This window comes from Salmo salar, chromosome ssa04 (assembly GCF_905237065.1).
Source record: "Salmo salar chromosome ssa04, Ssal_v3.1, whole genome shotgun sequence".
Classification (NCBI taxonomy): domain Eukaryota; kingdom Metazoa; phylum Chordata; class Actinopteri; order Salmoniformes; family Salmonidae; genus Salmo; species Salmo salar.
In genome coordinates this window covers 57,884,392-58,028,570 of record NC_059445.1, presented here as the reverse complement: position 1 = coordinate 58,028,570, position 144,179 = coordinate 57,884,392, and the positions used below count along the sequence as shown (strand labels likewise).

The 144,179-nt window shown below is 42.0% G+C and overlaps 3 protein-coding genes and 1 long non-coding RNA gene across 7 annotated transcripts; 1 reads left to right on the top strand and 3 right to left on the bottom strand.

Moving 5' to 3' along the window:
* Positions 1–47,894: 47,894 nt before the first annotated feature.
* On the bottom strand, positions 47,895–53,819 carry LOC106603611 (39S ribosomal protein L22, mitochondrial). The gene is made up of 4 exons (XR_001328450.2): positions 53,579–53,819; positions 49,586–49,656; positions 48,560–48,615; positions 47,895–48,103 (listed from the first exon to the last, which is right to left on the bottom strand). It is a non-coding gene; the product is annotated as a 39S ribosomal protein L22, mitochondrial (long non-coding RNA).
* A 20,518-nt stretch (positions 53,820–74,337) lies between these two features.
* Positions 74,338–93,280, top strand: gemin5 (gem (nuclear organelle) associated protein 5). The gene is made up of 28 exons (XM_014197256.2): positions 74,338–74,654; positions 74,754–74,908; positions 75,038–75,219; positions 77,090–77,244; positions 78,090–78,191; positions 78,336–78,468; positions 78,605–78,770; positions 78,990–79,202; positions 79,307–79,392; positions 79,562–79,644; positions 80,203–80,339; positions 80,502–80,575; positions 80,799–80,980; positions 81,291–81,430; positions 81,718–81,889; positions 82,083–82,295; positions 82,437–82,544; positions 82,721–82,843; positions 83,456–83,551; positions 88,414–88,551; positions 88,783–88,930; positions 89,142–89,261; positions 89,406–89,616; positions 89,754–90,014; positions 90,207–90,369; positions 92,249–92,759; positions 92,872–92,956; positions 93,034–93,280. Exons 1-28 carry the CDS (start codon positions 74,492–74,494, stop codon positions 93,193–93,195), a joined length of 4,482 nt encoding a protein of 1,493 aa, XP_014052731.2. The 5' UTR covers positions 74,338–74,491; the 3' UTR covers positions 93,196–93,280.
* Positions 93,281–93,749: 469 nt separating this feature from the next.
* LOC106603492 (CCR4-NOT transcription complex subunit 8) lies at positions 93,750–97,735 on the bottom strand. 2 transcript variants are annotated; one of them, XM_014197260.2, is made up of 7 exons: positions 97,507–97,735; positions 96,098–96,276; positions 95,774–95,967; positions 95,451–95,612; positions 95,149–95,293; positions 94,712–94,822; positions 93,750–94,549 (listed from the first exon to the last, which is right to left on the bottom strand). In XM_014197260.2, the coding sequence occupies exons 2-7, from the start codon at positions 96,212–96,214 to the stop codon at positions 94,421–94,423; spliced, it is 858 nt and encodes a 285-aa protein (XP_014052735.1). In that variant the 5' UTR covers positions 96,215–96,276; positions 97,507–97,735; the 3' UTR covers positions 93,750–94,420. The 2 variants fall into 2 exon arrangements, with proteins under 2 accessions (XP_014052735.1, XP_014052736.1); XM_014197261.2 differs by having other exon boundaries at positions 96,098–96,295; positions 97,507–97,651.
* A 260-nt stretch (positions 97,736–97,995) lies between these two features.
* Positions 97,996–125,539, bottom strand: LOC106603491 (protein FAM114A2). 3 transcript variants are annotated; one of them, XM_014197257.2, is made up of 15 exons: positions 125,430–125,533; positions 123,847–123,917; positions 117,310–117,595; positions 116,335–116,434; positions 116,045–116,146; positions 115,765–115,868; positions 115,529–115,663; positions 115,266–115,424; positions 114,526–114,649; positions 108,662–108,747; positions 108,349–108,447; positions 108,118–108,257; positions 107,880–107,952; positions 100,505–100,558; positions 97,996–98,733 (listed from the first exon to the last, which is right to left on the bottom strand). In XM_014197257.2, the coding sequence occupies exons 2-15, from the start codon at positions 123,867–123,869 to the stop codon at positions 98,632–98,634; spliced, it is 1,587 nt and encodes a 528-aa protein (XP_014052732.1). In that variant the 5' UTR covers positions 123,870–123,917; positions 125,430–125,533; the 3' UTR covers positions 97,996–98,631. The 3 variants fall into 3 exon arrangements, with proteins under 3 accessions (XP_014052732.1, XP_014052733.1, XP_014052734.1); XM_014197258.1 differs by lacking the exon at positions 123,847–123,917 and having other exon boundaries at positions 117,310–117,618; positions 125,430–125,539; XM_014197259.2 differs by lacking the exon at positions 123,847–123,917.
* Between the last annotated feature and the right edge of the window lie 18,640 nt (positions 125,540–144,179).

Genomic DNA, 144,179 nt, shown 5'->3' with positions numbered 1-144,179 from the left:
TTGAAAATGGCAGAGTGATACATTTTTTAAATTCACAAGCAGACAAAATGACTGCTTTAGTGGTTCTAGTGTTAAAGAAGGCCCACCTCTTTTTTCAATTTTATTTTTTACATGCCAATTTTACTATTACAAAATCCTTTACGATAAGAGAACATGGAATGATTGTGCATAGTTCGCATCAATAAATCATGAATCCCTGACCCGTTCAGTTTATAAAGGCTTCCTAAAGCCTTAATAATGCCTTCATAAGCACTACATACAGTAAATGTGTTACAAAGCATCCATACCCGTATGTCATGCATTATAAATGGTTCATAAATGAGGCATAACAGTGTGACAATCGGCAATGTGAAATGTGACGCAACCCACTGTCGAATATGATATAAACGTGCTTTATGAAGGGTGACATGTTGTGCTGAAGGATGGAATACGCTCTAAAGTGATGTCATGTGCGAGGAAGGTCTGGTGGACCAACGCATCAAACTTGGCCTTCATTAGTTAGGGTTAGGTTTAAAATCACATTTTATGAAGATAAATTGTCAAAATGGGCAGGGTTTAGTCATAACTATTACTTTTTGACTGTGTTAAGTAGTGATGATGACAAATACTGTACTCAGTAAGGTCACTCCTATAGAATTCTATGGTCACTACCACTAAGGGCAACTTTGAAAGGTTGATATTGTGAAGAGACACAAGTACAGACACACACATACCCAAACACACGCTAGCACATGCACTCTACACACGCATACATCATAATATTGTTGTATGGTGGTATTATACATTTTGTATTGTAGATTTGTAGTGGTGTAATAATGTTCTATGATGTATTGTTTTAACTTTTGTTTTAAGTGCCTTAATGTGTTTGGACCCCAGGAAGAGTAGCTGCTGCAAGATAGCAGCTAATGTGGATCCCTAATAAATACAAAAGTATCCCAGGCTGATATGTGCTGTGTGTGCAATAAACGATGTTACACCAAGAAACACTTAACTTGATGAAAGCTCCCAACCTAAAGAAATTGAAAGTGTCTTTCTTCTGGAACCAAGTTACACATTCCTCAGTACACAAACGTGCTATACCGTGCTGTGTTGGACCCAGTCAGGTCTTTGACACATTCACCCACTCCCCTGCTGAAAGACCAGCCACAAAATATTGGCACCATTGTAACAGGTTGTAATCAAGCCCTGGAATACAAGATGAATACCTGGTGCGGTAGTCTCAGGTTGGACTACTCAAAATCATCTTGCTTCTGACACACACTCACATAAACGCAAGCTTTGCAGGTCCATTACCAATTTAAATACCTCTCACACCCTAGAGTAACCTGTGGATCATGAGAGAACCGTCATAAATCAGGAGAACATTAATAATGTATTTATTGACACTTTATGTAGTGTCCTATAATACTTAGTTTGAAGTGAGACACCTTCGGTCATTCATAACACATCCATAAAGACTCTATATCGCAAGAGGCTGTACTTAATTTAAAGTCAGACCTCTTTGTTCATTTATAACACATACATAAATGCCTTATCATTTGACGCTGTACTTACTATAAAGTCAGACACCTTTGGTCAATCATAACACATACATAAAGGCTTAATGATGTAAACACAAAGTGTGAGACAAGTCAGGATCGAGGGAAAGATTAAAGGAGCAAAGTACAAAGAGATCCTTGATGAAAACCTGCTCCAGAGCGCTCAGGACCTCAGACTAGGGCAAAGGTTCACCTTCCAACAGGACAACGACCCTAAGCAAACAGCCAAGACAATGCAGGAGTGGCTTCAGGACAAGTCTCTGAATATCCTTGAGTGGCCAACCAGAGCCCGGACTTGAACCCAATCGAACATCTCTGGAGGGACCTGAAAATAGCTGTGTAGCGACGCTCCCCATCAAACCTGACAGAGCTTGAGAGGATCTGCAGAGAAGAATGGGAGAAACTCCCCAAATAAAGGTGTGCTAAGCTTGTAGCGTCATACCCAAGAAGACTCGAAGCTGTAATCGCTGCCAAAGGCACTTCAACAAAGTACTGAGTAAAGGGTCTGTATACTTATGATATTTCCGTTTTTTGGTATTTATACATTTGCAAAAATTTCGAAAAACTTGTTTTTGCTTAGTCATTTGCTGTGCAAAGACTGCACTTTAGAGTGTAATCCTGCAGCACAGCATTTTGGGGGAAGTTAAGGTCAGGTCCAATATTGACTATGCACCCAAGAGGGAAAGAGGTTGGGCCATCCTAGAAATGTGTTAGGGAAATACAATATAATATATACAATTTAGAAGAAGCTTTTATCTAAATCGACTTATAGTCATGCGTGAATACATTTTTAAGCATGGGTGATCCCAGGAATTGAACCCAATATCCTACCGTTGCAATGCTCTACCAAGATGCATGACAGGGTTATAAATGCTTTGTATAGCCTTAATTGAATATGATTTATAAAGCCTTCATTCAGCGGTGCTTATGCTACCCTTTATAAAACACAGGTTTATGTCATATTTGCCATTGGTGGTTACACAGTTATACCACATTTAAGAACCCTTTATAAAGCATGACGTATGATTAAAGATGATTTATGACACATTTATATAGTGTTGGTGAAGGCTTTATGAAGCCTTTAAGCTGCACGTCATTTAAAGTGAGACCGCTGAACGTCATTTAAAGCGGAACCCATCACGGTCTAAATCATACATACAGTTTGCAGTACACAGTTTGAGTGGCTATCAGTAAAGATGCTGCCAAATTATTTATAGGAAATTGTACTTAGGAGGTCCTTACATAAACAAATAGTGATGATTGTTCATTTCGTAACATACTTACATGATAATATATGTTAATGAATGTAATGTTACAATAAAGTGTCATCACTTATTAATATCATTAAATGTTAATAATGCCAGAATGTGCACCCATAAAGCTAGTAGGTAACCTTCCCCATGGCTACCAGACTGTGATGGGTCAAATGACAAGTTAATCCTTCTTTACTTGTTTTTGCTGAACTTGCCCACTGAAAAAGTTGCATGACGACTCAAAGTAGAGTACGACCCTGCCTCACACAGGAAGCGGCGCAGGTCCTAATCCAGGCCCTTGTCATCTCCCGTCTGGATTACTGCAACTTGCTGTTGGCTGGGCTCCCTGCCTGTGCCATTAAACCCCTACAACTCATCCAGAACGCCGCAGCCCGTCTGGTGTTCAACCTTCCCAAATTCTCTCACGTCACCCCGCTCCTCCGCTCTCTCCACTGGCTTCCAGTTGAAGCTCGCATCCGCTACAAGACCATGGTGATTGCCTACAGAGCTGTGAAGGGAACGGCACCTCCATACCTTCAGGCTCTGATCAGGCCCTACACCCAAACAAGGGCACTGCGTTCATCCACCTCTGGACTGCTGGCCCCCCTACCTCTGAGGAAGCACAGTTCCCGCTCAGCCCAGTCAAAACTGTTCGCTGCTCTGGCACCCCAATGGTGTAACAAGCTCCCTCACGACGCCAGGACAGCGGAGTCAATCACCACCTTCCGGAGACACCTGAAACCCCACCTCTTTAAGGAATACCTAGGATAGGATAAAGTAATCCTTCTAACCCCCCCCCTTAAAAGATTTAGATGCACTATTGTAAAGTGGTTGTTCCACTGTATATCATAAGGTGAATGCACCAATTTGTAAGTCGCTCTGGATAAGAGCGTCTGCTAAATGACTTAAATGTAATGTAAAAAAATGTAAACTGAATGTTCGCTACATACTTCAGTCTGAGATTGCCATCATTGAAGTCGGTTGTGGTGATGTCAAAATGAGGGTTAGTGTACAAAACAAAGTAATCAGAGATCATTTCTAACCAATCAGAGTATCAAAGGCAATGACGCACTTTCAAAACGCTGCTTTTCCCACGTGTGTTCTGGCTCTGGCCCAACCCATCGGAATCAGAACGGCTCGAATGTGTTTGTATTCTAGAAATTGTCGGGGAGGTACTAAGATCCAGACTCATTGCGGAGAAGAAACTAACATCAGTGGGCGTGGTGTAGCGTTTGGCCGGAGCAAAGAGTTTGGGTTGCAAGGCAATTGAAAAAGTGCTATATAAGACAACATCAGTATTCCTGGCCTGTGTTTTGCAGTGTCTGTGCCCCACAAACTGTTCCAGATATGCTGCGCTAAAATAAGGTGAAATGATTAATTGTCACACTTTCTGCCATCTCAGACTTTCTAGGTATGCAACCCAACACATCCCAACACGTCACATCCCAACATGGCTTGTGGAGGGGCTGTTTAAAACTTTAACATAAACGCAGGCACCATTGTCATGATGAATAATGTTGCATTGATCTCCCTCCTCTGCTCTTGAAGTGTAGTGGTATCTTGCATTAATGCATCTGAAATGTGTGGTGCACCTCTTGACTGGATCGAGCAGAAACATCTCAGAGATGAAAGCCCAGGCGCCAGTCAAAGCAAATTCTCTTTGGTTTTCAACACACTTTAACAACATAACAACATACACACAAACTGGGCCTGGGCAAGGTATGCTGGGAGATACCAATATCTGTTGGGCTTTCCAACAAGTTACAGCATAGCACAGTGATTTTATGCTATGCAAGTCATGTTAAACATATACTCTCAAAGTAAGTCAGGACAGTGGAAGGGGGAAAAATAACAATGTTCCAAAAGACTGATACGCCAACAAATAAGATAAAACATGGCATCCATTCTCTTGAATGTGTTTAAACTATCTTCATCTTCTCCATGTTTCACCAAGGCTGTCAATAAGATTGTAAACTGATGCATTCAGTCTAGTAACAGCAAGCAATATCTGTCTCTGGGTGACGGTACTATGCCGCTACTACTCAGTGTGCTCAGAAGAAGAAATTCATGTTGAAAGAAAAACTAACTGTGTCATAACCTCCTCTGACAGTCCTGCCCCTCTTTCCAGCACTTGGCCTGCCACTCAAATTAATCATCCTGAATCCCTGTCATCGCATCTCGAATCCCTGTCATCGCCAGCCCTCTGTCACTCCATCTTCAGCAAGGTGCTCTTGAACCCGTCCTCCTCCCTCCACTCTCTTCATTAGCCCTTTCTCTCCCAGCTGTGGCCCATGTTCACATGCCAATTATAGGCACCTGTCCAAATGTTGTACAACACTATAGCCCCATCCAATGACACTCATGTACAGTCACAGTCAGTCACAATTGTATGCACACGCACACACACACACACACACACACACACACACACATGCAGCTAAAGACAACACTTCCGGATCCGGTGTTATATGTGTGTTTTCAAATACTAGCTGGCTAGCTAAATGTCAGGCTAGTCTGGTGTGCTATTCTTTACGACGCTTCTTTTTTTGCCACAGAAGCAGAAGCAAACATGTCTCTCTTTGAATTGAAATTGATAGAGATTGAACAGCAAGAGCTTGAACTGCTCTTACTACTCAGGAAGGGAAGAAAAAAACTGAGAAAATGGCAGGTTTATCCACTGAACACTACAAGAGGGGATGATGGAGAATACGCATCTCTTTTCCAACCTATGAGAAGCATAGACGAGGAAAGACATTTCAATACTTTCGGATGTCTGTTGCTAAATTTGACAACTTGCTTCAGCGGCTTGCCCATCACATCTCGCACAAGATAACTCACAGCTTGCCTGTAATTGCTGCAGGAAAACTGTTTGTGACCCTTCGGTTTTTGACGTGTGGCAGCACACAATGAAGTATCGCTGAGGAATTTCGACAGTTTGTGCCATTGCCCCAGAGGTGTGCCAAGCTCTCTGGCCTGTCCTGAAGGAGGATTTTGTTGCTTATCCCTGTGGCAAAATGGGCTTCACCATGATCAACGTGGGGGCATAGTTGGGATAAAGTTCGGCTCCCAACTCATTGCAGGCCAGTTGCCGCTACCAAGGCCAGAGTGCTTGCCGGGGGACCCAAACACTGAGATCATATGTCTTCGTGTGAGACTAAGCATTCCCTCTGATTGTAAACCTGATGCGAGTAAGATACGCTAAATACATGTACTATACAGTGGCAAGAAAAAGTATGTGAATCCTTTGGAATTACCTGGATTTCTGCATAAAATAGTCATACATTTTGAGCTTATCTTCATCTACGTCACAATAATTGTCACGACTTCCACCGCAGTCGGTTCCTCTCCTTGTTCGGGCGGCGTTCGGCGGTCGACGTCACCGGTCTTCTAGCCATTGCCGAGCCACCTTTAATTTTCCATTTGTTTTGTCTTGTTTTCCCACACACCTGGTTTACAATCCCACATTACTTGTCGTGTATATAACCCTCTGTTCCCCCCATGTCTGTGTGTGAAATTGATTGTTGTAAAGTGTTTGTGCACTCTGACTGGTTCGCAACGGGTTATTTTGTACCCAAATTTTGTTGTTCTGGGTGCCGTTGTTTTTTTCATATTAAACTGCTCCGGTTATTACCCAGTTCTGCTCTCCTGCGCCTGACTTCCCTGCAGCCAGTCATGCACCTCTTACAATAATAGACAAACACAGTCTGCTTAAACTAATAACACACAAACAATTATACGTTTTCATGTCTTTATTGAACACACCGTGTAAACATTCACAGTACAGGGTTGGAAAAGTATGTGAACCCTTGGATTTAATAACTGGTTGACCCTCCTCCTTTGACAGCAATAACCTCAAGCAAACATTTTCTGTAGTTATGAATGAGACCTGCACAACGGTCAGGAAACTGTTTCAGTTTAGCAATACTCTTAGGATGTCTGGTGTGAACCGCTCTCTTGAGGTCATGCCACAGCATCTCAATTGGGTTGAGGTCAGGACTGACTGGGCCACTCCAGAAGGCAAATTTTCTTCAGTTAAAGCCATTCTGCTGTTGATTTACTTCTGTGTTTCGGGTCGTTGTCCTGTTGCATCCCCCAACTTCTGTTGAGCTTCAATTGGCGGACAGGTAGCCTTACATTCTCCTGCAAAATGTCTTGATAAACTTGGGAATTCATTTTTTGGCCGATGATAGCAAGCTGTCCAGGCCCTGAGGCAGCAAAGCAACCTCAAACCATGACACTCCCTCCACTATACTTTACAATTGGGATGAGGTTTTGATGTTGGTGTGCTGTGCATTTTTTTCTCCACACAGTGTTGTGTGTTCCTTCCAAACAACTCAACTTTAGTTTCATCTGTCCACAGAATATCTTGCCAGTAGAGCTGTGGAACATATTTTGTGAACTTCAGACGTGCAGCAATGTTTTTTTTGGACAGCAGTGGCTTCTTCCGTCGTGTCCTCCCATGAACAACATTCTTGTTTAGTGTTTTACGTATCGAAGACTCTTCAACAGAGATGTTGTGCATGTTCCAGAGATTTCTGTAAGTCTTTAGATGACACTCTAGGATTCTTCTTAACCTCACTGATCATTCTGCGCTGTGCGCTTGCAGTCATCTTTGCAGGACGGCCACTCCTAGGGAGAGTAGCAACAGTGCTGAACTTTCTCCATTTAAGGCAACTTGTCTTACCGTGGACTGACAAACATCAAGGCTTTTAGAGATACTTTGTAACCCGTTACAGCTTTATGCAAGTGAACAATTCTTAATCTTCTGAGATCTCTTTTGTTCGAGGCATGGTTCACATCAGGCAATGCTTCTTGTGATAGCAAACTCACATTTTGTGAGTATTTTTATAGGGCAGTGCAGCTCTAACCAATGTCTCTAATCTCGTCACATTGATTGGACTCCAGGTTAGCTAACTCCTGACTCCAATTAGCTTTTGGAGAAGTCATTAGCCTAGGGGTTCACATACTTTTTCCACTGTGAATGTTTAAATTATATATTCAATATAGAAAAGAAAAATACAATAATTTGTGTGTTATTACTTTAAGCACACTGTGTTTGTCTATTGTTGTGACTTAGATGAAGATCAGACCATTGTGAAGGTCTGCGTGGCCCACCACAATTAACTTTGTACTACAGACATTGACAACACAGTCATCAACACAGTACATCCACCCCACGTTTGTTGACCACTCCACACCCACTGGGGACCTGCGTCCAGAAAGGTGGAGACAGGTGGTGCATGAGACACCAGCTTCCCAGACCCAAGAAACATGTAAGCATACAAGGCAACCAAAGTTGTTATAGACGTGAGCAACAACCTCAAGGACTACTTCCTCACACCAGCTAGCCAAGTGTCTTTCCAGGATCCTACTATCATGCGTGGCACCCTACAGTAAATGCTCAAATGTGGTTTGGAAATGTGCACACATGGTTGATGACTGTTTATGATTGTTGTGAGATAAACACTTGGTTTTGCTGTTTTTCTTATTCACACTTTACAAATCACAATAAAGACTAACATAATGGTAGCCACTTCATCCTTGTTGTTTTAGTTTATCATAGTTTTTGGAGGTTGGACCTCAATACATTTTAATAACTTTATGTTATGTGTAGTGGCCTTTCAATGGGGACTTTTCTGCTATGGTACACTATATATACAAATTATATGGACACCCCTTCAAATTAGTAGATTTGGCTATTTTAGCCACACCCGTTGCTGACAGGTGTTATAAAATTGAGCACACAGCCATGCAATCTCCATAAACAAACATTGGCAGTAGAATGGCCTTACTGAAGAGCTCAGTGACTTTCAACATGCCTCTGGAAGCAAGGTCAGCACAATAACTGTTCATCGGGAGTTTCATGAAATGGGTTTCCATGGCCAAGCAGCCGCACACAAGCCTAAGATCACCACGCGCAATGCCAAGCATTGGCTGGAGTGGTATAAAGCTCGCCGCCATTGGACTCTGGAGCAGTGGAAAAGTGTTTTCTGGAGTGATGAATCCCGTTTCACCATCTGGCAGTCCAACGGATGAATCTGGGTTTGGCGGATGCCAGGAGAACACTACCTGCCTGAATGCATAGCGCCAACTGTAAAGTCTGGTCGAGGAATAATGGTCTGGGGCTGTTTTTCATGGTTTGGGCTAGGCCCCTTAGTTCCAGTGAAGAGAAATCGTAACGCTACAGCATACAATGACATTCTAGACGATTCTGGGCTTCCAACTTTGTGGCAATAGTTTGGGGAAGGCCCTTTCCTGTTTCAGCATGACAATGCCCCCATGCCTTACTAATGCTCTTGTGGCAGAATGGAAGCATGTCCCCGCAGCAATGTTCCGACATCTAGTGGAAAGCCTTCCCAGAAGAGTGTAGGCTGTTATACAGTAGCAGCAACGGGGGACCAACTCCATATTAATGCCCATGATTTTGAAATGAGATGTTCGACGACCAAGTCTCCACATACTTTTGGTCATGTAGTGTGCTTCTGAGAGAATGGCTGTCTAGTTGTAGACAATGAAGCTGGACCCTCAAGACATTCACTTTTGCCACAAGTATAAATAACCACAAATGCATTTGCAGACCTTTTTAGATATTTGTTTAGGAACATAATACACAGGTGAAAAGTGTGATGAAAGGGTAAATAAGAGAAAAAACACAAAGTAAACACCAGTGAAATGTGAATTAGGAAATAATAAATATTTAAAAAACACCTGTTTTTGGGGTGAGACTGGGCTCTGTCTCATTCGAGAGCAGACAGTGCACTGATCGATGGTCCTGTGAAAGTACTGTACATTGTTATTTCCCTGACAAATGGGAGACATTGATCAGAACGCATAATGTCAGTGTCCAAAGGTTGCGCCTGGACGGTGGGTTGGGTGTTGGTGAGAGGGGCCGGGGAGGTGATGAACCAAACCAGGGAGAGAGATGAACAAAGGGGCAATGAACCACCTGTAGATGGGCCCTCAGGGCTCAGCTCTGTGTCTGGGCTGTTCAAAACACCACCCCCTGTAACACCTACAAGCAGATGGCGAATACATTAGAATACATTGCAAGCAATCTTAAAATATCTCCATGGGCTCCTTTGAGTTAAAGTGCTTACTCAAAAGAACTGATTTCATAAACATCTCGATCTAATTAGCACACACACACACCACAGCGTCTGTTTTCAGATGTTTGAACTAGCCCTGCTAATGAGTATGATAACACAGTCACAGAATATTTCCCACTCAAAATGTCTCCCATCCAGAAAAGAGCAAATCTCACGTTCTAACTAGGTCTGCAAACATATGATCACAAACATGCACAATGTACGAAAGGACTCGGCTGCATGTCAAAAGTACATACCGTATCTGGTTATATTATTGGTGTCTGTCTGACGATGTCCACGTGAACGAGAAGCCAATTCAGTTGTCGGACAATCGACAGCAGCTGCCCGACTCCTCGTCTCCCTCACCCTTTTCAGATTGCAAACAAACAGGTCCCAAATCTTTCTCCATGTTTCATTGATATCAGCATGGGTGTTCAAATTTCGTGATATCCGTGACATCTCCCTCCAGCTGTTGTCTTTGGCGTGCTTGTTTGAATACAACCACATCGAAGGGATGTAAATGTTCTCGTATGTCTCGCCAGTTTACACACTCTCTTCAAAACTGGACAGAGACATAGACATAATTATGTGTAGCAAATCTCGAAATTAAAGCACAAAGAAGGAAGCTTGCAAGTAGTTGAAGTGAAGTAGCAGAACGTCCATCTCTTCTGTGTTAATACCACGAGAGAGATGGACGTTACCGGAACAGATGTGATGAAGACACAGGGGCGGGACTTCCGTTGCAAAACTCAGTCAATAATGCCCCTCGGTCTCGCAAGGAATGATATGTCGGGTCTCAATTTCCAGATAGAAACAAATGTGTCAAATGATGGTGTGTTTTACAAGTAGCAGCCCTTTTTGTGACAAAAAAATGACATTGAAACACTGCGCTATGCTCCATCGGCCCTGTTTGCGTATTCTGTGTAGACACCTTTAGATTTTGCTGCTCTAAGACCATTTTGAGTAAACTGGGTCTTCTGCTGATCTAAAATCAGAACTGTGCTGTGTCATAATTTATGTTGCTATTCTATGAGCAGTGTACTGCGAGCACTGCTGCTCTTAGATCATAACTGTGTAAAGTACACTGAACCAAAATATTACCGCAACATGCAACAATTTCAAAGATTTTACTGAGTTGCAGTTCATAACCAAATCAGTCAAGTCATTAGGCCTTAATCTCTGGATTTTACATGAATGGGAATGCAGAAATGCATCTGTTTGTTCACAGATACCTTAAAAAAGAAAGGTAGGAGCAAGTCAGTATCTGGTGTGACCTCTTTGCCTCATGCAGCGTGACACATCTCCTTCGCATAGAGTTGATCAGGCTGTTAATTGCAGCCTGTGGAATGTTGTCCCACTCCTCTTCAATAGCTGTGAAAAGTTGTTGGATATTGGCAGAAACTGGAACATGCTGTCGTACACATCAACCCAGAGCAATCCAAACAGGCTCAACTGGTGAGTATGCAGGCCATGGAAGAACCAGGTATTACTGATTTTATTTAACTAGGCAAGTCAGTTAAGAACAAATTCTTATTTACAATGACAGCCTACCCTGGCCAAACCCAGACCACACTGGGCCAATTGTGTGCAGTCCTATGGGACTCCCAATCACAGCCAGATGTGATGCAGCCTGGATTTGAACCAGGTACTGCAGTGACACCTCTTGCACTGAGATGCAGTGTCTTAGACCACCGTGCTACTCGGGAGCCCATGATCCTTGCAACATGGGGCCCTGCATTATCACGCTGAAACATGAGGTGATGGTAGCGAATGAATGGCACGACAATGGACCTCAGGATCTAGTCAAGGTATCTATGTGCATTCTAATTGCCATCGATAAAACGCAATTGCCCATACCATAACCCCACTGACACCATGGGGCACTCTGCTCACAACGTTGACAACTGCAAACCGCTTGCATACACGATGCCATACACGCTGTCTGCCATCTGCCAGGTACAGTTGAAACCCAGATTAATCCATGAAGAGCACACTTCTCCAGCATGCCAGTGGCCATTGAAGATGAGCATTTGCCCACTAAAGTCGGTTACGACCCGGAACAGCAGTCAAGTCAAAACCCTGGTGAATACGGCGAGTACGAAGATGAGCTTCCTTGAGATGGTTTCTGACAGTTTTTGCAGAACTTCTTTGGTTGTGCAAACTGAAATTGAGCTCAGGTGCATCCTGTTTTCCTTGATCATCCTTGAGATGTTTCTACAACTTGATTGGAGTCCACCTGTGGTACATTCAATTGATTGGACAAAAACCAAGCCATGAGGTCAAAGGAATTGTACATAGAGCTCCGAGATAGGATTGTGTTGAGTCACAGATCTAGGGATTGGTACCAAAAAATGTCTGCAGCATTGAAGGTCCCCAAGAACACAGTGGGCTCCATCATTCTTAAATGGAAGAAGTTTGTAACCACCAAGACTCTTCCTAGAACTGGCTGCACGGCCAACCTGAGCAATCGGGGGAGAAGGGCCATGGTCAGGGAGGTGACTAAGAACCCAATGGTCACTCTGACAGAACTCCATAGTTCCTCTGTGGAGATGGGAGAACCTTCCAGAAGGACAACCATCTCTGCAACACTCCACCAATCAGGCTTTTATGGTAGAGTGGCCAGACGGAAGCCACTCCTCAGTAAAAGGCACATGACAGCCCGCTTGGAGTTTGCCAAAAGGCACCTAAAGGACTCTCAGCCCATTAGAAACAAGATTCTCTGGTCTGATGAAACCATGATTGAACGCTTTGCAAAGCGTCACATCTGGAGGAAACCTGGCAACATCCCTACAGTGAAGCATGGTGGTGTCAGCATCATGCTGTGGGGATGGTATTCAGAAGCAGGGACTGGGAGACTAGTCATGATTGAGGGAAAGATGAACGTAACAAAGTACAGAGAGATACTTGACCTCATACTGGAGCGAAGGTTCACCGTTCAACAGGACAATGGCCCTAAGCACACAGCCAAGACAGGAGTGGCTTCAGGACAAGTCTCTGAATGTCCATGAGTGGCCCAGCCAGAGCCTGGAGTTCAACCCGATCTAACATCTCTGGAGAGACCTGAAAATAGCTGTTCAGCGACGCTCCCCATCCAACCTGACAGAGCTTGAGAGGATCTGCAGAGAAGAATGGGAGAAACTCACCAAACACAGGTGTGCCAAGCTTGTAGCGTCATATCCTAGAAGACTCGAGGCTGTAATTGCTGCCAAAGGTGCTTCAACAAAGTACTGAGTAAAAGGTCTGAATACTTATTTAAATGTGATATTTCAGGGTTTTTTTTATAAATTAGCAAAACTTTCTTAAAACCTGTTTTTGATTTGTCATTACAGGATATTGTGTGTAGATTGATGAAGGGAAAAAAAACTATTTCATCAATTTTAAAATAATGCTGTAACTTAACCTCTATGGGCTCAACAGCCAGTGTAATCCCGTGACGCGTTATTCAAATACCTTAGAAATGCAAAACCTTCAATTTTTCTAAAATATGACTATTTTACACCATTTTAAAGATAAGACTCTCGTTAATCTAACCACACTGTCCGATTTCAAAAAGGCTTTACAACGAAAGCAAAACATTAGATTATGTCAGCAGAGTACCCAGCCAGAAATAATCAGACACCCATTTCTCAAGCTAGCATATAATGTCACATAAACCCAAACCACAGCTAAATGTAGCACTAACCTTTGATGATCTTCATCAGATGACAACCCTAGGACATTATGTTATACAATACATGCATGTTTTGTTCAATCAAGTTCATATTTATATCAAAAACCAGCTTTTTACATTAGCATGTGACTAGCATGTGACTAGCATTCCCACCGAACACTGCCGGTGAATTTACTAAATTACTCACGATAAACGTTCACAAAAAGCAGAACAATTATTTTAAGAATTATAGATACAGAACTCCTCTATGCACTCGATATGTCCGATTTTAAAATAGCTTTTCGGTGAAAGCACATTTTGCAATATTCTCAGTAGATAGCCCGGCATCACAGGGCTAGCTATTTAGACACCCAGCAAGTTTAGCACTCATCAAAGTGAGATTTACTATAAGAAAAAATGTTATTACCTTTGCTGTCTTCGTCAGAATGCACTCCCAGGACTTCTACTTCAATAACAAATGTTGGTTTGGTCCAAAATAATCCATCGTTATATCCAAACAGCGGCGTTTTGTTCGTGCGTTCAAGACACGAAAGGGTAAATAAGGGTGGCGAGCATGGCGCAATTCGTGACAAAAAAAATCGAAATATTCCATTACCATACTTCGAAGCATGTCAACCGCTGTTTAAAATCAATTTTTATGCCATTTTTCTCATAAAAAAGCGATAATATTCCGACCGGGAATCTGCGTTTAGGTAAACAGACAAAAGAAAAGAAAGCATTCGGTCGACTCGGGCACGCACCTAAGCCCATAGTACTCTGAGCGGCCACTTGCCAAAAGCGATAAAGTGTTTCAGCCAGAGCCTGCCTCGATATCGTTCAGCTTTTTCCCGGGCTCTGAGAGCCTATGGGAGCCGTAGGAAGTGTCACGTTATTGCACAGATTCTCAGTCTTCAATAAAAAGAGCCAAGATGAAACACTACTTCTCAGACAGGCCACTTCCTGCATGAAATCTTCTCAGGTTTTGGCCTGCCATATGAGTTCTGTTATACTCACAGACACCATTCAAACAGTTTTAGAAACTTTAGGGTGTTTTCTATCCAAAGCCAATAATTATATGCATATTCTAGTTACTGGGCAGGAGTAGTAACCAGATTAAATCGGGTACGTTTTTTATCCGGCTGTGTCAATACTGCCCCCTAGCCCTAACAGGTTAAGAAAATGTGGAAAAAGTTAAATGGTCTGAACACTTTCCGAATGCACTGTAGCATATGCAATAAGATTATTAGGCAATGGCAGTTTGTTTGTGTGCAAGGCTGAAGAAAGAGGTACTGTACCTACTTATTAAATTAATTAAATCTTCATTTTCATGCTGTTGGCTGTAGGAGTCGCTTTTGAACACACTAACACAGTACATGTAAATCAACATTTCAAAGAGGGGGGCGGAACTCTTGTGAGATTCGAACGTTTGCCACAATCTGCGACAATTACATGGACCAGGCACCAGTCAGTCAAATACACATGATAGTTGCTTTGATGATCAGAGCGTGCTGTTGAGGATGCTTCCATCGATGAACAAGTGTTGGAACAAGTCAAACTACTATTTTAATTGGCTGATGCAGTTATGCCAGGATATGAAGTTAGCATAGGGCTAGCATAGGGCCACCTGTTGAAGTTAGCATAGGGCTAACGTGTGCCATGTTATCGGATGCGACAAGCTACAATTTAGTGTTCTGTCGTGTGCAAGATTCCCATTTTGACCTGGAGAACTCATCTAACTAAATGGTTACTTATGATTGCAAGTATGGCCCTAACATCTTTATTTAGTGTGTTAAGATCTGATTAACTTGATCCCTAAATGTTTTTAATTTAGAAGTTATGCAACACAACGCTTATTTAAATTTCATCTCAACCACAATATTTGAGCTAAAATAAAGGAAAGCATCAATTACCACAGAGCAAATGAAGCCTTTTCCCCCAAAACCAACTATTCAACCTGAACATGTAGAGGAGACAGAGGCTGGTTGTCACAAGGGTTGCCTATAATCTGAATGGTGCTATGAAGTGAGAATTGTGTGCCCATTTCCTTAGTGATCAGCCATGTTGTTCATACATGTTTAGTTATGAGCACTGTGACAACCACCCCCCTGTCTCCCGTACGCATTGTTCTGTTATGAGCACTGTGATAACCAATTTCAAAACAAATGAATCAATCCAAGTTAATACCCTGGCCAGGTTAACTCGCATTCTATGTCTAGATAACCCACAAGGAACTGATTGATCCTTAAGGCAGACGAGGTGGCAAGTTCAAACCAAGGTCCTGACCACTCTGCACCCCTCACATAATGCACTTATCGGTAGCCGACTCCTCCGAGTGAGAAAAACAACCCGTTAGGATTTATGTCCCTCCATTCTCAAAGTCAAAGCTTGTCATCAGCTGTTTCTCTATTTATCTTTCTAAGAGACAGCTGTATGGATGCTGTTAGGCTGTGATTAAGTGAGCATTTAAATAAAATAAAATGTGCTTATACAGAAACCCAGCCTAAAACCCCAAACAGCAATCAAAGCAGATATAGAAGCGCGGTGGCTAGGAAAAACTCTCCAGAAAGGAAGCAACCTAGGAAGAAACATAGAAAGGAACCAGGCTCTGAGGGATGGCCAGTCCATTTAGGCCAGATCGTTCTTCAAGATGTTCAAATGTTCATAGATAACCAGCAAGGTCAAATAACAATCACAGTGGTTATAGAGGTACAACAGGTCAGCACCTCAGGGGTAAATGTCAGTTGGCTTTTCATAGCCGAGCATTCAAAGGTCGAGACAGAAGGTGTGGTGGGTGGATGGGGGGGCATACTTAAGTTCACACAGGACACCAGATAAGGCAGGAGAATTTCACCATATAAGACGTACTGACCCTAGCCCCCCGGCACACCCCCTATTGCCGCATAGATACTGGGGGCTGAGACAGGGGGAGTCGGGGGACACTGTGGCCCTGTCCGACAATACCCCCAGATAGGGCCAACTAGGCAGGATATAACCCCTCCCACTTTGTCAAAGAACACCCCCACGCCACTGGAGGAATATCAACAAATCACCAACTTTCTACCCTTGGCATTTTTCCTATTTTGTTGCCTTATAACCTGGAATTAAAATAGATTTTTTTAGGGGTTTGTATCATTTGATTTACACAACATGCCTACCACTTTGAAGATGGAAAATATTTTTTACTGTGAAATAAACAAGAAATAAAAACTTGAGCTTGCATAACTATTCACCACCCCAAAGTCAATACTTTGTAGAGCCACCTTTTGCAGCAATTACAGCTGCAAGTCTCTTGGGGTATGTCTCTATAAGCTTGGCACATCTAGCCACTGGGATTTTTGCCCATTATTCAAGGCAAAACTGCTCCAGCTCCGTCAAGTTGGATGGGTTCCGCTGGTGTACAGCAAAGTCATACCACAGATTCTCAATTGGATTGAGGTCTGGTTTTTGACTAGGCCAATCCAAGACATTTAAATGTTTCCCCTTAAACCACTCGAGTGTTGCTTTAGCAGTATGCTTACAGTCATTGTCCTGCTGGAATGTGAACCTCCATCCCAGTTGCAATTCTCTGGAAGACTGAAACATCTTTCCCTCTAGAATGTCCCTGTATTTAGCGCCATCCCTCATTCCTTCAATTCTGACCAGTTTCTCAGTCCCTGCCAATGAAAAACATCCCCACAGCATGATGCCACCACCGTGCTTCACTGTGTGGATGGTGTTCTCGGGGTGATGAGAGGTGAAGGGTTCGCGCCAGACATAGCGTTTTCCTTGATGGCCAAAAATCTCAATTTTAGTCTCATCTGACCAGAGTACCTTCTTCCATATGTTTGGGGAGTCTCCCACATGCCTTTTGGCGAACACCAAATGTGTTTGCTTATTTCTTTCTTTAAGCAATGGCTTTTTTTCTGGCCACTCTTCCGTAAAGCCCAGCTCTGTGGAGTGTACGGCTTAAAGTGGTCCTATGGACAGGTACTCCAATCTCCGGTGTGGAGCTTTGCAGCTCCTTCAGGGTTATCTTTGGTCACTTTGTTGCCTCTCTGATTAATGCCCTCCTTGCCTGGTCCGTGAGTTTTGGTGGGCGGCCTTCTCTTGGAAGGTTTGTTGTAGTGCCATATTCTTTTCATTTTTTAATAATGGATTTAATGGTGCTCCGTGGGATGTTGTCACGACTCCCGCCGAAGTCGGCCCCTCTCCTTGTTCGGGCGGCGTTCGGCGGTCGACGTCACCGGCTTACTAGTTGCCACCGATCGATGTTTCACTGTTCGTTTGGTTTTGTCTTTATTGTGTACACCTGTTTTTGATTTCCCTAATTATGTTTATTATTTAACCCTCTGCATTTCCTGTTTGTCTTGTCGGTGATTGTTTCCTGTTTTGTGTTTTTGGAGGGGTTGTTCCCCAATCCTGTATTTTGGAATTGGAAGAAGTTTGTTCATGAATTTTAGTAAACACGTATTTTGTTTACACTCATCCATGTGTCCTGCGCCTGACTCTGACACTTCTTCTAACAAGTGCATTACAGATGTTCAAACTTTCTGATATTTTTTATAACCCAACCCTAATCTGTGCTTCTCCACAATTTTGTCCCTGACCTGTTTGGAGAGCTCCTTGGTCTTCATGCTTGCTTGGTTGTGCCCCTTGCTTAGTGGTGTTGCAGACTTCTGAAGGTAATTGGTTGCACCAGATCTTATTTAGGGGCTTCATAGCAAAGGGGGTGAATACATATGCAAGCAGCACTTTTCCGTTTTCTTTATTTTTTATTTTTTAAATAAGGTATTTTTTCCCTTACACAAAATAGTCCAACTTGGTGAAGTGAATGTCCATTACATGAAATCCAAATAAAAATCAATTTAAATTGCACGTTGTAATGCAACAAAATAGGAAAAACGCCAAGGGGATGAATACTTTTGCAAGGCACTTTAGGATGGCCAAGCACAGGAAGTAGCTCTTTCAGGAGTTTAGTTGGAATAGGGTCCAGTAGGCAGCTGGAAGGTTTAGAGGCCATTATTATTTTTGTAAATGTGTCGACAGATACAAAATAAAAAATAAAATGAATGTCTCCTTTGATCCACTGAGTCTACAGTTCTGTGCAGACTCAGGGCAACTTAGTTTGGGGAGAAATACACAGATTCAAAGAGGACAACGTAATTTACTTTTCTTTGAATAAGTTCATGAATTTATCACTGCTGAAGTGAAGGCCATCCACTCTTGGGGAATGTTGCTTTTTAGTTAGCTTTGCAAAAGTATAAAACAAATATTTTGGATTGTGTTAATTCATTATTAAGTTGGAAAAGTAGGCTGATCGAGCAGCAGTGAGTGCTCGATATTGCATGGTACGGTCTTTTCAAGCTAGTCGGAAGACTTCCAGTTTGGTGGAGCGCCATTTCCCTTCCAATTTACTAGAAGCTTGCTTCAGGGCTCTAGTATTTTCTGTTTACCAGGGAGCTAATTTCTTGTGACAAATGTTTTTTGTTTTTAGAGGTGCAACTGCATCTTGAGTTTTATGCAGGGTTAAATTTAGATCCTCAGTTAGGTTGTTAACAGATTTTTGTACTCCAACGTCCTTGGGTAGGTGGAAGGAGTCTGAAAGAGCAGCTAGGAATCTTTGGGTTGTCCGAGAATTTATAGCGCAGCTTTTGATAATACTTGGTTGGGGTCTGAGCAGATTATTTGTTTTGCGTTTGCAAATTTAATGAGATGGTGGCCAAATAGTTCAGGATTCTGAGGAAAAACATTTAGATCCACAATATTTATTCCACAGGACAAAACTAGATCCAGATCCTATAGAGCTCATCACTCCCCCTAACTGGGAGGGGGCCAGAGACAATTACGTGATGCCAACACGTCTTTCTAGCTCAATTATACACTGAAGTTATGTTGCGCTTCGTGACCTCAACCTAACATCGTTGGAGCCGGCGTGGATAAAATATCCCTATACCATCTACACTCGCCAATTTTAGCCTCAGCCAGCACCATCTTCAGTATTAGCCTTTACGTCGGTAGCCCTGCCCCCTGGTAAACAATGTATGATCACTGGATGATTATTTTTAAGTGTAACATTGTGGTTAATGGAGTTGCCAAGGACTAGGGTTTTCAATTTGTCAGAGTTAATGGTGGGAGGCTTCGACGGCTTAGATCCCGTAACAGGTGGAGGAGAGACCTGAGAAGGCTCGGGCTCTGACTCCGACTCATTGCTTAGTGGGGAAAACCGGTTGAAAGTTTCTATCGGCTGAATGAGCGACACTGGTTGAGCATGCTGAAAGCATTTCTTTCCAGGAGCCATGAGAAAATTGTCCAGCTGCGGGAACAGTGTATTCACACACAGGTGTGCGGAGGTCAAACCCCTGGCAGGAAATAACATTTATGGCTACCTTCACAGTGAACAGAAAGAATGGTTAGTGGGTTGGAAGAGAGGCAGCCATATTAGGACAGGGTAATGTAATCTCATGTAATGGTAATGTCAGGGTAGGGTAGACATGGTAATGTCACCTCACCCGGATTAGAACGTTATCATGGATCCATGTGACGTTGAGGAGGTGACAATTGGCTGAAAGGGGAGCCAATGAAATGAATATTTACTAGAAGATGTTAGTCATAACAGGGATTCCTACAGGCAACATTATGATAACACTCACAGTAAATCAAACCAGTTTCTGATGTCAGTAGTGCCTTACTACAAATACACAAATAACACTGTTCTACATCACAATTTCCCTCCATTAAAGGCCATGATTCCAACAACTTTTCCTCCAGCATTGAAAATGTAGAATCTGATAGTTTCCACTTGGCACTGGTCTGTAAAAGAAACACTTTGAAGTGTGACAAAAATAATAACCCTATGTCATTTATTGTGCTATTCTAAGTCTTTCTTGTAAGAAATAGATGAGGTCTACATTAATACATACAGCCATTCTTTGATGACAGCTTTTTAATGAATATATCTAAGTCATTCTTCAGGCACTCTAGCTAGCTCTCTCTAACCATGCCACCAGCACCATGACATCTGTCTTGTGTGAGCCATCACAGGGACTCGCTGCGAGAGACACATTTACTCTGGAATAACGAAAGGTGACTGCTGTCCACCTCCCGACTTCATTATTCAAAGCAAAAGGATGTATCACGCTCAGAGAACAAGATGTCTGCCCCCACCTGCCTGAGACCCTGTTGCCCATCAATACAGTTCAGCCAGCTGCGGCTTCCACCAAGTGAGACATGGCTCAGGAATATGACAAGAATACAGTTGGCAATTACATAGATGAACAAATAAATATCTCAATTGCAGGGTTACAGAGAGAGAAAAAAATTGAGATAAGGAATAAGAAAATTCGAATTAACTTTATAATCCTTGTTTATTGCAGAAAAAAATACTTTGTCTCCAAGAGACTAGGTTTTCTTTCAGGTGTCATGTTCATTATTGCTAGGAGAAGCTGTGGCACCTTGCTCAGGTGGACTTTGCCTGCAGCAATAAGACATTTGCCTTGACTGTAAATGGATATGTTGGGAGGATGCAGGAAGGTCCCAAAGCACTTCTCAAAGTTAACGGATCCCTCTCCCTTCCAATAACACAGAGTAATTATACAACCTCAATCAACCCCTCCAGCAACGACTCATTGATTTTCTCATGATATCCACTTGGAATGACAAATTCCCATTCCTCGCTTGTGGAAGGAGAGCCGAGGCTCTCTGTCACAAATGTCAGTATGGAGATGATCTGTAAGTCAATGAGTTCTCAAGCCTAAGGACAGTTATGGTATCACTAAACAGAAATGCAATGTTCATAAGCACAGGGACATGGTTGTAAAACAGATGACTTCAGATTGAACTCATACTGCAGTATTAAACAAAAAACATAATTTTACTCATTTGGGAACATTTTTAAAACATAATTAGTATTGTGTAGGCTTTTGCGCTGTATCAAATATTAACACAATGTTTCTCCTCTCTAGTAACTGTGCCTGTAGACATAGGTCACTAACCTGAGAACTTGGAGGATAAACCAACAGATAAAACAGGCCACAATGTGTCTTTTTTAATTGTATCCTGAAGCTTTTCCTACCCCTCGCGGTAACAAGATTCATGTCATGTTTTGTTACGATTGGCTACCGCTAAGCCAAAGAGAAAAGCCTTTCTGTTATAGTACCGGTACATATTTATACTGTTGTTTTGCTATAAGGTAGAAGTGATGCTGCAGAGGCAAGAGAAGAAAGTGTTGGGTAACAAAAATTGCAACTGACTTCTACCATACAGTATAAAGTGGAGAAAGAAATTGTAAGTGGATATTGAATTAAAATGGTTATTCAATCAAAATTATATCAAAGCCCTTGACAGCGTGTAATTGCAATCAGTTAAATTGCTTAATCTAAATGGAGAGACATAGCCATGTGTTTGAGAGAATGAACTATAGACCGTTTCTCAAACCATTTCCTACAGCGTTTAACTACATTTAACACTGATGATTAAATGTGTGTATACTGTCTGGCAGTTGGCTAATACTGATGAATGTACACCCCAATTTGTTTAGTAAAAACACTGTGATTGAGTGGCATCTTTACCTCTAACACAGCAAGCCTTCCAAATCTCTACCACTCAATCACTGAGACCAAGAAGTTAAAATGCAAAGAGTTTGTAGACAGAATACAGTGAGGGAAAAAAGTATTTGATCCCCTGCGGATTTTGTACGTTTGCCCACTGACAAAGAAATGATCAGTCTATAATTTTAATTGGAGGTTTATTTGAACAGTGAGAGACAGAATAACAACAAAAAAATCCAGAAAAACGCATGTCAAAAACGTTAGAAATTGATTTGCATTTTAATGAGGGAAATAAGTATTTGACCCCCTCTCAATCAGAAGGATTTCTGGCTCCCAGGTGTCTTTTATACACCATCCCCACCGTCAAACATGGAGGTGGACACATTATGCTTTGGGGATGGTTTTCTGCTAAGGGGCAGGACAACTTCACCGCATCAAAGGGATGATGGACGGGGCCATGTACCGTCAAATCTTGGGTGAGAACCTCCTTCCCTCAGCCAGGGCATTGAAAATGGGTCGTGGATGGGTATTCCAGCATGACAATGACCCAAAACACACGGCCAAGGCAACAAAGGAGTGGCTCAAGAAGAAGCACATTAAGGTCCTGGAGTGGCCTAGCCCGTCTCCAGACCTTAATCCCATAGAAAATCTGTGGAGGGAGCTGAAGGTTCGAGTTGCCAAACGTCAGCCTTGAAACCTTAATGACTTGGAGAAGATCTGCAAAGAGGAGTGGGACAAAATCCGTCCTGAGATGTGTGCAAACCTGCTGGCCAACTACAAGAAACGTCTGACCTCTGTGATTGCCAACAAGGGTTTTGCCACCAAGTACTAAGTCATGTTTTGCAGAGGGGTCAAATACTTATTTCCCTCATTAAAATGCAAATCATTTTATAACATTTTTGACATGCAATTTTCTGGATTTTAGTTGTTGTTATTCTGTCTCTCACTGTTCAAATAAACCTCCAATTAAAATTATAGACTGATCATTTCTTTGTCAGTGGGCAAACGTAGAAAATCTGCAGGGGATCAAATACTTTTTTCCCTCACTGTATGTATTAGCCAGAATTCTAATGATACTCCAGATATTTACCACCAAATACTTACAGAGAAGAACATATTTGTATTTTTTGTTGATGGGTGGCTTAGTTGGTAGTTGAGCTACCTACCCTTAAAAAGTATGCACACATGACTGTAAGTCACTTTGGATACAAGCATCTACTAAATGGCTTATATTGTTATTATTATATTATTGATGGATGAATGATAATGAAGGGGAAGTGTCCAGCGCCCCAAGAAGGTTAATCAGACTTTGCATTAATACTGTCTGACCATGACGGAAGTGTTGCCTCTAACCATGCCTTTTCCCTATTTCAGCTCTATTTCCCCAGAGAGAGGCATGGAAGGCGGGCAAGAAAAGCAGGCTAGGATCGGGATGCCATAATTTAATATGCTCCAGAGTTGAGATTATATCCGAACATTATGATGGTGGTGAGAAATAGCCCCTCTACACTGTGGGCTTGTGTTCCAGCAACGCTGAGGTGAATAATGGCACCCGGAGAGCAGTGATTTGGTTGCCGAGTTCACATGTACATTACCACAGTTTATGTTCAGAGGGCTCTCCGAGAGCCGAATACTTTATGGTACTTTGTAGGCAAGATAAAGGCATTCATCTCATTTTAACGCAGCTGCAATGGAGGGAGAGAGAGGGCCTCAGTGGAATGTGAGTGGCTCTCTCTCTCGCCTCCTTCCGTTGTGTTATTTATCCCCTTTCAGTGAGCTCCAGCAAGTCAACTGATTGAGATAATACATTTGGAGTGTTAGTAATGCCACTTTAAGTGCCTCTGGAGGAGCCAGGCGAATTAATAGTCTCCATGCCACGATCTCAGCCAATTACATTATCCCCTGATTTATGGAAAAACAGGCCTTAAATAGAACCGTAACCTTGAGTCGGAGGAATGCAAAGTGAAATAGCTTTTCTATGAAATTCCACAGGCAGAAACGCCCGACGTCGCTAAAACGCTTAAGAAATCAACCATAGACATGAAGAGATGAGAAAACAATGTAACTTTGTTTGTTGATTTGGATTTAAATAGAGATGCTTTCTTCGGCAGTTCAGTGGAATGAAAGTTGAATTTCGACACCAAGGTGAAATCCATGAGTGAACAAGAAAACGTCATGTACTCTGTGGAATGTATTGTAATTCAGTCGATTCACCTTGCCGTACTTTGTTATCACTCCCAGCTAACTCCGAAGTGCCTGGAATCCTTTGGACGCTATTGTGCAAATAGGCCTGCAACAAGCTTTTGAGAGGCTGTCTAAAGTGAAGTCAGACCAAATTAAAGATTTCGTGAGTCATAACGATCAGATTTAGAAGCATTAACATAAGAATTGTCTCTGACAGCCATGGCAATAGGTTTTCAAAACAGGCCTAGTATTTAATGTAGCCCTCCTTAGAGATATTCATAATAGGCTAATTTATGTAATGCTGATGTATTCTAGCCTTGCTAAAGGTACAAAAGGGGGCTATAGCAGTATGGCTACAGAGTTTGGATTGCTAACTAACAGATCTTGTGCATCAATCAATGCAATTACATCTAGCAAGGAGGATGATGATAAGGATATCCTTGTGACAAAACTAACTGCCCTGAAATGATCAACCCATAGACGTCAACTCACATTAAATCCAAAGTCAGCGTCCTGCTATTAATCTACAGTGACTCAGTGATCGACTCATTGGCCTACATAGCCTGAGGAGAGCCAGAGAGAAAACCAAGGAACAACACAATGTGTTTGATAGAGATTTCAGATGATTGGCTTGTCTGCATCTGGGAGTCACCACAAGCACATGAGAGTACATTAAAGCAGATTAAAGCTGAGCCTGTTTTGCACAGCAGCTTAAACCGCTTGTGACAGCCTCTTGTCCTATGGGCCTTCGAGTGGGGCTTCAACCACCACAGGATGACTAGAAGTGCCATCATTCTTTAGACGGCCTGTAATGCCAGCAGACAAAACCTCCAGAAATCAATGGACATCTGTTGTTGTTCTGATATCCTTTGCTTTGTTACATGCAACGAGTGACCTACCAAGTGGCCTGTGAAACCAGATTTAATCACAGTCGGTGGGTGCTGCTTACAAACCAAAATGAAGCATTCTCATCTACAGCAGTAGTGAAGCCAGATATGTGTTGGTGGGTGAGCCTGCAGAATTTTGTGCGGGCCCAAAAAAATTACATTAAAAAAAAAAAAAAAAATGTGGGAAAACAGCAAACTTCCTGCACATTTTGCCATGGAGCAAAGAGAAAAAAATTGCAATTTTATAGCTAATCTCATGCTATTCTACACATTTTGCAGTCAGGCTGGGAGAAACTCTTTCATGTCTTAAGCTAATTAAAGCTCAAAAATAGGTGTGTTGACCGCGATAAAGGCACTGGATTATGAACTGTATTGTTTGCTAAATGGACAAATGAAGTAGGCAGTGGCATGGTGCATACAGTGAGGGAAAAAAGTATTTGATCCCCTGCTGATTTTGTACGTTTGCCCACTGACAAAGAAATGATCAGTCTATAATTTTAATGGTAGGTTTATTTGAACAGTGAGAGACAGAATAACAAAAACAAAAATCCAGAAAAACGCATGTCAAAAATGTTATAAATTGATTTGCATTTTAATGAGGGAAATAAGTATCTCAATCAGAAAGATTTCTGGCTCCCAGGTGTCTTTTATACAGGTAACGAGCTGAGATTAGGAGCACACTCTTAAAGGGAGTGCTCCTAATCTTAGTTTGTTACCTGTATAAAAGACACCTATCCACAGAAGCAATCAATCAATCAGATTCCAAACTCTCCACCATGGCCAAGACTAAAGAGCTCTCCAAGGATGTCAGGGACAAGATTGTAGACCTACACAAGGCTGGAATGGGCTACAGGACCATCGCCAAGCAGCTTGGTGAGAAGGGGACAACAGTTGGTGCGATTATTCGCAAATGGAAGAAACACAAAAGAACTGTCAACCTCCCTCAGCCTGGGGCTCCATGCAAGATCTCACCTTGTGGAGTTGCAATGATCATGAGAATGGTGAGGAATCAGCCCAGAACTACACGGGAGGATCTTGTCAATGATCTCAAGGCAGCTGGGTCCATAGTCACCAAGAAAACAATTGTTAACACACTACGCCGTGAAGGACTGAAATCCTGCAGCTCCCGCAAGGTCCCCCTGCTCAAGAAAGCACATATACATGCCCGTCTGAAGTTTGCCAATGAACATCTGAATGATTCAGAGGACAACTGGGTGAAAGTGTTGTGGTCAGATGAGACCAAAATGGAGCTCTTTGGCATCAACTCAACTCGCCGTGTTTGGAGGAGGAGGAATGCTGCCTATGACCCCAAGAACACCATCTCCACCGTCAAACATGGAGGTGGAAATATTATGCTTTGGGGGTGTTTTTCTGCTAAGGGGACAGGAGAACTTCACCGCATCAAAGGGACGATGGACGGAGACATGTACCGTCAAATCTTGGGTGAGAACCCCCTTCCCTCAGCCAGGGCATTGAAAATGGTTCATGGATGGGTATTCCAGCATGACAATGACCCAAAACACACGGCCAAGGCAACAAAGGAGTGGCTCAAGAAGAAGCACATTAAGGTCCTGGAGTGGCCTAGCCCGTCTCCAGACCTTAATCCCATAGAAAATCTGTGGAGGGAACTGAAGGTGCGAGTTGCCAAACGTCAGCCTCGAAACCTTAATGACTTGGAGAAGATCTGCAAAGAGGAGTGGGACAAAATCCGTCCTGAGATGTGTGCAAACCTGATGGCCAACTACAAGAAATGTCTGACCTCTGTGATTGCCAACAAGGGTTTTGCCACCAAGTACTAAGTAATGTTTTGCAGAGGGCTCAAATACTTATTTCCCTCATTAAAATGCAAATCATTTTATAACATTTTTGACATGCGTTTTTCTGGATTTTTTTGTTGTTATTCTGTCTCTCACTGTTCAAATAAACCTACCATTAAAATTATAGACTGATCATTTCTTTGTCAGTGGGCAAACGTACAAAATCCGCAGGGGATCAAATACTTTTTTCCCTCACTGTATAGTCATAGAAGCACAGTGACATATGCCTCAATACAGTCATATTCGTGTGACTTTCAGTTAGTTATTTTTGGCATACCATCCCATGAGAGTGAATGTCATTTCAGTTCATCTGAATGTCATTCCAGTGCACTGCTTGCTATGAATTCTATCTGATAGTGTTTGCATGTTTAGGTAAAAAGACAAATAATGTCCAGTTTGGAACACTGACAAGTACAGAGCATAAAACGTAAATACATTCTATGCAACTGATCTACAGTATCTCCAGTTTTCCAAAGCAGAGTATATAGTGTAGGTGGCATTCAGAAAGGTCACTGGGGGACTATTGAATATGCCACTGTAATTAAATGTCAAGTCACTGTGGCTGTATTGAACAAAGTCTGGAGTCTACATTTATTGAGTAAAAAGCACATACTGACCCATGAAGAAAGTAAACATACTAAACATTAACACCACTTACACACACCACTTGTCTCAGGGGTAACAGCTCTTAAAAAGTGATATAGCCATGTAAACATGTTTGTTTCCACAGTTAGGATAACAATAACGTAACCACACATGGTCAAGGATTGGGCAACATTGAAAGACCTCATTCTGGCATTATGACAAAATAGAGATGAGGATCAAGTTAGTTGAGTAGAATTAGTAATGTACAGTGTCTTCAGAAAGTAGTCACACCACTTAACTTTTTCCACATTTGTGATCGACCGGCTCGATTCGGTCTTATGTAGCAAAATTTGAAATTGAGTTTTTTACATTGGATAAAAGTACAGACTCAGAGCTAGAAAATGGTATATTATACACTACAGTTGACGAACAATGGGAAAGTCATTCTGCTTTGAAAGTTGATAAAATTGTCACCCCACTTTTGAGAAAACATCCCTTTAATGTTTTGGTACACGTACTGGAGAGCTCTTCTTAGTCTATATCCATTCAGCATCGTTCACACCCTCTTAAGCCTTAGCCCCACCCATCTCTTTAAGGAGTCACATGCGTGACATCAGCAGCTTGGTGGTCCAAACAGCATAACTGGAGTATTTTAACACCAATAAATCCATCCTTTTAAAATGAATTTAGTGTCAATCTAGCAAACCAGGCAACTATAAGCAACTTTCTAAACAATGTTTGGGTTAGTTTCTAGCTTGTTAGCTAACTAGCTAATGTTAAGTGAATTAGCTAGCCAGTTCAAATAATGACCAAATCATACAGCTGACAACGTCTTAACTTAGATAATTTGTATTCATTATTACAGGAAAATAAACTCACAACAAGATCATTATTTAGAAGTTAATGGCAAGCAAATTACAGAAAATAGCTTACAGTTGTGACTGTGACGAAATAAAAGTATGGCATTCTACCGGAGAATTTTACAACTGGGACACTGTTTCGTTGGACAAACGTGATATCCTAAATTGACTTTGGTGTAGGTCAGGTTATTCTTCACATTACCGTCTCTGGTAAACACACACTATATCAAATAAAATCAACTATATTTGTCACATGCACAGGATACAGAATGTGTAGTGAAATGGTTGCTTGTCGTGAAATGGTTGCTAGAGCCTTTTGTTTTAGCTAGCTAGCTAAAAAATGAATCATAATCCCAATTTATAATGTTACTACCCTGCATGAATCATGAATCCAACTAGATTCAATGTTAGCTAGCTGACATTAGGCTATAACTAGCAATGCAAATGGCTCTGAGATATGAGTAATATTACTACACAGATAATGCACGTAACGTTAGCTAGCAAGATAGCCAGCTAACGTTAGCTAGCTAGCTAAGAGTACGCTTTAACTTGCAATTAAAATTACTTTCTGAAAAAAATTGACACGTAAAATATCTCAAAATGTAGCTAGCTAGATTATCTTACCTGTATACATGGATGAACACTTCTCCCTCATTGTCACGGATGGCCCTTAGTTTGAAGATGTAATCCAGAGACAGGTGTTTTATACAAATCAAATCAAATTTTATTTGTCACATGTGCCGAATACAACATTTCACCTTACAGTGAAATGCTCACTTACAAGCCCGAACAAACAATGCAGTTTAAAAAATGTTAAAATACAAAATGTAAAGAAATAGAAGTAACAAATAATTAAAGAGCAGCAGTAAAATAACAATAGCGAGGCTATATACAGGGGTTACCGGTACAGAGTCATTGTGAGGGGGCACCGGTTAGTCAAGGTAATTGAGGTAATATGTACATGTACACTACCGTTCAAAAGTTTGGGGTCACTTAGAAATGTCCTTGTTTTTGAAAGAAAAGCCAATTTTTTTGAGCCTGTAATCGAACCCACAAATGCTTATGCTCCAGGCACTCAACTAGTCTAAAGAAGGCCAGTTTTATTGCTTCTTTAATCAGAACAACAGTTTTCAGCTGTGGTAACATAATTACAAAATGATTTTCTAATGATCAATTAGCCTTTTAAAATGATAAACTTGGATTAGCTAACACAACATGCCATTGGAACACAGGAGTGATGGTCGCTGATAATGGGCCTCTGTATGCCTATGTAGATATTCCATAAAAAAAATCTGCCGTTTGCAGCTACAATAGTCATTTACAACATTAACAATGTCTACACTGTATTTCTGATCAATTTGATGTTATTTTAATGGACAAAAAATGTGCTTTTCTTTCAAAAACAAGGACATTTCTATGTGACCCCAAACCTTTGAACGGCAGTGTAGGTAGAGTTATTAAAGTGACTATGCATAGATAATAACAGAGAGTAGCAGCAGTGTAAAAGGGGGGGGGGGGCAATGCAAATTGTCTGGATAGCCATTTGATTAGATATTCAGGAGTCTTATGGTGTCCACATCACCAACAAACTAACATGGTCCAAGAAGCTGATTAGAAGCCTCGTTGAACCGAGACTTGGCGCTCCGGTATCGCTTGCCATGCGGTAGCAGAGAGAACAGTCTATGACTAGGGGAGTCTTTGACAATTTTTAGGGCCTTCCTCTGACACCGCCTGGTATAGAGGTCTTGGATGGCAGGAATCTTGGCCCCAGTGATGTACTGGGCCGTACGCACTACCCTCTGTAGTGCCTTGCGGTCAGAGGCCGAGTAGTTGCCATAGCAGGCAGTGATGCAACCAGTCAGGGTGCACTCGATGGTGCAGCTGTAGAACCTTTTGAGAACCTGAGGACCCATGCCAAATCTTTTCAGTATCCTGAGGGGAAATAGGTTTTGTCTTGCCCTCTTCACGTCTGTCTTGGTGTGCTTGGACCATGTTAGTTTGTTGGTGATGTGGACACCAAGGAACTTGAAGCTCTCAACCTGCTCCACTACTACCCGTCAATGAGAATGGGGGCGTGCTCGGTCCTCCTTTTCCTGTAGTCCACAATAATCTACTTTGTCTTGATCACGTTGAGGGAGATGTTATTGTCCTGGCATCACACGGCCAGGTCTCTGACCTCCTCCTTATAGGCTGTCTCATCATTGCCGTGATCAGGCCTACGACTGTTGTGTCATTGGCAAACTTAATGATGGTGTTGGAGTCGTGCCTAGCCGTGCAGTCATGAGTGAACAAGGAGTACAGGAGGGGAATGAGCACGCACCCCTGAGGGGCCCCCGTGTTGAGGATCAGCGTGGCAGATGTGTTGTTACCTACCCTTACCACCTGGGGCGGCCCGTCAAGAAGTCCAGGATCCAGTTGCAGAGGGAGGTGTTTTGTCCCAGGGTCCTTAGCTTAGTGATGAGCTTTGAGGGCACTATGGTGTTGAACGCTGAGCTGTAGTCAATGAATAGCATTCTCACATAGGTGTTCCTTTTGTCCAGGTGGGAAAGTGCAGTGTGGAGTGCAATAGAGATTGCATCATCTGTAGATCTGTTAGGACGGTATTCAAATTGGAGTGGGTCTAGGGTTTCTGGGATAATGGCATTGATGTGAGCCATGACCTGCCTTTCAAAGCACTTCATGGCTACAGACGTGAGTGCTACACGTTGGTAGTCATTTAGGCAGGTTACCTTAGTGTTCTTGGGCACAGGGACTATGGTGGTCTGCTGGAAACATGTTGGTATTAGTGACTCCGACAGGGAGAGGTTGAAAATGTCAGTGATGACACATGCCAGTTGGTCAGTGCATGCTCGGAGTACACATCCTGGTAATCCATCTAGCCCTGCGTCTTTGTGAATGTTGACCTGTTCACTTTTCAACTCCCTCCACATATTTGCAATCAAACGCCCAAATTTTATTCACCTCTTTTGCAATCATACTCTGCTTCTACCGTGCATTCCACTGATTTCAAAACTCTGTCTTCCAGAAAGCGGAGAGCAACACTTTGCAGTTATTCATGTCTTTCAAAAAAGCTGTGTTAGAAAGGATTACCTATACATACTGAGCAGCCCTTTGTTATAGACAGAAGTGTGCTACATGGCAGACCAATCCGAACTCATCTCTCGGCATGTCCAGCCCATCCATTATCTTAGCCAATCATGGCTAGTGGGAAGGGTTCCTGCTTTTTCCGTTGCTAAACCAACTAGGCTTGTAATTTAACAATTTCATTCGTATTTACAGACCACATAAAAGTTTGTAATTAAGGCACATGAAAGTACACATATTCCAGAAGGCATATCTGCCAAAAATGAATTATGATAAAAAAATATATGTTTATGTTCAATTGCCTCTCCTGTGAAGTAGTGACATGTGACATACACCTAGTTTCCTGAAACGAGTCAAATTTTGTGTTACAGCCTAAACTTTAAATTGATAAAATGTTGTCACTGGCCATAATGTCAAAGTGGAATTATGTTTTTGGACATTTTTAGGAATTAATTAAGAAGGAAAAGCTGAAATATCTTGAGTCAATAAGTACTCAACCCCTTTGTTATGGCAAGCCTAAATATGTTCAGGAGTAAAAATGTGCTTAACAAGTCACATAATAAGTTGCATGGACTCTGTGTCTGTGTGCAATAATAGTGTTTAGCATGATTTTTGAATGACTACCTCATCTCTGTACCCCAAACATACAATTAGCTGTAAGGTCCCTCAGTCGAGCAGTGAATTTCAAACACAGATTCAACCACAAAGACCAGGGAGGTTTTCCAAGAAGGGAACCTATTGGTAGCTGAGTAAAAAAAAAAAAAAACAGACATTGAATATTCTTTGGAGCATGGTGAAGTTATTAATTACACTTTGGATGGTGTATCAATACACCCAGTGTAACGGTTGTCATATAAAGGGGACCAAGGCGCAGCGTGTTGAGTACTCATATTGAAGTTTAATGAAAACAAACACTTTACAAAATAAACAAAATGACAGCCGACAGTTCTGTCAGGTACTTAAACGAAACAGAAAACAACTACCCACGAAAACAAAGACAAAACAGGCTGCCTAAGTATGGCTTCCAATCAGAGACAATGATAGACAGCTGCCTCTGATTGGAAACCATACCCGGCCAAAACATAGAAAAACAAAACATAGAATGCCCACCCACCTATCACACGCTGACCTAACTAAACAGAGAAAACACAGCTCTCCTAGGTCAGAGCGTGACACCCAGTCACTACAAAGATACATACCTTTCTGAGTTGCCAAGTCACAGCTTATTATGTGACTTTTTAAGCACATTTTTACTCCTGAACTTATTTAGGTTTGCCATAACAAAGGGGTTGAATACTTAGAGTCAAGACATCTTACCTTTTCATTTTATATTAATTTGTAAAAATTAATAAAAACATAATTCCACTTTGACATTATGGGATATTGTGTGTAGGCCAGCATACCCATAAAAATTACCAAAAACACAATGCGAAATCTACGCTGGAGGTGCTTACCAAGAAGACAGTGAGTGTTCCTGAGTGGCCGAGTTAGTTTTGGCATAAATCTGCTTGAAAATCTATGGCAAGAACTGAAAATGGTTGTCTAGCAATGATCAAATACCAATTTGACAAAGCTTGAAGAATTTAGAAAAGAATAATGGGCTAGGAATGTACCATGTAAACGCCTTAACTGAAGATGACATTCATTGTAAATTAAATTATGTGCTCCGGGTTTTAGCACCTCATGCTAATATTCCCAATCCTTCAGCACCTCCATTTATTTTCCTATAATGTGTTCACACTGAATGAAACATTGAGGATAACGCTGTTTTCACACCAACCATAGAGGTGTATCAATCAATCAAATGTATTTATAAAGCCCTTCTTACATCAGCTGTCACAAAGTGCTATACAGAAACCCAGCCTAAAACCCCAAACAGCAAGAAATGCAGGTGTAGAAGCATGTACTGTATTCTATTCTATTCACTGTTGATTGATATTTTGTTTATTTTTGAGCTAACATTATAAAATTGGTCAGTAATTGAAATAGCTATAAAAGCTTTAAATATAACCTATTGCAATACAGGAATGAAGGAAGAAATGGTCATGATAAAGGTCTCCACACCCTCTAACACGTGCATGCTTCCACTCCAGCATATGTATGTGTGAATATTGCAGACCTCCTGGCCTTCCCAGTGACCTGGTTAACAGTCAAGGCCTGAGTAGACAAATTACCATTAGCACATACAGCCTGGGTCAAGTGCTGAGGGCCACAGATTCATTATCACAGCCAGGCTAAGAGAGGCTCCACATGCCTAGACATGGGCCACATTACATGATGAAGAGGGTTGAGATGTGGCTAGGGGTTTCCTTACCTTGCCATTACTCACCTGGATATAATACCACTGTAGCCTGCTTTGTCACTGATCAATCAACAGCCATCCAATCGAGACTGAGGAGAGGATTCCATCGATCCACTGAGATACTGGACTTTGCTGACAAAGAGTTATTACAAGGCAGATGTAGGATGTGATGATTGTGAGACATATTGGAGAGGATATGAGTTCATACAGATTCAGATGTAAGACCATAGTTTCATAGTTCACTGTTTGTCAGAATATTGTGTACGACAGGCACACACAAAGAGGAAGAGAGAGAGTTGGTTTGTTTAACTATATTCTTGCACAGAGAATAACATGTAAGTCTGTGAATGTAAATCTGGTATCGATAATGTGAAACACCATCGTAATCAAATATAAACCTTTATGACCCCTCTACCTTGCAGTGCAAAACCAGTTTGTAAAGCTATGTGTTTTACTGCTCTATTTATGCCATATGTCTTTGATGTTGATCACTGGGCAGAGTGTGTCAGAAAAATATATATCACCTTGTGGAGTTTCCCAACCTTGGGTTCAGTAATCAGAACCATTAACGATCCTCACGGGCCCTGCAACACGGCTCCTCTCCCCTCCTAGTCAAACCTCAGCACCTTAGCCGCATGGCCCAACCGTTGCTTCTGAATCACACACTCTCCAGTGCCATATAATGCAAGTAATTAGACTGAAATCTCATGACCATTGGAGTCCAATTTAAGCAAATTGGTGTGGCACGACAACTAACACGCTTTATAGAGGGTATACTATGTTTAATGCACATGTGTGTTATGTGACTACACAATGGCCAAGCATGCTTTCTTTCAATGGTCTCTTTCTAGCCATAATTGTAACAATCCAGTTTAATCTTCAGAGGAAGGGGCGAACCTGCCAGATTGAGGGTTTATCGTACATTTTCCATTACACAGGTCCCGATCATGTCACAACTCTTGTCATAGTAAGTGTTCACTGTTTTCACTAAGGTTCAAGGCAATTGAAAAGAATGATTGTAAAGTTGACTCTATTTCAAGCCAGAGCACGCTCTCCAGTTAACCTTGGTCAGGTCCAACAACAACAACCACCACCACAACACCATTAGCAGCCTGTGCTGTCTGTCTGATACCACGTGGAATCTGCACTACAATCTGTAAAAAAAGGAGCTTAGTTTATCTTCTTAAGTGAGAAAACATACCAAGATGCGCAACAAACCAACCCCCCCAACCAAACTTGTGCAACATTTCCAAATCAATCAAGATTCAAATTAATGAAACCACACACCTGCAGTGCCAAGCAATCGCCAGAGGACAGTGAATAATGTGCCAATAAAATGAATCAAGCAAAAGGGTCTGACTAATTATTCACAAACAATCTGGAGCATGGCGGTGTGCTTAAACAGTTGATAGTTATCATTGAATTAGAGCAGAGATTAGTGCAGGCGCAGTGGCTGGGTTGTTTCATCATTTAGGAGCCTGATGAACTGTGGCCTAGGCTGGGCATTTGTTTTGGGAGAGTGACAGGCAGCCCTGACTTTAATTTGCTGGAGCCTAAAGAAGGGTCAGAAACAGAGAGAATTTAATTACTAGTGGGAATGCAGCGCCACAGCGGAGCAGAGCATTACAGCATGGCAGAGTCACAGCTCCTCTCTTACATAAACTCTGCAAAAAAAGAAACGTCCCTTTTTCAGGACCCTGTCTTTCAAAGATCATTCATAAAAATCAAAATAACTTCACAGATCTTCATTGTAAAAGGTTTAAACACTGTATCCCATGTGTGTTTAATGAACCATAAACTTCCCTGTGGCTCAGTTGGTAGAGCATGGTGTTTGCAACGCTAGCATGGTGTGTGCAACGCCAGGGTTGTGGGTTTGATTCCCACGGGGGGCCAGTAAAAACACTTACAGCTTACAGACGGTAGGCAATTAAGGTCATAGTTATGAAAACTTAGGACACTAAAGAGCCCTTTCTACTGACTCTGAAAAACACCAAAAGAAAGATGCCCAGGGTCCCTGCTCATCTGGGTGAACATGCCTTAGGCATGCTGCAAGGAGGCATGAGGACTACAGATGTGGCCAGGGCAATAAATTGCAATGTCTGTACTGTGAGACGCCTAAGACAGCGAGACAGGACGGACAGCTGATCGTCCTCGCAGTGGCAGACCACGTGTAACAACACCTGCACAGGATCAGTACATTTGAACATCACACCTGTGGGACAGGTACAGGATGGCAACAACAACTGCCTGAGTTACACCAGGAACGCACAATCCCTCCATCAGTGCTCAGACTGTCTGCAATAGGCTGAGAGAGGCTGGACTGAGGGCTTGTAGGCCTGTTGTAAGGCAGATCCTCACCAGACATCACCAGCAACAACGTCGCCTATGGGCACAAACCCACCGTCACTGGACCAGACAGGACTGGTAAGAAGTGCTCTTCACTGACGAGTCACGGTTTTGTCTCACCAGGGGTGATGGTTGGATTCGCGTTTATCGTCGAAGGAATGAGCGTTACACCGAGGCCTGTACTCTGGAGCGGGATCGATTTGGAGGTGGAGGGTCCGTCATGGTCTGGGGCGGTGTGTCACAGCATCATCGGATTGAGCTTGTTGTCATTGCAGGCAATCTCAACGCTGTGCGCTACAGGGAAGACATCCTCCTCCCTCATGTGATACCCTTCCTGCAGGCTCATCCTGACGTGACCCTCCAGCATGACAATGCCACCAGCCATACTGCCGTTCTGTGCGTGATTTCCTGCAAGACAGGAATGTCAGTGTTCTGCTATGGCCAGCGAAGAGCCCGGGATCTCAATCCTATTGAGCACGTCTGGGACCTGTTGGATCGGAGGGTGAGGGCTTGGGCCATTCCCCCCAGAAATATCCGAGAACTTGCAGGTGCCTTGGTGGAAGAGTGGGGTAACATCTCACAGCAAGAACTGGCAAATCTGGTGCAGTCCATGAGGAGGAGATGCACTGCAGTACTTAATGCAGCTGGTGGCCACACCAGATACTGACTGTTACTTTTGATTTCGACCCCCCCTTTGTTAGGGACACATTATTCCATTTCTGTTAGTCACATGTCTGTGGAACTTGTTCAGTTTTCCTCAGTTGTTGAATCTTGTTATGTTCATACAAATATTTACACGTTAAGTTTGCTGAAAATAAACGCAGTTGACAGTGAGAGGACGTTTCTTTTTTTGCTGAGTTTACAATCCTCTCTTACACACACTGTATGGGCATGTGTACAGTGAGGATATATAGGGTATGTGATCTCATAATGTTAGTATGTTTACCTCTGACTGCAATCAAGTAAAGTTACTCTCTATAAAATGGGATTTCCCATTTGTGCCTGACTGGTTTGACCCATATTTTTATATTTCAAAGGGACTTCAATGGTACAAAAGATTTTGGATACATGTAAATCCAAATTATTTTGGTTATTGGCATAGAACCACAGATGACATTCATATTTGAACATCTCCGGGTGCCTGATGTCCCATTGCCATTTCCATTTAAAAATCTTGACTGGCACTCAGATAATTTTTTTATCAACATTTCCGGGAAATTGAGATGCTGTGTTCCCCTTAAACGAAGCAATGACACTAATCATTCAAACAATAAATCAAAAAGAATTTGTGCCAGAGGGACATTATCAATTTCTAGTTTTAGAACGTACACCATTGAAAAATAATAGATGAAGTTGGCTCCGAGCAAAAGCACTAAGCACTTTAAAAGCTTTCACATGCTTACAATACATTTCCAAATCAATATTTCATTATCTGGAAAGAGGTGCAATGTTCTTTGTTAATAAAAATGGATAGAGGTACATAGTTCTTTGTTAATAAAAAAAAATGTTTTTGCTGGATACAGAGTTAAAGTTTACAGTTTGAAAGACTTCAGGCATGAAGGTATGGTATAGGGTAGGTAAGGTGGGAGGCTGGCTGTGACCTGTCGCATGGAGAGCCCTGATTGTATATGTGTTTATGGCTCGTTTTATGGACAGAATGCCCCGGATCCCTATAGACACATGTATTAGGTGACTTTCCCCACAGCAGGTACTAAGTACTGTACACTCGGAGGTGCCCTGACTCTGGCACTGATTCATCTCATAGGGCAGGGCTATTCAAAAACATACTATTTGAGAAGGTCCAGTGACACAAATTTCCTAGGTGGCAAAGCTCCGGATAGATGTTTTCATTTATCTGCAATTCTGTGTAGTAGCAAACCTCCGCTTTCAGATTTAACGCTAATTTCCTGAAATTCTGCACATTTTGGCATGTCTTATGTGTGTTCATATGATACCTGAGTGACTCAACAAATCAATGGGGGTCGAGGTCACTGGTCACATAATCCGGCCATGATAACTACAATATTTAGATAGCTGGTTAGCCTAATTTACCTAGCTAACATGGACTAGTTGATCAACTGGACATTTGACAGGATATAAATAGCTCTCTAAGGTCTATCAGTGAATGTGATAACTAGAGGAAAACTGCCCTTGCACTACTAAATTTAGAAATTGCACCTTGTGCATTCTACTATTACAACTCTCAACAGCAGAAAGTTGAAAGCCCGACTGAGTTCCCCAAAAATGTATATAAATATGTTTTTAAGTCGGGACCCGCGGTCATAGGTAGACCGGACGGACCAGATAAAAAGTGGAGCAGTATAGCATAACTATAATTAATGTCAACTGTACGGTTGACATTTAAAGAAGAAGAATTCAAAATTTGGAGGCAAGAGGTGGAAGGTGGTAAGGAAAGTCTATTTTGAATATGTCCCCTCTCTACCCATACGGTGCCATCCCCACAACTGCATAGCAGGACACTGTTTATCAATTACCTTTGTAATACTAGTAACTATAGGAATGATAGGATGACACAGTATTAAACAAATTCTGTCATTACATTATTCAGCAATCCCGTTCATTCTAAGATGATAAGGTCGCGCGTAACCAATTTAAATATTGAAATTGTAACATGCATAACAATAGGATTGGATTTGTGCCTCTCAATAGCTGCTCAATTTAAACATGATATTGGATTTTATCTGCTCGGAATATAAATTGTGGGCATGTGCTCCATTCAATCAAGAGAAACATATTCCAACAAATATTTCTGGTGCTGTTGGGTCTTTGCATAATTTAGTGCTAAGTGCATTTAGGAGCAACACAACAGTGACACCTAGAGACAAGCAGTGACTATTAGGCAAACTGGCTTCCTTCATTATGATTATCACAGCATGAATCCATTGTGTTGCAGAAAGCCTCGTATTATATTATAAAACCACTGAAACCTTACCTAAAAAATAAGTATGCTAATGCAAATCTATAACTATAAACTAGGCTGGCATTTACAAAGATCTTCTATACTAATTCTTATTCTAGGAACAGAACTAATGCCCCAAATGTCGTCCTTGCTGATCCTGCAGTGATTATCTATTATAAAGATGCATTCATGATGGAAAGAAGAAAATACCTAATTTAAGGATGCATTCATGATTCATCAGGTAAAAAAGCCAAACCCCATCCAGGAAATTGCCAACGCGATGAGGACGCTCTGTAAGCAAGTATATTCAGCGACAGATGTGAATGTAGTTTTATTGAAGCCTTCAGACTAGCTCAAGTCCAGGATGCAATGAATGTGTTTGTGTCTGATTCTGTTGTTGCTTTGTCTCAAGGGCAAAACATCCTGTGCAGGCTGCATGGCCGTGTGAGCTGCCGCTGGTGTCTGCAATGGATTTCATTTAGGAGCTAACATCATTTTGTGGCTGCACAAAATATTCCAACCTATATTCCAACCTAAACCACTACTACTATCATATTAACAGTAACACAAACCCCACTGCAAGAAAATAACATTCTATCTAGAGAGAATACTTCACCCAAGGAGTGAGAAGAAATCTATACATGGCCTTTTCTCAATGCACGGCTTCACATGATGAATAATAGAGGGCTTTCTCAAATCAAGACATGTTATGTCTTTCACAACCATCTCTCTTGGCAAATCACACATCTAGTTGACTCATTGGCTGTGGAGCATATGGTTGAAATGATGCATTATTGAATGTCTTTAATCTTTTATCATTGGATCTATCCTGGGACCTCATCGTACCGAGCACAGAAGAGACAATACCCAGTCACATCAGAGGTGAATACTTCTTTCTGAACACGAAGTTGGCCGAGCAATCCAATGTCTTATTCATCAAGTTCCTTCATATATAGATCAAAATGAATGTGAATCGTTTCACAACCCCGTCCTGTAGCAAAACACACGGATTAACACTGGTTAATCAGTGTGCTGTTTAAAACCTGAAACCAAACTCATGGCATGTGGCTGATTCAAACTCAGCCTGCCTTGTTCATGTGACAATGTTGCTGCCATACATGCCAATGTAAGGAATGACACATTGCTGATGTTATAGTATCATTCTACCTCAATCAGCTCACTCAGATCATTATTTAATTGCTATGCTCGTCTAGTGATGAATCAATGTTTTCATTTCACAGCGAGAATTAATCTAACATCCTCTTTACTTGTACAGAGCTGATAGACAAGATGGTTTCCTTAACACAACCCTTCAGGGTTATTGGTCTTTCTTGACAGCTGCAAAAGCTTTGGGTAACATTTTTCACAGCAATTGTATATTTCCGTGTCGCAGATTGGAGGCAATCATCTGTACAATATCAGCTAATTGGGTGAGGCATTACACTAGCCAGCTTGTCTCCAGACAATTGGGGGATAAAAATGCTTCTTATGCAACAACTGAGAAGCTGGGAGTCACCATATTTGGGCGGAGAAAGTAAATAACCACTTTCTGCAAATGTGTCAATAATGGCAGCATTTATTATACTGCATACCGGTACATAAAAACCTGTGATGTATGCATGTCTGTGATTGTGCTGTGCTCTATTAAGGTGTGATTGGGGAGAAAAAATAAGCATTAAAAGAAAGAACAGCTGCTATGCTTTTTCTGGCTCTGATGAGTTCTGTGCTCTGGGAAACGATGGGATAGTCATGGGCTCTAACCTGAAATTGAGGGCACTTGTCTGCTGAAATTGGGGCCAGGAGATGGCATTTTATTTTTAAATACACTCAAAGCCATTCGGAGCCGACATGGGCTTTGGCAGGATGAAGTGACAGACAGAACAGACAGGCTGGCCAGATCTGTAACATAAGAAGTGGGGAAATAGGGCAATTAGGAACAGCAGTGACCCAGCTCCAAGCCTTTCCTCCTCCCAGACTGCTCCACAACCTGTGACCTTTACAAGATGGGGAAACCTTAATATAAAACTGATAATATACACGGGAACTGTAAACAATTTTGTCAGAATGATGGAGAGTGGTGATGATGGGTTGAATACGTCAAAATGTAAAGGATCATAAAATACATTGACGCTTGACACAAGACGTACAGTTGGAAAGTCAGTGGAATTAAATCTTTCATCATGGTATTGGGAGACAGAAAGAAAAAAAAGTATTCCTTTGGATGCAGATCAAGATACAGCACAGTGCTCCCCTGGAGAAAACGTCATGTCAATGCTAGACTGCTTCTTCTTTACTGCTGCGTTTTAAAGCATTGTCAAGTTGCACTGTTTTGTAAATGCAGTCAGGCCCAAAGGACAGCCCTGTCCACACTCATAACAGTCACAGATCTAGAAGTAAATGGAGCATAGAAATGGGAGCTGGTGTTACAGGATTACACATGGGGAGATGGCTTGGTTACTGTTGTCATCCAAAACCAGACACTATCAGGGGAACCCCGACTTGAAGGGTATTTGGATGTTGGATTCGCAGAGTTGTTGGAAGCAAACCAAAATGTCTATTCAGCCGTGGTGATGTGCCTTCTGACAAGGTTTTCGTGTTGATGCTGTGGTTGAGGGAATTCAGCAGTGCTTTGCACAGGTCAAAACATAGTGATGCAATGTCGTAGTGCTGTCTATTTTCTCATTATGATAAATAAGCCAAGTGTACCCTCTCCCAGAAAAAAATCATTTTTTTTGTTTATTTTACTAGACAAGTCAGTTAAGAACAAATTGTTATTTACAATGACAGCCTAGGAACAGTGGGTTAACTGCCTTGGTCAGGGACAGAACAGCAGATTTATACCTTGTCAGCTCAGGGATTTGATCTAGCAACCTTTCAGTTACTGGCCCAATGCTCTCACCACTAGGCTACCTGCCGCCCCACTCTACCCACTAGGCTACCTGCCACTAAGCTACCTGCATGAATGATGAAAGTTAAATAGAGTTTTGAGCTTGCATTACAGTTGCTAGATTGTAAAAGAATAGAATAGTTTGGTCTCTGACAATTTGTAAAAATAATGGCAATGCAGCACCAACTCACCTGTCTACCTTATTAATGCACGTCATTTATTACAAAAAGATATACAGTCGGGTCCAGTGGAAGTAAAATAGCTCCATAACATCAAGGATTCACCTTCATATTTGACAGTAGGTATGGGGTTATTTTCTGCACTGGTGTGCATGGCCAAAGAGCTACATTTCCATGTCACCTGACCATACCACCGGTTCCATTCGAAGTGCCAATACTAATTAGCAAACTCCAAGCTTTTACATTTGTTGGATGACATGAAAGTAGAGCTTTTCAACTTTTCCCAGTACCAGGACATTTTAGTCAAAAACTTGGTTGTCAAGACAATAATCCCAAAGAAATGGTTAATTTACCACAAAATCAACATTTTGCAATGGCCATGAACCCCATTTAAAACCTGTGGTTTGAATTTAAAAGGGCAGTCCATAAGCGCAGACGAAGGATATCAAGGATCTGGAAAGATTCTGTATGGAGGAATGGTCTAAGATCCCTCCGAATGTGTTTTCCAATCTCATAAAACGTTTTAGAAAAGGACTGAGTGTCGTTATAATCTCAAGGTGAGGTATTGAAAGGTATTTAAATCAGGGGTGGCAATAATTTAGACCACTATTTTTTGTGGAAAAAATATATTACTGGTTAAACAAAATATATTTCGCTGAGCAATTGTATTAGTATAAAATAACATACACACATACAGTTCAAGTCGGAAGTTTACATACACCTTAGCCAAATACATTTAAACAGTTTTTCACAGTTCCTGACATTTAATCCTAGAATAGATTCCCTGTCTTAGGTCAGTTAGGATCACCACTTTATTTTAAGAATGTGAAATGTCAGAATAATAGTAGAGATAATTATTTATTTCAGCTTTAATTTCTTTCATCACATTCCCAGTGGGTCAGAAGTTTACATACACTCAATTAGTATTTGGTAGTACTGCCTTTAAATTGTTTAACTTGGGTCAAACGTTTCGGGTAGCGTTCTACAAGCTTCCCACAATAAGTTGGGTGAATTTTGGCCCATTCCTCCTGACAGAGCTGGTGTAACTGAGTCAGGTTTGTAGGCCTCCATGCTCGCACACGTTTTTCAGTTCTGCCCACAAATCTTCTATAGGATTGAGGTCAGGGCTTTGTGATGGCAGCTCCAATACCTTGACTTTGTTGTGCTTAAGCCATTTTGCCACAACTTTGGAAGTATGCTTGGGGGTCATTGTCCATTTGGAAGACCCATTTGCGACCAAGCTTTTTCCTGACTGATGTCTTGAGATGTTGCTTCAATATATCCAAATCATTTTCCATCCTCATGATGCCATCTATTTTGTGAAGTGCACCAGTCCCTCCTGCAGCAAAGCACCCCCACAACATGATGCTGCCACCCCCGTGATTCACGGTTGGGATGGTGTTCTTCGGCTTGCAAACCTCCCCCTTTTCCCTCCGAACATAACGATGGTCATTATGGCCAAACAGTTCTATTTTTGTTTCATCAGACCAGAGGACATTTCTCCAAAAAGTACGATCTTTGTCCCCATGTGCAGTTGCAAACCGTAGTCTGGCTTTTTTATGGTGGATTTGGAGCAGTGGCTTCTTCCTTGCTGAGCGGTCTTTCAGGTTAAGTCGATATAGGACTCGTTTTACTGTGGATATAGATACTTTTGTACCTGTTTCCTCCAGCATCTTCACAAGGTCCTTTGCTGTTGTTCTGGGATTGATTTGCACTTTTCGCACCAAAGTACGTCATCTCTAGGAGACAGAACGCGTCTCCTTCCTGAGTGGTATGACAGCTGCGTGGTCCCATGGTGTTTATACTTGCTGAGTTTATATATGTAGATATACACTACCGTTCAAAAGTTAGAAATGTCCTTGTTTTTGAATGAAAAACACACTCCTTTTTCTATTCTGGTTAGAGCCAGTTTGCGCTGTTCTGTGAAGGGAGTAGTACACAGCATTGTATGAGATCTTCAGATTCTTGGCAATTTCTCGCATGGAATAGACTTCATTTCTCAGAACTAGATGAGTTTCAGAGAAAAGTTCTGTGTTTCTTGCCATTTTGAGCCTGTAATCGAACCCACAAATGCTGATGCGCCAGATACTCAACTAGTCTAAAGAAGGCCATTTTTATTGCTTCTTTAATCAGAACAACAGTTTTCAGCTGTGCTAACATAATTGCAAAAGGGTTTTCTAATGATCAATTAGCCTTTTGAAATGATAAACTTGGATGAGCTAACACAATGTGCCATTGGAACACAGGTGGGATGGTTGCTGATACAGTGGCTTATGAAAGTATTCACCCCCCTTGGCATTTTTTCTATTTTGTTGCCTTACAACCTGGAATTAAAATAGATTTTGGGGGGTTTTGTATTGTTTGATTTACACAACATGGCTACCACTTTGAAGATGCAAAATATTTTTTATTGTGAAACAAACATAAAATAAGACAAAAAGAACTGAAAACTTGAGCGTGCATAACTATTCACCCCTCAAAAGTCAATACTTTGTAGAGCCACCTTTTGCAGCAATTACAGCTGCAAGTCTCTTGGGGTATGTCTCTATAAGCTTGGCACATCTAGCCACTGGGATTTTTGCCCGTTATTCAAGGCAAAACTGCTCCAGCTCCTTCAAGTTGGCTGGGTTCTGCTGGTGTAGAGCGATCTTTAAGTCATACCACAGATTCTCATTTGGATTGAGGTCTGGGCTTTGACTAGGCCATTCCAAGACATTTAAATGTTTCCCCTTAACCACTCAAGTGTTGCTTTAGCAGTATGCTTAGAGTCATTGTCCTGCTGGAAGGTGAACCTCCTTCCCAGTCTCAAATCTCTGGAAGACTGAAACAGGTTTCCCTCTAGAATTTCCCTGTATTTAGCGCCATCCATCATTCCTTCAATTCTGACCTGTTTCCCAGTCCCTGCTGATGAAAAACATCCCCACAGAACGATGCTGCCACCACCACTGTGGGGATGGTGTTCTCGGGTGATGAGAGGTGTTGGGTTTGCGCCAGACATAGCATTTTCCTTGATGGCCAAAAAGCTCAATTTTAGTCTCATCTGACCAGAGTACCTTCTTCCATATATTTGGGGAGTCTCCCACATGTCTTTTGGCAAACACCAAACGTGTTTGCTTATTTTTTTCTTTAAGCAATGGATTTTTTCTGGCCACTCTTCCGTAAAGCCCAGCTCTGTGGAGTGTACAGCTTAAAGTGGTCCTATGGACAGAGCTTTGCAGCTCCTTCAGGGTTATCTTTGGTCACTTTGTTGCCTCTGATTAATGCCCTCCTTGTGTGGTCCGTGAGTTTTGGTGGATGGCCCTCTCTTTGCAGGTTTGCTGTGGTGCCATATTCTTAAACATTTTTAATAATGGATTTAATGGTGCTTTGTGGGATGTTTTTTTATAACCCAACCCTGATCTGTACTTTTCCACAACTTTGTCCCTGACCTGTTTGGAGAGGTCTTCATAGTGCCGCTTGCTTAGTGGTGTTGCAGACTCTGGGGCCTTTCAGAACAGGTGTATATATACTGAGATCATGTGACAAATCATGTGACACTTAGATTGCACACAGGTGGACTTTATTTAACTAATTATGTGACTTCTGAAGGAAATTTTTGGCACCAGATCTTATTTAGGGGCTTCATAGCAAAGGGGGTGAATACATATGCAAGCACCACTTTCCGTTTTTTTTATTTTTTAAATTTCACTTCACTAATTTGGACTATTTTGTGTATGTCCATTACATTAAATCCAAATAAAAATACATTTAAATGACAGGTTGTAATGCAACAAAATAGGAAAAATGCAAAAAAATAGGAAGCCGATTCTAGATTTAATTTTGGATTGGAGATGCTTAATGTGAGTCTGGAAGGAGAGCTTAGACTAGCCAGACACCTAGGTATTTGTAGTTGTCCACATATTCTAAGTCAGAACCATCCAGAGTAGTGATGCTGGACGGGCAGGCAGGTGCGGGCAGTGATCGGTTGAAGAGCATGCACTTAGTTTTACTTGCATTTAAGAGCAGTTGGAAGCCACGGAAGGAGAGTTGTATGGCATTGAAGCTCGTCGGGAGGTTAGTTAACACAGTGTCCAAACAGGGGCCAGAAGTATACAGAATGGTGTTGTCTGCGTAGAGGTGGATCAGAGAATCACCAGCAGTGAGAGCGACATCATTGATGTATACAGAGAAGAGAGTCGGCCCGAGATTGAACCCTGTGGCACCCCCATAGAGACTGCCAGAGGTCCGGACAACAGGCCCTCCGATTTGACACACTGAACCTCTATCAGAGAAATAGTTGGTGAACCAGGCGAGGCAGTCATTTGAGAAACCAAGAATGTTGAGTCTGCCAATAAGAATGTGGTGATTGACAGAGTCGAAAGCCTTGGCCAGGTCGATGAATACAGCTGCACAGTAATGTCTCTTGTCGATGGCGGTTATGATATCGTTTAGGACCTTGAGCGTGGCTGAGGTGCACCCATGACCAGCTCTGAAACAAACTGCAATACTTTTTTTAAAGTCTGAGATAAATGTTTGAGGTCAGGGTTTAAGTGTTTTTTCCCTAATTTATGCTTTGGCCACAAATACAATTATAGGACAAGTCAAAAACATTATCTGGGTATGAGTTAAGAGAATATGAACGTTTAAAAAAGTGAGAATTTCACTGGACAGTTACTTTAAGCTACATGAAACCTACCCTGAAGAAAAATATTGTTTACTTAACTGAAGTTACTTTGAAAAAGTAGTTTACTACATCCAAACTACTTAACGATAAATTATCATATTCAAATATGAAATGTCATTGACTATAAATCTCAACAGATAACATCTGAATTCAGAGTTAACAGAATGTGTAACAGACTATTAAATTAGGCAGGTCTGATGCCCAGAAGGAAATGATTGCCTACTTCACCCATATGCCATTTTAATTTTGCCCCCAAAAAATGTGTGTAGCTAGCTACACCACTACATACAACAAATTAATGAACTACTGAAAACACTACCAAGATTTGAATTTAGTTCAACTACCTCCAAGCTACTGCAAAATGGAGTTAAATTACTAGTTGAAATCTGGTGATGTGTCCTTGAGCAAAGCGCTTTATCCGTAATTTGCTCCTGGGGCACCTTACTACTATGGCTGACCTTGTAAAAAAAAAACTCCGCTACAAGACCATGGTGATTGCCTACGGAGCTGTGAAGGGAACGGCACCTCCATACCTTCAGGCTCTGATCAGGCCCTACACCCAAACAAGGGCACTGCGTTCATCCACCACTGGCCTGCTGGCCCCCCTACCTCTGAGGAAGCACAGTTCCCGCTCAGCCCAGTCAAAACTGTTCGCTGCTCTGGCACCCCAATGGTGGAACAAGCTCCCTCACGACACCAGGACAGCGGAGTCAATCACCACCTTCCGGAGACACCTGAAACCCCACCTCTTTAAGGAATACCTAGGATAGGATAAAGTAATCCTTCTAACCCCCCCCCTTAAAATATTTAGATGCACTATTGTAAAGTGGTTGTTCCACTGGATATCATAAGGTGAATGCACCATTTTGTAAGTCGCTCTGGATAAGAGCGTCTGCTAAATGACTTAAATGTAATGTAAAATGTAAAACAATACACCAGATAGGTGCACTGAAATGTATGTAACAAAACTTTTTTTTTTACTCCACAACTGCTGGATGTAATCAAAAGAAATCTTGCAACACAAAAACATACTTCTCTCAATATCGGGATGATTTTCCAGCATAATCAATCCTAAATGAGAACAGCCAGAATCATAAAAACAATCCAGCAAATATAATACATTATTTACAACAAATCACAAACAGAGTTTATTAGTTGCCCTATAGTGCGTGGATAATGGTGCAACTGGAACAGCCCGTCTTCTGTTCCACCTTAGATGGGAGCCCTTCCACCAGCTTGACAAAGTGGTGGCAGTGCACTTTATCCATGATTGCAAACATTCCTCTGCCATGGAAACGGATACTTTTCAGGTACTTCCCCTTTTTGGAGAATAATTCCACTGGAGAGGGAGAAAAGGGATAAGTTTTGCGAGAAAGGGATAGTGAGTGAAATTTCATTCCGGAAATTGCATTTAAATGTCAAACATCAGAATAAAAACATTTCAGTTTCCATTTGTTTATCTATAATAACTTCTGCATAAATCATACTCAGCCACTGAAGTGAAGAAAAGTATTTCAGGTATCTAAAATTACATCCCTATTGGGATTTATCAAGACATTTCCATTGACTTAAATTTTAAACAGTCAGGATGTGATTAAAATGCACTATACACCCTTTGATGATCATCACCATCACTTTTTTTCTAACCTTCTGCTAAAAGAATTTACATCAGAAATTCAATCATGCTATTTAGGGCACACATGGGCAATTTATGTAATACTTTTAGAGATGATTCTAACAAGAGGTTACACGTGTGTGTAAGATTTCAAGAAGATGTACAACAGTTGATACTTACCAACATATAAATTGGACTTGTATTCCACTTTGATTATGGACTGCCATCTCCTGGGCCTGCAAGATAAAAAAAAAAATGTATCACATCATGAAAGGAAGACAGTGCTCAAACACTGACTAAGTCATACCAGTGGATGTTGTCAGTATAACTATAGAACTACAGTACATTAGCATATCACAAGCCTAAAGATAAATGTGTATTGTTTTGCAAAAATAGGAAACTAAGTTCCTTGGTGTCCACATGACCAACAAACTATCATGGTCCAAACACACCAAGACAGTCGTGAAGAGGGCATGACAAAGCCTATTCCCCCTCAGGAGACTGAATTGATTTGGCATGGGTCCTCAGATCCTCAAAAGGTTCTACAACTGCACCATCGAGAGCATCCTGACTGGTTGCATCACTGCCTGGTATGGCAACTGCTCGGCCTCTGACTGCAAGGCACTACAGAGGGTAGTGCATAAGGCCCAGTTTCCTGTCATCCAGGACCTATACCAGGGGGTGTCAGAGGAAGGCCCTAAAAATTGTCAAAGACTCCAGCCACCCTAGTCATGGACTGTTCTCTCTGCTACCGGAGCACCAAGTCTAGGTCCAAAGTGCTTCTTAACAGCTTCGACCCCCAAGCCATAAGACTGCTGAACAGCTAATCAAAGGGCTACCCAGACCCCTCTTTTACGCTGCTGCTACTCTGTTTATCTATGCATAGTCACTTTAACTCTACCTACATGTACATATTACCTCGACTAACCAGTGCCCCCACACATTGACTCTGTACCGGTACCCCCTGTATATAGCCGCGCTATTGTACCGCTGCTGTTTAATTATTTACTTTTATTTTGTATTTAAAATCATATAAAATAAAATCTTATAACTTCTTAAAGCATTGTTGGTTAAGGGCTAAGTTAGTATTTCACTGTAAGGTCTACACCTGTTGTATTCGGCACACGTGACAAATAAAATGATCAAATTTGATTTAAAGCATGCTGTAGACAGTTGTACAAGGATAAATTAAGTGTTAAAACACACCTCATTGTCTTTGCCCCCTTTTTGTCGAACTTAAGCTGTGCAAAGGCCTCGTCAATGGTCATTCCTCTGACCTGTTGAAGGAATTCAAAAGTCAACCAATGATATATTTTAACAAAATAGCATAATTAAAGAACAACCTACAAGTAGGTCAGCAGGGAAGGCCATAGCCATGTATACGTCGACGCTATCACACTTAGACAACACCTTTGCGTAAAAATCCATCACCGAAAAACATCTGTGTCACGAAACTAAAATAAAATTCCATTTGAATTTACTGGCATTTTCTGCAAGGGGTTGGACCTTATGCCATTGGGAATTTGAGCCAAAATATCCACAGGAAAGGAATATTCAAGGCCCAGTGCAGTCAAAATTCTGTTTCCTGTGATTTGTATTGTATCACAACAGCTGATGAAACTAACACTGTAAAAGTGTGACGTGTTATTTCCTGATAGTTGCTGGTTAAAAATACAACCGACAAAGACCTTCTAATCAGCAGGTTTTGTATCGGTGGAGTTTTGGCTTGCCTGGTGACAGACAAGTTAAAGGGGCAGTGCAGTCAAAAATGTGATTTGTCTGTGTTTTATATAAGTCAAAAGCTGACACCTACTCATTCAAGGGTTTTTCCTTTATTTTTACTATTTTCTAGTGAAGACGTATAACTATGAAATAATACATATGGAATCATGTAGTAACCCAAAAAAAAGTGTTAACCAAATCAAAATAGATTTTATATTTTAGATTCTTCAAAACAGTCACCCTTTGCCTTGATGACAGCTTTGCACACCCTTGGCATTCTCAACCAGCATCACCTGGAATGCTTTTCCAACAGTCTTGAAGGAGTTCCCACATATGCTGAGCACTTTTTGGCTGCTTTTCTTTCACTCTGCAGTCGCAAATGGGTTGAGGTCGGGTGATTGTGGCGGCCAGGTCATCTGATGCAGGACTTCTTGGTCAAATAGTCCTTACACAGCCTGGAGGTGTGTTGGGTCATTGTCTTGTTGAAAAACAAATGATAGTGGGACTAAGTGCAAACCAGATGGCATGGCATATTGCTGCAGAATGCTGTGTTAGCCATGCTGGTTAAGTCTGTCTTGAATTCTAAATAAATCACAGGATAGTGTCACCAGCAAAGCACTCCCACATCATCACATCTCCCCCATGCGTCACGGTGGGAACCACACATGCAGAAATCATCCATTCACCTACTCCGTGTCTCACAAAGACTCATCAGACCAAAGGACAGATTTCCACCAGTCTAATGTCCATTACTCGTGTTTCTTGGCCCAAGCAAGTCTCTTATTGGTGTCCATTAGTAGTGGTTTCTTTGCAGAAATTCGACCATGAAGGCCTGATTCACGCAGTCTCCTCTGAACAGTTGATGTTGAGATGTGTCTGAAGCATTTATTTGGGCTGCAATCTGAGGTGCATTTAACTCTAATGAACTTATCCTCTGCAGCAGAAGTAACACTGGGTCTTCCTTTCCTGTGGCAGTCCTCATGAAAGCCAGTTTCATCATAGCGCTTGAAAGTTATTGACATTGACCTCATTGACTGACCTTCATGTCTTAAAGTAATGGATTGTCATTTCTCTTTGCTTATTTGAGCCGTTCTTGCCATAATATATACTTGGTATTTTACCAAATAGGGCTATCTTCTGTATACCACCCCTACCTTGTCACAACACAACTGATTGGCTCAAACACATTAAGGAAAGGAATTCCACAAATTAACAAGGCACACCTGTTAACTGAAATGCATTCCAGGTGACTACATCATGAAGCTGGTTGAGAGAATGCCAAGAGTGTGCCAAGCTGTCATCAAGGCAAAGGCTGGCTACTTTGAAGAATCTCAACTATGTTTTGATTTGTTTAACACTTTTTTGGTTACTACATGATTCCATATGTGTTATTTCATAGTTTTATGTCTTCACTATTATTCTACAATGTAGAAAATAGTCAAAAAAGAAAAACCATTGAATGAGTAGGTATATCCAAACTTGACTGGTACTGTAGATACTGAGTATACAGAACAGTAAGAACACCTGCTCTTTCCATGATAGACTGACCAGGTGAATCCATGTGAAAGCTATGATCCCTTATTGATGTCACTTGTTAAATCCACTTCAAATCAGTGTAGATTAAGGGGAGGAGACAGGTTAATAGGAGTATTTTTAAGCCTTGAGACAATTGTGTGTGGGGGGGGGGGGTATTCCTAATGGAAGGTGTTCCTAATGGCAACCAGATGAAAGTGTGTTGGCTCGGCCTCACACTGCCCAAGAGAAACAAGGGCCTTCTCAAAAAAGCATCAGCTCTCTCTGGCAATAAAAAAGGCCATTGTGTAGGTCTGCCTCTATATGGTGCCTCTCCTCTGCTCCCCTTAGGCACATGTTATGCAGCATCACTTGGCTTGCTTGGGATGATATAGATCCCAAATTAATACAACCACTAGCATCCCAAAAACTTTAAGCAATGAGCCTTACGCAAAAGATGAGAACGTTATTATAAAGGAGCATTTCTATGCTGAAAATGATCTTCCCCAACTTAACCTAGGCGCTGCGTATGTATGCCATTTAGGCTCTACACCCGTTGTAAAGTGGATTCATTTGCTTCATTTTAAGAAGTTATTTGGCCACATTAGTTGTGATACAAACCTCAAAACATATAGGCTATGGGCTAGGCTACATGTGGTGTTAAACTATGATTCGAAAAGGTTCCAAAAAGCATTGTTTCTTGACTTACGCTGGGCATCACTTACAACTGATAATATATACAAGTGATAGGCTAATATTGTCACCCATCAGACTATTCTTGATTTAATCTTGTCTCGTTTTGATTTAGAAGGGATCATTATCATGCAACTGTCGTGAAACAGGGGCAGGGGGGGGAAAAAATACATGTCATCTCCACACTTAAATAACGAATAGAGGACACTTTTCCTGTGGTTCATTTTCATGCCAGCCAGGTAGGCTATACTCCTGTTGTAAAGATGAGTAATGTGCTTAATGTTAGTTGAGAAATAAATATAGTAGGCCTAGCCTATTGAAAGCTGATGGAACCTCTTTATTAGAGGCCATCACTCTGTTTCTCACGCAATTGCATAGCCCATAGAAATGTTGCACAACATGAGCTCATGGGCTCTCATTTAGTGTTTGATTAGATTTTTACTACATTTGCATTGATGTCAGAGTGATTAGAGGGACAATAGAGTGCTGAGTACCAGGCAGTTAGCAAGTTTGCTAGGCTACTAATGACCATCAGTAGCATCAGAGCTTGGAAAAGCCTAATTACGTGACTAAATGGTCACATAGAATTTGACAGCCTTCAAGACCGCCGCTGTCACCAAAAACACCCCTACTCACAAGCGAGAGAAACATATCTTATGGACAATGTTAGGAATTTGACTTAAACATCAAATTCTCAGTGGAACCACAGTAAGGATTTCATCAAATCAAATGTATTTTATAAAGCCCTTTTAAAATCAGCAGTTGTAAAACAGCATCACAGTGCTTTACAAATACCCCATCTATACCCCCAAAGAGCAAGCAATTCAGAAGCAGAATACATGTGGTTCAGGGTGTGGATGCTGATGGATAATCAGAACAGGAAACGTTCATTGATGACCATCAAGGTCAGGTAAAGACCATAATGGCTATACAGGGTGCAAACACTTCAAGACTCTATGGTCAGATGGCTTTCATGTTTTAGGAAGTCAAAGTTTATGGGTGGGGTGGGTTGTGGGGGCTAGTACCTTTCCATTCACCTTCCCACCCATGGGCCAGACTAGACTCAAATCATAGGACTGACAGAAGTCTTCAGTCTATACTTGAAGGTTGAGACAGTCTGATTCTATCACATTGGCAAACCATTCCATAAAGAGGAGGAGAAAGCCTCGCCTCCAGCTACTGAAGCCATGCTTCCAATTCATCTGACCGAATGGGAAGAAAAGGATCATTACATATAAACAAAAATTATGAGCAAAACACATGGAATCTAACCTGGAATGCTGTCTAGCCACACCATCAACTTCTCCTTTGCCTTAGTTTCCTCCATGGCCTTCTGCCGACAGTTGTATTTCCGGTGCTGTAACACAAGAAGTTGAACAGGAACTTCAGTGGATGCTCGTGCCTGCACGCCATCCCAAACACCAGTAATATCCAGTTTCTGGGTTTTGGGTCACAGCGCATCCCCAGCTTGAAATTCTGGGTACCCCTGTAAAATAAAGTGAATAAACATGAGTGAAAAAAACACATCACACAAGTCACAGAAGAGGGCTAGTGAAACTAACTGATTAAGAGACACAGCCCCTTCTTCAAAATGTCTGATGCTCCTACTACAAAGCAGTCAATATTTTCATGGGGAGCCCAAATAGCACATCAGCTGCAATAATTTGATTACCTTTTTTCTAAAACAATGAAGCAAACTAATTCTACAAAATTATTAGGGATGACTCATTTGTGAGCTTCCGGTAGAGCTCAACTGTGGAGATTAACTAGTCCTCATAGTAAAAAAAAACACTTGGATGTATGGTTTGATTTCCAATTTAAAATACAACTTCCAGCATGTATTGGATTTATAGAAAGCCACGGTAATCCCTCTCAAAGACACACCACACTCCAGCTGCAGGGCTGCAAACTGGCGCAGGAGGTCCACTGAAATTGCTGTTTGCGGCTGATTGGGGGTAGCAGGCCAGAGTCTGTGGCGGATCAGGTTGACAGGTTCCAGCTCACAGCTGCACCCAGACATCATGAGCTCTTCCTGAAATCAGGACATTCCATTTCTTAGATTGCATTGCTAAACATCCGATGTTGGTGAGATGCATGTCTTAAGAACTTTCAAAATGACTCCATATTTTCATCATAATGTTAGCCGTTGATGTTATTCTTAAATAACAGACCCCAAAGCAAATCAGAGGGAGAAAAATTATATTTAATAATTTGTTACGTACGCCTCTTGGAGGGGGGAACGCAACACCCTGCTACACTCAACTCCCCGTGGAGTGAAAGAGGTATGTGATTGTAGGTGCAGGTAAGGATGACAGAGGCAGAGAATATTACCGTTTACAGGTGCGGGCATGCTCTTCAACCAATCGCTGCCCGCACCTGCCCGCCCGACTAGCATCACTACTCTGGACGGTTCTGACTTAGAATATGTGGACAACTACAAATACCTAGGTGTCTGGCTAGACTGTAAACTCTCCTTCCAGACTCACATTAAGCATCTCCAATCCAAAGTGAAATCTAGAATCGGCTTCCTATTTCGCAACAAAGCATCCTTCACTCATGCTGCCAAACATACCCTCGTAAAACTGACTATCTTACCGATCCTCGACTTCGGCGATGTCATTTACAAAATAGCCTCTAACACTCTACTCAGCAAATGGGATGCAGTCTATCACAGTGCCATCCGTTTTTTCACCAAAGCCCCATATATTACCCACCACTGCAACCTGTATGCTCTCGTTGGCTGGTCCTCGCTACATATTCGTCGACAAACCCACAGGCTCCAGGTGATCTTGTCACGTCCTGACCAGCAGAGGGCGTATTGCTTAGTCTTGGTCAGGATGTGGCAGGTGGTTTGTTTGTTTAATGTTGTGTTGGTGATTGGGACTTCCAATTGAAGGCAGGTGTGTATAGTTGCCTTTGATTGGAAGTCCTATATAGGTGTGTGTGTTTGTCTTTGGGGTTGTGGGGAATTGTTCTTGCACTGCGATTGCATAGCATGTAAGACTGTCCATGTTGTGAGTATCATTTATTGTTTTGTTTTCCGGTGGATGCTTTGCCTTTTACCATTAAAAGAAAATGAGTATCCACAATCCCGATGCGCCTTGGTCCTTCTCTCTCCCATGCGACATATTCGCCGAAGAGTACGACATATTCTGTGACAGATCTACAAGTCTTTGCTAGGTAAAGCTCCGCCTTATCTCAGTTCACTGGTCACCATAGCAACACCCATCTTTCCCTCGATCCTGACCAGTCTCCCAGTCCCTGGCACTGAAAAACATCCCCACAGTGTGATGCTGCCACCACCATGTTTCACCGTAGGGATGGTGCCAGGTTTCCTCCAGACGTGACGCTTGGCATTCAGGCCAAAGAGTTCTATGTTGGTTTCATCAGACCAGAGAATCTTGTTTCTCATGGTCTGAGAGTCCTTTAGGTGCCTTTTGGCAAACTCCAAGCTAGCTGTCATGTGCCTTTTACCGAGGAGTGGCTTCCGTCTGGCCAGCTCTAGGAAGAGTCTTGTTGGTTACAAACTTCTTCTATTTAAGAATAATGGAGGCCACTGTGTTCTTGGGGACCTTCAATACTGCAGAGTTTTTTGGTATCCTTCCCCAGATCACAAAAGCCGCGGCCCTTGCTACGCAAGGGGAACAACCACTTCAGGTCTCAGAGCGAGTGACGTCACTGATTAAAAAGCTATTAGCGCGCACCACCGCTAACTAACTAGCCATTTCACATCGGTTACACTCACCCCCCTTTTGACCTCCTTTTTTCCCGCAGCAACCAATGATCCGGGTCAACAGCATCAATGTAACAGTGTAGGTTCCGTCCCTCTCTTCGCCCCAACCTGGGCTCGAACCAGGGACCCTTGCACACATCAACAACTGACACCCACGAAGCATCGTTACCCATCACGCCACAAAAGCCGCGGCCCTTGCAACGCAAGGGGAACAACCACTTCAGGTCTCAGAGCGAGTGACGTCACTGATTGAAACGCTATTAGCGCGCACCACCGCTAACTAACTAGCCATTTCACATCGGTTACATAGGCTATATATTACATGTATTTGTTATTTTTTTAAATGTAGATGTTCCAAAGGTCAGCATCAGTGGCTTGTGTGGAAGCCAGAAGATGTTAATGTGTTTATGTTAATTAACGGTCAATTACCGTGAGACCGACAGTTATTTGATTGACAATCACCGGGTGACAAAATTTCGTGACCGCCATAGCCCTATACATGATAAACATTTTGGACTGGGAAGCAATTTTTTTAAGACAGAAGTTGATAGGTTTGTTGACATAATTAAAATACATTACCTTCCATAAATCCAACTGGTGGAGAATGTTGGGAGTGCTGTTTTCTCACAGCACAGGTGGCACAGAAATACTTATCTGAGCCACAATACCCACAGCACCATAAATCAGCCTCCTCAAAAACTCCACACATACTGCAGATCGTGTTGGGTGGAAGACATTCCAGTTCCACTGCAGGCATGTGGAGTAGCTCCCTCAACACCTTCCAGGCCTCAACATATCCACCTTCCTTTATTTATGCTGGTGGATGTGGAGGAGGTGCATCACTGCAGCTGGGCACAACTTCTGCTACAGAGGGAAACATCTGTTCTACTAGTACTTACTAGAGAGTAGTGACAATTGGTACTGAGTGGACTATCCTGGTTAAATTAAGTTGACGAGAACTGAACAGAGCAACTTTCTCACCAACCCAAGTTGATGGCAGGGGTGTTGGCGATGACAACTGATACAATGACAACTGATACATAGGACACATAATTATCTATCATAATTCATGACTAGTAGAGTTACTTTGCTTACACTTTATTTTCTTCTAGGGAATGTAAAGACGGTTATGGGTAGGAAGTTGTGCTTTGCATGGCCATAAGTATGAAATGGCTCCAGAGACAGGTGATGAAACATATTTGGGCTTCAACAAGCATGGGACAGGAATATATCGGGAATATTGGCTAATGGATGATTATTGTTGGAATTGTTATAATGTAATATCTAATACTTGCCTAGTCTAGTGGTTCTCAACTTTTTGGGTCATTATAGCCCCAATCACATCTTGCTCTGCCAATAATGCCCAGAAAGAACCGTCTCATATGCATTTGTAGGCATATTATCATATAAATGAGTCTTTCTAAGTACTCACTTTGGTTATTGGTTCCTGGTTGGGAACCACTGGCCTAATCTATCTACATAAGCCACATTAGGTCATGACTTTGTCTATCTGTTCCTTTCATCCCAATTGTCATCACATTTGATTGGCGTAAACAAAGGATAGGGGGATTTTCCACCATAAAACTTATACCAGTCATTTCATTTCTTTAAGCGAGTGATCAAGAGCACCTTCATGCTGAGTAACATACTGTAAGGCTTGGGTGTCGTACTGGAGGAATCAAATGCAGGAAGCAGCGATACAGGGTAGTGGCTTTAATAAGCACAACGGCTAAAACACAAGCCTTCCCAAAACAGCGATCAAAGCGCACAACAAAACAAGGTGCCCCAAACACAGGGGACAAAACACTGTTGGCGCAAACACACGCACTACTGCAAATTAAAAATCAGTGTCACCAAGCAAAGCAAACAGAGAAACAATCCCGCACAAAGAGCAGGCGGGCCTGCTGGCTAATAAAGCCCGCTAATCAGCTCAACTAGGAACAGGTGCACCTAATAACGAAAAGGGTGGAAAACAAAAAGGGAATCAGTGGCAGCTAGTAGGCCGGTGACGACGACCGCCGAGCGCCACCCGAGCAGGAGGGGGGGCCAGCTTCGGTAGGAGTCGTGACACATACAGTGCATTCGGAAAGTATTCAGACCTCTTTGATTTTTCCACATTTTGTTACGTTAAAGCCTTATTCTATAATGGATTAAATGATTTTTTTTTTAAATAAATAAATAAAAATAAACAAATACCTTATTTAGTTAAGTATTCAGACCCCTTGCTATGAGACTCGAAATTGAGCTCAGGTGCATCCTGTTTCCATTTTGTTCTTTTTTTATTTCACCTTTATTTAACCAGGTAGGCCAGTTGAGAACAAGTTCTCATTTACAACTGCGACCTGGCCAAGATAAAGCAAAGCAGTGCGACACAAACAACAACACAGAATTACACATGGAATAAAGAAACGTACAGTCAATAACACAATAGAAAAAAAGTCTATATACAGTGTGGGCAAATGGAGTGAGAAGTTAAGTCAATAAATAGGCCATAGTAGCAAAGTAATTACAATTGAGCAAATTAACACTGGAGTGATAGATGTGCAGATGATGATGTGCAAGTAGAAATACTGGTGTGCAAAAGAGCAAAAAAGTAAATAAAAACAATACGGGGACGAGGTAGGTAGATTGGATGGGCTATTTGCAGATTGACTATGTACAGCTGCAGCGATCGGTAAGCTGCTCAGATAGCTGATGTTAAAAGTTAGTGAGGGAGATATAAGTCTCCAAAGTCAGTGATTTTTGCAATTCATTCCAGTCATTGGCAGCAGAGAACTGGAAGGAAAGGTGGCCAAAGAGGTGTTGGCTTTGGGGATGACCAGTGAGATATACCTGCTGGAGCGCATGCTACGGGTGGGTGTTGTTATCATTGATCATCCTTGAGATGTTTGTACAACTTGATTGGAGTCCACATGTGGTACATTTAACTGATTGGATATGATTTGAAAAGGCACACAGTTGACAGTGCATTGTCAGAGCAAAAACCAAGTCATGAGGTCGAAGGAATTGTCCGTAGAGCTCCGAGACAGGATTGTGTTGAGGCACAGATCTGGGGAAGGATACCAAAAAACTCTGCAGTATTGAAGGTCCCCAAGAACACAGTGGCCTCCATTATTCTTAAATAGAAGAAGTTTGTAACCAACAAGACTCTTCCTAGAGCTGGCCAGACGGAAGTCACTCCTCGGTAAAAGGCACATGACAGCTAGCTTGGAGTTTGCCAAAAGGCACCTAAAGGACTCTCAGACCATGAGAAACAAGATTCTCTGGTCTGATGAAACCATGTTTGAACTCTTTGGCCTGTATGCCAAGCGTCACATCTGGAGGAAACCTGGCACCATCCCTACGGTGAAACATGGTGGTGGCAGCATCACACTGTGGGGATGTTTTTCAGTGCAAGGGACTGGGAGACTAGTCAGAATCAAGGGAAAGATGAATGGAGCAAAGTACAGAGAGATCCTTGATTTAAACCTGCTCCAGAGTGCTCAGGACCTCAGACTGGGGTGAAGGTTCACCTGGAGTGAAGGTTCACCAGCCAAAACAATGCAGAAGTGGCTTTGGGACAAGTCTTTGTCCTTGAGAGGCACAGCCTGAGCCGGACTTGAACCCGATCGAACATCTCTGGAAAGACCTGAAACATCTCTAGAGACCTGTGCAGCGAAGCTCTCCATCCAACCTGATAGAGCTTGAGAGGATCTGCAGAGAATAATGGGAGAAACTCCCTAAATACAGGTGTACCAAGCTTGTAGCGTCATACCCAAGAAGACTCGAGGCTATAATCACTGCCAACGGTGCTTCAACAAAGTACTGAGTAAAGGGTCTGAATACTTATGTAAATGTGTTTTTTTAGTTTTTTTTATACATTTGCAAAAATGTATAAAAATCAGTTTTTGCTTTGTAATTATGGGGTATTGTGTGTAATCAACTTAATCAATTTTAGAATAAGATTGTGACGTAACAAAATGTGGAAAAACTCAATTGGTCTGAATACTTTCCAATGCACTGTAGGCAACATCCTAATTCTCCACCCCTTTTCAGAAGTTTGCACTTGCACACACCCTGTCATGTATTTAAAATTATATGAACGGTGTAAGCATTGGCTAGGAGTTTAAATCCACACCAGAAAGTGTATTAATGAACGCGACTATAAATTCAGATCAAATTGCACAAAAAAATGTTTTCTCCTCTAGTACATATTAGCGGGCTATCCCGAGGTAAAAACACTTTTTTTTTTTTAAATCCATTACATTAGTTTTGTAAATCAGTTAAAAAAATAACCAGATTACGTACATTTGACGACATAACAAGTTATTATTGTTTTAGTTACAGTACAATAAAAATTGTTATTACCGCCACCAATTTATACGGGGTGTAATAAAAGCTGTGGTTGATACATTTTGCCTACTCGGAAATGACCATATGAAACGTTGTTTTGAACCTGGTACCCCTCTGTCTGATTCACATCGCGTGATTTATGATGATACTATAGTTCTCGATTATATCGACTGATTGGTTCTGTATGGGGTGACATTTCAATTAAAATATTATTCGTATTACCACCCCATGCCATTACGGAGGTCGCCATGTTGCATTTTCTTTTACGTCGTCAATACGTTTTGCTTTACGGCAAGGGCACGTCCAGTGTTGCCAACAAATTTTCAGGAGAAGTTGCTAGAGGCAGGTCGAGTTGTTGCTAAAAGTTGCTAAATTACGCTGTGACGTCATTGCGTGTTGACGTAATTAAGTAATAACGTAAAACTGCGTCATTACATAGAATACACAATAACGTTACTCAAATTGACTAATCGGGATATATTGTATAAAAAGACTTCTTTGTTTTTAGAATATTGGTTCCGAAATAATATCCTATTGGTGAGCCAACTGGTAAATGCAGAGGGTCTTTTACTCAGTTATAAGGAATTCTTATCACTATACAAGGTCCCTGTAACGCCTAAAGATTTTGCAATTGTTTTTGATGCCATTCCCTCAGGTGTTGCTTTATTATTCAGGAACATGTCAAGACCTGACCCTCAGAGCCTACCTTCCGTTGACCCTGTTTACTCATCAGAAGGAAAGATTTGTTTCTCTTTTGGTCCATTTAACAACAGAGCGATACGAACCTTGTTTCAGCAGGATGTTGTATCTATCTATACCGTATGTCATGACTTATTGGAATGGATTTATTGATAATATCTGTTGGAAAAAAGTTTGGATGTTGCCACACACATACCTACTTGTTAACAAAATGAAGGAAGTTTCCTTTAAAATGATTCATAAATATTATCCTGCCAACCACTATATGAAGAAGTTTAAGGAAAACATCAACTCAAATTGCTCCTTTTGTAATGACCACCCAGAAAGTGTTGCATCTTTTTTGGCATTGTATTCATGTGGGAGAACTGTGGCAAGACATCAGTAGATTTATAATTGAACACATTTATGAAGATCTTACACTATTGTGGAGAGATGTACTGCTTGGATTCTTGACCTTCGATAGAAATAAGCTGAAACATTTTTATGTAATTAATTTCATTATTCTTTTGGCCAAATTTCACAAATGCAAATTTACAAACAAAAAAAAACACATTTTCTTACCTTACAAAAATCAATTGAACTATATTTAAAGACAATTAAATACTCTACTAACAAAAAAGCTGTTAGAATTATAAGTGTATGTATGTCCCTTAAGGTCCTTGTGTAATGTGATATTGTACCCCCTAGCCCAATTGTCCATTGTATATTATTCATATATACTTGTGTTCCCACATGTACTTTGTTAGGGTTTGACCAACTATTTGTGTGCATATACTATATAATATAACAATTTGTTTGCATAACCTATATAATATAACACAGATGCTATAATGATAAGTTTATTAACTATAAGATAATTGAATACTGCTATATGTTAGAGGAAGTGGCTCATGTGATGGTGGGTCATGTGGAAAGAATGCTGATGCTGTAGAAACAGGATTGTCTGTAGAATAATAGCAATAACAGGATATGGGTGAAAGGTATATGCGGGGGGGTGTAAGGGTTTTAGAGAACTGTGCATTTTGCAGTCACAAGATGAGACATCCGCCAGAGACAACAGCTACGCCAGGAAACAGGAGTGCGTCTAGAGGTTGGGACCAACCTGCACGCCAACGATAGGCTGGAATAAGTCTAAACCATATTCTAGCCTCTACTATGACAGGCCCTCAGGGAGAGGGAACTAAGTCTGTCCAGTATTTAAGGAAGAACATGTGATGTCATTACCAGTTCTCTGTCTGCCCTGCGTGGTGATACAGAGATCCCGTATATACGAGCCACATATTTACCTTTCAAGTGTTTGTATTAATTAAAGTACAAAAAAATCAGAAGTTACTATGTGCTGATTATTTTGTTCTGATACCAGATTCGAATTGACGCAACTTAACAACTTCCTGTATTGATTTGTTGTTAATAAAATATATATATTTTTTTAAATAACATTTTTTTTTAAATACTGAAATTGACTGGCCATCTCGGCAAAAAATATGATTTGACATTTGTTAGTTTAGATTTGTTTGTTTATTAGCACATATTTTTATTTGCAAAAGTAATATAAACACAACACATTTTATATGATCAGATATTTTTATTTTTAAACACAACACATTGAATTATTGAACAATTACACATTACACATTATTGAGCAATTACATTTTATTTATTTTATCTTTAACTAGTAAACCTACACATTCTGAACAATTATAGTTTTAAGCAGTGTATTGGTAGTTAGTTAACATGCTACCTAACTGATCAACAATTATAGGTACAGGCTAATAACAAGGTAAATATGCTATCTTATTGAACAAGCAACTTAACTTAAATAATGATGTGTGCGCTAGGCATCGCTCTCCAGCTCTCTCCGGGTTGTTGTGCTGCTTGGCTGGCTAGCTGCTCAATGGTTTCCTCCAGATATTGCCACTGTTCTCGCTCACACTGCAGTGCACACTGCCACCATCAGCTGTGTGTCTCCGCCAGTTCCAGAAAGTCCACTCCTTGCATACGTACTATAAATATGATGAATCATAGATTGGCAAGGAAATCCTCTTTATCGTCACTGTCCAACTGCATTGTCACGGAGTTGGAACCAGCAGAAGAGGATGGAGTGGCCTTAAAGCTATATGCTGCTGTGGTGCCAAACTGCTGCAGAATTTCACTTGGTAGTTTATGCTGGTAACAGGTATCACCAGCTAGCTTCAGTCCATACCGCACCAGGAGTATGGAGTTGAGAGCCTGCAGTGACATTCTATTTCTTAACTTTGACTTGACCACACTCATTTGGCAGAACAGCTGTTCAACCTCTGCATTTGAGTGTGGCAAGGAGAGGGCAGCTTTGCATAGTTCTTCATAAGGATTTGACCCGGAAGAGTCCGTGTAGTTATTCACTTCACTCCAAAACTCGACAGTATTTTCAGTTGAGTCCCACCTAAACAGATGGATGTTTCTCCATTGGGAAGCAATTTTACAATTTGTTTGGGGCTGGTACCCCATTAGCTCAGCTACTTTAATAATTTCAGTGGTGCATTTATTGTGCTTTAGCGTTTCCTTAACACTGAACAAGGCCGTGTTTTCGCAAGGCGTCTAGGTTGTCTGGGAGCCTTGCTTGCAGCTCCTTGCTTAAAGCAACAATGTAGTTGATGCACTGTCTCCGAATGACCTTTTCGTCTTCTGGCGCTAGACTGAGTTGGTACACCGTGCTCTCGAAAAGGTACCCAAGGTATGGTAATGGACTGAGATGTCCATCAATGGCATCCTTCAGGACATCCATTTTTGCCATAGGGTTGACTACTCTGCTGCAAATTGATATTAAGAGGTGTACCAGATTGTCCAAAAGCTTGACAGGATCTGTTTGCTCTCCCTCAACTGACTTCACTGCAACTTGTACGTCGGACAGGAATGATTTCAAGAATGTCAGGTAGACATAGTTGGTCTTGTCCATGTACATGGCGTGGAGCACATCAGCCATGTAGCAATGCTCACTGGCATTGGTCAGCTCAAAGTGGAGTTTCAGTTCTTCCCACTGGCTCAATATACGAGTTACCGCAGGCTCAATCGATAGCCAACGTGTGGCACACACTTTGGTGATCTGCAGGGGTTTCTGGCCACAATAAATGATGGCGTACACTGCTTTGTACAATTGTTTCCCCGTTTTGGGGAAATCGAAAACCAGTTGTAGGTTTCCCTGATTAAGTACTCAACATTCCTAGGGATGGTTTCTTTGGATGCTGCACTGACAGCCAATTGTAAAGAATGGCATACACAGCGGATGAGTACCAAATTGGGCAATGCACATTCTTCCTTTAAAATCTTGTGCACCCCGTTTTTTTAAGGTTTTAGTTTTTTTTAAGGTTACACTTCTCAAGAAACTCAACTACCGCCTTTGCTATTGATCTGGCATCGTCCCCCTCCAATTCAACCAGCCCGAGCAATGTGGACACAATGGTTATTTTTTTAGCACTGAATTACCAAATCACCACACCCAGGTATTTTGAGACACTGACATCAGTGGACTCATCCAAAAGGAGACTGAACTTCTCATCCCCCACATTTGATGTTACCCTTTTGAGAAAATAAGGAGCCAGTACTCCCCTAATCATTTCTGCGCATTTGATGCGGTGCATTTGGAAGTTTGCTGCCACAGAATCTGAAAAGGCAGCTTTGCAAGCAATACCTAAATGGTCTCATGCTAGTAGCGAACAATGCTCCGCAATGGTCATTGCAGTAGTAGCTTCTGCACTTTTGCAGTTATCCACTTTCTTAACCAACTGTGGTAATGTAGACTGTGTTGCGGGGTTGTACGGTTTTGATTTATTTATATGCTTTGCTGTAGCAAATGTCATACATTGTTGCAAGCATATCTGATTTGCAGTACATACAGTATGCCTGACAAACATCCCAATTAGCCACCCATTAAATTCAGATACTGACTCCCATTGTATTTCTGTACAATTTTGATTGAGACATGTTGATTGATGTAAGTTCTGTTCAAGATCAAACTTTCATGACCAACTACATTCATTGGGTTTGTCTCGTCGAACGCATAATCCTGCTGATGCAGTCAGCCAACAATAATTTGCAATTTGCTGAAATTGCTGCTGGCCTACTGCTGCCTGTGCACGAGCTGAACACCTGCTGCTGACGTCACTCACAATGCACTTTTGCAGCCAGGCACGTGTGTTGTGACCGAGTGTGTGACAGAGAAATTTAGAGGGAAAATGCATGCATTTTAGCGTTTGAGTCACTTTTCAAAAGTTGCTAAAAATTCCAAATACATTTTTTTAAATAGGTGCTGTTTGGGAAAAAAAAGTTGCCAGGGTAGTCTGAAAAGTTGCTAAATCTAGCATCAAAATTGCTAAATTGGCATCACTGGGCACGTCTCGTCAAAGACAGTACAGTATGAAGATATACAGTTTGAAGATAGGCTAAAACCAAATACTTTTCCAATGGGAACAAATGAGTCATAGTGGACAGAACAAGCAAGGAGGTGGGCAGAGCCAAGCAAGAGCTAGCGAAATCCCACTGGTGCGTTCTAGCATTCAACTGCATATTTCCTGGGAGGGGCGTTTGCAAAGGGTAAAGTCTACAAAACGTAGTCCACTCTGGAAACAACAAACTGTATTGAAATCAAATGTTTAATGATGAGAACATTTCAGAATGTTGGCCCAAATCTATCTCGCTCCATCTTCTCCCACTTTAGGCCAGTGGGCTTCCTCTCTCTACCATATTTCAAATGATATTTGTCACATGTGCCGAATACAACAGGTGACACTGGCCATATTCAGCTGGTGTCGAGTGTTCGTAAATTAATCAGTTATTCTGCACTCTCGAATTAACAAATACCATAACACTTAGCTAAGAATGACATATAGTTAATATACTGGCAAGTTCGATGTATTGGTACTAGCCAATGACCGTTAGGTAGATAGCTAACATCACTCGGGAGCCCCAAGTTTTACTTTTTTATTTAACTAGGCAAGTCAGTTGAGAACAAATTCTTACTTACAATGACGGCCTAACAAAAGGCAAATGCCTCCTGCGGGGATGGGGGCTGGGATTAAAAATGTATTAAATTAAAATATAGGACAATACACACGTCACGACAAGAGAGACCTAAAACGACAACATAGCATGGTAGCAACACAAAACAGCGTACAAACATTGTTGGGCACAGACAACAGCACAATGGGCAAGAAGGTAGAGACTACAATAGTACTGCTTTAATGATATGCTGTGGTTCGTGAGGATAGCGTAGCTAACATGAAAAGTCAATACTTTATTACATTGCTCAACCTTTCTTAACATTTGTCATAATTGTCAGCAATGAAATTGTATACGCTATCGTCGGACTTCGGCTGCATATTTTCCACCATTTTCTTGAAATCTGAAACCGTTGTGAAGTCACGCCCTTCTCTGAAGAATTACATTTACATTTACGTCATTTAGCAGACGCTCTTATCCAGAGTGACTTACATATTGGTGCATTCACCTTATGATATCCAGTGGAACAGCCACTTTACAATAGTACATCTATATCGTTTTATTTTGGGGGGTGGGGGGGGGGGGGTAGAAGGATTACTTTATCCTATCCCAGGTATTCCTTAAAGAGGTGGGGTTTCAGGTGTCTCCGGAAGGTGGTGATTGACTCCGCTGTCCTGGCGTCGTGAGGGAGCTTGTTCCACCATTGGGTGCCAGAGCAGCGAACAGTTTTGACTGGGCTGATCGGGAACTGTGCTTCCGCAGAGGTAGGGGGGCCAGCAGGCCAGAGGTGGATGAACGCAGTGCCCTTGTTTGGGTGTAGGGACTGATCAGAGCCTGAAGGTACGGAGGTGCCGTTCCCCTCACAGCTCCGTAGGCAAGCACCATGGTCTTGTAGCAGATGCGAGCTTCAACTGGAAGCCAGTGGAGTGTGCGGAGGAGCAGGGTGACGTGAGAGAACTTGGGAAGGTTGAACACCAGACGGGCTGCGGCGTTCTGGATGAGTTGTAGGGGTTTAATGGCACAGGCAGTCAGCCCCGCCAACAGCGAGTTGCAGTAATCCAGACGGGAGATGACAAGTGCCTGGATTAGGACCTGCGCCGCTTCCTGTGTAAGGCAGGGTCGTACTCTGCGAATGTTGTAGAGGATGAACCTACAGGATCGGGTCACCGCCTTGATGTTAGCGGAGAACGACAGGGTGTTGTCCAGGGTCACGCCCAGGCTCTTAGCACTCTGGGAGGAGGACAGAATGGAGTTGTCAACCGTGATGGCGAGATCATGGAATGGGCAGTCCTTCCCCGGGAGGAAGAGCAGCTCCGTCTTGCCGAGGTTCAGCTTGAGGTGGTGATCCGTCATCCACACTGATGTCTGCCAGACATGCAGAGATGCGATTCGCCACCTGGTTATCAGAAGGGGGAAAGGAGAAGATTAATTGTTTGTCGTCTGCGTAGCAATGATAGGAGAGACCATGTGAGGATATGACAGAGCCAAGTGACTTGTTGTATAGCGAGAATAGGAGAGGGCCTAGAACTGAGCCTGGGGGACACCAGTGGTGAGAGCATGTGGTGTGGAGACGGATTCTCGCCACGCCACCTAATAGGAGCGACCTGTCAGGTAGGACGCAATCCAAGAGTAAGCCGCTCCGGCGATGCCCAACTCAGAGAGGGTGGAGAGGAGGATCTGATGGTTCACAGTATCAAAGGCAGCAGATAGGTCTAGAAGGATGAGAGCAGAGGAGAGAGAGTTAGCTTTAGCAGTGCGGAGAGCCTCCGTGACACAGAGAAGAGCAGTCTCAGTTGAATGACCAGTCTTGAAACCTGACTGATTTGGATCAAAAAGGGCATTCTGAGAGAGACAGCAAGAGAGCTGGACAAGGACGGCACGCTCAAGAGTTTTGGAGAGAAAAGAAAGAAGGGATACTGGTCTGTAGTTGTTGACATCGGAGGGATCGAGTGTAGGTTTTTTGAGAAGGGGTGCAACTCTCACTCTCTTGAAGACAGAAGGGACATAGCCAGCGGTCAGGGATGAGTTGATGAGCGAGGTGAGGTAAGGGAGAAGGTCTCCGGAGATGGTCCAGAGAAGAGAGGAAAGGATAGGGTCAAGCGGGCAGGTTGTTGGGTGGCTGGCCATCACAAGTCGCAAGATTTCATCTGGAGAGAGAGGGGAGAAAGAGGTCAAAGCATAGGGTGTCGTTTGACTTTACAAACGAGGATCGGATGTTGTCAACCTTCTTTTCAAAATGGTTGACGAAGTCATCCGCAGAGGGGGGGGGGGAGGATTCAGGAGGGAGGAGAAGGTGGCAAAGAGCTTCCTAGGGTTAGAGGCAGATGCTTGGAATTTAGAGTGGTAGAAAGTGGCTTTAGCAGCAGAAACAGAGGAAGAAAATGTAGAGAGGAGGGAGTGAAAAGATGCCAGGTCCGCAGGGAGGCTAGTTTTCCTCCATTTCCGCTCGGCTGCCCGGAGCCCTGTTCTGTGAGCTCGCAATGAGTCATCAAGCCACGGAGCAGGAGGGGAGGACCGAGCCGGCTGGGAGGATAGGGGACATAGAGTCAAAGGATGCAGAAAGGGAGGAGAGGAGGGTTGAGGAGGCAGAATCAGGAGATTGGTTGGAGAAGGTTTGAGCAGAGGGAAGAGATGATAGGATGGAAGAGGAGAGAGTAGCAGGAGAGAGAGAGCGAAGGTTGCAACGGCACAATACCATCTGAGTAGGGGCAGAGTGAGTAGTGTTGGAGGATAGCGAGAGGGAAAAGGATACAAGGTAGTGGTCGGAGACTTGGAGGGGAGTTGCAGTGAGATTAGTAGAAGAACAGCATCTAGTAAAGATGAGGTCAAGCGTATTGCCTGCCTTGTGAGTAGGGGGGGACGGTGAGAGGGTGAGGTCAAAAGAGGAGCGGAGTGGAAAGAAGGACGCAGAGAGAAATGAGTCAAAGGTAGACGTAGGGAGGTTAAAGTCACCCAGAACTGTTTGGGGTGAGCCATCCTCAGGAAAGGAACTTATCAAGGCGTCAAGCTCATTGATGAACTCTCCAAGGGATCCTGGAGGGCGATAAATGATAAGGATGTTAAGCTTGAATAGGCTAGTGACTGTGACAGCATGGAATTCAAAGGAGGAGATAGACAGATGGGTCAGGGGAGAAAGAGAGAATGTCCACTTGGGAGAGATGAGGATTCCAGTGCCACCACCCCGCTGACCAGAGAGCAGTAGGAGTAGCAGTGTTTGCTGTGGTAATCCATGTTTCCGTCAGCGCCAAGAAGTCGAGGGACTGGAGGGTAGCATAGGCTGAGATGAACTCTGCCTTGTTGGCCGCAGACCAGCAGTTCCAGAGGCTGTCGGAGAACTGGAACTCCACGTTGTTCGTGCGCGCTGGGACCACCAGGTTAGAGTGGCAGCGGCCATGCGGTGTGAAGCATTTGTATGGCCTGTGCAGAGAGGAGAGAACAGGGATAGACAGACACATGGTTGACAGGTTACAGGAGAGGCTACGCTAATGCAAAGGAGATTGGAATGAACACTCAATGACACTCAAATATAACTTTCCAACTTCCACTTAGAAATTATAATTGATGTAAACTACAGTGGTTCAATGTTTCCAGGAATAGGCTCAAACTTTGTTTATTCAGCTAGATAGCTTGGTACAGTATTCTTCCGTGAAACCCACCCAGTGCACCGTATCCTATGATGCCGTAGCTAGCTAGCATGCTAGCATCCAATAACACACGGTTAGCACCAATACTTGGTTACAACAAACTACCAATGGATCGTCCGTGTCTTGTTCCTTTCATAACGCAGAAGTGATTAAATGTTGGCTAGCTAACACAAAGTCAGTCCTGCTAGATACACAAGTGGACTACACATCTCGAATAATTAGCATTATGGGCCCTAAAAGCATGTAAATAGTGTGCACTGCTTGAATACTTCGTATGTTAGCGTATTTAGTACGATATCCATGCTATAACCAATAAGCATACTACATACTCAAATAGTCACAAATAGTATGGTTAGTGCAGTTAGTATAAGTATTCGAACACAGCTCGCGTTTAGCCTATCTTCATACTGTACTGTCTTTGGTGTGGTTTTGTTTTAGCTCACTTGGTAGAGCATGGTGTTTGCAACACCAGGGTTGTGGGTTCGATTCCCACGGGGGACCAGTACGGAGAATAAATGTATGAAATGTATGCATTCACTACTGTAATTCACTCTGGATAAGAGCGTCTGCTAAATGACTAAAATGTAAAATGCAAATGTTTTATCATTGTTAAAATCTTCATATACAAATCAAACTTCAAATCAAATGTATTTATATAGCCCTTCTTACATCAGCTGATATATCAAAGTGCTGTAGCGAAACCCAGCCTAAAACCCCAAACAGCAAGCAATGCCGGTGTAGAAGCACGGTGGCTAGGAAAAACTCCCTAGAAAGGCCAAAACCTAGGACGAAACCTAGAGAGGAACCAGGCTATGAGGGGTGGCCAGTCCTCTTCTGGCTGTGGCGGGTGGAGATTATAACAGAACATGGCCAAGATGTTCAAATGTTCATAAATGACCAGCATGGTCAAATAATAGTAATCACAGTGAACAGGTCAGGGTTCCATAGCCGCAGGCAGAACAGTTGAAACTGGAGCAGCAGCACGGCCAGGTGGACTGGGGACAACAAGGAGTCAACATGCCAGGTAGTCCTGAGGCATGGTCCTAGGGCTCAGGTTCTCCGAGAGAGAGAAAGAGAGAATTAGAGAGAGCATACTTAAATTCACACAGGACACCGGATAAGACAGGAGAAATACTCCAGATATAACAGACTGACCCTAGCCCCCCGACACAAACTATTGCAGCATAAATGCTGGAGGCTGAGACAGGAGGGGTCAGGAGACACTGTGGCCCCATCCGATGATACCCCCGGACAGGGCCAAACAGGCAGGATATAACCCCACCGAGTATAGCCCACAAAGATCTCCGCCACGGCACAACCGAAGGGGGGGCGCCAACCCAGACAGGAAGACCACATCAGTGACTCAACCCACTCAAGTGACGCACCCCTCCTAGGGACGGCATGGAAGAGCACCAGTAAGCCAGTGACTCAGCCCCTGTAATAGGGTTAGAGGCAGAGAATCCCAGTGAAGAGAGGGGAACCGGCCAGGCAGAGACAGCAAGGGCGGTTCGTTGCTCCAGTGCCTTTCCGTTCACCTTCAGACTACACTCAATCATAGGACCTACTGAAGAGACGAGTCTTCGTTAAAGACTTAAAGGTTGAGACCGAGTCTGCGTCTCTTACATGGGTAGGCAGACCATTCCATTAAAATGGAGCTCTATAGGAGAAAGCCCTACCTCCAGCTGTTTGCTTAGAAATTCTAGGGACAATTAGGAGGCCTGCGTCTTGTGACCGTAGCATATATGTAGGTATGTACGGCAGGACCAAATTTTATTTATTTTATTTATTTCACCTTTATTTAACCAGGTAGGCAAGTTGAGAACAAGTTCTCATTTACAATTGCGACCTGGCCAAGATAAAGCAAAGCAGTTCGACAACATACAACAACACAGAGTTACACATGGAGTAAAACAAATATACAGTCAATAATACAGTAGAAAAATAAGTCTATGTACAATGTGAGCAAATGAGGAGAGATAAGGGAGGTAAAGGCAAAAAATAAAATAAATAAATATATAAAATAAAAAATAAAGGTCCATGGTGGCAAAGTAAATACAATATAGCAAGTAAAACACTGGAATGGTAGATTTGTAGTAGAAGAAAGTGCAAAGTAGAAATAGAGTTAATGGGGTGCAAAGGAGCAAAATAAAAAAATAAAATACAGTAGGGGAAGAGATAGTTGTTTGGGCTAAATTATAGATGGGCTATGTACAGGTGCAGTGATCTGTGAGCTGCTCTGACAGCTGGTGCTTAAAGCTAGTGAGGGAGATAAGTGTTTCCAGTTTCAGAGATTTTTGTAGTTCGTTCCAGTCATTGGCAGCAGAGAACTGGAAAGAGAGACGGCCAAAGGAGGAATTGGCTTTGGGGGTGACCAGAGAGATATACCTGCTGGAGCGCGTGCTACAGGTGGGTGCTGCTATGGTGACCAGTGAGCGGAGATAAGGGGTGGACTTTACCTAGCAGGGTCTTGTAGATGACCTGGAGCCAGTGGGTTTGGTGACGATTATGAAGCGAAGGCCAGCCAATGAGAGCGTACAGGTCGCAGTGGTGGGTAGTATATGGGGCTTTGGTGACAAAACGGATGGCACTGTGATAGACTACATCCAGTTTGTTGAGTAGGGTATTGGAGGCTATTTTGTAAATGACATCACCAAAGTCGAGGATCGGTAGGATGGTCAGTTTTACGAGGGTATGTTTGGCAGCATGAGTGAAGGATGATTTGTTGCGAAATAGGAAGCAAATTCTTGATTTAACTTTGGATTGGAGATGTTTGATGTGTCTGGAAGGAGAGTTTACAGTCTAACCAGACACCTAGGTATTTGTAGTTGTCCACATATTCTAAGTCAGAAGCGTCCAGAGTAGTGATGCAGGACAGGCGGGCAGGTGCGGGCAGCGATCGGTTGAAGAGCATGCATTTAGTTTTACTTGTATTTAGGAGCAGTTGGAGGCCACGGAAGGAGAGTTGTATGGCATTGAAGCTCGTCTGGAGGGTTGTTAACACAGTGTCCAAAGAAGGGCCAGAAGTATACAGAATGGTGTCGTCTGCGTAGAGGTGGATCAGAGACTCACCAGCAGCAAGAGCGACATCATTGATGTATACAGAGAAAAGAGTTGGCCCAAGAATTGAACCCTGTGGCACCCCCATAGAGACTGCCAGAGGTCCGGACAACAGGCCCTCCGATTTGACACACTGAACTCTATCAGAGAAGTAGTTGGTGAACCAGGCGATGCAATCATTAGAGAAACCAAGGCTATTGAGTCTGCCGATGGGGATGTGGTGATTGACAGAGTCGAAAGCTTTGGCCAGGTCAATGAAAACAGCAGCACAGTATTGTTTCTTATCGATGGCGGTTACGATATCGTTTAGGACCTTGAGCGTGGCTGAGGTCCACCCATGACCAGCTCTGAAACCAGATTGCAAAGCGGAGAAGGTGCGGTGGGATTCGAAATGGTCGGTAATCTGTTTGTTGACTTGGCTTTCGAAGACCTTAGAAAGGCAGGGTAGGATGGATATAGGACTATAGCAATTTGGGTCAAGAGTGTCCCCTCCTTTGAAGAGGGGGATAACAGCAGCTGCTTTCCAATCTATGGGAATCTCAGACGACACGAAAGAGAGGTTGAACAGGCTAGTAATAGGGTTTGCAATAATTTCGGCAGATAATTATAGAAAGAAAGGGTCCAGATTGTCTAGCCCGGCTGATTTGTAGGGGTCCAGATTTTGCAGCTCTTTCAGAACAAATCATAAAGGTAGGTAGGAGCAAGCCCATGTAATGCTTTGTAGGTTAGCAGTAAAACCTTGAAATCAGCCCTTGCCTTAACAGGAAGCCAGTGTAGGGAGGCTAGCACTGGAGTAATATGATCAAATGTTTTGGTTCTAGTCAGGATTCTAGCAGCCGTATTTAGCACTAACTGAAGTTTATTTAGTGCTTTATCCGGGCAGCCGGAAAGTAGAGCATTGCAGTAGTCTAACCTAGAAATAACAAAAGCATGGATTAATTTTTCTGCATCATTTTTGGACAGAAAATTCCAGAATTTTGCAATGTTACGTAAATGTAAAAAAGCTGTCCTTGAAACAGTCTTGATATGTTTGTCAAAAGAGAGATCAGGGTCCAGAGTAACGCCGAGGTCCTTCACAGTTTTATTTACATTTTACATTTTAGTCATTTAGCAGACGCTCTTATCCAGAGCGACTTACAGTAGTGAATCCATACATTTCATACATTTTTTTTTTTTTTCTTTCCGGCCCCCCGTGGCCAGTACGGAAAAGACGACTGTACAACCATCAATATTAATTGTCAGATTCAACAGAAGATCTCTTTGTTTCTTGGGACCTAGAACAAGCATCTCTGTTTTGTCCGAGTTTAAAAGTAGAACGTTTGCAGCCATCCACTTCCTTATGTCTGAAACACAGGCTTCTAGCGAGGGCAATTTTGGGGCTTCACCATGTTTCATTGAAATGTACAGCTGTGTGTCATCCGCATAGCATTGACAGTTAACATGTTTTCGAATGACATCCCCAAGAGGTAAAATATATTATTAAAATGCACAATATACAAATATGAGCTGATAAGACAAAAATGAATTTATCAAATGCGAAGGAAAAAAAGGCAAGCATACTGACATAGTTTAACCCCTCTCAGTTTCCGTACTCTTTACGACAATTGGGTCAATCATACGGCATTTGTTCTGTTTATGATGCAGCATGAACGCTCCACTTAAATAAGACATGTGCTTTTGAATCGGTCTTTATACCCCAGTGATGTGAATAGATTTTGATTTACTGTATATCAATTTAGATTCTGAATGTCGACTACTCCTTTCACAATGCACGAGAGACTTCTTCCAGCCTCTCCAAACTGGTACTCTTCGCGATGCAGTGACACGAATGACAAGGGTATATTGGCGTTTGGAGCTAAAAACACCATATATTTGGTTGACGTTACAGCATCATCCTCTACAGTTGTTGGTAAGTACCCTATTATTCTTATGTTAGCCATTGTGTGTTCTAGAAGTCAGTCAGTGGACATGTATCAACATGACTAATTCTAATTTGTCTTGCTTTCAGGTGAACTGGTTGGCCACAGAGAGAGAGTGTCTGGCTTCTCATTCTGCCAGCATGCCGGCCACAGCCATAATTGTGCCAGTACTTCTGATGATGGGACTGTTAAATTCTGGGACACAAATGAGAAGGTCCTGGTAAAGGAGCATAAAACTCACCAGGTTAGTTCCACTCTGAGACCTTTTAGAATAGTGTTGATTCCATCTTCTCTCTCTCCCAGGTATAAGATAACTTTTTTTCTATGAGAAAATGTTTTCAAAGTATTGTATCTAAGTCTATTATGTGTACAGAACACCATCACAGCCCTCCACTGGTCCCCCGGGGAGAAGAACCTTGTGGTGTCAGGGGATGAGAAGGGCATTGTGGTCTGCTACCAGTACAACACTGGTGAATCTCAAAGCTTCTTCCCCGAACCAAGGAATATCTTCTGCCTGTCCTGCTCCCCTCACATCTGGCACTATGTTGCTGTGGGGTATGATATTTAACCTCTAGTGGTGCATGCATGCACAGTAATTGCTTATGCTGAGAAGTGTACATTTTAGGGCTGTCCACGACTAAAAAAAAATCTTGGTCGACCGAAAGTAGTCTGCTAAAAACGTGTATTTTTCCATGTAAATATACACCTTATGTGTTTTAATAAAATAAACGATATATGCAATGAGCTGTCTGATGCTTTAAGCTCACTGTTTGATAAGACACAAATTACTGAAAAGGGAGCCAGAGATCAAGATAAACAGAAGAAGAAAACGTAATCTGTCCTGACCATCCTCCCGCTCCTACTGGCTTTCCCAAATTCTGTCGTTACTCGCCTGAAGTTGCCGGCAATAGGCTACATGAGGAGTCTGCAAACTTTCTCATGTGGAATGACAATTTATCTTACAATTTCTATCGATCTGTGTGCCAGTTATGGTTTTCTTATGCACATTTTCGTGGAGCAGTTTCATTTAATTTATAATAACGTCTTCGTATTTCAATATCATTGTCATGTGGTTAATCAAAATTCAATGAAAATTATACAAACCTAAAAAGTAACTTCTATTGCCATTGCCAACTATGTAAAAATAGCCTATAAAGCTAACAAATAAAAACATTCCAGCCTGAAAATTAGTTTAAAAATAAATATCCTATAAGTCACATTGGCTACGCATGGCATATCTGCAACGAACTTCAAATATTGTATCAACTATTAACTTGGCTCCGGCCTGAAGCTCCTTGCAACATTGTATAAATTATTCTGTGCCCTCAGTTTCCCGCACCAGTGAGCTTGGGACATACACAGCTGTAGGCTATTTGCGCAAGGGATAAGAAGTAATCAGGTAGGCCTATTTTATGAAGTTTCTACTGGGTCAGAGTATGATATCTTTTTCCCTTTCACGCCGAGTGGTTATTGAAAGGGAGAGAGCTGGAAAGATTTATAAAATATATTGAGGAGTTATTGTCATTCTCAGTGTATGTAAAAATCTTTTTTTGTTTGCTTGCTGTTTGTGGTGAAGAAAATATTACTTTAAGAAGCTCGACAGCTCATTAGTGGTGGTGCATTAACCCTATCAGAAATATTTTCAGATCCCCAAATGGGTACATTTTATATTCCTACATTTGCGCACCGGCCAGGTAGCCTATAGGCCTACTTCTATGAGTAATCAGGTGCGCGTCCTTACTCAACTTTGACAGGAGCGCTCCAAACAAAAGACTAACTAACTAAATTTACAAAACTCATGAATGGAATAAAATAAACCTAAATTTGCTTCTTGTGTAGCATAGGTTGTGTGCTCTGCAAACAACGTGTCCACTCCGACAATGAGAACAGTGAAAGACTGGAGTAATAATATATTGAATGCGTTAACAGACATTACTGTAACCAAACAAACGTTGTAGATTAGGAATTAACGGTAAATATACTACTGGCAATATATGTAATGGGGAATTGATATACACTAACAATCAAACGCAAACAGTTCACACAATGAAGTTATGAAACAATGAATGTGCACAATGGCTGGAAAGTGCATTCTGGAGAGAGATGTGCATTGTGCAGCCACACTCCCCTTCTTGGACTGTCCCATCCCTGCTGCCTCTGCAATGGATTAGGTCACTGAGATGGGCCCGGAATAAGATGGGTGTCTTGTGTGCCATTAAAAACTAATTTATATTGCTATTTTCTACTGCTCGACAACAACAAAAAATATAGGTTGACAAACAGCATATCGACCTGTTAAATAATTGGGGTCAGCCCTAGTACATTTCGCAGCATCCATCGATATGCATCACGAATGGCAAATACCAGGGACAAATTACTTCCCAGGAAAACATTCCGTATGGTTATGTATCTTAATCTCTCTTAGGTACAAAGATGGCATGATTGTGCTGATTGACATCAGTAAGAAAGGTGAGGTGGTGCATCGTCTCCGTGGCCATGACGACGAGATCCACGCCCTGGCCTGGGCTCCACTACCCAATGAGGAGGTGCTTTACAGCAGAGTAGACGACAACACAGGTGGTGGGTTATGAAAGATGCTGTGCCGAGCCATACTAAATGTATTCAGTCAGTGACAAGTGGCATGATGAGAGAACTATCTATTTTTAGTCATCAATGTTTTTAAGATGCATTTTACCCGTTTGTCCACCAATGTAAAGCCAGAAACCTTGGTGTCTTTTTTTTTTACACTGACCTAAACCTCGAGCTGCATGTGAAGGTTGTCCAGTCTTGCTCATCTAAGAAATATAGTTAAAGTCAAGTATTTTATTTAATTCACTGATCTGGAGAAAGTTATACATGCTTTTATTTCCTCACACCTATATTACTGTAACTCAGTCAGAAATCACTCCATCTACAGTAAGTTGAAAATGCAGCTTGGCTTTTAACAAGCACTAGGAAGTGTAGCCATTACCATATCACACCTATTTTAGCTTCTCTTAGCTGGCTACCAGTCGCTTCGAAAATATTAGAAAATTGTATTACACGTTTAAGGCTTGGTTTAGCCTCATACTATATCAGATCTTTTATCTCCCTACGAATCAGGAAGCAGCCGGAGATCCTCTGGCAAGGCACTGTTGACAAGGCACTCATACATTAAAAGACACTGAAATCCTGATCTCCTCTGGTAGACCATTCCAAAGTCTAGGTTGAAAACAGAGGTAGCATTTGCCTTTAGGGTCCCTAGACTTTGGAATGGTCTCCCAGAGGAGATCAGGATTTCAGTGTCTTTTAATGTATGAGTTTAATTAGCTTTTCTTTTTCATTGTCCTTTCTCTTGACTTTTGGTTTCTTTGTTAGTATTGTTTTATTATTTTATGTGAATCACTTTGTTAATGTGTTACGTATAATTAAAGTTATATTTTCAGAAACGACCAATGGGATGACCGAGGGCAAAGAAAAGGGATGTTATCTTGCATCTGGGAGCAAGGACCAGACCATAAGAATCTGGAGCACGCTGAAGGGCAAAGGTTAAACGATATCCTAACTGAGTTATCAACCTGCATCCTCCATAGCTTTATCTGCGTATCATACTATTATTGAGAGTTGGTGCAGTATGCTCTTTAAGAGGGTCCCAGCTCTTGGAGTTAAAGATGATTATGTGTCTCTGTCAGGTGTGATGACCATGAAGCTACCGTTCCTGAAGAGAAGAGGGACAGGGGTGGATCCTGCAGTCAAGGAGAGACTCTGGCTCACTGTGCACTGGCCCAAGGGGAAGCCAACGCAAGTCGTGTCAAGCTGCTTTGGGTATGAACTATAAAAACATAATTGAGGATGGTACAGTTAATTGTGATAAATATGATTTAGTCGGCAACTCGCTAATACTTAGTCTTTTGATCATTCGTTTTGCCTAGACTGTACTAACATCCCCCTGTATGTGAAGGGGTGAGCTGATCTTGTGGGACCTCACCAAGGGAGGCAAGCAGAAGTGGAGCCTGTTGGGAGCATCCTCAGAGGGCCAGAACCACAGCAGGATCGTGTTCAACATGAGCTCAGTGTGTGTTCAGGACAACAAAGAGCTCCTGCTCAGCACCTCAATGGACAGAGAGGTGAGATGGGGGTTAAACCCTCTCGATGTAGCTTTAGCAAGCAATTTACTGACTGTCTTTTGACAACAGTGACACTTTGAGTACGGTGTGAAATTGGGCCCTATAAGTGGTCAATCAAACATGCAGTCTATGAGCAGTACTTAGTGTTCATATGTGTCGAGAGTGATTACAGAATCGATGTTGGCAAGAATTTCTCACATTTGCTTATCATTATTCCAGATAAAATGCTGGGATCTGTCGTCGTTGGACTGCTGCTGGACCCTTCCCACCCTGGGGGGGTTTGTGTACACCCTGACCTTCTCTCCTGTGGGTACGGGCTGCTTGGCCCTGGGGGTGGGAGACGGCATGATCCGCGTGTGGAGCACCCTCTCAATCCAGAACAAGTACGACACCAAGACCTTCTGGCAGGGCATCAAGTCCAAAGTCACAGCGGTAAGAGACTCTTAGGGCATATTGATATCAGTTATTGACTAATGGTTTATGGTAAAAGTGAAGATGGCTAGCCCATGTGTGTGACAATTCTTTGTTCATTGCAGTTGTCCTGGCATCCAACAAAAGAAGGATCCTTAGCTTTTGGAACCGATGATGGCAAAGTTGGCATTTACGATGCTTTCTCTAACAAGTAAAACTCTTCATCTACAACTTTCTCTTAACTCTAGTATCTGAGATACTGTATGTTGGCGGTTTAATCAAATCCATAATGTTAGTGATTATCAACACTTCTCACCAAGATAATGACATTTCATGTCTGTTATGACGTTAATGAAATGTCTTTATTGTGTTGTTCCCAGGCCGCCTCAGGTATCCAGCACTTATCACAGAAAGACTGTGTACACATTAGCCTGGGGACCCCCAGTCCCTCCTCTGTCATTTGGTAAGTTGTTAATAAGTGTAAGTGTGTGTAGTGTATGCTGAGCACCCTCTGACCCAGCAACTTCTCTGAGTGGACGTTGTGCCAAAGCCATGAGTCAGCAGAGAGCATGCATCTCTTGACACTTTTTTAATATACTCCATAATTCAATGAGTTGCGAAAACAATTATCTCTATCCCTGAGCCATTCATTGGGAAATCAAGATGGTGGGAAGTACATTTTACCAGCTGCCGGCAGATGACATTTTGATTACCGTATCAGTCATTGTCTTTTGAAGCAGTAAACATAATTGCTCCTGTGAGAAAGATCTGCTGATGGTTTCGAAACCAACAAAGACCTGTTAATTTGTTTAGACACTTTCTGCTGGAAAGGCTCCAGAATCTCATGTGGACATTGAGATTGAGATGTGACCTCTTGAGGGTTATCATTAACTGATTAGTGTTGTCAGACTCTGCAGCCATCAGATAATATACCATAATATACGCTGGATGAGTATGATTGTGTGAATAAGCGAGACAAGTGGGTGCTGAAACGGTGTGTAACAGTCAGTGTGTCATCCAGGTGGAGCAGGAGACCGTCTGTCCTACAGCCTGTATAGCTGTGCTGGAGAGGGCCTCATCCTACAGCATGACCCCTGGAAACTGGCGGGAGAGGCCACAGACATTGACAGGGTCATCAAGGACACCAACAGCATCAAGGTGAGATGGAAATGCTGTCTACATTTATGCATTTCCTTTTCAGCAGGACCCTCTACTTAATTCCTTAAGTATTTTACCCAATCACTGCATGTGGCGATGTGCAATTGAATATAATGTTGGTAATTTGAATAGGTTTTGAAGGTCATGTTCTATTTTCTGCAGCACAAGCTGTCACCCCACACAGATCTCAGCTGGAAACCAGATGGTAAAGTTGTGGCCATCGGCAATGAGGACGGGTGAGTCCTCTCATTCCCTTAAACTGTGTATATAGGCCTGGAGAATTGCCTGGAACCAACTGTCATCTAGAATGATTGATGAGTGCCTGTCTAAATAAGACTACAGCTGTACTGATGGATTTACTGTAATGTGGTAGATTTTATTTATGTATCCATTTACACTAGGTCACAAAGTGCTTGAAATGATATAGGGCTAACTATATTTCCTGGCTTTCTCTTTCAGGTCCATAGAGGTATACCAGGCTCCAACTCTCAAGCTGCTGTGTACCATCCAGCAGCACCATAAGATCATCAACGTGCTGCGCTGGCACCATGACCACAGTTCCCTGCCCGAGCTGCAGCACCTCCTGGCCTCTGGGTCCAGCAACGCCTTGGTCTATGTCCACGACCTCCGCACTGTCATAGGTGAGGAGAGATCCCCAGGGGTGTATTCTAGGGCTGAATCTTATTTTGAGATCTGAGTGTTTAACTTAAATATTCTATTGATATGTTGTCTGATCTGTGTGAAAGATAAGTGTGAATATCTCAAAGTATGATGCAGTGAGGGTAATATGGGATGTAAAGACAGCATTAGGCCAGCGGCGGTCTCCATTGGGAACGGTAGCTATGATAACTAATGGTCTTGGAAGATGTTTTTGCTATGCAGGACTTAGCAATTTCTGGTTAATTTCACAGTATTTTAAAGTGGTCACTGTTTTTCTTTGTCTGTGTTCAGAGACTCCTCCAGAGAGTCCCGTTGTGATGACCGAGGCATATCGGAGCCTGGCGGGTCACACAGCCAAGATCACTGGCCTGGCCTGGAGCCCCCACCACGACGGGAGACTGGTCACCGTCTGTTACGACGGTACAGCACAGGTCCGTCCCAATGTGTTATTTACCGAACGACAGCTACACAGACCTAGCCTTTACACCTTTTACTAGTGCCTACTGTTTTCTTCCATGTGGTTCTATATAGTGATGGGGGGAAAATGTATACAGTTGCATGTCGCAATATTATTTTGACCGATTTTGTTATATCAATACATGGACTCCAAGTATCGTTTTGTTGTTGTTGCTAGGTAGCGTTTGCTAGGTAGCGTTTGCTAGTGCAAGTTGGCTGTACCTGTGCCATATATAGCAAATTAAAGCTATATGGTCCCCAGGTGTGGGACGTGCAGAAGGAGGAGGGGCTGTGCAACTACAGGGGTCACAGGGGCCGGCTGCTGTGTGTCCAGTGGTCTCCTGTGGACCCGGACCTGGTCTGGACGGGAGCAGATGACTTCACTGTGCAGGAGTGGGCTGTGTCCAAGCAGGAATTCACCAAGCCCCCCAAAAGTAAAAATGTTTTTTTTTTTTTTTTTTTCTAGTTTTATTCACAAAGTTGCTTTTTAGGAAGTTGCTGGTTGTGTAAATGGTCAACATTTGAGCATTTTCATATATTTGATTGTAAAGATCCATAACATTTAGAGTGCAATGAATTGTATATTGTTCTAATGATAATACAAAGGTAAAAATGCCTTTCTCTTAGCGAAAAAGACACTTGACCAGAAGGCCAAGTTAAAGGCCAAGAAGAAGAAGAAGGCAACCGGGAAAGGAGGAGCAAAGGTGGAGAGCTTGTCTCTAATTGGAGAGGGGAATAAAAGAGGTGCGTCCCCAGCACCAGGAGAAAGACCATCTGACAACGAGGAGGAGGAGGAGGAGGAGGAGGGGAGCGAGACCACTAGCATCTCCTCAGTGACAGGTAGCACTGCAGTCTTGTCCAATCTACTATTACATTCAGTCTGTCTCAATCCAGCCATCTCCTTCAATTGCATCTGCCATATGCAATAAGTAAATGATGACAATGTCATACAGCTCACGCATACTACTCTTTTTATTTCAGTCTCTTCATCCAGTAATCAGATGGACAGACCTGTGATGGAGAAAGTGCAAAATGGAGGGAAATCCTTACTCACTGTAAAGAAAGAAATAAAAAAAGTGGAGAAAACAGGTACTGTATGTTATGGAATCCTATCAAAATACACTAAGAAAATTGTTCATAGGGCACAGAGTTTTTCCTAACCACGTGAACTAACCAAGAAAAACATAGGGCCCTATATTAAATGACAAGTGTAAGTATCCGTCTCCATCCACTCCAACCCCTCTTGCGGTCTGTCTTTCCTCCAGAGGTGTCTCTGAAGAAGAGGAAGCCTCGCTCCATGCTGCCCCTCAGTACCTCCATGGACCACCGCCCCAGAGAAGACCTCCAGCAGGACTGTCTCAACCTGGCCACAGTCAGGCACTCTGAGGGTGAGACTCGATCCTTATCTGGATTATACCACAAGATTATACATGTAGCCCAGTAGCTACACCTTTTGAGGACCTATATCAGGGATCATCAGCTACATTCAACGGTGGGACGATTTTTTTGGGGGTTGGGGGGCCGGAACATAGTTACAAATAGGTGGTAGACTGCAAATTGATCGCAAGAAGCCCAAACAGATATGCTTGACTAAAAGGTAATAATTTCAAACCTTACTTACATTTTGATTATTATGCGTAGGGAAAAAATTAAATATATAGTAACAGATTTCTTCAATTAAAATCACTTGGCGCTGATTTCCTAATGTTTTTAGTCTGGTTTTTTGGTTCAGAATTTAGGGGGCCAAATAAACACCAGTTGGGGAACCCTGACCAAAACAATGAGCAAGTACTCAACTATTGTTTCCTGACTACATTTTCATGTGTAGGTGCCGGCATTAAAAAAAAAAAAGCACAAGTTTTTGTCTTTATTTAAGTCTGCATCATAAGATTCATGAGACATGGTCCAGAAAGATACGACGGGTCATCATTTTTTTTCTGTCCTCCATAGAGCAGCGTTTGACTCTGACCCTGTCTTTGTCCGTCCCTGTCTGTCCTCAGCCTCTCCAGCCCACTGTGTCCCAGGCCTGGGAGATCACATCCAACTGGGGCTGTTCGCAGACAGAGATGCCCTCTATAGGATGTTCCAAGAGGAGGGTGAGTACACTCTGTTATATTATATGATTGTTATTACATGTTCATAACGATTACACACTTGTAAACACTTTAATAGCACTTATTATAACACTTTCATAATACATATACATGTGTTATAATGCTTTCTCTGTGTCTGTGAATACATGTATGTGTGTGTATATACAGTACCAGTCAAAAGTTTGGACACCTACTCATTCCAGGGTTTTTCTGTATTTTACTATTTTCTACATTGCACAATAAGAATGAAGACATCAAAACCATGAAATAACATGTAGTAACCCATATTTTATTTAACTAATCAAAATATATTTTAGATTCTTCAAAGTAGACACCCTTTGCCTTGATGACAGCTTTGCATACTCTTGGCATTCTCTCAACCAGCTTCACCTTGAATGCTTTTCCAACAGTCTTGAAGGAGTTCCCACATGCTGAGCACTTGTTGGCTGCTTTTCCTTCACTCTGCGTTCCATTTCATCCCAAACCATCTCAATTGGGTTGAGGTGGGTGACTGGAGGCCAGGTCATCTGATGCAGCACTCCATAACTCTCCTTCTTGGTCAAATAGCCCTTACGCAGCCTGGGGGAGTGTTGGATCATTGTCCTGTTGAAAAACAAGTGATAGTTCCACTGATCGCAAACCAGATGTGATGGCGTATCGCTGCAGAATACTGTGGTAGCCATGCTGGTTGTGTGCCTTGAATTTGAAATAAATCACAGTGTCACCAGCAAAGAACACCATCACACCTCCACTTCCATGCTCCACATTTGGAACCACGCATGCGGAGATCATCCGTTCACCTACTCTGCGTCTCACAAAGACTCATCAGACCAAAGGACAGATTTACACCGGTCTAATTTCCATTGCTCGTGTTTCTTGGCCCAAGCAAGTCTCTTCTTCTTATTGGTGTCCTTTAGTAGTAGTTTCTTTGCAGCGATCGACCATGAAGGCCTGATTCACGCAGTTTCCTCTGAACAGTTGATGTAAAGGTTACTTGAACTCTGTGAAGAATTTATTTAGGCGGCAATTTCTTAGGCTGGTAACTAATGAACTTATCGTCTGCAGCAGAGGTAACTCTGGGTCTTCCTTTCCTGTGGCAGTCCTCATGAGAGCCAGTTTCATCATAGCGCTTGATGTTTTTTGCGACTGCACTTGAAACCTACAAAATTCTTGAAGTGTTCTGCATTGACTGACCTTAATGTCTTGAAGTAATGATGGACTGTCATTTCTCTTTGCTTATTTGAGCTCTTATTGGCATACTATGGACTTGGTCTTTGACTAATTAGGGCTATGTTTTGTATACCACCCCTACCTTGTCACAACACAACTGATTGGCTCAAACGCATTAAGAAGGAAATGCATTTCACAAATTAACAAGGTACACCTGTTAATTGAAATGCATTCCAGGTGACTACCTCATGAATTTGGTTAAGACAATGCCAAGAGTGTGCAAAGCTGTCAAGGCAAAGCGTGGCTACTTTGAAGAATCTCAAATATAAAATATATTTAGATTTAACACTTTTTTTTCTCTTTTTTTTTTTTGGTTACTACATGATTCCATGTGTTATTTCATAGTGTTGATGTCTTCACTATTCTACAATGTAGAAAATAGTCAAAATAAAGAAAAACCCTTGAATGAGTAGGTGTGTCCAAACTTTTGACTGGTACTGTGTGTGTGTGTGTGTGTGTGTGTGTGTGTGTGTGTGTGTGTGTGTGTGTGTGTGTGTGTGTGTGTGTGTGTGTGTGTGTGTGTGTGTGTGTGTGTGTGTGTGTGTGTGTGTGTGTGTGTGTTACACACTACATGACCAAAAGTATGTGGACAACTGGTGTGGCTGAAATTGCCAATTCCACTAATTTGAAAGGGTGTCAACAAACCTTAGTGTATATACAGTGCATTCGGAAAATTCAGACCCCTTCCACATTTTGTTACGTTACACCTGTCTAACGTCCCACAGTTGATGGTACATGTCAGAGCAAAAACCAAGCCATGAGGTCGAAGGAATTGTCGGTAGAGCTCCAAGACAGGATTGTGTCGAGGCACAGACCTGGGGTAGGGTACCAAATAATATCTGCAGCGTTGAAGGTCCCCAAGGACACAGTGCCCTCCATCATTCTTAAATGGAAAAAGTTTGGAAACACCATGACTCTTCCTAGAGCTGGCTGTCAGGGCAAACTGAGCAATCAGGGGAGAAGGGCCTTGGTCAGGGAGGTGACCCAGAACACGATCGTCACTCTGATAGAGCTCCAGAGGCCCTCTGTGGAGAAGGGAGAACATTCCAGAAGGACAACCATCTCTGCAGCACTCCACCAATCAGTTCTTTATGGTAGAGTGGCCAGGCGGAAGGCACTCCTCAGTAAAAGGCACATGACAGCCTGCTTGGAGTTTGTAAAGAAAGGCACGTGAAGAAATTCAGACCATGAGAAACAAGATTATCTGGTCTGTTGAAACCAACATTGAACTCTTTGGCCTGAATGCCAAGCGTCATGTCTGGAGTGCTCAATTGTTGCAACCCCTATTACTGGCCTGTTCAAACTCTTTCGCATCGTCTGAGATTCCCAAAGATTGGAAAGCTGCCGCGGTCATCCCCCTCTTCAAAGGGGGAGACGCTAGACCCAAACTGCTACAGACCTATATCTATCCTACCCTGCCTTTCTAAGGTTTACAAAAGCCAAGTTAACAAACAGATCACTGACCTTTTCGAATCCCACCGTACCTTCTCCGCTATGCAATCTGGTTTCAGAGCTGGTCATGGGTGCACCTCAGCCACGCTCAAGGTCCTAAACGATATCATAACCGCCATCGATAAGAGACATTACTGTGCAGCTGTATTCATCGACCTGGCCAAGGCTTTCGACTCTGTCAATCACCACATTCTTATCGGCAAACTCAACAGCCTTGGTTTCTCAAATGACTGCCTCGCCTGGTTCACCAACTACTTCTCTGATAGAGTTCAGTGTGTCAAATCGGAGGGCCTGTTGTCTGGACCTCTGGCAGTCTCTATGGGGGTGCCACAGGGTTAAATTCTTGGGCCGACTCTCTTCTCTGTATATATCAATGATGTCGCTCTTGCTGCTGGTGATTCTCTGATCCACCTCTACGCAGACGATACCATTCTGTATACTTCTGGCCCTTCTTTGGACACGGTGTTAACTAACCTCCAGACGAGCTTCAATGCCATACAACTCTCCTTCCGTGGCCTCCAACTGCTCTTAAATGCAAGTAAAACTAAATGCATGCTCTTCAACCGATCGCCGCCTGCCCGTTTAGCATCACTACTCTGGACGGTTCTGACTTAGGATATGTGGACAACTACAAATACCTAGGTGTCTGGTGAGACTGTAAGCTCTCCTTCCAGACTCACATTAAACATTTCCAATCCAAAATTAAATCTAGAATCGGCTTCCTATTTCACAACAAAGCATCCTTCACTCATGCTGCCAAACATACCCTCGTAAAACTGACCACCCTACCGATCCTCGACTTCGGCGATGTCATTTACAAAATAGCCTCCAACACTCTACTCAACAAATTGGATGCAGTCTATGACAGTGGCATCCGTTTTGTCACCAAAGCCCCATATACTACCCACCACTGCGACCTGTACACTCTCGTTGGCTGGCCCTTGCTTCATACTCGTCGCCAAATCCACTGGCTCCAGGTCATCTACAAGTCTTTGCTAGGTAAAGCCCCGCCTTAGCTCAGCTCACTGGTCACCATAGCAGCACCCACCCTTAGCACGCGCTCCAGCAGGTATATCTCACTGGTCACCCCCAAAGCCAATTCCTCCTTTGGTCGCCTTTCCTTCCAGTTCTCTGCTGCCAATGACTGGAACGAACTGCAAAAATCACTGAAGCTGGAGACCCATATCTCCCTCATTAGCTTTAAGCACCAGCTGTCAGAGCAGCTCACAGGTCACTGCACCTGTACATAGCCCATCTGTAAATATCCCATCCAACTACCTCATCCCAATACTGTATTTATTTATGTTGCTCCTTTGCACCCCAGTATCTCTACTTACACATTCATCTTCTGCACATCTATCACTCCAGTGTTTAATTGGTATATTGTAATTACTTCGCCACCATGGCCTATTTATTGCCTTAACTCCCTTATCTTACCTCATTTGCACACACTGTATATAGACTTTTTGTACTGTCTAATTGACTGTACGTTTGTTTATTCCATGTGTAACTGTATGTGTCGAACTGCTTTGCTTTATCTTGGCCAGGTCGCAGTTGTAAATGAGAACTTGTTCTCAACTAGCCTACCTGGTTAAATAAAGGTGAAATAAAATAAATAAATAAACACAGCCAAGACAATGCATGAGTTGCTTCGGGACAAGTCTCTAAATGTCCTTCAGTGGCCCAGCCAGAGCCCAGACTTGAACCCAATCGAGCATCTCTGGAGAGACCTGAAAATAGCTGTGCAGCGACGCTCCCCAGGATCTGCAGAGAAAAATGGGCTCCACAAATACAGGTCTACAAAGCTTGTAGCGTCATACCCAAGAACACTGAAGGCTGTGATCGCTGCCAAAGGTGCTTCAACAAAGCACTGAGTAAAGGGTCTGAATATTTATGTAAATAAAGTATTTCTGTATTTTTATTTGTAATAAATGTTGTTACATTTCTAAACCTGTTTCCGCTTTGTCATTATGGGGTGTGTTGTGTGTAGATGGAGGATTGACATATTAAAAAAAAATATGTTTTAATCCATTTTAGAATAAGGCTGTAACGTAACAAAATGTTGATAAAGTGAAGGGGACTGAATACTTTCCGAATGCACTGTGTGTGTGTGCGCGGATAAAAGGTGACTGACAAATCACTTCCATTCTCTTTATGTTGTGGTGTCCCTTTTAATCCTGTAGAGGAGGGCCATGTGGAGGCAGGTCACTATGAGTCTGCGGTGTACCTGAGACTATGGAAAGGTGACATCGCTGGAGCTCTGCAGGTGGCCACTGAGAAAGGAGAGCTGAGTGATCACCTGCTCTCAGTTGCACCTATGGGTAAAGGGCACTAATTTTAATTGTGAAATGGTTTTATTTCTTTCATATTTATTCCATTTTAGAATGCATATTTTGAATATTAAGTTGTTCTGATTCAACAACCAATTAGTTAGTTTTTGATTAGTATAATGTTTTTGTTCTCTTGCTCTTTGACATGGTAATGTGTTTCTCTTTGAAGTGCTGTATGTATGGATGCATGCAGGTGTAATAACACTTGTGAAACCCTCTCAGCTGGTTACCAGGTGTGGCTGAAGACTGTGGAGGTCTATGTGAAGCAGCTGTGTCTTCAGGAGCAGTTCCTCAAGGCTGCCTCCCATCTTCTCTCCATCAACAAGGTCTACGAGGCCATCGACCTCCTCAAGTCCCACCAGCTCTACAGGTCATTCAGCAGACACACACACCACACGTTCATCTATTTATTTTACACATAAATGATGAAATAAAGAATAACAAAGTTAGTATTGTAGGAGGATCCATTAGCGTACCTTCTAAGTGGTAGGATTTTAGATTGTGCTACCTGTGACTGACCTATCAATGGGAGTGATCATTGTAATCTCTAAGCTGTGAGTGAAATGTTTGTGCTTTCTCAGGGAGGCCATAGCCCTGGCCAAGGCTAGGCTACAGCCAGATGACCCTGTGCTCAAGGAGCTCTACACCACCTGGGCAGCCGTGCTGGAGAAAGACGGCCACTTGTCTACTGCTGCTAAATGGTAATTAAGACAAACATTTACCTATTTTCATTAATAGAACTGCATCTTGGTATAAATTTGCACTGTGCAATGCAGGTAGAGTAAAAGCTGGTTCCTCAAAATAGCTGACTTGATGCTAAAGGAACTCGTGTATTTATCACGCAGTTATCTCGCCATGGACTCCAGCTTCGACGCAGCCAAAGTCATCGCCAAGAAAAACGACCCTGTCTCACTGAAGACGGCTGCCAGTCTGGCGAAGATCGCTGGCGAAAGTGACCTGTCCTATTCACTCTCCCTGAGATGTGCCAAAGACCTGGCATCCTCTCAGGATTGGCTGGGAGCACAGCAACTCCTCAGCACACATGAGAGCCTATTGGTAAGTTGCCCTGAACTGGCCGATGCTTAAAGATGAAGATATTATATATAGTCCCATTGATTAGCTATAGATGATGGTCAGATAAGAGTTGCGTGTTGATTTTCATGCTTTATCTATACTGTCCCCCTCTGCTACAGGCCCACCGGTTACATTACTGCACTATTGAGCTGCTCACTGTGAGTCTAACAGGGACAGACATAGTGACTTGGACCTGTTCCTCCATCCATCCCTGGTCTGGTCCCTGTAAGAATCAAGATGGCTTCCTGGCTACCCTGAGGGCTGTGTGGGAGAGGGTGTTTGCTGTCTCCCCCAGCAACCCAGAGATACTCAAAGCTCTTCACCAACAACTGAAGGCCATAGAGAATCCTCTGACGACACCTAACGTTCCTATGAAACAGGTAGGTCATCAGTGGACAGAGGCTGGGCTGGGGTAAAATTATTCTGCTGATGGGATTGAGAGATATTGACAGTTCTTAGTCTGCAAATGTAAGTTTGTAGACATTTAGGGGAAGATCTACTCTGTTGTAGACAGTGGTGCCTCTCTTTGTGTTTTCATCTGAACCCACTGTAATGCTCTTGTCCCCCTCCAGCTTCTGATCCTTCTGTCCCTTGACCTGACCCTGGGTGCAGTGAGCTGGTTGCTAGGTGACTGGGGGGCGGCCCTAGAGAAGCTGTTGCAGGGTGTGGCCAGAGGGAATGAGGCGGGTCACTTCTTGCTGATGTCAGAGACCTGCAGGTTGCTGTTTCCTCAAGGTGACTCGACATCTTAGTTTACCCATCTTTATTATCCATGGCAAGGATTACACACTGACACACATAAGAATATAAATGAAAATGTATACAATGGATTATTTTTGCACATATACTGAATTTGTACAGTACTTCAGTTTAGAAATGCTACCAAAGAGCAATGTCCAATACATATACAAAAATACCTGTTTTAAAATTATATATTTTTTTACATACAACAGCCAATCTCTTCAGTCTTATACAAAATCCATAAACCAATCTTATACAGTTGGTGGCACAGAATGGTTAGTAAGTTAAACATTGTTTTACTGTAATATAATGCATTGATAACATGTTTAATATGGATTTTAACGGTGGAAGAGGCATGGCAGCTTCAGAGATCTCCTTAGATGCACTCCAGCCTGTACCGTGTCCATGGACATCCCAGTCAATGGACATCCTCGTATAGGAGCGGCCCCAGGGAAGTGTACACCTCCTCCAATACCGTAGTGTTCAGAGTTGCAGCCAGTTGGTTTAACCCCAGAGCAGATGGCCATGGCTGCTTGTTCGTTATTGATCGCTCTGAATGTGATGACGCCAGGCTTAAACTAATTTCTTGGCTTGGGTCCAGAAAAGTCTCTGTTGTGTGTGTGTGTCTCTGTGGTTGTAGATAAGAATGGCTGGTCCTCTGTTGCAAGACCCCACGTTGTATCTCACCGGGTAACACTTGAAGAGTTGGTTTCCCCTTTGAAGGGTGAGGAAGCGTCTCTGTGTGGTAGAGCAGGATGGAGGCCAGGTTCCAGTGTTCCGTAGGAGTTGTTAGGGACCTGCTTCACTGACATGTCCTCAGCCATGGTGTCATAATACCCAGGGCTCTTGGAAGTTGTTGGCGCTTGCGCCCTCTGGTGTTCCAAAAGTGGCCCAGTTCCCCTCTCCGTCTGGACGGTTTGTTTTTATTTTATTTAACAAACTTTTATTCACCTAAGAAAGTCTGTTAACATTCTTATTTACAATGACGGCCTACCCCGGCCAAACCCTAGGGTTGCTGCCCTGCTGGCCGGACCAGCGGTTGCCTACCTCGCACTTCCCGTAAATTTTGTTCTCGTGCACGCTCGCCACAAGTGTCCAGCTGCCAGTGGTGGTCATATCACTGAAGGTCTGGTTCATGATCCCACTTGCTGTGGTCAGGTAATACAGCCCATCTTCATGTTGGTCATATCGGTCCCTTATTTCTTCGCAGCTACTGGCAACGGCTTCTGTTTCAAAGCCTCCAGATGATTAAAGTCAGTTCTGGCCGCTGCATGCCTCCCCTCCTGTACTGCTTGTGCAAGTTGAGGCAGTGAAGTGAAATGAGTTGTAAGTCTACATGTTATATATTGAACCATCAGTAGAGGGGGATCATCAACAGGAGAACACAGAGAAATGTCAGTCTCTGACTTCAGGAGGTTCTGTTTGTGTTCAAGTCTTGGCAATACTTCTATTTATACCCATGTCTTATCCATATGCTCTTATTTTCCATGTCTGAGAGAGAACTGAAAAGAACTAGCCTATCTCAGCAAAAATGTGTTGATAACAAGAATGGTTAAACAGCAAAACAATGATAAGCCTAGTTGATTATCAATAACATTCACAAGAGGCCTCACATTTGATAAAATATAGTGTTTAATCTGTGTGAACTAGTCCATTCCAGGATAAAAGGCCCAACCCTTTAACTGCAGTCGTACTTTTTTTTTTAAATGTGCACAGACCGGTGACAACAGGGCAATCTGTGCCTACAGTACTCAATATCACTGGAAGTGTGGACACTAACGCTGTATGGTCCTCGTCTTCCAAATGTATGAAAGAAATGCATCCTTCGAACCAATGTGAAATTCTCATATTAATTCTACTCTTTCTCTGCCAGGTATCGACTCCATCTCAGAACACAAAAAGATGGTGGACCCCTCGGATGTGAAGGCCTTGGCTGCAGCTCGGAGCCTGGAGGCGTTTGTGTGTTACCAGGACCTCTACCACCTGTGGTGGAGCCTCAGCACTAACACAGCAGGAGCTCAGAGAGACATGACTAATGGACTGCACTCAGCCAGCGAGAACCACATCAATGGATTAGACGGCCACGTTACTGACACTCCAAATGGAGATGGGATGGGATGGTGTGTGAGCGCTCAGAATGGAGACGTGAAGATGGGAGTGCGTGTGAACGCTTGCCAGGTGCTGCTGTCTGAGCCCCACGCAACATGCCAGGCCACACAGAGGGCTATAGCAGAGATCCAGCAGAGACTGGCCTCCATGGTGCACCAGCACAGCCAAACCCAGGAGACTAAAGACAGCCCTGGGGAGGGACAGACTGAAAGGCCTACCTCGGCCCAGGGCTCCACTCCAACAGACAGCCAAGAGTCCACTGATGCAGGACAAGGGTACAGCATATTTTTTCTCATTGTGTCTTTGGACATTAGAGTTTGCTGTTTAGACTAAAGAGAACTGCAATAATTTGTTAGTGTATTCAGACAGTTGGTCTTTGTTTTTCAGAGCTGACACTGAATCTCTACCCTGCTTGATTGCCATGGTTTCTGAGCACCACAAAGAGTTGGCTGACATCCCAGAACATGTCAAAGTAAGACATCCTCATACGTTTTTACTGAACTTTTTCCTGATGCCATTGTTTTTAAAGTATTATTTTCTTTATTTCAGAAATATCCATACCCAGATGTTCTGGAGTGCTGCTTAGTTCTGCTATATTTGAGTAAGAGTTCTACTCTTGTTCCTGATCACCTAAAGAATGAAGCAGTGGCCTTGATCCGCAAGTATGGAACTACCTCTCTCCGCAAAGCCTCCCAGCGATTCCTATCTTAATGGTTATTTTTCTATTTTCTTCAGTCTGAACAAAGTACTTAGCCAGAATGGCAAGTCTATGTATATCAATAAACATTTTCACTAAGCTAAGTCTGATTTACTATACATGGGTATATGAATACCAGCCTTCAAATAAATTGATGTATTGAGTCAGAGGTAGGATTTTAGTCTGGAATTAACAGTTCAATGTTTTTGCACTGCTGGGGTCCTAGGCCCACACAAGTGTACATTACCGTGGTTGGAGTATCCCTCAAAGGAAAACCTTGATCATAGGACCTGATGTCTAGTAAGGCTTTAAATAAAAATTCCAGGTCGCATGTCTGGCTCTGTCAGTGTAACAGCTATAGCAAAAGCTTGGCACGATTAAAAGGCTCTGCAGTGTGTCCATTTTACTCGTTTGCACCTAAATATTTTGCTCTGAGACCTGGAATTTTTGCATCTCATTTTGCTCCTAAATGTCTGTGCCTACATTGTCAAAGTTTAATGTAGCCCAATTAAACCGCAACAGAATTAGTTCAATAAGGCATGCCCAAAATAGGAAATACTATCAAACATTGAAAATAGATTTTTTTTAATATACAACTGTTTCAAACAATGCATGTTGTAAAAACAATAGCAACCATCTGTTTTTAAACAGAGCAGTGAACAAATTAAAAGCAAATGTTGCACAGAACTGCAGTGTGCCCCTAACACATTTATACTCAGACCAGCCTGGCACCCATCTAAAACATGTCGGCTTCAGTGAAATTTTACTTTAAAAATGGTATGATCCCTACAAGCATGTATCCAACAAAGAACTGGTTTTCTGATTGATACCAAGGCTTGAGCTACAGTTGGGTTTGTTTTGAAAAGCAGGAGTGCAGAGAATTGTTGAGCACTTTCAAATGCTAAACTTCTTATTCGCAGTACAATACAAGAGCTGGTCCCATGCTTTTAAAAGAGTTGTTACTGCAATGCTGATAAACAAAGGTTTCTGAATACTGGTCCTGGGTGATAAAGGCTCAATAGTGATACAATAGGGAATATGAATGTGACAATACGCAGTAAAATCAATTATGACAGAACAAAATGGGTTCAAGAGGAGAGTCTGGTAACCAATGTCCTTTTTGCAGCTGGTGATGCTAGATACAGAAATTTCTCATGTTTTCTGGGAGTGGGGGGAGAAAATAAACATCTACTGGATGGGTTAAAACAAGTGCGGCTTCCACTTGATGGCCTCAGTCGATCAGTGCTTGTTGTTGGTTTCCTCTTGGGAAGAGCTTGAGATGCCATTCTGATTTTGAGTGGACCCAGAGCCCAATCCATACAATCGCCCACAATACTTTGCGTCATCAATGTTGTCTTCAAAGAAAAGCTGCAAAAGAAGACAACTTGTTTCATGTAACTCCCAAGATGCCAGTTCTCAAACATCTTTTCCATCCTTCCACTCTTCAAAAAAGACTTGACAGGTGTAAGTACAACGTTAAATCTCAGTCCTTTCACCTATTAGTTGTCATGGAAGACAGACAATAGGTACCTCTTTCATCCTAAAGAAGGCCATCCCTGTGAGCAGCGAATCCGACCCGGCCTGGTGTTGTCTCCCGATCCTCTTTAGTTCCAGCTGGTCAGCCACCTCCTGAAGTCCTCCCTGAACAAACACACAGTTGAGACATATGCTCTGCCTCGGGGGAAGTCAAAGGACATTTCATGTCAGTCACATTTTGGTGAAATAAAATATATTTTTAAAGGGACATCTCACTATAGGCCACCACTGACTAACTGAGGTGGTTTGATAAGCCATGCTTGTGTGATGGAGTAACCTTGCCTGAGACTTGACGACTTGCTAATCAAGCTAACGCCTAGGCTTCAGCTCAGCAGGCTAACAAAGTTGAGACATTTGGCAGCCAACAGTGCTTTCATTGGTTTTGCAAATACCATAACATAATAAGCAAGTTACCAGGAATGTCTCTTTACCTTCAAGTTTTTGCAGCTCTTCATCAGATATTTCACATCATAGATTGCAGGGAAGAAGAGATTGAGGATCTGGAAGAACTCATGTTCCTCCTCAGGTAGCCGAGTGTCTGTTAACAGCTTCACCAGGTAGCCAAAATCGTACCCGCTGCAAATCAGAAATACGGCAAGGAGATTCATTACAACTTGATTTCGCAAATGACTACTAGGGAACTGTTGGGAGTGTTCATGACTAGGGACCCAGAGTTTATCCTGTTTACCAGAAAAAAAATGCTAGGCCCACTGACATCGCAACACATCCCTACCTGTGAAAGGAGAGCCACTTGACATTTTCACACAGCACTAAACCAGATGTCATCAGGAGCTCAGCAAAGTAGAGTGTGTCAATCCCCTCTTCCTCGTGCTTTTTGAATTGGAGGCCGGAGTTCTGAAGTAAGTCTATCGAGTCCTGGGAGTACATATCCTCTCTGTTTACAAAAGAACAGAATGGAGCAAACAGTGAAACAACAAACTATAGACTATTACTCAAGAGCCTTCTAATGAGGCATCAGATCCTACCCCAAAAACATAAGCATAGTTTTAATCTCATTACTGGCTATACTGTTTTATAACAAGGATTCAGACCCACGTTAAATTAAATTTGAAATTGAACTGCCATGTCGTCGTTCCAGGGGGATATTCTCCATCCTCGTTCATAAATGACAGTCCCAGTTGGATGATTTTCAGAAGGTCCACGTTGCACCTCAAGAGCTGGTACTGGTAATCTACCGTACTGCGAAACTCGCCAATGGGTCGAACCACCACTCCGGGGAATTCTGTGTCCTGTTTGAACAAGAAGGACATCATTAATGACAACAAAAATAAGTTGGCGCAATACATACCAAAACCTTCACAGATCTACTAAGAATCAATGAAAACGTTAGCATAAGGCACATTTAGCAAGATATATTACCATGGCAATGAAGTTGTAGCTTTGAATTATCTGTCGGATTTTCCTCATTTCCTCATCCACATTGCTTGCCCAGACCTCACAGATAATCTGACTGGTATCTGCCAGTGCAGCTGGCATTTTTGCAGGTTGAGGAAAGGACTGAAAACCCCGACAATTCTGCAGCACTTTCAGGGAACAGTCTGTTGAAAGAAATTCACTCTGTAGGTAGCAAGAAGAGGTTGAATGTTATCTATGCCCTTCAGCTAATCATCAATTAACTACATTTTAAATGCAAAATGATAGTTAAAGTTGTGTGCAGTAGCTAGAGTTAACACATAAGAGATATATATATATATATATATATACACATATACATACACACACAAAAGTATGTAGACACCCCTTCAAAATTTGTGGATTCAGCTATTTCAACCACACCCATTTGCTGACAGGTGTATAAAAATCAAGCACACCGCCAGGCAATCTCCATAGACAAACATTGGCAGTAGAATGGCTTTACTGAAGAACTCAGTGACTTTCAACATGTCACTGTCATAGGATGCCACCTTTCCAACAAGTCAGTTCAAATTTCATCAAATTTCTGCCCAACTGTAAATGCTGTTATTGTGAAGATAAAACGTCTAGGAGCAACAACGGCTCAGCCACAAAGTGGTAGGCCACACAAGCTCACAGAACAGGACCGCCGAGTGCTGAAAGCATGTAAAAATCATCTGTCCTTGGTTGCAACTTCAGCACAAGAACTGTTCGTAGGGAACTTAATGAAATGAGGGCAACTCCATATGAATGCCCATGATTTTAGAATGAGATGTTCGACGAGCAGGTGTCCGCATACTTTTGGTCATGTGGTGTACATGTAGCTACATGGCTGGGCGCCTAAATCAAAACCTGACTGGCCTGAGTGATGCTAGCTAGATAATGAGCAAACGAACTTAAAACAACCCCGGTGTTGCTTTTCTGCAAATGAATTAGTTTATTGTATAAACACTGAACTAGCTAAGGTTACCTAGCAACAATTAAATCACGGACAACAAGCTATATACAGTAGCTAACTAGCATCCAAATTACATGTAGCATTAGCAGACGTAAACTAGCCCAGTTACAGTGGAAAGAATATAGTATGTCAATGGTAGCTAGCTAGCCACACTGGAAGTTAACTAAAATAAGATGTTCGCTACCTCGAATCAGTCTTCTATTACACATAGTTAGCAACAACAGCACGTAGCCAAGCTACATTGGGATAGCTAGCTAGCTCAGTTTGCTAGCGTTGGCAGCATTGGTGAAGTCAAGATGGCTAGCTAGCTGGAAACCACCAGGCTAGCCAACTCACTTTGGTTATTGTTTTGACTTAAACATATTATTATATTAGCTAGCTACTATGAAACGTGTAAAGCACAAATAACAATATCTACCTGATCCGTCGTATGATCTTGTTCCGTTGGGCTACTGCTAGCCCTTGCTAACGTTGCTGCATAACGTTGGCTTCCTTGCTCTATCGGAAGTCATAGAAATACATCTAGGCAGGCGCAGTAAAAAAAAAAAAAAAAAAAGCTCACCTTCACGTCTCACTTGATGCTCTGACCAGTAGCTAGAGTATGGACTGTGGAGCATACACCACCTCAGTGTTATCCACCCGTTTACCCCCAGAGAAATACAAACTTAAATTGCTACATATCTATAGTGTGTAACTTTATAGTTGACAATGTGGTTGGTTTCATGTCATGACCCTATCTCTATACAGTATATCAAGGTTTCAGCACAATAATTACTTAATTATCCAGGAGTTAATTGGTTTGTAAAAGTTTTTACAAATGAAATACTTTATAAATTGTGTCACATTTCCTCAAATCTTCAACTGGATGGACCTTGGTATGCCACAATAATCGATGCAAAGCTTTTAATAGGATGTTGTTTAAGACATTATCTTTATTTGAAAAGCGTAAAATACCTGACCGTAAAATAGCTCCAAAAGTCCAAGGAAAACCTGATACAGTTCCAAGACACAGATGACCACAATCACTTTTCCTACTAAGATACAATTACATAGTGGTCATCATTCAATTACTAATATTCTGGTTATACAATTACACCTGAAGATAAACAGGGAGGCATGTGTGCCAAAGCGATATCACATTCATTTGCAATACAGACACCTGAAGTACTTGAGGTTATCCTGAAGTCCTGGTGTTATGAATAATGCATTGAATCATGGTAATTGTGAAACAGAGACATGGAAAAGTCTATATTCAGAATTTGTATGAGAAATGCAGACATCAATGTCATTCAAACATGTCAGCTCTAGACTCCTCAAATACTGTACATTGGTATATCTACTGTGCTATACAACAACAGCACTACAATACTCCATGACGAGTAAACACTGTTTGTCAAAGGTACATTTCTTCTGAGGCATGGCACTTTAGATAGGCTTCGAAATAAATATAAAATAAAGCTGAGGAAGTATTTTTAAAACCGCAATTTTATGTCAATGCTTTTTGTCAGGGTCCCTTGTTCGCACAGCTGTCAGAGAGATGTGGTCACTGTTGGTTAGAGTCAGCACTACTTTGAATGTGGGACACCTCTAATACAGGCATGAGGAGCTGGAAGGAATCCTGGATGTACGATGCACTGTTTGAAGCCTAAAGAAGACGAAATACATAAAGTACATGGATACATTTGAAGTCGGAAGTTTATATACACTTAGGTTGGAGTCATTAAAACTAGTTTTTCAACCACTCCACACATTTCTTGTTAACAAACTATAGTTTTGGTTAGGACATCTACTTTGTGCATGACACAAGTAATTTTTCCAACAATTAATTACAGACAGATTATTTCACTTATAATTCACTGTATCACAATTCCAGTGGGTCAGAAGTTAACATACACTAAATTGACTGTGCCTTTAAACAGCTTGGAAAATTCCTGAAAATGATGTCATGGCTTTAGAAGCTTCTGAAAGGCCAATTGACATAATTTGAGTCAATTGGAGGTGTACCTGTAGATATATTTCAAGGCCTACCTTCAAACTCAGTGCCTCTTTGCTTGGCATCATGGGAAAATCAAATGAAATCAGCCAAGACCTCAGAAAAAAAATTGTCTGGTTCATCCTTGGGAGCAATTTCCAAATGCCTGAAGGTACAACATTCATCTGTACAGACAATAGAACGCAAGTATAAACACCATGGGACCACGCAGCCGTCATACCGCTCAGGAAGGAGACGCGGTCTGTCTCCTAGAGATGAATGTACTTTGGTGCGAAAAGTGCAAATCAATACCAGAACAACAGCAAAGGACCTTGTGAAGATGCTGGAGGAAACAGGTACAAAAGTATCTATATCCACAGTAAAACGAGTCCTATATCGACATAACCTGAAAGGCCGCTCAGCAAGGAAGAAGCCACTGCTCCAAAACCGGCATAAAAAGCCAGACTATGGTTTGCAACCGCACATGGGGACAAAGATCATACTTTTTGGAGAAATGTCCTCTGGTCTGATGAAACAAAAATAGAACTGTTTGGCCATAATGACCATCGTTATCTTTGGAGGAAAAAGGTGGAGGCTTGCAAGCCGAAGGACACCATCCCAACCGTGAAGCACGGGGGTGGCAGCATCATGTTGTGGGGGTGATTTGCTGCAGGAGGAACTAGTGCACTTCACAAAATAGATGCATCATGAGGTAGGAAAATTATGTGGATATATTGAAGCAACATCTCAAGACATCAGTCAGGAAGTTAAAGCTTGGTCGCAAATGGGTCTTCCAAATGGACAATGACCCCAAGCATGCTTCCAAAGTGGTGGCAAAATGGCTTAAGGACAACAAAGTCAAGGTATTGGAGTGGCCCTGACCTCTATCCTATAGAAAATGTGTGTGCAGAACTGAAAAAGCATGTGCGAGCAAGGAGGCCTACAAACCTGACTCAGTTACACCAGCTCTGTCAGGAGGAATGGGCCAAAATTCACCCAACTTATTGTGGGAAGCTTGTGGAAGGCTACCCAAAACGTTTGACCCAAGTTAAACAATTTTAAAGGCAATGCTGCCAAATGCTAATTGAGTGTATGTAAACTTCTGACCCACTGGGAATGTGATGAAAGAAATAAAAGCTGAAATAAATCAATCATTCTCTCTATTATTATTCTGACATTTCACATTCTTAAAATAAAGTGGTGATCCTAACTGACCTAAGACAAGGAATTTTTACTAGGATTAAATGTCAGGAATTGTGAAAAACTGGGTTTAAATGTATTTGGTTAAGGTGTATGTAAACTTCAGACTTCAACTGTACATAAACGATGCACCACATTTGTAAATCTTTCACACACACAAACACACATTGTTATGATTCAGCTTTCAGACAGAATGAAGAGGATGTGATATGCAGCAATGTACGATAATTAATTCGATACAAACCTCCAAAAATACTCCCGTTATGAGTGGATTGAGGACATCTCCCTTTTCATTTGACTGCAAAACAAAAGGTTTTGGTATTAGTAGTCAATGAACTAGGAATCTTAAAAACCTATTAAAGGGATACTTAGGGATTTTGGCAATATAGCCCTTTATTTATGTCCCCAGAGTCAGCTGAACTCACTCACGGAAACCATTTTTATGTCTCTGCATCCAGTATGAAGGAAGTTAGAGGTAGTTTTGCGAGCCAATGCTAACTAGTGTTAGCACAATGACTGAAAGTCTATGGTATCTACTAGCATGCATGAAAAAGAAAAGGAGAGCTCGGATGCAATCATTTTATAATTAACTTTGACAGACAAGCTTTCTTCATCAGTGTATAATGACAAACACTGTGGTTCAGTAATTTATATACTTTGAAAAAACACACACAGGTGTCTGTAATCATGGCCAAGTGTTGCTTGATTTTATTGGTTGATTTACAGATATTAATAGAACATAAAAAAACTACTAGCTTGCTAGCAGTTACCATAGACTTCTATTCATTGCATTAACGCTAGTTAGAGATAGATCGAAAAGTGCTGGGAGGTAGTGGCTAGTCCAACTCAAGGTGTCATAAAAAACAAAATTGCACTCCCCTTCCCAAATTTACAAATATTTTCACATGACCCTCCCCCCTCATAGAATTATCTCAAAATAATGTTTACGGCCACAAATAACAATAACTGCATAGAACCTGTGTTTATAGACATGAATATCGACTAAGACTCTTCAGCATGCAGTCAATGCCACGCAGGGCTACGGGCCAGAAGGATGAGGGTTCGTCAACCATCACAAACGAGCTCACTCTCCCTGCCTGTTTCATTACACTACAATCAGAGCCTGGTGCAGACAATGATCAGCTAGGGGGAAATCTGATTTCTTTATGCCACTTATAATTATACAGTGCCTTCAGAAAGTATTCAGACCCCTTGACTTTTTACACATTTTGTTACGTTACAGCCTTATTCTAAAATGTATTAAAAAAAAATTGTACATAAGTATTCAGACCCTTTGCTATGAGACTCAAAATTGATCTCAGCTGCATCCTCTTTCCATTGAGCATCCTTGAGATGTTTCTACAACTTGATTGGAGTCCACCTGTCAATTGATTGGACATGATTTGGAAAGGCACAGACGTGTCAATATTAGGTCCCACAGTTGAGAGTGCATGCCAGAGCAAAAACCAAGGCATGAGGTCGAAGGAATTGGCCGTAGGGTTCCGAGACAGGATTGTGTCGAGGTACAGATCTGGGGAAGGGTACAAAAAATGTCTGCAGCATTGAAAGTCCCCAAGAACACAGTGGCCTCCATCAATCTTAAATAGAAGAAGTTTGGAACAACCAAGTGTCTTCCTAAAGCTGGCCAACCGGCCAAACTGAGCAATTAAGGGAGAAGGGCCTTGGTCAGGGAGGTGACCAAGAACCCAATGGTCACTCTGACAGAGCTCTAAAGTTACTCTGTGGAGATGGGAGAACCTTTCAGAAGGACAACCATCTCTGCTGCACTCCACCGCCAGGCCTTTATGGTAGAGGGGCCAGACAGAAGCCACTCCTCAGTAAGAGGCACATGACGCCTGCTTGGAGTTTGCCAAAAGGCACCTAAAGACTCTTTGGCCTGAATGCCAAGCGTCACGTCTGGAGGAAACCTGGCACCATCCCTACGGTGAAGCATGGTGGTGACAGCATCATGCTGTGGGGATGTTTTTCTGCAGCAGGGACAGGGAGATTAGTCAGGATCGAGGCAAAGATGAACGGAGTAAAGTACAGAGAGATCCTTGATGAAAACCTGCTCCAGAGAGCTCAAGACCTCAGACTGGGGGGCGAAGGTTCACCTTTGAACAGAACAACGACCCTAAAAACTAAGCCAAGACAACGCAGGAGTGGCTTCGGGACAAGTCTCTGAATGTCCTTGCGTGGCCCAGCCAGAGACCGGACTTGAACCTAATCAAATATCTCTGGAGAGACCTGAAAATGACGCTCCCCATCCAACCTGACAGAGCTTGAGAGGACCTGCAGAGAAGAATGGGAGAAACTCTCCAAATACAGGTGTGACAAGCTTATAGCGTCATACCCAAGAAGACTCGAGGCTGTAATTGCTGCCAAAGGTGCTTCAACAAAGTACTGAGTAAAGGGTCTGAACACTTATGTAAATGTGATGTTATTTTTTTTAAATAAATTATCAAACATTTTGAAAAATCTGTTTTTGCTTTGTCATTATGGAGTATTGTCTGTAGATTGATGAGGGGAAAAAACGATTTAATCAATTTTAGAATAAGAATGTAACGTAACAAAATGTGAAAAAAGTCAAGGGGTCTGAAAACTTTCCAAATGCACTGTATAAAATATTTCAAACTTATTTTCCACAAACAGGTTTCTGTGCCAATGCACTACACAACCAATAAACGAAGCATACATACTTTGGGCACTTCAAAATCATCGTTTGCGTTTTCAACACCAAAATAAATAGACTATGTCAATCTCAACAAAGAGAAAATGCATCCCTCTCTACCCAGCAGGCTTACCCAGTATTGAAGACATCTCAGAATGTCATTAAACCTTTTGGTGTTTTGTAACAGATGTCTCTTTCCTTTCATCAATTGGCCGCTGCACAGTTTGGATTGATTCATTGATTGACTTATTTGTCAGTTAAAATAGTACATATATACAAAAATATTGTTTGGACAATAAAGTCTGGGACTTATTTCCATTGTGGTCCTTATTTTTCTTACATAAATACATACAATACCAGTCAAAAGTTTGGACACACCTACTCATTCCAGGGTTTTTCTTTATTTTGACAATTTTCTACATTGTAGAATAATTAAGACATCAAAACTATGAAATAACACATATGGAATCATGTAGTAACCAAAAAAAGGTGTTAAACAAATCAAAATATATTTATATTTGAGATTCTTCAAAGTAGACACATTGTGCCTAGATGACAGCTTTGCACACTCTTGGCATTCTCTCAACCAGCTTCATGAGGTAGTCACCTGGAATGCATTTCAATTAATAGGTGTGCCTTGTTAAAAGTGTGGAATTTCTTTCCTTCTTAATGCGTTTGAGCCAATCAGTTGTGTTGTGACAAGGCAGGGGTGGTATACAGGAGATATCCATATTTGGTAAAAGACCAAGTCCATTTTATGGTAAGAACAGCTCAAATAAGCAAAGAGAAACGACAGTCCATCATTACTTCAAGACATGAAGGTCAGTCAATTTGGAAAATCTCAAGAACTTTGAAAGTTTCTTAAAGTGCAGTCGCAAAAACAAATCAAGTGTTATGATGAATCTGTCTCTCATGGGGACCACCACAGGAAAAGAAGACCCAGAGTTACCTCTGCTGCAGAGGATAAGTTCATTAGAGTTACCAGCCTCAGATTTCAGCCCAAATAAATGCTTCAAAGAGTTAACGTAACAGACTCATCTCAACATCAACTGTTCAGGGTAGACCGTGTGAATCAGGCCTTCATGGTCGAATTTCTGCAAAGAAACCACTACTGAAGGACACCAATAATAAGAAGAGACTTGCTTGGGCCAAGAAACACGAGCAATGGACATTAGACCGGTGGAAATAAGTCCTTTGGTCTGATGAGTCCAAATTTGACATTTTTGGTTCCAACCAGCTTTTCTTTGTGAGACGCAGAGCAGGTAATGGATGATCTCCGCGTGTGTGGTTCCAACCGTGAAGCATGGAGGAGGAGGTGTGATGGTGCTTTGCTGGTGACACAGTCTGTGGTTTATTTAGAATTCAAGGCACACTTAACCAGCATGGCTACCACAGCATTCTGCAGCGATACGCCATCCCATCTGGTTTGCGCTTAGTGGGACTATCAATTGTTTTTCAACAGGACAATGACCCAACACACACCTCCAGGCTGTGTAAGGGCTATTTGACCAAGAAGGAGAGTGATGGAGTGCTGCATCAGATGACCTGGCCTCCACAATCACCCGACCTCAACCAAATTGAGATGGTTTGGGATGAGTTGGACCGCAGAATGAATGAAAATAAGAGTAAGTGCTCAGCATATGTGAGAACTCCTTCAAGACTGTTGGAAAAGTATTCCAGGTGAAGCTGGTTGAGAGAATTCCAATAGTGTTAAGCTGTCATCAAGGCAAAGGGTGGCTACTTTGAGATTCTTCAAACTTTTTTTGTTGACTACATGATTCCATATGTATTACTTCATATTTTTGATGTCTTCACTATTATTATACAATGTAGAAAATAGTACAAAATAAAGAAAAACCCTTGAATGAGTAGGTGTCTCCAAACATATATATATATATATAATATATATATATATATATATATATATATATATATATATATATATATATATATATATATATATATATATATAAAAGGAAGTGAAGTTATGGCCTAACCCCAGAGAGATAGAGATATGCTGGTGACATGCTACAACACCAACATGCATTTCTTTATGTCAGATCGCTACTACATCTGCTATACAGATATAGACATACAGAGGTAGGGTAATTCGTACATTTTCAATCCAAATATTTAATATAAGCATTTTATTGTTAGATTATATGAGTACTCTGATAGGCCTGAAACAGCTGAGGTGGCATTGGTACGCACTATGCTCTTAAAATCTTGATGGTTGCTAGTCAGTGCCCTGTTACCGTCCTCCTGACAGTTCTAAACTTTGCAAGGCATGTCACTTGGCCCATCTCTTCGCATAGCCCACCACTAAGAAATACCGTGGGAATAAATATCACTGAATGACGAAAATATTGGAATAAAGTAGGCTAATGCAATTGAAGGCATGTATCAAACTGTTGCTTACTGAAACTCCCAAAGTCATCTAATCATCGTAATACATTTGAAACAATAGCCTCCTGTGTGTGGCATACTGGTCTCATAGACTAGACGTAACATAGTAAATGTAAATCTATGATATCCAGATTAGTATGATATGCACAGCCAGAAGAGGACTGGCCACCCCTCGGAGCCTGATTCCTTTCTAGGTTTCTTCCTAGGTTCCTGCCTTTCTAGGGAGTTTTTCCTAGCCACCTTGCTTCTACATCTGCATTGCTTGCTGTTTGGGGTTTTAGGCTGGGTTTCTGTATTGCACTTTGTGACATCGATTGATGTAAACAGGGCTTTATAAATACATTTGATTGATGTTACATTTGATATGGTTACATTAGAAAGAAGGCTACTTAAGGAAAAAACAAAAGTATGGTGGTGGTCAGGGTGGATGGGTGTGAGTATAATGTGAACGTCTTGCAACCCAAAGGTTGTAAGTTCAAATCTCATCACGGACAACTTTAGCATTTTAGCTAATTAACAACTTTTCAACTACATACTACTTTAAGCTACTTTGCAACTACTTAGCAGGTTAGCTAACCCTCCCCTTAACCCTTTAACCTAACTCCTAAACTTAATCCTAACCTTAACCCTAACCCTCAGCCTAGCTAACGTTAGCCAGCTAGCTAATGTTAGCCACCAAGCCACCTAGGTAAAATTTGTAACATATAATACACATTGTAATTCGTAATATATCATACAAAATGGGTGATGACATACACAAATGAATACATACCATATCATACTAAATGGAGTGTGAATAATATGTAATTATCTGAGACCCCGTTCATTTCAACATGATTTTGATTGATTGGGACAGTGACATCGCACTGCTTTGAGACAAGCGACTCATCTTGATACATTTATCAGTGTAAGATTTTTGTTTTCACTGAATCACCGTTTGGATATTGGTTAAGCTACAATTAGGCTGGGGAAATGTTAGCTAAATTGCTGTGAGTGCTGCTCATGATCATCTTGTCTAGTTGGCTCATTTATTAGAAAATGTTGCCATGTTATGTAGTTTAACAAGTGGATTATTTTGCTAGCAGTCACTTAGTAGCCTAGGCCTACTCCCAACCAAAAACCTGTGACCTCACTGACTTCTCATCCCTAATTGCTCCTGAAAATTGCTCTGAATAAGACTGTATACTAAATTACTAAAATGTAAAAATGTTGTCTGATAATCAATCAATGTGATTTTATTTCACTGAATTTCCATCTGTACAGGCTATTTGGAGGCGGTATAGCTCATCTATCTATTAGCTTGCTCATCTTGGGGCGGCAGGTAGCCTAGTGGTTAGAGCGTTGGACTAGTAACCGAAAGGTTGCAAGATTGAATCCCCATTCAATCTGCCATTCTGCCCCTGAACAAGGCATTTAGCCCACTGTTCCTAGGCTATCATTGAAAATAAGAATTTGTTCTTAACTGACTTGCCTAGTTAAATAAAGGTAAAATAAAAAATGAATCTATCACTGATCAGAAACATTTTCTGTGACAAGTTGTAAGGGAAAGATATCATTTTGTATTTTATTCTGTTATATTCTTACTATAGTATACACTGAGTATACCAAACATTCAGAACACCTTCCTAATATTGAGTTGTCCCCCCCTCCCCCTTTTGCCCTAAGAACAGCCTCAATTCGTTGGGGCATACGCTCTACAAGGTGTCAAAAGCATTCCACAGGGAGGCTGGCCCATGTTGACTCCAATGCTTCCCACAAGTTGGCTGGATGTCCTTTGGTTGGTGGACCATTCTTGATACACACAGGAAACTGTTGAGGGTGAAAAACCCAGCAGCGTTGCAGTTCTTGACACAAACCGTTGCGCCTGGCACCTACTACCGTTCAAAGGCACTTAAATATTTTGTCTTTCCCATTCACCCTCTGAATGGCACACATACACAATCCCCGTCTCAAGTGTCTCAAGGCCCCCCTATCTACACGGACTGAAGTGGATTTAACAAGTGACATCAATAAGGAATCATAGCCTTCACCTGATCAGTCAATGTAATGGAAAGAGCAGGTGTTCTTAATGTTTTTTATACTCAGTGTATGTGTGTTGACTGTAATCGGTTAGGTTTGTCTTGTCTGTTTAATCAACAAAATAACAAATTATTGATTTCATTTGGATGGCGCAGCCATGGCTGCACAGACCCGTACCATAGGCCTAATTAAACTCAAAATACGCTATTAAAATAGACGCCTACCCACATCTGCACACCACAACTACCACTCGTCCCCGGCATGCCGGCATAAAAAGCGTATGCATAAGAGGGTCATATAAACATCGCCCTATCTGTTTTGTTTATTTGTGAAACTCAAAAGACAGTTTATACATTTTCATAGTGAGGCAGTACAATTAAGTTCCATGATGAAAAGTTGTTGTGCAAGACCATGAATACTAACATCTGAAGCTGAGTTCTGTGAATGTGGCTTCCAAGAGTGTAAGCTTAGTGACAGTCTAAATATACTTTGTGATATAGTTTGTATAGAATCACTATCTTACCCCTATTGTAGTTAAACAGGAGGTGAACTTCTTGGAAAGTAGTGATATCTCTTTACACAAAACAATTGTTATTCTGTAAAGGGAGAACAAAATTTTGAGTTAGAGCACAATCACATACTGGAATATGACAACAATACACACACGTTATGTCTGAAGGTTAGGGATGTGTGAACCAGAGCTATATCTATGACTAGTAATATAACACTCTGGAGATGGCTGATGGTGTGTAGGAACTTACTGCGAGAGGATTTTGGCCTGCTCCAAAGTGGTGACCTTCTGGCTGGTACAGAGCAGGATCATCTCGGCCACTTTGTGGAACTGCTCTATGGATCTGGCTGTTAGCTCAGCCAGGCTTTTGATGGCCGACGAGTGGACATTCTGAGAGGAATCAACAACACTCACATCAGTAGTTACAACAGAAAGAAGCTCCATTCCAATAGTCACGATGTCAGATAATAATTTTGCATACCTCAACAGTATATGTTTTTGCCACTTCCTCTTCATTCCTTTCTTCTTCCTTTATGGGTTTGGTCATTTGGGCAATCTGGTCACATGCATTCTTACTCACCTGATGAGTGTTTGCAGAGAGAAAATAGGTTAGAGATTAGTGATCTACCATGCCGAAAAGCAAAGTCGAGTAGTGCTCAGTCCTTTCAAAACGCAGCCCTGCCAAAACTCTCCAGAAGATGGCAACAAACACTGCTATATTATTGTACCGCTAGCATGAGACCGTAAGATCACTGGCTTGAAATTCAATCAGAACAGAAATGTATTGTGCCAACCTTGCCAAGTTTGTCAGCTGTTGTGGATATGTGTAGTCCATCAAGGGCCTCTGTTAATTCCCTCAGAAACTCAGCGCCATCTTCATCTGAAAAGAAATACGAATAAACAACATGTATTGCTTTTGCTCATTGTATTTATCACAAAAACATACTGCCATCTTTCCCCAAAACAAGATAACAATTCTGATGGTTTTCAGCTGAATTATCACCCACAGAAAAGAAAAAAAAATCATAGAACAAAAGTATTTTGTTTCTGTTGTGAGTACAGTGGCGACCCATCATTCTGGGCAGGTAGGGCAGGCAGAGACCCACCTGTTTTGAGCCCTACCTGTTTAGCAAAATATATACAGTACCAGTCAAAAGTTTGGACACATCTACTCATTCAAGGGTTTTTCTTTATTTTTACTATTTTCTAAACTGTGAAGCATTTATTTGGGCTGCAATCTAATGAACTTGTCCTCTGCAGCAGAGGTAACTCTGGGTCTTCCTTTCCTGTGGCCGTCCTCATGAAAGCCAGTTTCATCATAGTACTTGATGGTTTTTGCGACTGCACTTGAAGAAACTTTCAAAGTTCTTGAAATGTTCTGGATTGACTGACCTTCCTGTCTTAAAGTAATGATGGACTGTAGTTTCTCTTTGCTAATTTGAGCTGTTCTTTCCATAATTTGGACTTAGTCTTTTTACTAAATAGGGCTATCTCCTGTATACCACCCCTACCTTGTCACAACACAACTGATTGGCTCAAACGCATTAAAACATTTTACATTTACATTTTAGTCATTTAGCAGACGCTCTTATCCAGAGCGACTTACAGTAGTGAATGCATACATTTCATAAATGTTTTTCTTCCGTACTGGTCCCCCGTGGGAATCTCTTTGGGATAGGGGGCGGTGTTTTCACATCCGGATAAAAAGCGTGCCCAAAGTAAACTGCCTGCTACTCAGGCCCAGAAGCTAGGATATGCATATAATTGGTAGATTTGGATAGAAAACACTCTAAAGTTTCTAAAACTGTTAAAATAATGAGTTGGAACCGGTGTTTTTCTGAATCAAACGCGCCAAATAAATTGACATTTTGGGGATATAAAAAAGGAGTTTATCAAACAAAAGGACCATTTGTGATGTTTCTGGGACATATTGGAGTGCCAACAGAAGAAGATCTTCAAAGGTAAGGCATGAATTATATCGTTATTTCTGACTTTCGTGTCGCACCTGCTTGGTTGAAATATGATTTTCATGTGTTTGTATGGTGGGATGCTGTCCTCAGATAATCGCATGGTTTGCTTTCACTGTAAAGCCTTTTTGAAATCTGACATGGTGGCTGGATTAACAAGAAGTTAAGCTTTATTTTGGTGTATTGCACTTGTGATTTTATGAAAGTTAAATATTTCTAATAATTTAGCGGAACGTCTAGCCGTAACAGGTTTTAAGAAGGAAATAAATTCCACAAATTAACTTTTAACAAGGCTCACCTGTTAATTGAAATGCATTCCAGGTGACTACCTCATGAAGCTGGTTGAGAGAATGCCAAGAGTGTGCAAAGCTGTCACCAAGGCAAAGGGTGGCTACTTTGAAGAATCTCAAATATAACATATATTTTGATTTGTTTAACACTTTTTTGGTTACTACATTATTCCATATGTGTTATTTCATAGTTTTGATGTCTTCACTATTATTCTACAATGTAGAAAATAGTCAAAATAAAGAAAAACCCTGGAATGAGTAGGTGTGTCCAAACTTTTGACTGGTACTGTATATTGCCTGTTTTGCATGCTATTTTGGCATTCATTCGTTTTACATATCAGTTTGCAAACAATGTAAACAACTATAATAATTGAGTTAATAAAGCCACATACTCTCTTTCTTGAGTAAGGCAGCTCCAAAAGCAGGTGTTTCAGACTAACTCAGTGCTTTCAGTGGTGGAGGGGCAGCCAGCGAAAGCACAGAGCGTAGGCATTGGTAATGTTCTCTAGTTGCAATGTTCTCTAGTTGCACTCACTCATGGGGACACTGCAGAATCTACAGGGAGAGCTTGGCAGTTCAAGCCCCCTTGGGTGCTGCCATAGATTTACAATAGAGGTTCCCGTCCAAGAAGGCTCAAGGTCATTGGCCACAGATAAAATGACTTCAAATCACATTATATCTACCATAGCTTTGATTGGACTGATCATGTCAACATCATACCTTCAAAATCTTAGCTAGCAAGCAAGCTAGCTAGCTAGACAAGCAAGCTAGCTAGCTAGACAAGCAAGCTAGCTAGCTCAACAAGCAGTCATCATGAATCATGTAGACAATCTACTGACAAATCCTTTTCAATTTATGTAATGTGAAGAGAAATTATAGATAAACCGTATCGGTGCTTATCGGCCATAAACATTACACAACAAGTCGGAAATCGCAAATTCAACAATGAGTAGTTTTGAAGAAATCAGTGGCTAACTGCAAGCGTTGCAAAGCAATCACTATTTTGTTTCCCCTCCCTGCTATTTGGTGGAGAGAGTGTGTGGTCCAAGTCTGGGTTTAAGGATTTAAAACAACTGTCTGAAAGGGTCTCTTTCCGAGCTTAAAAGGATAAATATTCACGCGCAACACCATATCCCAGAAAGGGTTGAATACATTGGCTATGCTCTCAATCCAGCATAACCTCTGCCGCGTTCAAAACAACTGGGAACTTGGAAATTTCAGACTCCCGAGCGTTCAAGACAACTGGGAACTTTGAAAGAAACAAGCTCCGACTGATAAAAATACATTTAGAATGGTCATCCTACTTGGAATTCCAAGTCGGGCACTCGGTCCCCTTTCTAGAGCTCCGACCTAAAGATCACTGGCGTCATGATTCGTTCTAGTTTTTTCCCCCCGAGTTCCCAGTTGACTTGAAAGCACCATAAATCCAGAGAATGCCAGACTTTGATGACAAAATTTGCCCAGAAGAAGGACAGCTCGCTCGCTCATTAATGTCTTTATCGAAATTATGGCTTGCCTCTTATCAGCTCATCGTTCCCATATGCCATAGTTTGTACATCTCAACTGTTATATTGCTTATATAGGTATATCTCATTAGTATCTTATTCATAATTTTCGGCAATGTTGAAATTATGCAGTTATGTTGTGGTCTGTAATCATGTTTGCCAGTGACAGTTTCTTCCCATTCAAATATATACTGCTCAAAAAAATAAAGGGAACACTTAAACAACACATCCTAGATCTGAATGAAAGAAATAATCTTATTAAATACTTTTTTCTTCACATAGTTGAATGTGCTGACAACAAAATCACACAAAAATAATCAATGGAAATCCAATTTATCAACCCATGGAGGTCTGGATTTGGAGTCACACTCAAAATTAAAGTGGAAAACCACACTACAGGCTGATCTAACTTTGATGTAATGTCCTTAAAACAAGTCAAAATGAGGCTCAGTAGTGTGTGTGGCCTCCACGTGCCTGTATGACCTCCCTACAATGCCTGGGCATGCTCCTGATGAGGTGGCGGTGGTCTCCTGAGGGATCTCCTCCCAGACCTGGACTAAAGCATCCGCCAACTCCTGGACAGTCTGTGGTGCAACGTGGCGTTGGTGGATGGAGCGAGACATGATGTCCCAGATGTGCTCAATTGGATTCAGGTCTGGGGAACGGGCGGGCCAGTCCATAGCATCAATGCCTTCCTCTTGCAGGAACTGCTGACACACTCCAGCCACATGAGGTCTAGCATTGTCTTGCATTAGGAGGAACCCAGGGCCAACCGCACCAGCATATGGTCTCACAAGGGGTCTGAAGATCTCATCTCGGTACCTAATGGCAGTCAGGCTACCTCTGGCGAGCACATGGAGGGCTGTCGGCCCCCCAAAGAAATGCCACCCCACACCATGACTGACCCACCGCCAAACCGGTCATGCTGGAGGATGTTGCAGGCAGCAGAACGTTCTCCACGGCATCTCCAGACTCTGTCACGTCTGTCACGTGCTCAGTGTGAACCTGCTTTCATCTGTAAAGAGCACAGGGCGCCAGTGGCGAATTTGCCAATCTTGGTGTTCTCTGGCAAATGCCAAACGTCCTGCACGGTGTTGGGCTGTAAGCACAACCCCCACCTGTGGACGTCGGGCCCTCATACCACCCTCATGGAGTCTGTTTCTGACCGTTTGAGCAGACACATGCACATTTGTGGCCTGCTGGAGGTCATTTTGCAGGGCTCTGGCAGTGCTTCTCCTGCTCCTCTTTGCACAAAGGCGGAGGTAGCGGTCCTGCTGCTTGGTTGTTGCCCTCCTACGGCCTCCTCCACGTCTCCTGATGTACTGGCCTGTCTCCTGGTAGCGCATCCATGCTCTGGACACTACGCTGACAGACACAGCAAACCTTCTTGCCACAGCTCGCATTGATGTGCCATCCTGGATGAGCTGCACTACCTGAGCCACTTGTGTGGGTTGTAGACTCCGTCTCATGCTACCACTAGAGTGAAAGCACCGCCAGCATTCAAAAGTGACCAAAACATCAGCCAGGAAGAATAGGAACTGAGAAGTGGTCTGTGTTCCCCACCTGCAGAACCACTCCTTTATTGGGGGTGTCTTGCTAATTGCCTATAATTTCCACCTGTTGTCTATTCCATTTGCACAACAGCATGTGACATTTATTGTCAATCAGTGTTGCTTCCTAAGTGGACAGTTTGATTTCACAGAAGTGTGATTGACTTGGAGTTACATTGTGTTGTTTAAGTGTTCCCTTTATTTTTTTGAGCAGTGTATATTTATTTTCAACAAAAAGTTCAGTAATAGACCCATGTAATTCCAGTTGATATTGCGAGGGTTGTTTTGTTTGCGCAATGCGCTGTCTGTGCGTCGGTGTTGCGTAATCGTACTGAAGGTAGCTAAGGAGTCAAGCGCAGGAGAGCAGAGAGTCAATGTAGCGTCTTTAATAGGCAAGTCCCAAAACGGTACAGGTACAAGTCCATAAACGCCCGAGACAATGGAACACACAGTTATTCACGGAAGGAGGAAAACAACACTCCTACTATACTTAACACCCGTGAATAAACTGAGGAAAAACCCTCCCTGAGCAACATGAAAATAACCCCGCACAAACCTAAGCGGGGAAACAGGGGTAAATATACACACAGAAATTAAAGCAAAAGAAAACCAGGTGTGAATGAATCAAAGACAAAACCAACAGAAAAGGAAAAATGGATCGGTGATGGCTAGTAGGCCGGCAACGCCGACCGCCGAGCACCGCCCGAACAAGGAGAGGAACCACCTTCGGTGGAAGTCGTGACAGTCGGTAAAGCCTACCTCGTTTGCTTGCACTTGCTTATACTTAGAGCTAAGTGTTAATGACAGAAGAACAAACATTATGAATTTACTGAACATACATTTTATAATGTTTGTGTATGGTTCAAAAGTAAAAACGAATTTGTTATTATTGAAGGAGAATGCGGCTCTTATTGAGTTACACAAATCCACAAAGAGTCAGTGGAAACCATATTTATTTAAGCAAGTCAGCCATATCAGCTATGGTTTTTAAAAAGGCAGTAAATGAGGATGATGGAACTGTTTTCCCGCCAGACTAGGCTCCACTGACAGCCAGGTGTAGCGGTGGTACGGATTCACTCTATGGTGCTGAAAGGAAAGCTCTGCTGTTGTGACAGCTTTATGTAGGCCCTAACAGTTTGTGGGCACTGTTTGTCACTGTTATTGTGCTGTTTAATGTATTGTTTAATGTTGTGTAGTGGCTTTGTTAGCATGCATCTAAAAAAATTGGTTGAGTTTGCCCCAGCAAGATTTACATGCTAAGATTGTCACTGTTTGAGTACTAAAAGACTGTAAATGTAACATTTTGATAGTAGACTTTATGTGACTGTTCTGTGACGGTAGGCTACCTTTCTTTTCTTCCACCTCCTCGTCGTCAAACTCTACCAGAGAGAAGGGTTCCTTGATGAGCTTCAGGTCCTCTTTGAGTTGGGCCAGCTCCTCTCCAGACAGAGTGGTTAGAACAGACTTCACCTACACCACACAACACACAACTGATTCAGTCGTAGATAAGATCTACTAAAACGGGTAGGCAACTAGATTCAGCCCGCGGGGATGATTTTTGTCGGCCCGAATGGTCGGGGGGCCGGAAAGTAATATAATAATTGGTACACTGAAAATTGCCTACAACTAGGCCCAAAAAGAGATTGTATTTAAAAATAACAATAATTTCATACCTTGAGACACAATGAGACATGATCACATATGTATATTTTTACTTTATTTGTGGGAATACTTGGGAACAGGTTTCCTAAATTAAACTCATTTTTAGCTGAATTCCTGGTGATTTTACAGTCTTTTTTTTATCAACCCCCCCAAAGAAAATCCCTTGCCTGCCGGCCGCCTTTTGCTAACCCCTGTACTAAAAGGAGCCAGGAGAATTTTAAAGTGCCATGGACCTGTTTTTATATTTCAAGAGGTTACAATGGCTGTAGGTTCTCCATTTACAAGTGAGCAAAAATACAGCTAACAAGATGTTGTATTAATTTCAACGGAAGGCTGTGTGCTGTGTGCGATCAATAATGTTTTGAGAGGCTGTTTACTTGTTTCTTTGTACGAGGTACAAAATGTGGAACTTGCTCAGTATTACCTTTGACTCACTCTCCCTGGAGAGAATCTCCAGAGCTTCCAAGTGGGCTAGGCCCTGGAATTCATCGAACAGCATTCCGTAATGGGCCTTCTTTTCCGTGTCGGAGGAAACCTCCTCGGCTGTTTGATGCTCCTCACGCTCCTTGGCCTCCCGTAAGACCTTCAGCCAAAGCAAAAACCTTATTCAATCTTGGTCAGAAAGCTTTCAAACGCAAATACAGTGTAAGCACAACACTGGAGGTGGCTTCTCTAACATCCATTCACCTGAGAAAGAGTGTTAGTCTTGATCATCAGACCCTTTGTTTTCTTGAAACCTGGATCTCCCTCTGCTATGACATCCATGGTCTTCTTGCCTATGAACTCCAAGGCATCCAAACTCCCTGTTAGGACTGTTTTCCCCTGGAATATAGATATTTAAGTCAGTAACCAAGTCACTTTTGCCCGTAAACAACATATTATGATGGTAATCGTCAAAAAAGCAGAGAAGTATTGTTTCTTACAGTGCTTTGAACAACACTGCTGAGGGATGAGAACATTCCCATGGCGCTTCCCATGGCTGATGCTCCATCTCCTTCCCCTTTATCAGTCTCATTACTGGGTTCACCTAGAAGTAATATACATGTCAGACATCAACCTAATGTGCATAGTTACAACAGTGAAGCACTCTACATCTCCACAACAAACGCATCCTAAATATACTAAGGCTTATCACGGCTGATGCTAAATCCAGAGTGATGACTCGTGTTGATAATGTTGATGACCAGCGTGTGCTATCATTACCTCCTTGTTTGTCCTCCTCTCTAATTGGTGCAGACAGCTCTGTGGAGCTGGGGATTCCCAGTGAAGTCTCTGCCTTCTCAATAGCCTGGGTGATCCCTTGGCCTCAGAATGAAAAGAAAGGAATACATTTATTTTTAGATCTTTAAAAGTTTACCCATGCTGACTGAAAGAGCAGACATATTGTTTAACATGACACCATAATGATAATACAAACTGACTATTACTAAGACAGAGACAAACCAAAAACTCTGACATTAAAATATATACATCCATTTTTTGGATTTCCTCACCTACAGTGGCCACAGTGGCTGAGGCCGTTGACATGAGGGACTTTCCCCAGCTCCCCCAGTAGCCCCATCCTCCCCGGGCTACTGTCAACTCACTGGGTGCCTGGAGGAGAGCGAGAGATGGAGAAAGAAAATGTTTGTACCGGAGTCTACCGTTTGTAGCCTATATGGCTAAAATAAAACCTAAACCACATCCAGACCTTAAAAGGGACAATCAGCAGTTGCTACATCAGTTTTTTTTTAGATATACACTACCATTCAAAAGTTTGGGGTCACTTTGTTTCTAGCCATTTTGAGCCTGTAATTGAACCCACAAATGATCAATTAGCCTTTTAAAATGATAAACTTGGATTAGCTAACACAACGTGCCATTGGAACACAGGAGTGATGGTTGCTGATAATGGGCCTCTGTACGCCTATGTAGATATCAATTAAAAATCAGCCGTTTCCAGCTACAATAGTCATGTACAACATTAACAATGTCTACACTGTATTTCTGATCAATTTGATGTTATTTTAATGGACAAAAAATGTGCATTTCTTTCAAAAACAAGGACATTTCTAAGTGACCCCACACTTTTGAACGGTAGTCTAAATGAATTATATGTACCCACTAATTCTTGAAGAATACAACTTATAAATGCATCATGAGCTTAGTTGCACTGTCACCCCATCAGAACCAAAAATATTAACTTGTTTTACTCAAATGTTTATAAGCAAAGTAAATATTAACAAACACTATATAGCCTCAAAACATGGTTAAAACTATAATTTAGAGATCATGGATGGTCAGTCCTTGCATCCATAGCTCTGGCTATGAATTTGAGAGTAAAAGTTTCTCCAGACCCATCCCTCAGCTTTTTACCAAAACAGTGGCGGGAGCACACTTTGTTATTGTTTCAACTGCTGATTGGTCTTTTAAGGGTAGAAGTTAAGCTTATTGAATCTTTCACCCAGCTGTATCACATCATGTCTTACTTTGACTGGCTCTTCTTCTACTTTGGGTTTCTCCTCCTGGGTCTCCTGGACTTCAACTGGAGGTTTTGGCTCTGGTCTTTTCCTGGTCTTCCTTTCCTTCCTGGTTGGGGCGACATCTGTGGAGTTATCAGTGGTGCTGTCTCCTGTTGGTATCTGTGGAGAGCTGTCTGGTGTCTGTTGAGCACTGTCTGTTAGTGTCACAGGCATGGGTTTCCGCAGTGGGGCCTCTTTCTCTGCGAATGGCTCTGCGAACTCAGAACTCCCAGCAGGGTCACTGGGGGCTTCGCTGTCCGACATATTAAGACATACCTGTTGTTATTTGATGAAAATAAAATAAGAACTTCATGTGCAATGTATAATGGCAACTAAAAACAGGCTTAAAAAGGACATTCTATCCAATCATTAAGCTGGAGGTAGAGGTCTCGTGCCATACTGACAAGGCATAGGCTTTTCTTGCAGATTTAGTCTACCTAGCAAACTAGATTAGCTAAATGACAGATTAGGGACTGATACTCAGAAACTAAGATAACAGTTGTCTGAGCCAAACGTAAGATGACAAGGTAGGAAGTGTTACATAAAACACATTCAAGTGGAAGTAATTATACACTCCCTGGAGGAATATTACTTGTAAAAAAAAAATGACATTTTCTGACAAGCGAGCACTTAGATGTGGTAATTTTCACGTTCTCATAAATTCATAGAATGTTTGGTAATTACTATAGTAAGGCATTTCTGAAACTTCTATAGCAAAATAGAGTGGGAAAGCAGCCGTGCGTTTGGACAATTAATAGACACTGCAGTAAATAAAACCGAATAAAATAAAAAACATCTGTCCTGTCCAGGACCGGAGTCCACGCAGACCGGTGCGGCATAGCCAATCAGAGCTTTTTTTTAATTTATTTTTTATTTCACCTTTATTTAACCAGGTCGGCCAGTTGAGAACAAGTTCCCATTTACAACTGCGACCTGGCCAAGACAAAGCAAAGCTGTGCGACACAAACACAGAATTACACATAGGATAAACAAACGTACAGTCAATAACACAATAGAAAAGTCGATATACAGGTGTGCAAATGTAGTAAGATTAGGGAGCTAAGGCAATAAATAGGCCATAGTGGTGAAATAATTACAATTTAGCAATTAAACACTGGAGTGATAGATGTGCAGAATATGAATGTGCAAGTAGAGATACTGAGGTGCAAAGGAGCAAAAAATAAATAACAATATGGGAATGAGATAGTTGGGTGGGCTATTTACAGATGGGCTATGTACAGGTGCAGTGATCTGTGAGCTGCTCCTACAGCTGATGATGCTTAAAGTTAGTGAGGGAGATATAAGACTCCAGCTTCAGTGATTTTTGCAATTCGTTCCAGTCATTGGCAGCAGAGAACTGGAAGGAAAGGTGGCCAGAGGAGTTGGCTTTGGGGATGACCAGTGAAATATACCTGCTGGAGCGCGTGCTACGGGTGGGTGCTGCTATGGTGACCAGTGAGCTGAGATAAGACGGGGCTTTACCTAGCAAAGACTTATAGATGACCTGGAGACAGTGGGTTTGGCGACGAATATGAGGCGAGGGCCAGCCAACGAGAGCATACAGGTCGCAGTGGTACGTAGTATATGGGGCTTTGGTGACAAAACGGATGGCAATGTGATAGACTACATCCAAGTTGCTGAATAGAGTGTTGGAGGCTATTTTGTAAATGATATCGCCGAAGTCAAGGATCAGTAGGATAGTCAGTTTTATGAGGGTATGTTTGGCAGCATGAGTGAAGGATGCTTTGTTGTGAAATAGGAAGCCGATTCTAGATTTAATTTTGGATTGGAAATGTTTAATGTGAGTCTGGAAGGAGAGCTTACAGTCTCACCAGACACCTAGGTATTTGTAGTTGTCCACATATTCTAAGTCAGAACCGTCCAGAGTAGTGATGCTAAACGGGCAGGCGGCGATCGGTTGAAGAGCATGCATTAGTTTTACTTGCATTTAAGAGCAGTTGGAGGCCACGGAAGGAGAGTTGTATGGCATTGAAGCTCATCTGGAGGTTTGTTAACACAGTGTCCAAAGAAGGGCCAGAAGTATACAGAATGGTGTCGTCTGCGTAGAGGTGGATCAGAGAATCACCAACAGCAAGAGCGACATCATTGATGTATACAGAGAAAAGAGTCGGCCCGAGAATTGAACCCCCATAGAGACTGCCAGAGGTCCGGACAACAGGCCCTCCGATTTGACACACTGAACTCTATCTGAGAAGTAGTTGGTGAACCAGGCGAGGCAGTCATTTGACAAACCAAGGCTGTTGAGTCTGCCGATAAGAATTTGGTGATTGACATAGTCGAAAGCCTTGGCCAGGTCGATGAAGACGGCTTAACAGTATTGTCTTTTATCGATGGCGGTTATGATATCGTTTAGGACCTTGAGCGTGGCTACAATTGGCCTATATGCAAAAAAGCAATTTGCCACACGGGCCTGCCATCATTCACTTTGAACTGGACTGTGTGTTTACAGGCAGTAGCAACAGCGCGACTTTAGAGCATTAGAACACGTTGGCCAAAAGTCACAAAATATACCTGAACAATTTTTTAAATATGTATAATGAGCAAAAATATAAATGCAACACGTAAAGTGTTGGTCCCATGTTTCATGACCTGAAATAAAAGATCCCAGAAATGTTCAAAGCTTATTTCTCGCAACAACAAAAAAAGCTTATTTCTCTCAAATGCTGTGCACGCATTTGTTTACATCCCTGTTAGTGAGCATATGTCCTTTGCCAAGAAAATTAATCAACCTGACAAAAGTGACATATCAAGAAGTTGATTAAACTGCATGATCATTACACAGGTGCACCTTGTGCTAGGAACAATAAAAGGCCACGCTTACATTTGCAGTTTTGTCACACAACTCAATGCCACAGATGTCTCAAGTTTTGAGGAACGAGCAATTGGTATGCTGCCTGCAGGAATGTCAAGCTGTTGCCAGAAAATGTAATGTTCATTTGTCTACCATATGCCGCCTTCAACATCGTTTTAGAGAATTTGCCAGCATGTCAAACCGGCCTCACAACTACAGACACGCCAGCCCAGGACCTCCATATCCGGCTTCTTCACCTGTGGGATCGTCTGAGCCCAGCCACCCTGACAGCTGATGAAACTGTGGGTGTGCACAACCGAATAATTTCTGCACAAACTGTCAGAAACCGTCTCAGCGAAGCTCATCTGCGTGCTCGTTGTCTTCACCAGGGTCTTGACCTGACCGCAGTTCGGCGTCATAACTGACTTCAGTGCGAAAATGCTCACCTTCGATGGCCACTGGCACGCTGGAGAAGTGTGATCTTCATGAATGAATCCCGGTTTCAACTGTACTGGGCAGATGGCAATTTGAATGCACAAAGATACAGTGACAAGATCCTCAGGCCCATTGCCGTGCCATTCATCTGCCCCCATCACCTCATGTTTCAGCATGATAGTCGCAAGGATCTGTACACAATTCCTGGAATCTGAAAATATCCCAATTCCTGCCTAGCCTGCATACTCACCAGACATGTCACCCATTGACAATGTTTGGGATGCTCTGGATCGACCAGTACGATAGCATGTTCCAATTCCCGCCAATATCCAGAAACTTCGCACAGCCATTAAAGAGGAGTGGGACAACATTCCATGAAGAGGAGTGGGAAAACATTCCACAGGCCACAATTAAAAGCCTGATCAACTCTATGCCAAGGAGATCTAGTGCTACATGAGGCAAATGGTGGTCACCAGATTCTGACTGGTTTTCTGATCCACGCCTTTACCTTTATTTTTAAGGTATAAGTGGCGAACAGATGCCTATTCATATTCCCAGTCATGTGAAATCAATAGATTAGGGCCTAATGTATTTATTTCAGTTGACTGATTTCCTGATATGAACTATAATTCAGTATAATCTTAGAAATTATATTTTTGTTCAGTGTAAATGCCACGGGAGTCCTCTTACATTTGGGAACATCACAGTCCAAACAACCATTAAAAGGAAGGCTCTTTCCCTCAGTTGCCCATGCACATCAACAACAAGATTAACAACTAACGCTAGCAGAGCGAGATTAGCTAAACATCTAATGAGGGAACATTAGATAAACCCTCTCAAACTTTTTCAGCTAGTTGGCCGTCAAAATTCCACTGATAACCGATGGGGAATAGTAACCTGCTTGTCCCGTTGTCAAGGAAGTGAGTTTGTGTTTATACAGGACCTCCCGCCCCCACCTACAGTCAATCAATCATGTCAATACGGAGCTATATGGAGCCCTCCGCATTGTTACAACAGTTTGGAGGCGCACAGCGATGCGGTATGGAGTGCAATTTGGCCTCTGCGAGGCTTCGCAATTGCGTCACACCCTCCATCCAGAGCCATTACAAAAAAAGATGGCAGTTTTGAATCTGCAATAAAAGTAGTTGTTGACTGTGATATTGTGGACGCAGTAATTGCAGAATAACTGCAAAGTACTACAGTTGAATTGCAGTTATACTTCACTGTAACTGCAGTTGCACTGCAAAAGTACTGCAGTGAAAAAAAGTTGTTATTTTGGATGCAGTATTTGCAGTTATACTGAATTCTGACTGCAATCTTTTTTCGTAAGGGAGCCTCCAACCACATTTTCGGATTAAAAATTGGCTTTGACTCGGTTTCATATCTCACTGCTTTCTTCCTGCTTCCATGCACTGTGCTCTCCTGACGCCAAATAATCAACACTTCTTAATATTAATTCAACGGATTGTGGTCAGTGGAATATGGTGTTAGGAAATTGCATACCAACTGAACAGTATTTATGAAAATGTAGTGCATAACTAGATGGTCATTTTCCATGAAGAAATATGGTTGGAAAAATATTTCTTTATCATTATTTTGTTCCAATGTTTTCATAAAGCATGTACAATATTTGATTGGCAAAAAAAATAAATGTTGTTGTTGGTCACAATACTGCTAAATAATGTTTGTCATGATGTGCACACTCTGCAGTTTCAAAATAATCCAAAGGGTGGCCGCCTAGACCACAAATTAATGTTTTGCATAAAATAATGTTCTGTTTATGTGCAATATAGCAGGATTGGGATTTTAGGCTGCCATTTTTAGGATTATGTTGGAACTGAGTAAACTCACATTAGCAGTAAGCTTATATTATAACTGTAGAGTGGAGGGACAGACAACTTTTGCAAATAATATGTACAAACTCATGCACCAAACACGCTTTAAAATCATAATTTTATAGTATTTGTGGTAATAAATCAGATTCCAAGGTCAATTATTTCTACCTATTTAATTACAAAAAAAACAAATATACCCCCTCCAACCCCACCCTTCCTCTGAGGAACATGAGAAAATGTGTGGGTTTTACTGCAGTGCCAACGCTTCACAATTTTACACAAATGTACATACCAGCATACAATCCTTTTGCCAACTTAATATTCACAATGTTTGTGAGTTATATTACACAGTAATAGGATGTTAGTCCATCCATGCAGATTAGAAATTAAACAAAATGATACTGTAGGTAAAAAAAATCCCAACTCTTTGTGTGTGTCTTGCGTTACAACAGTGAAAGAAAGCTACTTTCCTGTTGAGGGTAGCATCAATCTATATCACCTATTTGTCAGCTGTGCAAACCTGTCTATGATTTCACTCTTTTCCAAGCGTGTTAACTATATCTATGTCAAATGTCAAGACAGCCTGGTGATGCATTCTATCTTGGGTCATTGTGCTCCTAAACCAGGTATGTAGACATCTTAACGCACTGAAAGAACTCTCACAGCTGCTAACTGGGTTGGTCAGCGCAACCTGTATGATTGCTTTCAGTGATGGGAACATACCAGGGTCTAACAGTTTATACACACAGGACATGGCAGAAGTGGCATCTTTTGAGGTACTTCCTATGGCTTGAAAGGACTATGATACATGTTTGTCTTGTGTGGGTCTTCACTGTCCTGTGTTCTCTCTCTCGCTCCTCTCTTTTCCATGCTGTCTGAAATTCTGCTTTTCCTGAATCCACTATATTATTACAGAGAATGAATAGTATCAGTACAGTTGCACAATGGAGTATTCTGAACACAAACACAGAGAGCGAAAGAGAGAAGCAATATGAAGAACTGGAGAACTGTTATATAATGTTTACCTGAATTGAGCTAAAGGTAAAATATGGGATAATTTATGTTCCTGAATGATAATAGCAGTTCACTCAATCTTAAACCTGATGAACATTTAACTGTCTTAACTTATCACTAACCACGATACCTGTGTTTTCTCACTCTCTGTTCTACTGTACGCTCCTCTGTCTCTTTATGTAGATGCAGAATAATATCAGTGCATTTGCAATTGTGGGCAAAAGACACGGGGCTGAGCCAAAATCATTCGGGGCTTGCCCGGGTCTGGTGACGTCAATATGATTCAAATTCAACATAGCTAGCTATCTAGCAAAGCGATTCACGTTTCTTGCCAGCTAACCAAATGACACCTGCATCTTTATCTGTAGCCACCGAAAAAAGATACATGGGGAAAAGTCGGTTACTCACCCACTCCTCCAATGACAAGACATCCTCCCAGCAGTTAGCTAGCTAATGTTAGGCTCCTTGTTTTCAGCTTGCTAAATAAATAAATAAATAAATAGATACATAAATAGATACGCTAGCCTAGGGGTGTCAAACTCAATCAGCGAAAGGACCATATTGAGAAAAAAAAACGAATTCGCGTGCCAGACATAGCCTATTTGTTTTTATTTTAAAAAGACGTGCATCTGCGACACAAACTGGCCATTGTTTAATACAAAACAAATGCTGTATATAGAATTTTAACATATTTAAAAAACGAGATAAATAACATGTCTACGGCCTTCGCTGGTGTGCGTAATATAACCCAATGAAAAACTATTTCACTCCAAACAAGAACGTAGCTATAGGTTGTTGTAACATTTAAACTTAAAACATGTTTAATTTTTTGTTGTTGCAATGCATGGATCACCGGTGTGGTTGAATGTAGCACTGCTGTATGGTGCACTCAAAATGTATTGTAGTTGAGTAGCCAGCCTAGGATACTGTTGAAATGTTTCTGTAATAGGCCTACATGGTTCTCCTTTGCATGGTGTTTTGTTGCAGGTTTAGTTGTTTGGTTATCCATTGTCAAGGTTTAGAAACCAAAGCCATACTGAAACATTTTAGTCGCCTAGCTAGGACTGTGGCATCTGTCTGTACACGTTCCCTCCACTGTGCGCTGTAAACGTGACAGTGCAATGGAAGTTAATACAAGCGCATCAGGCTAATTTCATAAAGTAGATGACTCAACTGTTGACTCATTTATACTCACTTGTGTGTCCTATTCGGCCTGTGGGCATTGTGTTTGACGTCTTCGCTAACCTATTAGCTACGTTAAGACTGACTTGTGATTATTGCCCTTTCCAGTTTCATTGTATTGACATTCCCTGCCTTAGTTACAGTCGCCCATTTTTGTTTAAAAAATTGAGTCATTGAAACTGAAACAGTGCATCCCGAATAGGTGGAGGCAAAAAAACAATGTACCAGGCCAGCTGTGATTTACAACCTGCTAGCAATATATGATGGACTACCAAGAAATGTATTGGTGAATTATAATAATCATGCATTGAACTGCATCCATCTATTCTACCAAAAATGCCTTACTGTACGTCATGGAATTTTGAGTCAAATATAACCTATTTTTAAAACCTCGTATAAAGTTAGTTTTGAAGCATAAACTGGGAAATGTATATTTTTGACTGATATTATGATTGTCTGTCTGTTTGTTTCATATCTGTTTCATATCGGTGCGGCAGGTAGCCTAGTGGTTAGAGCATTGGGCCAGTAACCGAAAGGTTGCTAGATCGAATCCCCGAGCTGACAAGTTAAAAATCTGTTCCTAGACCATCATTGTAAATAAAAAAAAAAGTGTTTTTAACTGACTTAAAGTAGTTAAAACGCGGTCAGTTCCACTCTAACCGCTAGACATTGCACTTTATTTTAGTTAGTTTACTAGCTTGTTTTTAATCCAATATTGCTATAATTTCTTCTAGAAAGGTGACAGATAAAAGTCTACGAAATAAGTTACATTGTTTAAATAAAGGCTACAAACTATTGACGTTACAAACCTAGCAATTGTATCCGAAAAGTCATAATATTCTTGATTTTATTCTTTGTCTTGCAAGGAATTGTGCGACTAGCCACGTCACACAATGATTTCTTTGGGTTGAGAGTTTCCTCTACTGCTAGGCGCGTGGATTTCCTGTACAAAATAGTACACACCGCCACCTGCTGAGCTGGAGTGAAAAAAAACATTCGCCAGTTGGTTTTATGAGTTTATTAGGGCCAAAATCTAATTACCAAAGAAAGCACCTAGATAACTAGAGATAACAACTTGCAATAGAATGAACATTGTAAATGTCAATCAGCATACTGAACTTTGAACTTCTGTTGGTCTATGCAGATTCTGACCACCATACATACAGTGCCTTCAGAAAGTATTTACAGGCCTTGGGTGCTAGGGTGACCACATGTCTGGGACAGTCCCGCATTTTGGCCCTTAGTTCCGGGTCCCGTAACTAAACAATAATGTCGCACATTTTATCAACAAATTCAAGCACAACTAATTTAGGAAAACAAGGTTGATTTGTCCCGTATTTCAGTCAGACATTCTAAATGGTCTATTATTGTCACATTGTGCTTATGAAAATATATCTACTGGTGACGTTAAACACTTCTCAAATTGTTTTTGAGATCTTATATTCTGCGCAGCGCAAGAGACATAGGCAACCAATTTTAATCAAAATCCTTTCGAGCTAAATTCCAGCTAAACTTGGAGAGGACAGTTAGGTGTAACTACTTACAAAATGTGTGCTTCTGATGAAGAGCTACAAAAGTAGCCTATGTAAATGGCCATATTAGACTAAATGCATATTCCCATGAAAATGATTGAGATCAAATGATTGGCATACGATGCTGCCAACATGTTGTATTCATGTAGACTACACTGTCCCGCGAATGTCCCACAAAATCCTTTTGTTGGGTATTTTAAATGTGGTCACCCTACCCTTGACCTTTTACACATTTTGTTGTGTTACATGGATTAAAAATAGAGTTTTTGTCAGTGGCCTACACACAATACCCCGGTCACGTTCTCTATCTTCAAATTCCCTGTCATATATGAGCCAAGGCGCAGCGTGCCGGTAATTCCACATCTTTATTTGAAGAAAACCGACCGTAAACAGCAAGAAACGTAACTGTGGTGTATACACACAACACACACAGAAATAATAATAACCCACAAACACAGGTGGGGAAAAGGCTGCCTAAGTATGATTCCCAATCAGAGACAACGAATGAGAGCTGCCTCTGATTGGAAACCATACTCGGCCAATAAAGAAAAAACAACATAGACATACAACACATAGAATGCCCACCCCATGTCACACCCTGACGTAACCAAACAGAGAAAAACGACTCTCTCAGGTCAGGGCGTGACAACCCCATAACGTCAAAGTGGAAATATGTTTTCAAAATTTGTACAAATTAATTAAATATGAAAAGCTAAAATGTCTTGAGTCAATAAGTATTCAACCCCTTTGCCATGGCAAGGCTAAATAAGTTCAGGAGTGAACATTTGCTTAACAAGTCACATAATTATTGCACTCTGTGTGCAATAATAGTGTTAAACATGATTTTTGAATGACTACTTCATCTCTGTATCCCACACCCCTACAATTATCTGTAAGGTCCCTCAGTCTAGCAGTGAATTTCAAACACAGATTCAACCCCAAAGACCAGGGAGGTTTTCCAATGCCTCTCAAAAAAAAGGGCACCTATTGGTAGATGGGTAAAAATATATATATATCCCTTTGAGCATGTTGAAGTTACTAAATACATTTTGGATGGTGTATCAATGCACCCAGTCACTACAAAGATACAAAGATACAGGCATCCTTCCTACCAGAGAGGAAGGAAACCGCTCAGGAATTTCACCAATTGAGACTTTAAAACAGTTACAGAGTTTAATTCCTGTGATAGTAGAGAAATGTGGATGGATCAACAATATTGTAGTTACTCCACAATACTAACATAAATGACAGACTGAAAAAAAGGACCCCTATGCAGAATAGAAATATTCAAACATGTTTGCAACAAGGCACTAAAGTAATACTGCAAAAAATATGGTATATGTGAAACAAATTGTTATATGTGGGGCCAATCCAATACAACACATTACTGAGTACCACTCTCCATATTTTCAAGCATATGGTGGCTTCATCATGTTATGAGTATGCTTGTAATCATTAACCTGTTGAGGCTCGGGGGCAGTATTGAGAAATTTTGAAAAAAATATGTGCCCATTTTTAACTGCCTCCTACACCAACTCAGAAGCTAGGATATGCATATTATTAACACATTCGGATAGAAAACACTCTGAATTTTCTAAAACAGTTTGAATGGTGTCTGTAAGTATAACAAAACTCATATTGCAGGCAAAAACCTGTGAAAAATAGATTTAAAAAAATTTGAATTTTGTGACTGTACTATTTAGTGTCATTGTTTTATAGATACCATAGTGAGAAAGGATTCATTTCGCAACTCCTACGGCTTCCACTAGATGTCAACGATCTTTATAAAGTTGTTTGAAGTGTCTATGATGAACAGAGACCGGATGGCAATGAAGAGAAGTTGACCTCCCTGGGATGTCGTCACTTCATTATTGGCTGCACCTGCGCAATCATGTGATGCGATACATTTTTCAAAGACGTTTTTCAAGACACAGGAGAGGTCGGGTTGAAACATTACTGATGTTTCACGTTAAAAATGGCTCTAAAGATTGATGCTAAACAACGTTTGACATGTTTGAACAATGTAAATAGATTATTTTTTTACTTTTCGCCGTGACTCCCCCCGCGCTACTTTTTAGTAGCCTACCGAAGCGCTAACAACATGGAACAACTTGGAGTTATTTGGACATCAATTATGAACTTTGTCAAAAGAAACCACATTTGTAGTGGACCTGGGATTTCTAGAAGTGCCAATGGATGAAGATAATCAAAGGTAAGGGAATATTGACAATAGTAATTTTGATATTACATGGTTACAGATGGTGCTAACCTGTATAGCCTAGCCTATTGTTCTTAGCACAGCACCCGGTTTATTGCAAATTGTGATTTCCCAGTAAAGTTATTTTGAAATCTGGCATTGCAGTAGCATTTACGAAATGTTAAACTATGAATATTTGAATGACAATAATATAATTTACCAATGTTATCGAATAGTAATTTTGTGATTTGTAACGTTGTTCACCGGAAGCATTTGAGAGAAAAAAAATCTGATTTTCACCGCTTCGGTAAAATGCTGTTTTTGGATATAAATATCAACTTGATGGAACAAAAAATGCATGTATTGTGTAACATAATGTCTTAGGAGTGTCATCTGAGGAAGATTGTCAAAGGTTGGTGCATAATTCTAGCTGGTTATCCGCTTATGGTGACGCCTGTCTTTGAATTGACAAAACATTACACACAGCTATTTTCAATGTACTCTCCTAACATAACCTAACTTTATGCTTTCGCCGTAAAGCCTCTTTGAAATCGGACAATGTGGTTGGATTTAGGAGATGTTTATCTTTCAAATGGTGAGAAATAGTTGATTGTTTGAGAAATTGAAATTATTAGATTCTTGCAGTTTTTGAATTTCCCGCCGTGGTCTCTTGACAATGAATCCCGATATCGGGATAAGATCCCCAACAGGTTTTAAGGACTGGGGAGTTTTTCAGGATAAAAAGGAAACGGAATGGAGCTAAGCACAGGCAAAATTCTAGAGGAAAACCTGTTTCAGTGTGCTTTCCACCAGACACTAGGATATTAATTCAACTTTCAGCAGGACATTAACCTAAAACACAAGGCCAAATCTACACTGGAGTTGCTTGCCAAGAAGACAATGAATTTTCCTGAGTGGTTACAGTTTTGACTTAAATCTGCTTGAAAATCTATGGCAATACTTGAAAATGGTTGTATCTATGATCAACAACCAGTTTGATCTTGAATAACTTTTTAAAGAATAATGGGCAAATATAGTACAATCCAGGTGTGCAAAGCTCTTAGAGACTTAGCCAGAAAGACTCACAGCTGGAATTGCTGCAAAAGTTGATTCTAACATTTATTGTGTGAATACTTATGTAAATGCATATTTATGTATTTTATTTTCAATAAATGTGCAAACATTTCTAAAAACATGTTTTCACTTTGTCATTATGGGTTATTGTGTGTAGATGGGTGAGATTGTTTTTTTAAAATCCATTTTGAATTCAGGCTGTAGCTCAACAAAATGTGGAATAAGTCAAGGGGTATGAATCCGTTTAAAAAAAATCTCCATATACAAACTTCTCCATATGAACAACAACTTACAGACACACATAAACAATGACTACATCTCATCTGTCCTGACCCACATGCTCACACCCCCATCCCTAGTAAGTGCATTATTGTTTGGCACTTGGCCTTAATTGTATACATTTGTTTTTCTTGGTCGCCCATGCAATTTTTCCATTGTGTTAGTGATTGCGGATTAATTGAGTCCCATGTTTTTAGTACACGTTTTTTCAAGTTGAGTGTTGAGAAGAGAATCGTCCAGCCCACTGGGAATCTCACTACACCCCCATATTCCATGTCTTGAAATATGCAGAGAGACAGATCAAAAGTAAATTTACATTGTAATATTCTGACAGACAACTTTCTAGCTCCGCCCACAACTTCCGGAATTTCTAGCATTCCCAGAAAGCATGGATTATTGAGTCATTATTATTTTCACACTTAAGATATAACTCTGCTGTTGTGTTGTAGAATTTGTGAATTTTGTCTCTTGTATAATAAATTATATACATTAGTTTATACTGTATTAAGTGTACATTTTTGTTAACTGTAATTTCATTAGTTATGCTTAAACTTCTCCTCCATATTGTGCCAACATCAGTTCTTTTAAAGTCTTGGTTCCAATGGTTTATATATTTTTTATATCATATCTATCAAGGCACAAGGCAAGACCCAGATGTAGACACAGGAGGCAGATGGTTGGAGTCTTACAATGTTTAATTGTAAAGGGGTAGGCAAGAGAATGGTCATGGACAGGCAAAAAGGTCAAAACCAGAATGGCAGAATGGTCAGGCAGGTGGGTACAGAGTCCAGAAACAGGCAAGGGTCAAAACCGGGAGGACTAGAAAAAGGAGAATAGCAAAAGGAGTACGGGAAAAACAGGCTGGTTGACTTGACTAAACATTCAAGACGAACTGGCACAGAGAGACAGGAAACACAGGGATAAATACACTGGGAAAAATAAGCGACACCTGGAGGGGGTGGAGACAATCACAGGAACAGGTGAAACAGATCAGGGTGTGACAATATCATTTTCTGACTCAAGTAAGAATCCCTCAAGGTTGCTCTGATGTCCAAAACATTTAAAAACAACATTTCGTGATATGTAACTTTTAAGTTGCATGTACAGTATTTTAAACTATCTACATTGGTCAGTTGAAAATTACTTTTTAATTCTATCATGGAAATAAATGTATTACCTGTTACCAAGTAATTTACGGTTTCTATGCCTTTAGTTTTCCATGTGGACCTATTTATCTGTGAATTCTGAAAAACTGTCCAAGGATTGTTCCATGAGGTTGTGTTTTTAGGCACTGATATTGTTTCTTGTAGAATACGTTTCATTTTCTTCCATATTGTTGTAGTGTTTTTAACTATGAAGTTGTTCATGTTCTTAGCTTTATCCTTTGAAAATGCACATATACTTTCTGAAGGCACTGTATATCTATGGTGACCACGCTGACTGCCAGCTGAATGCAGCAATAGTGTGCCGCTGCAGCCCGTAATCCGGGGCGTTGTTACCAGAACTGCGGGGGGAAAAGTGCCCAACAGGTGGGGCGAAGGACACTGTCTACCGGTGTGTTGTAGCTATAGCCGGCTACCGTTGTCAACCCCGCCTCGTCTTCTGTGGGGTTTATCGGCGGTTGGCATCCAACGTTATGATTCTTTACCACCAACTACAGCACTGGAGCGCCCCTGCCTCTTGCCTAAAAATGTACTAATAGAAGTATAAAGAGGGGTTCCTGGGGATGCAGGAATGCCCACATGCAGGAACGCCCCGAATTGCAGGCTGCAGTTGCACCCTTCTCAAATGCAGAAGACACCAGTTACTCTTTGTTCATGAAGGTAGCTAAACAAAGAAAGTGTATCGTTCATTTTCTGCTTGTTGGCTGCTGTAGTTATGCCTTGTATTGTCTATTTTTTCTAAGCTGTGTTGTGAGAATCTATAAGTATTCTATGACTAATCTTCATCAGGGCACTTTTGCTTGCTAACGTTACTGAGCAACATTGTAGCTGACATTTGCTAACTAACGTTAGGTAGCTAGCGCCTCCAAGCCAGCAATTTCATTCAGCACCACACCACCACGATGCACACCAGTGCCCCTGTCTGTCACCATCTAAGCGGCCTGATATTTAGAGCTTAAATTGCCAAATTGATTAGTCACAGGAATCAGGACTAGTAAAACCAATGCAACGGCCTGTTTTACAAATGGTGGGACTAACACATGGATGGGCAGTCATCAAATTCCATTGCAGGCCGACACGGTAGGCTACACCGCAGTAAGCATGGACCAACGCCTGTCTAGACCAGCAGTCTTTTTTTGGTGCAGTCCAGACCGGCCTTGACTTCCACGTCCACTGATGTTGGTTTTTGGTCCGGTCTGGACCAGCCTTGATTTGACCCAAACATAGACTTCTATGTTTGGTTCAGATTTGGTGCGGTCTTGATTTCAACATTCACGGACATAGATTTTTGGTCTGTTCCGAACCAAATCTGAACCAATCATAGACGTCTATGTTTAGTTCAGATTTGGTTCGGACCAGACCAAAAATCTATGTCCGTGAATGTTGAAATCAAGACCGCACCAAATTTGACTGCTTCTCCAATAGAAATCCCTGATCACACTTGTAGGCAGTGTCATGGTGACATTGGCTAGCTAAGCTCATGCGCAGAAATATTTCATTAAGTCTAACGGTCGTTTCGCACGATAACATCCAGTTTATTTTCCAGTGATTGCACGTTGGCCAATAGAAAGGATGGTAGAGGCGGGTTACCCACTCACCAACTAATTCTCACAAGGCACCCCGATCTCCGCCCCCATCTATTTCCATCTTTTTTTCACGCGAATGACGGGGAATTTGGGCCTGGTCTCGGAGAAGCAGTATATCCTTCGCGTCGGACTCAGTAAAGAAAAAAATCTTCATCCAGTTCGAGGTGAGTAATCGCTCTTCTGATATCAAGAAGCTCTTTTCAGTCATAAGAGATGGTAGCAGCAACATTATGTACAAAATAAGTTACAAACAATGCGAAATAGCACAGTTGTTTAGTAGCCCATAAAATGGCAGCCATCCCCTCCGGCACCATTATCCAAATGTCATACTTGAGTAAAAGCATAGATACCTTAATAGAAAGTTACTCAAGTTAAAGTGAAAGTCACCCAGTAAAATACTACTTGAGTAAAAGTCTTAATGTATTTGATTCTAAATATACTTAAGTATCAAAGTAAAAGTAATTGCTAAAATATACCTAAGTATCAAAAGTAAAAGTTTCAATCCTTTCAAATTCCTTATATTAAGCAAAGCAGACAGCACATTTTCTTGTTTTAAATTTATGGATAGCCAGTGGCACACTCCAACACTCAGACATAATTTACAAACTATGCCTTTCTGTTTAGTGAGCCCGTCAGATCAGAGGCAGTAGGGATGACCACTTGTTCTCTTGATAAGTGAGTGAATTGTGCCATTTTACTGTCCTGTTAAGCATTCAAAATGTAATTTTTAGTACTTTTGGTTGTCAGGAAAAATGTATGGAGTAAAAAGTACATTATTTTCTTTAGGAATGTTGTGAAAGTAAAAGTTGTCAAAATATAAATAGTAAAGAAAGTACAAATACCCCAAAGTAACAACTTAAGTAGTTGTAGTACTTTAAGTATTTTTACTAAAGTACATTACACCACTTTTGAAAATGCTACTGTTGCTGTTTCCTGTTGTCATGCAGGCTTTTTGATTTATTACATTTTTTCCAAAAAGTTGAGATTTTTTTTCAGAACACCAGTTGTAGATGTCCAAATTCATAATCAATATGCTGAAAGAAGTTGTGATATTTTGAAGACCAATACATAAAAGTTCATCCCTACACAAACGTGTCACACTTGTGTTCAGAGGGTGGCTACTTTGAAGAATCTCAAATATAAATATATTTTGATTTGTTTAACACTTTTGTGGTTACTACATGATTCCATATGTGTTATTTCATAGTTTTGATGTCTTCACTATTATTATACAATGTAGAAAATAGTAAAGATAAAGAAAAACCCTTGAATGAGTAGGTGTGTCCAAACTTTTGACTGGTACTGTACATACAGAATAATATGAAAAGCTCTGAGACCAGGTTGCAGCAGGGGGGCTATGGAAAGCCACTGGGCGGTTAGGTATGACTCCTTTTGGTTTATGTAAAAAGCCAGAAAAAACGCTCCTCATCTCTCATCTCTGTGGTAGGCTAAGTGGATATTGTGAAAGGCCTCCGTTGACCATTTTGATTTAAAAGGGCAGGGTCAAGTTGACCTTTAAGCTGCTTCACTCTTAGCTGCAGCTGTAAAAAGCATTAGGGTTATTAGACTGGAACAGAGGAGCCAGCCCAGGTTAGCCAAGAATCCTACCATAGCTGCAGGTTTTTTGGCCAAAAACGTTCATTTAATAGCAACTGGTTCATAGGAAGAGAGTGGCTGAAATACTTGGTTACTACAGATGCTGCATTTTGTTTCCCATGTTGAAAGTTCTGTGTTGGGTCAAATGCTAACGCAGACAAAGACTTCACCCAAGCTGGCTATTCTAACTGGAAGAATGCTATTGTTAGTCCCAAAAGAGTTGCTAGGCACGCATCAAGCAAAGAGCATTTAAAATGCAATGCGCTGTGGAAAGAAAAACTAGTTCGAAGTGCTATTGGGAACATCGGTGTCACTGTCACTTGTTTAATGATGGGCAGCTGGCAAGAAATCACATGTATTTGTCTGTGATTGTGGACATTATTGAGTTCATGGTTTCAAACCAGACAATCACTAAGGGGGACATTGGATGCGTTAGAGTCAAAAGGGGAGTGAGGCAGTGGACTTTTTCAGTCTATGATGGAATATACTGTGCCTTCAGAAAGTATTCAGACCCCTTGACATTTTCCATATTTTGTTTGCGTTACAGCCTTATTATAAAATTGATTAAATGTCCCCCCCCATCAATCTACACACTATACCCCATAATCACACTATACCCCAATGATGAACAGATTTTTATACATTTTTGCAAATGTGCTACAAATAAACTGAAATATCACATTTACATAAATATTCATACACTTCACTCAGTACTTTGTTGAAGCACCCTTGGCAGCATCGAGTCTTCTAGGGTATAACGCTACAAGCTTGGCACACCTGTATTTGGGGACTTTCTGCCAGTCTTCTCTGCAGATCCTCTCAAGCTTTGTCAGGTTGGATGGGGAGCGTTGCTGCACAGCTATTTTCAGGTTTCTTCAGAGATGTTTGTCCGGGCTCTTGCTGGGCCACTCAAGGACATTCAGAGACTTGCCCCGAAGCCACTCCTGCGTTTTCTTGGCTTTGGGCTTAGAGTTGTTGTCCTGTTGGAAGGTAAACCTTCACCCCAGTCTGAGGTCCTGTGCGCTCTGGAGCAGGTTTTCATTAAAGATCTCTCTGTAAAAAGAAAAAAAGTGTTTTCACATTGCGATTATGGGGTATTGTGTGTAGATGCTGATTTGTATTTATTTAATTCATTTTAGTATAAGTCTGTGATGTAGCAATATGCGGAAAAAGTCAAGGGGTCTGAATACTTTCCAAAAGCACTGTACTCTCCAAAAAGGCAAAGAACTTGTTAAGGTGTTTAGCACCATACCCCACAATGCCACATACACGTCACAAGATTTTCTAAACGAGATCATAGCGCTCATGAGTGAGATTGTCACTGAGGAAATAGTTAAAGAAATCTGAGAATCTTGGTACACACTGAAGGTAGATGGGACCAAGGATCCTACTGGATGTGAAAAAATATCCACTAGGCAACCAGGACAGAGGAGACTGAGTGTAAAAGACTGTTCTTCAGCATGTTGGATGCTGTCATTGGTGAAATGTCAGAATGATTCAGCGAACGCAACAGCCAACTGGTGGAAGCCCTGTGTTTCCTTGACCCAGAGAGCCATTACTTTCTAGATGTGAAAAATGTAAAGCCACTGCTGGATCTAAGCAATACAGATTTGGAGGAAGCGGAGTTAAGTGTTGCTCGCCAGTTTTTTCAAACTGAAATTGACACTCTGGCTCCAATGAGGACAAATGGACCCCACTTGATATCCTGCAACGATTCTTTGGACCTCTGTCCGCTATGACAACCGTGCTTACTGCACTGAAACATGGACTGACTTTTTGGGCATCCACAACTACAAGCAAGAACTCATTTTCCACTTTTATAAATGTGGTCAGCCAACACAGAAGAAGCATGAGTTTAGGTCTTATCTGTCGGAAAGATATCAGTTTGTCTCTGTGAATGGTTTGTCCTCTGACAAATCAACTGTAAATTTCGGTGTTCCTCAAGGTTCCGTTTTAGGACCACTATTGTTTTCACTATATATTTTACCTCTTGGGGATGTCATTCGAAAACATAATGTTAAATTTCACTGCTATGCGGATGACACACAGCTGTACATTTCAATGAAACATGGTGAAGCCCCAAAATTGCCCTCGCTAGAAGCCTGTGTCTCAGACAAGGAAGTGGATGGCTGCAAACTTTCTACTCTTAAACTCGGACAAAACAGAGATGCTTGTTCTAGGTCCCAAGAAATAAAGAGATCTTCTGTTGAATCTGACAATTAATTTGGATGGTTGTACAGTCGTCTCAAATAAAACTGTGAAGGACCTCGGCGTTACTCTGGACCCTGATCTCTCTTTTGAAGAACATATCAAGACTGTTTCAAGGACAGCTTTTTTCCATCTACGTAATATTGCAATAATCAGAAACTTTCTGTCCAAAAATGACGCAGAAAAATTAATCCATGCCTTTGTTACTTCTAGGTTGGACTACTGCAATGCTCTACTTTCCGGCTACCCGGATAAAGCACTAAATCAACTTCAGTTAGTGCTAAATACGGCTGCTAGAATCCTGACTAGAACCAAAAAATTTGATCATATTACTCCAGTGCTAGCCTCCCTACACTGGCTTCCTGTTAAGGCAAGGGCTGATTTCAAGGTTTTACTGCTAACCTACAAAGCATTACATGGGCTTGCTCCTACCTATCTTTTCGATTTGGTCCTGCCGTACATACCTACACGTACGCTACGGTCACAAGACGCGGGCCTCCTAATTGTTCCTAGAATTTCTAAGCAAACAGCTGGAGGCAGGGCTTTCTCCTATAGAGCTCCATTTTTATGGAATAGTCTGCCTACCCATGTGAGAGACGCAGACTCAGTCCCAACCTTTAAGTCTTTACTGAAGACACATCTCTTCAGTAGGTCCTATGATTAAGTGTAGTCTGGCCCAGGGGTGTGAAGGTGAATGGAAAGGCTGGCGCAACGAACCGCCCTTGCTGTCTCTGCCTGGCCGGTTCCCCTCTTTCCACTGGGATTCTCTGCCTCTACCCCTATTACGGGGGCTGAGTCACTGGCTTACTGGTGTTCTTCCATGCCGTCCCTGGGAGGGGTGCGTCACTTGAGTGGGTTGAGTCACTGACGTGGTCTTCCTGTCTGGGTTGGTGCCCCCCCTTGGGCTGTGCCGTGGCGGAGATCTTTGTGGGCTATACTCGGCCTTGTCCCGGGATGGTATGTTGGTGGTTGGAGATATCCCTCCAGTGGTGTGGAGGCTGTGCTTTGGCAAAGTGGGTGGGGTTATATCCTACCTGTTTGGCCCTGTCCGGGGGTTTCATCGGATGGGGCCACAGTGTCTCCTGACCCCTCCTGTCTCAGCCTCCAGTATTTATGCTGCAGTAGTTTATGTGTCGGGGTGCTAGGGTCAGTCTGTCACACCTGGAGTATTTCTCTTGTCTTTTCCGGTGTCCTGTGTGAATTTAAATATGCTCTCTCTAATTCTCTCTTTGTCTTTGCCCTAGGACCATGCCTCAGGACTACCTGGTTTGATGACTCCTTGCTGTCCCCAGTTCACCTGGCCATGCTGCTGCTCCAGTTCCAACTGTTCTGCCTGCAGGTATGGAACCCTGACCTGTTCACCGGACGTGCTACCTGTCCCAGACCTGTTGTCCCAGACCTGCTGGAACCCTGACCTATTCACCGGACGTGCTACCTGTCCCAGACCTGCTGTTTTCAACTCTCTAGAGACAGCAGGAGCGGTAGAGATACTCTCAAAGATCGGCTATGAAAAAGCCAACTGACACTTACTCTTGTGTTGCTGACTTGTTGCACCCTCGACAACTACTATGATTATTATTATTTGACAATGCTGGTCATTTATGAACATTTGAACATCTAGGCCATGTGCTGTTATAATCTCCACCCGGCACAGCCAGAAGAGGACTGGCCACCCCTCATAGCCTGGTTCCTCTCTAGGTTTCTTCCTAGGTTTTGGCCTTTCTAGGGAGTTTTTCCTAGCCACGGTGCTTCTACACCTGCATTGCTTGCTGTTTGGGGTTTTAGGCTGGGTTTCTGTACAGCACTTTGAGATATCAGCTGATGTAAGAAGGGCTATATAAATACATTTGATTTGATTTGATGAGGAAAGCTCAATTAATCCAACTGGCATTTGAAGGGGGATCTTACAATAATATTTTGGAGAGAATGGAATGATTGATTATTCAGGAAGTTCCACATAGCATCAAGGAAGCTGCAACTCTTTTGAAAAGGTAAGATTGAAACCAAATCTAGCTGGTTGGTTTTTATCAAAATCTTGCTTTGGTGTGTAGGGCGCTGTCCATGGGGCTGATAGAGTGCAGCGAGATTTCGTGGCATTGAACCTGTCACTTCTTGGTCAAAATAATTGTTTGATCTTTTATGTTTATTGTGGTATTGCGTGATATAAGCAGAATTCAATATAATTCCAATGCAAGAACTCAAATGGCACCCGTCGATAGAGCTACTACATAATGGTATTTTTCATCATACAAATACACTGAACAAAAATATAAACACAACATGTAACAATTTCATAGATTTGACTGAATTACAGTTCATATAAGGAAATTGAAATAAATTCATTAGGCCCTAATCTATGGATTTCACATAACTGGGAATACAGATATGCATCTGTTGGTCACAGATACGTTTAAAAAAAAAGGATGAAAACAAACTTTCAGAATCTGGTGTGACCACTATTTGTCTCATGCTGCGCAACACATCTCCTTCACATAGAGTTCATCAGGCTGTTGGTTATGGCCTTTGGAATGTTGTCCCACTCCTATTCAATGGCTGTGCGAAGTTGCTGGATATTGGCGAGAACTGGAGCACTCTGTCGTACACGTTGATCCAGAGCATCCCAAACATGCTTAAAGGGTGACATGTCTGGTGAGTATACAGGCCATGAAGGAAGTGGGACATTTTCAACTTCCAGGAATTGTGTACAGATCCTTGCGACATGGGGCTGTGCATTATCCTGCTGAAACACGTCACAATATCTCTGTACATTCAAATTGCCATTGATAAAATGCAATTGTGTGCATTGTCCGTAGTTTATGCAACATTGATATCAGCAAACCGCTCGACAACACAACGCCACACAGGCTGTCTGCCATCTGCCCGGTACAGTTGAAACCGCAATTCATTCGTGAAGAACACACTTCTCCAGCGTGCCAGTGGCCATCGAAGGTGAGCATTTGCCCATTTAAGTCGGTTACGACTGAAAACTGCAGTCAGGTCAAGACCCTGGTGAAGACGACAAGCATGCAGATGAGCTTCCCTGAAACGGTTGCTGACGGTTTGTGCAGAAATTCTTTGGTTGTGCAAACTCATAGTTTCATCAGCTATCCGGGTGGCTGGTCTCAGATGATCACGCAGGTGAAGAAGACGGATGAAGGGGTCCTGGGCTGATGTGGTTACACGTGGTCTGCAGTTGTGAGGCCTGTTGGACATACTACCACATTCTCAAAAACAACATTATTTTAGAGAAATGAATAGCTCTGGTGGACATTCCTGCAGTCAGCATGCCAATTGCATGTCCCTCAAAATTGAGACATCTGTGGTATTGCGTTGTGTGACAAAACTGCACATTTTAGAGTGGCCTTTTATTGTCCCCAGCACAAGGTGCACCTGTGTAATGATCATGCTGTTTAATCGGCTTCTTGATATGCCACACCAGTCAGGTGGATAGATTATCTTGGCAAAAGAGAAATGCTCACTAATAGGGATGTAAACAAATTTGTGCAGGAAAGTCCACCAGAGCTGTTGCCAGAGAACTGAATGTTCATTTCTCTACCATAAGCCTCAAGTCTCCAACGTCATTTTAGAGAATTTGGCAGTGTATCCAACCGGTCTCACAACCGCATACCATGTGTATGGCGTCGTGTGGATGAGTGGTTTGCTGACAAAGGCATAAGCTAAGGACAACAAACACAATTGCATTTGTGTTGAATGCACAGAAATATCGTGATGAGATCCTGAGGCCCATTGTTAGGATACATTTTTTAAAGGTATCTGTGACCAATAGATGCATATGTGTATTCCCAGTCATGTGAAATCCATAGATTGGGGCCAAATGAATTTATTCAATTGACTTATTTCCTCATATGAACTGTAACTCAGTAAAATCTTAGATACTGTTGCATGTTACGTTTATATTTTTGTTCAGTATAGAACAATAATTTAAAGTATTGTTTGACTCAGGGAAATAGGTGTAATTTTACTATATTTCCAGTTGGTGGGGGTGCTGCACAAAACTTTTACAGCGCCAGCTTGGGTCTCTCAAGTGGGACAAAAGCAATACCTTAGGAAATTAAATTCCATATTGGATAACTATAGGGACAATTGATAGTAAGGTTGAATAATAATTTCATTCTTACTGTTGAGTCACACCTAATGGCATGTGCTCTACATACATTATTCCTACTTGCCTACATGTGAAATGGGTTTGTATTCTAGCAATGACTATACATAGTTAAAATTTCATTTGAATACCATTCCGTTTAAATGGCAATTGGCTTCAGTGGGTAAACAGTAAGAACTATGGGGACAAACTATTACAGGGACACACAGTGCATTTGGAAAGTATTCAGACACCTTGACTTTTTCCATATTTTGTTATGTTACAGCCTTATTCTAAAATGTATTAAATAAATGTTTTTCTTCATCAATCTACACACAATACATAAGTATTCAGACCCTTTGCTATGAGACTCGTAATTGAGCTCAGGTTTATTCTGTTTCCATTGATCATCCTTGTGATGTTTCTATAACTTGATTGGAGTCCACCTGTGGTAAATTCAATTGACTAGACATGATTTGGAAAGGCCCACACCTGTCGATATAAGGTCCCACAGTTGACAGTGCATGTCAGAGCAAAAACCAAGACATAAGGTCAAAGGAATTGTCCGTAGAGATCAGAGACAGGATTGTGTCGAGGCACAGGTCTGGGGAAGGGTACCAAAAATTGTCTGCAGCTTTGAAGGTCCCCAAGAACACAGTGGCCTTCATCATTCTTAAATTTACAAAGTTTGGAACCACAAAGACTCTTACTAGAGCTGGCCGCCCGGCCAAACGGAGAAATCGGGGGAGAAGTGCTTTGGTCAGGTAGGTGACCAAGAACCCAATGGTCACTGACAGAGCTCAAGAGTTCCTCTGTGGAGATGGGAGAACCTTCCAGAAGGACAACCATCTCTGATGAAACCAATATTGAATTATTTGGCCTGAATGCCAAACGTCACATCTGGAGGAAACCTGGCACCATCCCTATGGTGAAGCATGGTGGTGGGAGCATCATGCTGTGGGAATGTTTTTCAGCGGTAGGGACTGGTAGACCAGTCAGGAACGAGGTAAAGATGAATGGAGCAAAGTACAGAGAGATCCTTGATGGAAACCTGCTCCAGAGCGCTCAGGACCTCAGACTGGGGCGAAGGTTCACCTTCCAACAGGACAACAACCCTAAGCCCACAGCCAAGACAACACAGCAATGGCTTCGGGACAAGTCTCTGAATGTCCTTGAGTGGCCCAAATACAGGTGTGCCAAGCTTGTAGCGTCATACCCAAGAAGACTTGAGGCTGTAATCGCTGCCGAAGGTGCTTCAACATAGTACTGAGTAAAGGGTCTGAATACTTATGTAAATGTGATATTTCAGTTTAGTATTTTGTATACATTTGCGAAATTTCAAAACCTGTTTTTGCTTTGTAATATTGGGGTATTGTGTGTAGATTGATGAAGGAAAATAACATTTTAAACATTTAAGAATAAGGCTGTAACGTAACAAAATGTGGAAAAAATCAAGAGGTCTGAACACTTTCCGAATGCACTCTAGACACCTCTTCCTACCTACCTCTTCTTTCCTCAGTGTGCGTTTCAAATCAAATCAAATGTATTTATAAAGCCCTTTTTACATCAGCAGATGTCATAACCAGCCTAAAACCATAAACAGCAAGCAATGCAGATGTAGAAGCATGGTGGCTAGGAAAAACTCCCTAGAAATGCAGGAACCTAGAGAGGAACCAGGCTCTGAGGGGTGGCCAGTCCTCTTCTTGGGCTCCTGAGCGGCGCATTGTTCTAATGCACTGCATCTCAGTGCTAGAGGCGTCACTACAGACACCCTGGTTTATATCCAGGCTGTATCACAACTGGCTGTGATTGGAAGTCCCATAGGGCGGTGCACAACTGGTCCAGCGTTTTCCGGGTTTGGCCGGTGTAGGCCGTCATTGTAAATAAGAATTTGTTCTTATCTGACTTGCCTTGTTAAATAAAGGTTCAGTAAAAATGTTTTACAAATTATGGCTGTGCCGAGTGGAGATTATAAGAGTATATGACCACTTAGGCCAGCTTGTTCTTCAAGATGTTGAAATGTTCATAGATGACCAGCAGGGTCAATTAATAATCACAGTGGTTGCTGAGGGTGCAACAGGTCAGTACCTCAGGAATAAATGTCAGTTGGCTTTTCATAGCCGAGCATTCAGAGGTCAAGACAGCAGGTGCGGCAGAGACAGCGAGAGAGAGAGAGAGAGAGATGGAGAGTCGAAAACAGCAGGTAGCACGTCCGGTGAACAGGTCAGGGTTCCAGAGCCACAGTCAGAACAATTGAAACTGGAGCAGCAGCACGACCAGGTGGACTGGGGACAGCCAGGAGTCATCAGGCCAGGTAGTCCTGAGGCATGGACCTAGGGCTCAGGTCCTCAAGGGAGGAGAGGGAGAGAGGGAGAGTGAGGGAGAGAATTAGAGGGAGCATACTTCAATTTACAAAGGACACCAGATTAGACAGGATAATTACACCAGATATAACAGACTGACCCTTGCCCCCCTGCACATAGGCCATTGCAGCATAGATACTGGAAGCTGAGACGGGAGGGGTCGAGGGACACTGTGGCCCTGTCTGGGGGTATCGTCGGACGGGGCCACAGTGTCCCTCGACCCCTCCCGTAGGCAGTATATAACCCTACCCACTTTACCAAAGCACAGCCCCCACACTACTAGAGGGATATCAACAGACCACCAACTTACTATCCTGAGACAAGGCTATGTATAGCCCATGAAGATACCAGACAGGAAGATCACGTCAGTAACTCAACCCACTCAAGTGACGCACCCCTCCTAGGGACGGCATGGAAGAGCACTAGTAAGCCAGTGACTCAGCCCCTGTAATAGGTTCAGCGGCAGAGAATCCCAGTGAAAAGAGGGGAGAAAGCAATGGCGGTCCGTCGCTTCAGTGCCTTGCCGTTCACCTTCGCACCGCTGGGCCAGACTACACTCAATCATAGGACCTACTGAAGAGATGAGTCTTCAGTAGAGACTTAAAGGTCGAGAACGAGTCTGCGTCTCTCACATGGATAGGCAGACTATCAAAAGAAATTGAGCTCTATAGGAGAAAGCCCTGTCTCCAGCTGTTTTCTTAGAAATCCTAGGGATAATAAAGAGGCCTGCATCTTGTGACCGTAGCATACGTATAGGTATATACGGCTGGACCAAATCGGAGAGATAGGTAGGAGCAAGTCCATGTAATGCTTTGTATGTTAGCAGTAAAACCTTGAAATCAGCCCTAGCCTTAACAGGAAGCAATTGTACAGTGGAGAGGCTAGCACTGGAATAATATGATCACATTTTTGGGTTCTTTTCAAGATTCTAGTAGCCGTGTTTAGCACTAACTGAAGTTTATTTAGTGTTTTATCTGGGTAGCTGGAGAGTAAAGCATTGTAGTAGTGTAATCTAGAAGTGACAGAAGCATGGATTAGCTTTTCTGCAAAATGTTGTGACAAAAAGTTTCGGATTTTTGCAATATTACGAAGATGGAAAAAAGAGAGACCAGGTTCCAGAGTAACGCCGAGATCCTTCAGTTTTATTTGAGACGACTGTACAACCATCAAGATTAATTGTCAGATTCAACAGAAGATCTCTTTGTTTCTTGGGACTTAGAACAAGCATCTCTGTTTTGAGGCATGATTCATTGAATTTAACCAAAGATGTGTAATACACCAGTGCTAATTTCTTAATTCCTTCATCATCCTCAAGTATAGAACAAATCTCAAGTATAGAACAAATTCTGAATTGACTGAACGAGTTGTGCTTCTCTGGCACTCTCTTATCTTACTGAAGGACTTCCAACAAATGCACTTCAACAGCAGAAGACTAGCTCAAATTCTCACTGCTGTTGGT

What these genes read in the sequence shown, in the direction of transcription:
- gemin5 (XM_014197256.2), top strand. Translation starts at nt 74,492, where the DNA reads ATGTCGACTACTCCTTTCACAATGCACGAGAGACTTCTTCCAGCCTCT. An exon ending in CGACCTCCGCACTGTCATAG is followed by an intron (nt 80,981 to 81,290) that starts GTGAGGAGAGAT and finishes GTCTGTGTTCAG; the next exon opens with AGACTCCTCCAGAGAGTCCC. An exon ending in CACAGTCAGGCACTCTGAGG is followed by an intron (nt 82,844 to 83,455) that starts GTGAGACTCGAT and finishes GTCTGTCCTCAG; the next exon opens with CCTCTCCAGCCCACTGTGTC.
- LOC106603491 (XM_014197257.2), bottom strand. Translation starts at nt 123,869, where the DNA reads ATGTCTTGTCATTGGAGGAGTGG. An exon ending in CCAGGGAGAGTGAGTCAAAG is followed by an intron (nt 114,650 to 115,265) that starts GTAATACTGAGC and finishes TGTGTGGTGTAG; the next exon opens with GTGAAGTCTGTTCTAACCAC. An exon ending in CAGGCCAAAATCCTCTCGCA is followed by an intron (nt 107,953 to 108,117) that starts GTAAGTTCCTAC and finishes CTCCCTTTACAG; the next exon opens with AATAACAATTGTTTTGTGTA.
- LOC106603492 (XM_014197260.2), bottom strand. Translation starts at nt 96,214, where the DNA reads ATGCCAGCTGCACTGGCAGATACCAGTCAGATTATCTGTGAGGTCTGG. An exon ending in GCTACAACTTCATTGCCATG is followed by an intron (nt 95,968 to 96,097) that starts GTAATATATCTT and finishes TTGTTCAAACAG; the next exon opens with GACACAGAATTCCCCGGAGT. An exon ending in CCTTCTTTAGGATGAAAGAG is followed by an intron (nt 94,550 to 94,711) that starts GTACCTATTGTC and finishes CTTCTTTTGCAG; the next exon opens with CTTTTCTTTGAAGACAACAT.